Below are 123132 nucleotides of genomic sequence, written 5' to 3' on the forward strand. Positions count from 1 at the left end.
ATCACCAGGTGGTCAGGTATCTGCCCTGTTCTCTTGCTCTTAGAACACTCTTTCGAACACGTTATAATATTTGGTAGTAAATGTGCATTTGCCCATGGTTGCATCCTCCCTGAAGTAGAGAATATGGCCAGCAAATCCATGACCCTGAGGTGGACAAGCAGGATACCTGCACCCGCAGAGTTGTGGGTGACCTTGACACACCCATCACCGGCAGGCCCTTGAGGGCACTTACGGGAGTTCACAGGGTGGCAGGCGGCAGTGAGGACCGAGCTGAGCTGGGGCAATAGCAGCCACGCTAACTGGCAAGGGCCACGCAGGGCTCCTGGGCCACATACCACACACGGAGCCAACACTGTTCTCCACCCAGCCTCTGCTCTGTTGGAAGTGGCCGTCTTAGGCTTCTTAGCACGTTTTTTTCCATGTTTTACAACAACTGCTTGAAAACTCTTGTTCACTATTAGAAAATATCAGAGCGCTAGTTGAGTGTCATCCAGCAGAGGGAAAGGTCGCCAGTTGGGATCCCGGCCACAGCCAGGCCTGGGTTGTGGCAGTCCCCAGTCAGAGACATGAGGAAGGCAGCCAACTAACCAGTGTTTCTCTCCCTTTTTCTCCCTTCCCCTCTCTAAAAATAAATAAATAAAATCTTTTAACATAAAAAAGAAAGGAAAATATTAAAAATCACAAACAAACTAAGCTTACAGAATCTCGCACATTTTTTATTTTTACTATAATTTCAACGACCCTGAGGCGATAATCAACGCATGTTGTCCCTCTTCCATGGTTGCTCCTGCACCAGGGCACGCCTGGGCTGCACCAAGAGTGTGGTTGCCGCTCTCCTGGGGTGAAACGACAACTGACTGTCACTGAAATCCACACTCTCTGGGCTCCTGCGACTCCATCTGCACAGGTTCCTTGCCTCTTGATTTCTGAGACATGCCTGCTCTTGTCCTTTCTGAATTTTCTATTCATGTTGTTTGTCTTTTTCTCTTCGATGTGTACAAAGTCTTTTTTTAAAAGAATTTATGTATTTATTTATTTATTTTTAGAGAGAGGAAGAGAGGGAGAGAAACATCAATGTGTGGTTGCCTCTGGCACCCCCTCCTGGGGACCTGGCCCGCAACCCAGGCATGTGCCCTGACTGGGAATCGAACTGGCAACCCTTGGGTTTGCAGGCCAGTGCTCAATCCACTGAGCCACACCAGCCAGGGCTCAATGTGTACAAATTCTTTATATATCAAGGTATTAATCCTTCTCGGGTTTTGTTAGTAATATAATTACCCTAAAATTTTTGTTAGTTTATATATACTCAAGTTATTCTTCTCTTTTCGTTCATGGCTTCTGGGTTTACTGTCTTGGTTTGTTTTGGGGGTTTTTTTGGTTTTCTCTTTAAAAATGTTTTTAACCTTTAGTTGTAAAAACAGCCTTGGAAATTTCTTCTACAATTTTTATTACTTTTGTTTATATTTTATCTTTAGCCTATCTGGACATTATTTTATTTTTTTCTGCAACACAGAAATATTTCACTCAACCACATCTCTATCAAAAGTGGGAAGAGGAAAGGTAGACTGACTGGCCATCTGTCCCACACCCATGTCCCTCACTAACGCAGGCTGTGGGGCGTTTGGTCCCTGGCCGGGTTTTCCTGTTTTTGACCTGGAGTCTTAGCTTGCCCAGAGAAGTCCGTGGACAACACTGCCCTCTGGTGGCCAATACAAAAATAACAACTGCAAACAAGAAAAAGCCACGTCTTAAAACTGAAAAGATCTCTGTTCATATGCCTGGGCTTAAATTCTCCAGAAGTAAATACCCAAAAGGATTGGAATCAGGAACCTAAACAGATATCAGCACACCCATGTTCATAGCAGCATTATTCACAAAGCTGAAAGGTGGGAACCACCCTAGTGTCCATCAACACATGAATGAATAAAAACAATTTTGTCCATCTATACAACAGAATATTATTCCTTTGAAAAATTCTGCCCTGGTTGGTGTGGCTCAGTGGACTGAGTGTGACCTGAGAAATAAAAGGTCACCGGTTCGATTCTCAGTCAGGGCACATGCCTGGGATGCAGGCCAGGTCCCTGGTTAGGGGCACACGAGAGACAACCCCACATTGGTGTTTGTCTCTGTCTCTTCCTCTAGAAAATAAATAAATAAAATCTTTTTTAAAAAGGAAGGGAATTCTCACACCTGCTACAATGTGAATGAACCTTAGAAACATTATTCTCAGTAAAGGAAATCAGACACAGAGACAAACACTGTGTGACCACCCTCACGGAGTGAAGTCCCTAGAGGAGCAAGATTCATAGAGACAGAACGTAGATGGTGGAGCAAGGGCTGCTGAGCAGGGTGGGGAGTCAGTGTTCAATGGGGACAGAAGGTCAGTTTGGGGATATGAGAAGGTTCTGAAGTGGACAGGAGTGATGGCTATGCAGCAATGTGAATGTGCTTAATGCCACTGAGCAGGCGTTAGAAGGACACATCTTACCTCGTGTCTATTTTACCACCAAGGAAAGCTTAAGTGCAGGTGTAAGGGCCCTCCCTGGAGGTGAGAGAGAAGTGGAGGGGACAAGGTGTGCACAGGGGAGAGGTCATCATGCAGGAGGCCAGTCGGGACCCCAGCAGTGGGCATGGAGGCTGGGTGCAGAGCACAAGGGGCAGGCACAGAGCATGCAGACAGCATTCTGAAGCAGTTGAACCATGACAGGAAGGAGCCGGACAGGGAGGCATGCAGGGAGCAGTGGGGTCAGAGGCGAGGCCTGAGAGAGTTCAAGTCCTGGCAGGGGGAGCCCAGAGAGGGGAGACTGAGATGAAAGACAGAGAGAAAAGGAGAGACCAAGAGGGAATTATTCCTGGGATGCCAGGACGCTGTGCTGTCCACAAATCAATTAGCAGGATACATCACATAAGCAAAATGAAGGATAAAATTACATGATCATAGCAATAGAAGCAGAAGAGACTTTTGACAAAATCCAGCACCCATTTATGATAAAAACTCTCAGGAAAGTGGGAGTAGAGGGAACAATCTTAACAAGATAAAGGACATATATAATAAACCCATAGTCAACATCATACTCAATGAGCAAAAACTAAAAGCATTTCCCTTAAGACTGGGAAAGACAGGGATGTCCACTTTCACCGCTCTCATTCAACATAGCACCGGAAGTCTTGGTTACAGCAATCAGACAAGAAGAAATAAAAGGCATCCAAAATGGAATGAAGAATTAAAACTGTCAATATTTGCAAATGACATGATACTGTAGATAGAAAACCTTAAAGACTCCACCAAAAGATTACAGGAAGGGGGACTTCCGGCAAGATGGAGGAATAGGGGGACACACCGTACCTCCTCGTACAACCAAGATTAGAAAAACAATAATTTACAACAATAATTTACTATCAGAATAACACCCAGATCCAGCAGAGAATTTATCTGAATGGAAGTCGGGCAGCCAAGAAGTTGAAGTAGACGCGTTCATCCGGACTGGTAGGAGAAGTTGAGCCGGGCAGGCGCGGAGCTGGCTCGGGTCGGCGGCGCGTGGAGGTCAGGGAAAGTTTGGCGCAAAATCGGTGCAACAGCCATCCAGGGGCGCAAGAATGCAGCGGTGATCCCTGAGTACGCAAGCTGCGGCTGGCAGACCCAGAGGGGTAGCGAATGTGGACCAGGGCAGAACTCGCGGCCCGGAAGCCCAGACAAGGGTCTGAGTCCAGGAGAACGGAACTATCGCCATTGTTTTCTCCCGTCCCCGCTCCCGCTCCCTCCCCACCCCCACATACAACGTCACAATCTAGTGACTGGGGTGCCCAGCCCCAGTGAGCACCTAAGGCTCCACCCCCCACCGTAACAAGAGCAACCAGACCAGGGAAAAAAAAAAAAGGAGAGACAGGGGAAAAATATGTTTTCAACAGAGCAGATCAGTCCCCCAGGACTCATCCTTTTGGGCGACCAAGAATTAGCCAATCTATCAGATGTGCAGTTCAAAACACTGGTGATCAGAAAGCTCACGGAACTGGTTGATTTTGGACGAAATTTAGATGAAAGAATACAGAGTACCATAAAACAGATGCAGGAAGACTCTCGGAGGAGAGCCAATAGTGAAAGGAAGGAATATGAGTCTCAAAACAATACAGTGGACCAGAAGGAAGATAGAATCAACCAAGCAGGAAAGCATGATGAAATAAGAATTCAAAAAATTGAGGAAAAGATTAAGAGCATCCAAGACACCTTTAAACGTTCCAATATCCAAATTATAGGGGTACCAGAATCGGAAGGGGAAAAGCAACAGATTGAGCACGTATTTGAACAAATAATAAAGGAGAACTTCCCCAATCTGGCAAAGGGAACAGTCTTCCAAGAAATCCAAGAAGCTCAGAGAGCCCCAAAGAAGTTGGACCCAAGAAGAAACACACCAAGGCACATCATAATTACATTAGCCAAGGTAAAAACGAAGGAAAGAATCCTAGAAGCAGCAAGAGATAAGGGGACAGTAACCTACAAAGGAGTTCCCATCAGACTGTCAGCTGATTTCTCAAAAGAGACCTTACAGGCAAGAAGGGGCTGGAAAGAAATATTCCAAGTCATGAAAGATAAGGACCTACATCCCAGATTGCTCTATCCAGCAAAGCTCTCATTTAGAATGGAAGGGCAGAAAAAGTGCTTCTCAGATAAGGTCAAGTTAGAGTTCATCATCACCAAGCCCTTATTTTATGAAATGCTAAAGGGACTTATCTAAGAAAAGAAGATAAAGAAAAGACGTATAGTAAAAGGACAGCAAACTCACAAATATTAACAGCCACACCTAAAGCAAAACCAAAAGAAACTAAGTGAACAATTAGAACAGGAACAGAACCACAGAAATGGAGGGCACATGGAGGGTTAGCAGCAGAGGGGTGGGAGGAGGAGAGAGGGGGAAAAGGTATAGAGAATAAGTAGCATAGAATGTAGGTTGAAAATAGATAGGGGGAGGGCAAGAATAGTACAGGAAATGTAGAAACTAAAGAACTCATAAGTATGACACATGGACATGAACTAAAGGGGGGAAATGTGGGTGGGAGGAAGGTACAGGGGGGAGGGTAGAGAAGGGGGGAAATGGGACAACTGTAATAGCATAATCAATAAAATATATTTTAAAAAAAGACTACAGGAACTGATAAATAAATTCAGTAAAGTAGCAGGATACATTGCTTGCATTTTTATATACCAATAATGAATTATCAGAAAGAGAAACTAAGAAAACAATCTTATTTACAATTGCATCAAATAAAATACCTAGTAATAAATTTAACCAAAGAGGTAAAGACCTGTACTCAGAAAATAAGTCACTGAAGAAAAATTGAGGAAGATACAAATAAATACCTCACTCATGGATAGGAAGAATAAACATCATTAAAATGTCCATACTACCCAAAGTAATCTATAGGTTCAACACAATTTGTATGAAAATACCAAATGCATGTTTCACATAACTAGAACAAAAAAATCCAAAAAGTATATAAAACCACAAAAGACCTCGAACCCAGGCCAGTGTGGCTCAGTTGAGTGAAGCATTGCCCCATAACTGAGAGGCTGCAGTTCGATTCCAAGTCAGGGCACGTACCTGGGTTATGGATTTGGTCCCCTGTCCGGGCAGGTATCTCTGGTCTAGGTGCATAAGGTCCCCAGTCCAGATGCATTTGGGAGGCAACCAGTTGATGCTTCTCTCTTGCATCGGCGTTTCTCTCTCTCTTCCTTTCTCTGTACAAGCAATGAAAAAATGTCCTCAGGTGATGATAAGAAATAAAATTTTTAAAAGACCTTGAATAGCCATAGTAATCTTGAGAAAGAAGAACAAAGTTGAAAGTATAATGCTACCTGATATCCAAATGTACTTCTACAAGGCCATAGTAATCAAAACAGTATGTACTGGCATAAAAACAGACACATAGGTCAATGGAGCAGCACAGAGAGCCCAGAAATAAACCCGAACCTATATGATCAATTAGTATTTGACAGCAGAGGCAAGAATGCACAATGGGATAAAGACAGTCTATTCAATAAATGGTGCTGGGGAAATTGGACAGATACCTTGTTATACCATATACAAGATTAAACTCAAAATGGATTAAAACCTTAAATATTAGACTCAATAACATGCAAACATAGGCAGTAAAATATCAAACATTTCTCATAGCAATATTTTTTCTGATATATCTCCTCCATCAAGGGAAACAAAAGAAAAATAAATAAATGGGACTACATTAAACTAAAAAGTTTTAGCACAACAAAGGAAACCATTAGCAAAATGAATAAAACAACCCACTGAATAGAACATAATCACCAACGATACATCTGATAAGAGGTTAATACTCAAAATTTATTTACAAACATATACAACTCAACGTCCAGTCAAGATGGCAGCATAGCAGACATGGCTCACCTCCTCGCACAACCACATCAAAATTACAACTAAGACGTAGAACAACCATTACTCAGGACCATCAGAAATCAAGTTGAATGGAAGTCTGACAACTACAGAATTAAAGAAACCACATCCATCCAGACTGGTAGGAGGGGTGCAGACACAGGATGGACTGATCCCACTCCCAGGGGGATAAAAATTCAGGGGGGATAGCTCAGGAGCCAGGAGTCCCAGACCCACACCAGGTCCCCCAGCCCAGGATTCCACTGCCAGGAAGGTAAGTCCCCACAACATCTGGCTGTAAAAAACAGTGGGGATTGAGCTCTGACTGGTATGGCTCAGTGGATTGAACACCAGCCTGTGTGCAAACCAAAGGGTCATTGGTTCAACTCCCTGTCAGTGCACATGCCTGGGTTGTGGGCCAGAGCCCCAGTAGGTGGCACGTGAGGCAGCCACACATTGACGTTTCTCTCCATCTCTTTCTTCTTCCCTTCCCTTCTCTCTAAAAATAAATGAAATCTTAAAAAAATAAATGAGGACTGAGTCAGTGGAAGGAACTTTTGGAGTCCTAAGCAGTTCCTCTTAGAGAACCCATACATGGACTCAACTACACAGACTCACTCCCTCTGATCTCCATCCCTGGGGTAGCAGCTTGAAAGGCGCCAGTGGTATACAGGGAGAAACTGAAGTGGCTGGTGTCGGGGCAAGCAGAAGCCACTGTCCCTTTTTTAAACCCTCCCCACACAGAGCCACAGAGCCAGCAGGCTGGTGCTAATTTGAGACTCCATCAACATGGCTAACACTGTTTGACCTGCCTTGGAGATCCCGAAGACTCTATAGCACCCAACTTAACAGAGCCCACCTTGTGGAGGATACCGGCCAGCAGTATCCATCTCGGCTGCAGATGTTCATCGAAACATGCTAAAAACATACACAGAGGCAACCAGGTCCTGTGGGGGGATAGGAACAGAAGGGCCACTCCTCACGTGGGGAGCGCCTTGGCCACTCTCTCTCCTGGAGGACGCCATGGCCACTCCTCATGTGGGGAGCACCCCGTGTCCATACCCAAGCAGATTTTTATTGAGAAAACAGACTAGTTTGTAGATTCATAGTCTGGCAAAAAAGATCAAAAGATGTAAACAACTTACAAAAGTGGGGATAGGACTCCTGCTGAGATTCTGAGCAAGGTTTGTGGTCTTTAACATCTGAAAGAGGTACAGGTTCCAAAAGTTTCCTGCGTGTGTTTTTAAATTCCAAGATAATAACATCCTCCAGCAAACAGACCTCACAGGATCTTGCATATTCTATGTCCCAGGCCTGATTACCCCGGGATCCGCCGTTTCTGGTCTGGGCTTTTCGCCCCTGCAGGCCTGAGAAGACAAAGGCAGCCAGGAGACTTGGATTTCTCAAGGACTCAGGCATTGGAAAAATTGTTGGTTGATGTCGATCACCCCGTTATTTCCACAGCCCCGTGAGTCTTGTCCCTGTCATTCCTTCATGAACGTGTCTGTCTTAGATTCATTCTCTATCCAAGAGAATTGTTACCCGTCATTGACTGCCATTCAAGCACGAAAAGGAATGAGGCATATGAACAGGCAGCGTTCATGCCAGGGAAATAAGTTTGTCTCCTTTGTGGCTCCTGGTCCGGAGGTCTTTCACTCAGCCTAAGTCATGGGTGGTTACAGCTTCCTGAGACCAGGCAGGGTGGTCCCCAACACCACCCAAGCTTCTTTTCCATATAAATGGCTAGTCTTGGCACTTGCTTCACAACTTCCTAAATCCTATCAAACAAGCAATGGCTGGCTTTACTGAGTCCCAGGCCTGGCACTAGCAGTAACCAGATTAGAATCATAGCTTAACTTCAGCTGGGAATCTCCAAGCCCAGCATAAGTAACAGAATCTCAGATTGCTTTACAGTCCAGGCAGGGGGTCCCTGGCAAAACACATGTAGGGACTGACCTTGGCCTGTACCACCTGGGAAACCCCAGGGCCAGGAAAGCCAGTGGACAGCTACAGACCATGTCAGAGCACCACCACCCTGCCCCCTACACAGCTGATCCTTCACAGAGGGCGGAGGTTGGTGGTCAGTGGTCACAACCAATCCTTGCCCCTGACTGGCCTGGGTAAATCCCTCCCACTGACCCGCCAAAAGCAACCAAGGCTCAACTACAAGAGAAAGGTACACTCAGCCCACACAAAGGGTGTACCTCAAGTACACAGCTTGGGTGATACAAGATGCTGTGCCACTGGACCCTATAGGCCACCCTCTATCTACATCAGGCCACCCTACCAAGACACAGAGTCAGAGGAGCTCTACCTAATACACAGAAACAAACACAGGGAGGATGCCAAAATGAGGAGACAAAGAAACATGGCCCAAATGAAAAAGCAGATCAAAACTCCAGAAAAAAAGAGCTAAACAAAATGAAGATAAGCAATCTGTCAGATGTGGAATTAAAAACACTGGTTATAAGGATGCTCAAGGAACTTAGTAAGGACCTCAGCAGCATAAAAAATATCCAGTCAGAAATGAAGAATACACTAATTGAAATAAAGAATGATTTACAGGGAATCAGTAGCAAAGTGGATGAAGCTGAGAATCAAATCAATGATATGGAACATCGAGAAGCAAAAACAACCACACAGAAAAACAAGAACAAAAGAATCCAAAACATGAGGATAGTGTGAACAGTCTATGGGACAACTTCAAGAAGTCCAACAGACACATCATAGGGATGCCATAAGGAAAATAGAAAGAGCAAGAAATTGGAAATCTACCTGAAAAAAATAGTGAAAGAAAACTTCCCTAATTTAGTGAAGGAAATAGACATGCAAGTCCAGGAAGCACAGAGGGTCCCAAACAAGATGGATGCAAGGAGTTCCCTTTTAGACACACCGTAATTAAAATGCCAAAGGTTAAAGATAAAGAAAGAATCTTAAAAGCAACAAGAGAAAAGAAGTTTGTTATCAGATGGTTGCCAGATGGGAGAGGGGTGCAGGAGAATGGATGAAGAAGTGAGGGGATTAAGAAATACAAATAGGTAGTTACAGAATAGCCATGGGTATGTAAATTACAGTGTAGGCAATGTAGTAGCCAGAGAACTTATACACATGACCCATGGACATGAACAATGATGGGGGGATTGCCTGGGGGAGTAGGGGATGCTGGGGGTAGGGGGGCAAAGGGGGAAAAATAAGGACAACTGGAATAGCATAATCAATAAAATATAATTTAAAAGTAAAAACGAAAAATAAAAACATATACAACTCAACACCAAAAAACAAACATTCCAATTAAAAATAGGCAAAGGACCCCAATAGACATTTCTCCAAAGAAGACATACAGATGGCCAATAGATATATGAAAAGATGCTCAAGGTCACTAATAATCAGAGAAATGCAAATTAAAACGACAATGAGAGCCCTGGCTGGGTGGCTTAGTTGGTTGGAGTGTCGTCCTGCGCACCAAAAAGTTTCAGTTTTGATCCTCCGGTCTGGGTGCATACTCATTCTGTCTCAAATTGATGTCTCTCTCTCTCTCTCAGTCTCCCTTCCTCTCTCTTTCAAAATCAATGAACATATCATCATATGAGGATTTTTTAAAAACACACAATGAGATATCACCTCACACCTGTCAGAGTGGCCATCATCAATAATTAACAAAGAGAATATTTGGTCAAGATGGAGTCATAGGTAGATACACTTTGCCTCCTCGCACAACCAAAAGAAGGACAACAAATTTAAAAACAAAAAATAATCAGAATTTCCAGGAAATCAAACTGTATAGAAGTCCAACAACCAAAGAGTTAAAGAAGAAACATTCATTCAGACTCATAGGAGGAGCAGAGATGGGCAGCCGGGGCAGAGAGGACCCATAGCAAGGCAGTAGCTGGAGGACTGGGCAGTCCCACATTTGTATGCAGATAAACTGGGAGGAACAACTGGGGAGCGAGACAGGTTGCTGAAACCCAGGGTTCCAGCACAGGAGAAATAAAAACCTCTCACTGAAAAAATGTGAGGGTTGTGGCACTGGGAGTAACTCCCACCCTCACAAGAGAGTTTGTTGGAGAGACCCACAGGGTCCTAGAATGTACACAAACCCACCCACCTGAGAATCAACACCAGAAGGACCCAATTTGCTTGGGGAAGTGACTGAAAGCTGGCCAAGAGCTGAGCAAGAGGCACTGTTCCCTCTCAGACCCTCCCCAACGTACAGGGCACAACACAGCCACATGGGTTGCCCCGCCCTGACAAATACCTAAGGCTCCAGTCCTTATGTCATAACAGGTGAGCCAACACAAAGAAATATGGTCCAAATGAAAGAAGAGATCAAAACTCAAAAAAAAGAACTAAGTGATGAAGAGATAGCCAACCTATCAGATGTAGAGTTCAAAACACTGGTAATCAGGATACTCACAGAATTGGCTGAATATGGTTGCAAAACAGAGGAAAAAGTGAAGACTATGCAAAGTTAGATAAAAAATATATATACAGGGAACCAACAGTGAAGGTAAGAAAACCAGGAGTCAAATCAACAATTTGGAGCACGAGGAAGAAATAAACATTCTACCAGAACAGAATGAAGAAACAAGAATTCAAAAAAAAAAAAAGGAAGAGAGGCTTAGGAGCCTCTGGGGCAATTTTAAACATTCTGAATCATGGCGGGGCGGGGGGGGCCAGAGGAGAAGAGGAAGAACAAGAAATGGAAAACTTACTTGAAAACATAATGAACGAGAACTTCCCCAATCTGGCAAAGGAAATAGTCTTCAAGGAAGTCCAGGTAGCTCAGAGAGTCCCAGAGAAGTTGAACACAAGGAGGAATACACCAAGGCACATCATAATTACATTACCCAAGATTAAAGATGAAATAATCTTAAAAGCAGTGAGAAAAAAGGAGACAGTTACCTACAAAAGAGTTCCCATAAGACTATCAGCTGATTTCTCAAAAGAAATCTTGCAGACAAGAAGGGTCTGGAAAGAAGTATTCAAAGTCATGAAAGGCAAGGTCCTACATCCCAGATGACTCTATTCAGCAAAGCTATCATTTAGAATGGAAGAGAGATAAAGTACTTCCCAGACAAGGTAAAGCTAAAGGAGTTCATTATCACCGAGCCCTTATTATACGAAATTTTAAAGGAAACTGTGTAAGAGAAAGAAGATCAAAACATGGCAACAAACTCACAACCATCAAAAACTGAATCTAAAAAACAAACTGAGCAAACAAGCAGAACAAGAACAGAATCAGAGAAATGGAGATCATTTGGAGGGTTATCAGCAGGGAGGGGAGCAGGGAGAATGAGTGAAAAGGTACAGGGAATAAGAAGCATAAATGGTAGGTACAAAATAGACAGGGAGAGGTTAAGAATAGTATGGGAAATGTAGAAGCCAAAGAACTTATATGTATGACCTATGCACATGAACAAAGGAGAGAGGGAATGCTGGTGGGAGGGAGGTTCAGGGTGAAGGAGAATAAAGAAAAGAAGAAATGGGACAACTGTAGCATAATCAATAAAATATACTTTAAAAATAATAAATAAAAAACAGGTGTTGGAGAGGATGTGGAGAAAAGGGAACCATCATGCTCCACTGGTGGGAATGTAAACTGGTGCAGCCACTGTGGAAAACAGTATGGAGTTTCGTCAAAAAATTAAAAGTAGAACCGCCTTATGACTCAGTGAGCCTACTCCTGGGAATATCTCTGAAGAAACTGAAAACACAATTCAAAAGAATATATGCACCCCTGTGTTCATAGCAGCATTATTTACAACAGCCAAGAATGGAGCAACCCAAGGACCCATCAATAGACAAGTGGACAAAAAAAATCAGTGGTGCATATATACAATGGAATATTACTTGGCCATAAAAAGAATGAAATTTTACTATTTGCAACAGCGTAGATGGACCTAGAGGGTATCACGCTAAGTGAAGTAAGTGATTTCACTTATATATGGAATGTAAAGAACAATATAAATGAACAAACAAAACAGAAACAGACCCATAGATTCAGAGAACAGAGTGTTGGTTGCCAGAAGAGAGGGCAGTTGGAGGCTGGGTGAAAAGGGTGCAGGAGTAGGAAGTGTAGGCTGGCAGTAACAGAACAGCCGCAGGACTAAAGCACAGCACAGGGAACAGAGTCCATAACATTGTGGCAACTGCGGGTGGATCCAGGTGGGTACTGGTTTACAGTGATCCCTCACCTATCTCGGAAGTTACATTCCAGAGACCGTCGCAATAGGTGAGAATACTTGGAGTAGTGGCGTTATGTTTATTTTATTATTTATATGTATTTTAAAGCTTTATAAACCCTTCCCACACTCCTATAAACCTTTCCCACTCTCTTAACCTTTCTCACACTCTTACACTTCATGTGCTCTTAAACACTTTCTACACTCTTAAACCTATGTAATTTTAACAACATATAAAATTCTATATGGGTACTCACCAGTGAAGTACACTACAACTTGAATGATGAAGATCATGAATTATGTAGCTGTGCAGTGCTGATGGCGATGAAGGTGATGACAATGAGATGAATGTCCTGCACAGCCAAGAAGAGCATTACAGCTCTTCTGGAGACACCACTTCATCAGGCACTTCATCAGGTGGTGCAGTATCTTTGCCCTGGGCTATAACTTCTATTTCCGCCAAAGGTGTAGGTGTAACTGATCTCTTCGACCGAGTGATGAACTTAGTTATGGGGAGTTGCTGGTGCTGCTTTTCATCCGCAGAGGCAGCTTCTCCATGCAAGAAATGCTCTTGAGTCCACAGCATCTCTGAAATTTGTCAAACCAGCCCTTGCTGGCACTGAATGGGGTTGATCTGGTGGGAGAAGCACTCAACAGTCCTGCTTCTGCGTTGTCATCTTCGTCTTCATCCTCATCGCCGTCGTGAACATCCGTGCTTTCCGCAAAACTATCATAAAGTTTCTTGGCCTTCCTCTGGATGGTGTTGGTTTCCAGTGAGATCTTCTTCCTGCCATCATTTATCCACAGAGCCAGTGCAGACTCCATCCTCACAATGGCCTTATTGCAGGAAGTGACCACCCTCTTTGCAGTCTTGTTAAAAGTCATTGTTGCCATAGACTTTTCTTATATTCTTCTCATCTTTCTTTATGTAGCGAACAGTAGATTCGTTGATCCTGTAATGTCGGCCTAGAGCCGCCTAGATTTTGCCTTCCTTTAACATGTCCAGAAGTTCCACCTTTTCTTTGATGGTAAGCATATTCCTCTGGTGCTTGGGTTCACTGCCAGAAGCCTTAGAAGGCGCAGAATGTTTGGGTGGCGTAGGGCTTGAAATAAATTCAAACTCTTATGAAATTTTCAGGAAAACACAACACTGCAGAGCAACACTAGGCGCAGGGATCAGAGGTGGATGTGAAGTGGACAAGGAGAGAAGCTGAAAGTACGGACATGGTGCGGGAGAGCGAAGAGACCGATGCTGCAGTCACTGAGCCAATCAGCGCCGGGGATACAGAACACAGTGCTGTGGTTGGTCGCCTTCCATTCCATCAGCCAATAGTGTGCTGTGTACAATCTCGGGTTGGCAAACTTGCGCAAGTGGTAGTGGCATACTGCATTTCCACTGTGTACCATACAGTATTCATCTGCTGATGAAACACATACTGGATTTTATTTCAATTTAATATTCTTTCAATATGTTTGAATTAACATTTTTTATATTTTTATATTGTTTTAAATTTTTAGGCAGAAATAATTAAAATCATAAATATTATATAAATGCCTATATACCGCAAAATCCCGCGATATAGCAAGAACTCCAGATACAGAATTATATATATTTTAAAAAAAAACCCGAGATGCAGTGAAGACGCAATAAGTGAACAGCGATACAGCAAGGGTCTACTGTATATGATTGTCCAACCACTGTGGCTACACCTGAATCTAATACAAAATAAGACTGCATATAAACTATAGTTTTAGAAAGCTTTTCCTTTGAAAAGGACAGAATGAGAGATGAAGAGCACGTGACACAAAGAGAGGCAGACAGAGCAGCCCCGGCAGAAGGCAGGGTCCTGGCCCGCCCTGCCTAGGCGGAGCTGCTCTCCGATGTCCTCTGCTGGGGCTCGGGGCTCCCGCCTCCTCGGACCCATCTTGTCCCCACCTCTGTCCCTTCATGTCCTGCTCAAACCCCTCCAGTGGTGCCCATAAACGCACTTACAGACGCCCCCGGAGGTCTGCGGGACCGGCACCTGGGCCTCCTCTCTGAACGCCCTTCCCCCACACCCTCGCTCCCCAACCCGGCTGCTTCTGGGCCTCCGGGTCCAGCTCCGGCGGCCGACCCCGGCCCCGCGGCCAGAGCAGCCACCCCTGCACCCACCCTGTCACAGCGCGGGTTTACTTCTTGTCTGAAAGGACCGTGGGGGCCGCTTTCCTCCTCCCAGTTTGCCCCGCACTGGGCCGTGAGCTCCCCAGAGCAGGGGTACGACGGTTCTGTTATCCACGTCTACAAATGCCCGCCTACACAAGGCACTCGGCGTGCGCGTCGCACTAAACACACACTCAGCTGGGAATGGACCGTGCGTGCACTCCCGCCCGCGCATCCGTGTGGCAGGGTGTCCCGGGTGCGCCCCTGAGAACAAGAGCCAAGGTCTGGGTCATGCGGGCTTCCGGGGCTTCTGGGCTTGCATGCTTCTGGCTTTGTGGGGGGGTCTGTAAGTGCGTGTAAGGGCACCCGTGTGGCAGCATCTCCAAGTGTAGCCTCACCGGCCCAGCCTCTGCACCTGTGTGCGTATGCATGCAAGTCCACCATGTGGTCGCATGGTGTCCAGGGCCGCCCACACGACAACACAGACTCCTGTGCGAATGTGCATCCGTGAGCACCAGCCCTGGTGTCCTGCGTCTCCCCTGCACTCTCTCGGGGTGTTTCACTGCAGCCTCCGGTCTCTAGGGGTTCACGGGCCTGTGTGCCTGCACGTGTGCCTCTGCGGGCTCCTGCATGTGCATGACTGCAGGCGTGGTCCCTTTACACAGTTTTGTGCCGGTGTTACCAGCTCTTAGGGGCAGGGTGCTAAGTTAGAGCATTTGCCAGTCTCCATAGTGTAAACGCCCTGGTCACACAAGCTCCAGTGCGATATCACCAAACATGGGATCGGGAAGATATGGTATGGCATATAACCACGTATATGATAGATGATAGATGGATAGATAGATACAGCAGCTCCTTAAATAACATCATTGCTTGCAACATCATTCCATCATAATGTTGATAAGATGCTGTAGGAAATGGACTCTGTTTATGTCAATATGCTTACTGCAAATCCATCAAACATCAGTTTGCTTCAAGCAACACCTACCAACGATGCTAACCGAGGCCTTACTGTATAACTGTATTTTATATCAGTAGAGAAGAGTGTATAATGCCTTTCATACACTATTTCCACCAAACAGGTGCAGTAGATATCACCTGAAGAGCATGAATGAGAGACAAATGTAGCCAAACAATTACAAAGTGAACAATTTCTGTTTTACTTGATCATGGTAAAACATGCATGATATAACATTTACCACTTTAACCATGTTACATGTGTAGTTTAGCAGCAGCAAGTGTCTGGTGATGGATTTAAGTGGTTATTACCCTTAACATAATTTGTTTGACTGTCAATTTGTATAGTTAAATTTTTATGACGGCTACATTTAGCAAGCAGCTCACCAAGTCCCTGAACATTTCACAGCAGGCGCTGGGAGCTGGGGCAAGCTGGCTGGGCCTGTTTGTGTCTCCTGGCAGGCTCTCTAGCCTCAGGGTGCGGGTGTGTGCTCCCACTTGTCACCATGCCCACGCTGTGTGTGCCCACCATCTCTGCATGTGAAGGGTCCCAGGTATGCCCTGCATGCACCCGCCGTCTCTACGGGGAGCCTGCTCTGCCTGCACACCACTGTGTTTCCCTGGGCCCAGAGGTGTCCAGCTACCTATGCTCTAGGCCTGTGTGTGTGAAGCCATGTACCTGTGCACCTGCCTGCCCCCGTGACGCTGGAGCGGAGTCTGGGCACTTCGTCCAGACCCTGCACTCAGTGACACCAGCTGGACACATGAAATCAGCCATGAGGGGAGTGTTTATGCCTCGGGAATCTGCAGATGCTACATGTCAGGGTTTCACTTTTTTCATTCTTTCTTCCTTTTTTTTTTTCAGAGAGGTGGGTATTAACAATGTACCAGTGTACCACAGGCACCCAGGTGTCTCTGTTGCCCAGTGTGACTGGATGCGTACCCATGCACCAGTGCAGGGCCAGGAGTGTGTCTGAGCAAGCGTGTCTCCGTGGACACACGTGACTTTCGTGTCCCCATAAGTCTCTGCCTGTGTGCCCATGGGAGGCCCAGAACTCTGTTCCTCTTTGACAGTTGGTTCTACAGGAAGCCGTTGGGGTGGGGGCGAGGGTGCCGAGACTCCCCCATCCCCCACCCTTCCCCGCAGGACACCTGCAAGCAGGGGCCTGTGGCAGAGGGTGAGCCCTGCTTCTGGGACCCCAGGTCCTCGCTGCACTCAAGCCCCTGCCAACCCTTCGCCGGGCACAGAGGCACCAGGCAAGCGTTAAGGACAAGGAAGTTGAGGTCGCCCTGCTGTCACCCCGGGCTCTGGCCCGCTGCTGTGCCCCCTGGACAGGCTGGAAGCCTTGGCTGTGGGCAGTGGGGGCTGCAGGAGCTGGTAGTCAAGCTGTGCACCTGCAGCAGCAAGGACAAGTCTCTGTGTGGTGAGTGACCATCTTGTGGGCTGGGGGTTTGAGGGACAGACAGACCAACACAGACAGATTGGCAGTGAGGTCCAGTGGGGCCTGAGGGGCCATGGACAGACGGCCCCTCCAGTTTTTCTCCACCTTCTGGGCAACCTGCTTTCAAGTGAGTGGCTGAGGAGGTCTGACCTGCTTGTCTGTCCTGCAAAAGTCTGTGGTCTGTGACGGACCACAGGGTGAGATAGGAGGATGGAGCTCCTTGTTACCAATGTCTGGGGACCCAGACAGTGGATAAAAGGGAGGTGGGGGGTCTTAGGCTCTTTGTGGTGGAGTCACCAGGCATGCTTTGCTTCTTAAACTGGAGATTTGGGGGCCTCCCATGAACCTCCCTGAAACAGAATCTGAAGGTTGGGTTTGGGGAGTCTGACTTTCAAAACAAGCACTTCTGCTTAAGGTTGATGTCTGAGAGCCAGCCCTGAGAATGACTTCACCCCACTCTGCTGAGCTCTTCCAAGGAGAAGGAACCTCCACCGGGCAGCCCTCCAGGTTGCCCCCCAGGAGGTGCTCCTGGCTCTCACTATGGCCCAGCTCAGGGAGCTTCACCCTCCTGCTGCCTGGGATGGGGCACAGTGGGGAGGAAGGCTGTGGTTTTGTGCAGGGCACACCCAAGCCTCTGCTTCCTTCCAGCCCCCAAAGCCACATGGCCAACAAGCAGGTTTCTGGCAGGTGGCCCAGAAATGGCAAGGACTGGGTGGGCTTGGAGTGGTTGGGAGAGGCCAGGGAGGATGGAGCTGGTGAGTGAGGCTGGGGCTGGTCAGGAAAGGCCTCCAATGGCGCACTCAGGAGGCTGGCCCAGTCTCCTACAGGCACTCCAAGGAACAGGCTCGACAACCAAGCAAAGTCAGGGGAGGGCTGCCTGCCTTTGAGCTCCCTGGCCATGGCCATGAGCCCCTCTGGGAGCACTTCCAGGCAGAGGCAAGCTTTCCACTGGACCCTGAGGCACCCATGGGATGTCAAGGGCAAACCGGTCCACAAGTCTTGGCGGGGCCATCCTCCACTCACAGCTGGCTCCGCAAGACTGCCACTGTGCCTGACGGCTGCCAGCACTCAGCGCTGTGGTTACAGAGGGCAGGATGGCTCTGTCAACCAGATGCAGGTTCTAATCCCAGCTCCCCTGCCTCCGCACTGCTACAGGCAAGTGACTGCACCACACCACTTTCCCTTTGCTCCTCCATTAAAGGGTTGTCAAAGACCTTGCAAGTAAGATTGTGGCACAGGGCCCAGCACACAGTAGGAACTCAGAAAACATGATCAGGCTTTCCTGTCCCCTCCCACTCTGTCCCAGTCCCAAAGCCTTGCTTCCCTGAGCAGTTCCTACTCAGGCACCCAGTTCGCAGCCTCAGAAACTTCCTGGGTCACGCATAAAGAAACAACCTCCTGGCGGGTCTCAAGCTCTACCAAGCATGCAGGGCAGACTCTTGACAAAGGACTAAACTAAGACGACAGCCACACCCTTGGGCCTCTCTCTAGTCTGTCTTCCAGTCACTTGAGGACTGTATTCATGTCAACAAACTGCTTGTGAGAAACAGCACTGCGTTGTGTCTGCCTGCCTCGCCAGGCTTCCCTGCCTCCAGGGGTCCTGACCCCTGCCCCTCAGCCCCTGCCTGCCCATGCCTTCCAACTGTGGTGGTGGCGGTGGGGAGGGGGTGGGGGGGTGCGGATTCCAATTTTGTCCAGCTTTTTAAGCTGTACACAGGTGCTGGAGAGGGTGCTAGGTGTTGGTTAGAGTGTGGTTTTATGTCTTTCTACAACAAGCTCACCTGCCATTGTTAGAAATAGGTATCCCTGTTCTATTTTTAAAGTAAGATTTTTCACAAGTCTCCATTGCTAACTGTGCTCACAACTCACTGTGTTTCCCTGGTACTGGGCTCCTGGGTCCCCACCTTTTTGCCATCAGCTTAGTGGTGGTCCCTCCTGGCTTCTCGCTGTCCTGGGTGTCCCTGAAGTTCTGTATCTGCTCTCTACCCAGGGGCCAGGGGATCCAAGAGGCATTTGTAGCCTGTCCAGGTAAAGGTGTGAGGTGGGAGATGAGGAACTCAAGCATTGAGCCCAGAGGAGGAGGCGATGTTTAAATCTCCGTGAGCTGTTCTCTGGATTTCTGGGCATTTGTCGGGCTGGCTGCGTATAATCGTGTGTCGGCCATGGTCCACACGCGTCAGTGCAGAGAGTGTAGGAGTTTTTACATCTGTTTTGGGCCACCTACATATGATAGCTGAAGTTATGAGGAAGGTGCAGAGGGGTCACCAGGGCCGGTGGGAAGAGCAGGAAGTGATCGAGGTCAGATCCCAGGGAACAGAGAGTTTAAAGGTCGTACAGAAAAAGGAAGCCGCACTGTCGGGGAGGGCAAAGAGGCGGAGCGCACAGGAAAGGAGGAGCGTACTGCGCTGAGGGAGGAACCTACTTAAACGAGGGCGCGGACCGAGGTGCCCAGCAGAGGCAGGGCGGGCCGTGCCCGGAGGGGGCGGGCTGGGGTGTTGAGCCCCAGAGGGAGCTGGAGGGGCTGGAAGGGGCACCGCGCGGACCGACGGGCGTGTGGATCGCCCTCCAAGGACACAGGGAGGAGACTGAGAAGTCACCAGCGGGCCAGGAATTTTTCACACAGCAGAGAAAATGCAAGTGGAGAGGCTGCGACCCCCAGGGGGCAGCACTGGGACCCACTCCGGGACCCGGACAGCCGCCATTAGGAGCCGGGCTTCTGGTCCCAGAGACACAAGTGAGTCCCGCCCCGCAGGTGGGAACAGGCCTTCGGATACGCAGAGGGCCGCAGAAGTTTGGAAAACCACCTATATGATATTATTCAGCCCTAAAAAAAGAAGAGAATCTTGTCATTTGCAACACCGTGGATGGCCTTTGAGGGTATTATGCTAAATAGAGTAAGCCAGACAGAGAAACAAAAACACACTGTATGACCTTACCTGTCTGCGGAATCTAAATTTTTAAAAAACCTCACAGGAAAATAGAGTAGATGTTTGATTGCTGGGGGTGGGGAAATGGGTACAGGTTGTCAAAAGGTACAAACTTCCAGTTACAAGATGAGTAAGTCCCAGGGATGTGAGCACAGCGCATGACTAGCGTGGATGCTGCTGCATTGTGTCTTTGAAAGTTGCTGAGAAAGCAAAGGCTGAGTGCTCATCACAGCCACGTGTGAGACGGTGGATGTGGCCTGAACTCCCCGAGGCCAACGGTGTGCGGATGTGAGTCGGAGGGAGGCTGTCCCCCTCACCACGCGCAGCGCTGTGTGCCTGTTCAGCCGAGAGTACAGTGGGGGGGGGGGGGGGGGGGGGGACACCGGCTCAGATGCTCGCACACGCAGGCCAGCACTCGGGACTTGCACTCGGACGCTCAGACCCTAAAGCACACACTTTGCACGCGGACACAAAACGCCCTGTGCAACACAGAAACAGTGGTGCACCCAGACACTCAGACACACGCACACACCAGGCTTGTCTCCTGGGGGCCCCAAGTCACCCCTCCTCACTGCTCTTCCCTGCCTCCTGGAATGCCTCGTCCAGCCAAAGTAAGAGGCCTGTGGGCTGGGGGTGCAGGCCCCCTGCCTGGCCCCAGGCTTCCAACCGCGCTGCAGCTGGCAGCCCTTTGCTTAGGCCCCGCCCCTCTGGCTGCCTGGTCCTGGCAGGGATTCCGGCCTGCGCTGGAGAGCACTCACACTCTCGCAAGCCTGCCCCATGGCTAACGCAGTGCTCAACCACTCCTGGCCGGCCCTCTCCAAGCTGTGGCTGAAGCGGTGGGCCTTCAAGAGAGGTAAGAGAGCAGGCAGCGAGCAGTGGGCACAGGCCACTGACAGGGTTCCCTGGACAACTCGCCCACCATCCCACCTTGAGCCTCTCCTTGCCCCCCCCCCCCCCCCCCCCCCCCCCCCGCATAGGCTGCCTGAGCCAGCCCGGAAGTCCATGTCCCTGTGGGCCCCATAGAACACCACAGACTTGTGGGTGCTTCTTGTCCGGGAAGAGACATCTCCCCAGGCTCAGCCGTAGCTTGTCTCAGGAGGTAAATTTGTGGAAGGGGAGAGTTCCCCTGAACTCTGTAAGGGCACCTGCCAGCTCCCTGGAGCCCCTAATGCTGTTGCCCCGATGACTGCAGGACGGAAGCTCAGCAAAAGGGAGGTGGGTTGAGACCCCAGGGGTCTGAGGGCACCTCCCTTGAACACACACACACTCTCACACACACACACACACACACACACACACACGTTCGTTAAACAGCGCCTTCCCCCCGGGGCAGCGGGTCTCAGTTTCCCTCTGGGGGGCTGGAGAGGCCCTTTTATTATATCCCCCAGCCAGGGTGAATTGCTTTGGCAAAAAAAAAGATGCTTCTTAACTCTCAAGAGGAATTTAGCCCTTGAAGATAAGCAGATGGGGTCCTGGACCACAGCGTGTGGTGCACAGTGGGGCAGCCACCTGCTGTGCCCCCTGCCTTTCCACGGGCACCTCCGTGGCAGGCCAGCCCCTCTGGTCTGCCTCCACAAGTCCTGGTGACCATCACTTGCAAGAGTTGAGCAGGCATTCAAGGTGGCAGCAAATGTCTACACGGGTGTGGGAGGGTGTGAGCAATGGGAAGATTGGTCAGTTCTGTCCACAGACTCTCCCTGAGGGCCCACTGTGTGCTGGCTGGTGCCTTGCTAGACGAGACAGCACTATCAAGGGGACCTAAGGGAGCAGCTGGGGAGATAAAAGAGCCTCATGAAGTTAGACACAGAGAGGTTGAAAGATTTGTGCAAGGTAATACAGCAAGGGCAAGCTAGAGGAGTCAGGATGTTAAACAGGTTCTGTTCCAAGGCCACCTTGGTGGGTGTTCTGGCCAGTGTGCAGAGCTGCCAGTGTAGGCAGCTACTACAGGGCCTGGGGCAGTTTCCTAAATCTACCAGTGGATGGCAGTGCTGGAGGACTCAATCCACCCGCTCCTGGCCACCCAGCCCAGCCAGGCCTACTGCCCAGGGAGGTGGAGGTTGTGACCTATAGGCCGGCAGGCGGGGCAGTGAATGAGCTGTGGGAACCCTCAGGGACCCACACACGGTCTCACAGTGTGCTGCAGGCACAGCTGGGGGAAGAGGCTGCTGGGACCTGAGTCCAGGATGACAGGCAGCTCCTTGGAAAGGATCTCAGGGGGAGGCAGGAGCAGAGAGCGATTTCCCAACAGCCTCCCTCCAGTCTTTAGCCTTGGGGGGCATAGGAAGAATGTCCTGTTTGTGTCCCTCATAAACTCTGTGACAAGCTATCTGGGACAGATGGACAGATAGACTGGCCTGGTAGGACATTCAAGAAAATGGCAGGGTTGGATTTAAGGAGGCAAATGAGATGGGGGCGGGGCTTTGGGGCGACCAGAGAAGTTCCCTGGAGCAGGGCTGCACTGCCCCTCCCCTCAGTGGCTCTTGTCTCCCCTTCTGGCCATGCTTTTTCATGCACTCCCCAAAACATACTGAGTGCATACGTGATGGTATATTCTGTGCCTCGACTTGGTTTCCTTCCTGCCTGGCATCCTTGCCATAATTTCGACCCATTCCAGCTCCATCTCTCGCCAGCTCACTCCTCCAAGTGCCACCTCCTGGATGGAACTCCTCACTGCCTCTGGACCCTGCCATGTCCCCTGTCCCCCTACCATCCATCTGCCCATCATTCATCCATCCTTCTAACCACCTATCTTCCAGCCAACCAGTCCGTGTCCATCTACCCATCTATCCATCCACCTAACTATGCATCCATCCATCCATCTGTTCATCAGTCCACCCATCTAAACATCCATCTGCCTAACCATCCATCCATCTAACATACATCTACCTGTGCATCCATCCATCTAACCATCCATCCACTCATTCACTCATTTGTACATCCAACCAAACACCCAGCTAACTAGTCACTCATCCAGCCAGCCAACCAGCTAGCCAATTGTCCAGCCATCTATTCATCCATCTAACCATCCATTTACCTAACCATCCATCCATCTGATGGTCCATTCATCCATCTAACCATTTATTCACCAATCTATCCACTCCCCAGCTCACCACAGAATAACCTGTTGTTTATGACTCATTTGCTTTGAGTTGGAAATACCTAGGTTTACGTCCCAGCTCTGCCTCTCATCCTGCCTCAGCCTGGTGTGACCTTGAGAAAATCAGTGCATCTCTCTGAGCCTCAGTCTGCCCTTCTATAAAGTGTGGACTCAGAGGGCTGTTATGAGGATAGAAGAATGCAAGTATGTGATGTGCTCAGCACTAGCCCAGGCACATAGTTGACCAATACACATGAGGTTTTACAACTTGGGGCTTGGAGATGTGGAAGTGGATCAGATATACAACCTGCCCTTATGGACCTCCCGGTCTGGTGCAGGGGACAGCAAACCTTTTTTGTAAAGGGCCAGAGAGTAAATATGTTTGGCTGTGAAGATCCCATGGTCTCTGATGCCACTACTGGATGTCACTGTGGCAGCGTGAAAGCTGCCTCACAGCAGCTGCAGCTGTGCTGGCGAAACGCAGGCGTGGAGCCATGTTCAGCCCTTGGAACCCCTGGTGCGGAAGGGCGCAAACCAACCAACCACACCACAGCAGTAGGCAGAGGGAGGGTGCAGGGTAGTTTAAGGTCCTCTGGCAAAGGCTTCGGCAGAGGCCCAGAGACAGCCCTTGGTGGTCTGGCAGGAAGCAGGGAGAGTGGCGAGGACAGCACAGAAGCATGCAGAAGAACAGTGGGTCGGGGGTTCTGTGTGTTGGGGGGCTATGAGAGGGCTCTCTCTGACACCCTGAGGTTCAGCCTGTGACTGAATGACCCTCTATGACTCTGTGATGTGACATCAGGATCAGAGTTGACTCTGTCGTCAGGGTCCAGCTCAGCCTGTTCCTGGGTCAGAGACTTCCATCAAAAGACAGAATTCATCCCTGACCTTTCACCTTCACCCTTTGGATGCCAGACCAAACCTGCCAGGTTGCAGATGCCAGGCTGTGGAAGGTTCCCCCGCCCGCTGCCCAGCGCAATGAGCGGCCCAGGCAGCCCGCCCCGCCAGGTCCCTGGAGGATGGAGCTTTTCTCCCACGCGCCCATCGGCCTCCAGGCCCCACCCTCACTTTTGGTCTTTCTCCTTCCAGTCCACTTGCTGTAGTCCCGCATTTCCGAGTCACAGGCGACGCCTCGGCTTCACGGTGAGGGAGAGGGATGCAGGCTTGATGAGGGCAGTAGAACACAGCCCCTCAGCCGGCCAGCCTGGAGGTAGCTGGGGGGCCAGCGAGGGTGGAAGCCGGCTTTGGCGCCCACTGCGGCAGGCACAGGGCGGAGGGCGCTACGGCCCTGTGTGGGCGTCCTCCCTTCAGAACTCTGGAGGTGCCCGGTGAGTTGTTTGGTTACAGCTCCATGGAGCTGTGACTCCCACATCGTGTAAGTCACCCAAATTATGTGTGCAGCTCAGTGGCTTCCGCGTGTTCACAGTGTTGTACGGCCATCACAATTTTAGAGTACTTCCATCACACACACCCCCCCCAAAGAAAAAGCTATATTCCTTAGCTATCACCCATAGTCCTCCACTTCCCTCCTCAACCCCAGCCTTGGGCAACCAACCACTGATATACTTTCTTGGACCCGCCTGTTCTGGACATTATGAAATCAGGGGAATCATATAGCAGGTGGTCTTTTGTGTCTGGCTTCTCACTGAGCCTCATGTCTTCAAGGTCCACCCATGTTGTAGGGAGCGAGTGTTAATACTCCATTGTGTGGATGGGCCATGTGTGGGCCACTGGTGGGTCTTTGGTGCTATTTCCACTTTTTGGCTCTTAAAAATAATGCTCCTATAGACAGTTATGTACAAGCCCTGGCTGGTGTGGCTCAGTTGGTTGGGGCATTGTCCCGAACACTCAAGGGTTCGATCCCTGGTTGGGGCTCAGGTAAGAGGCAACAACTTAATGTTTCTCTCCCTCCCTGCCTCCCTTCCCTCTCAAATCAGTGAGCCTGTCCTTGGGTCAGAATAAAAATTTATTTTTAAAAAGAGTCCCATACAAGTGTTGGGATGGGCGTTTTCATTTCTCACAGGTAGAGAACTAGGAGTGAAATGGGAATGGTTGGGTCACATGCTAACACACACTTAACTTTGGGAGGAACTGCCAAAACATTTTCTAGTCTCGTTTTTCTGGATTGGGGGGGTTGCAAGCACACATGTGTGAGTGTGTGTAACCCCCTTTCATTCATTTATCAAATGTGTTTATTTCTGCCTTGGCTATTTCCTGCTGTTTTTGCTACCTCCCAAAGGCCCTGGCAATTTTGTGCTCATAATCTTGTATTCCTTCTCTTAAAGGAGGCCACCCCAAATTGTATGAGCTTCAGCTCCCCGAACTTGGGGCAATGTGTGTAGGTGGGCAGCTGGAAGGAGAGGGTGTGGGAGTGTGCACAGACAGGCCCAAGCTGTCTGCCCCTCCACCCAGCACAGTGCCACCGGCCACAGCAATGGTGACAGGCAGGGTGGCCACACCACGGATCACCCAACCCAGACCCTTTAGAGAGTAAAGGGAGCACTGTTAATAATTGCCTTGTCTCGGTACCATTACCTCCAACTGTGCCCAAAAAACCAGGTCATCCAGCCATGGTTCCCATAGGGGAAACAAGCTATGGAGTAAATGGGGACCTAACTTGGCACTTTCTGGAGGCATCCACCATTCCACTCCATGGCCACTCTCTGCCCCACCTGGGGCAGCTACTGCTCAAACTTCGGAGGCGCTGGTCTGCTCTCCTCCACCTCGCCCACCTCCTCAAGCCTCCTCTCCAGGCACTGTCCCCCACCTCCCTGGTTTGAGCAGGGCCCAGGATCTCTGGGGGGATGAAGGAGTGAAGGGCGTCCACATGTCAAGGCAATGAAATAAAATACACACAAGAGAGGCACCATAGGTGGAGGGGGACAGGAAGCTTCTGGAGGGCTCAGGATGAGGCCTTTGTGCAGGCATGGAGTTCTCAGGTGGCGAGTCCTGCAGGAGCAGGGACAGCCACAGAAGGAAGACCCTGGTGGCTGTCAGAGGCTAAGCAGGGTATTCAACCTTCTACCAGTAGGCGGTGGGGAGCCTCTGTGAGTGCCCCAATAAGCAAGGGTAAGGTACTGTAGCTGCAGTGTAGGGAGCAGAGGGGGAAAGAGGGGGACATGCACTCCCCCCACAGCTAGGGGCTCAGTTCATAACTCGAAATCAAGCAGAGCATCCTCGTGACCCGGAGGGCAAGAAAGGTGGCCCAGGTGGCCAAGCACCTCAGTATTATGCCTGACATGCCCTGGGCCCCTGCATCCTTATCGAAGCCCTGAAAGGTGGGCATTGTTGCACCTACTTTCCAGATGAGGAAACTAAGGCTCTAAGAGGTGACTTTGCCAAAGGTGTGAACCACTAGTGGCAGAACCAGGAAGGGACACAGTCTGATTGGTCCCCAAAGCCTGGTTTTCTCTTCTATGCCATGCTGCTCAGAAGTCCCTGGAGCTCAAAGGTTCAAGAGGAGACCAGAGGCAGCCTGAAGTCCACCCGGGTGTGGGTTGGGCACTTCATTTGGTCTTAGGGACCCAGTCCATCTAAATGAGGGTGTTTTGCTAGAGCAGATGTGACACATTGACTTCATTTCATGAACCTGCCAGGATCTGAGGGAGACAGCTGCTGGAAGTGCTGTGCTGGGAAGGGTTCCAAGGGCACAGATGGTTCAGCAGAAAAGGCCTTCGTGACTGCATAGAATGTTGGCCACAGGCTCAGGACAAGGAGATGGTGGCATGGATGTTGGCTTAAGGATCCCTGAGGCTACCCTTCCTTGCCATCTCATGTTATAGATGTGGAAACCGGAGCCCGTGGAAAACCAAGGCAGGTAAAGAAGGCAGGGCTCCTCAGGCCTCCCAGCCCAGCCCTGGCACCTTGTCCCTCCTTTCTCCACAGGCTCTGAATCCAAGCCCTGTGTCCAGCCCTTTGACCCTGGGTCTGCAGCCTTGGCTGACAAGAGCAGCAGTGCATCCTGGAGCCCTGAGCACCTGGACTTCTTCTCCACCATGGGAGATGTACAGGCAGGTATCTGACCACTGCGACAGGCAGGAGCAATGGCGCCTGTACCAGCAAGTACCCTTCACTTAGCACCTGCAAGTCACCAGGCACTTGGTGCACATTATCTCAGGGGACTTACTGAAACTTGGCAAATTAATTATTACCCTATGTTCGAGATGGGAAAACTGGAATCATTGCTGGAACGAGAATGGGGAGGAAGGGGTGGGATGGAGAAAGGGTGGACAGGGGGTGGATGCATGGATGGACAGATGGAAGAAAGGAAGCTTGAAGAATGGGTGGGTGGATGGATGGAAGGGTGGAAGGGTGGCTGAATGGGTGAGTGGGCATGCAGGCGGATGGATGTATGGGGAAGGAAAAGCCCCCGCTGGAGCTCCAAGCCAGCACAGCCCTGCAGGGTGGTCTCGGGCCAGCCTGAGGTGGCCAAGCCGTCACCCCCACATCAACCTACCATGCCCTGCGGGTGTTCCGGGAAAGGGTGTGATTCCCAAAAGGGGGCCAACAGTGGGCAGCATCTGCTGACAACCCACCAACATCTGGGGCAGCACATCTTCACTGAAGTGGGGTCTGGGTGGCATTTTGCACTTCCCACCACTCTAAGTGAGGGCACTCTGCATGTCCCACTCTGTCATTTTACATAAAAGGACACTGAAGCCCAGGCAGGGAGTGGATAGGCCCAGGTGTCAAGGGTGATCCAGGTTAAACAAAGATGGGACCAAGATGCAATTAAGCTGCATCCTCCCAGGGTTCTGGACCTCTTGAGTAGGATCATGGGCTGCAGGCGGTCAGGCCAATGAGACGAGGATGGAGAAACCGTGTGCCGGGGAGCAGTGAGTGCTCAGAGTGTGCAGTGAGGCTCTACCCTCAACTCCTCCAAGTGAACCCCTCCACCCGCATCCCAGCCATCCTCCCAGCCATTGTCCCAGCCATTGTCCACTTGATCACCAGAAATGGAGCCAAGGGAAGTCATTGTCCTTGTCCCCTCCTTCCCATCTGTCTCCGAGCCCTGTGAACAGGTGAATGCTGTAGCTGCACAGCCCCCAGGTCTGTCCACATTTCTCCTCCTTCTCCACAGTGCTAGTGAAGGCCACCCTAACCACTCTCCTGGGTGATCGGCACAGTGTCCCCACTGCACCACCTGGTCTCTGTCTCACCCTGGCCAAACCCATCTTGCATAATCTTTCCAAAGGCAAATCACAGCTCCATGGCCTCCCTACCACTACTGCTCCCTACCTCCAGCTCTTCTCCTGCCAGTTGTTGGAAGATACTGTGAGCTCTCAAGCCTGTGGGCTTCTGAATATCCTGTTCTTTTGTTGCCCGAAATGCCCTCACCTACAGCCTCTGCCTGGTCAACTCCTACTCATTACTCATTGCCCAGGGCATCACTCCCAGTCACTTCCTCTAGGAAGCCGACCTTGATTGATTGATTGATCTTTAACATGTAGTAGGACTCTGTAAATTCTATGAACTGGTAAGATGTAGATCATTTTAAAATATATGAAGTTTGAACAATACAGCCAGTTAAAGAAATAATTTGCATATCATGTGAAGACTATCTTATGTAGTTGGAACTAGGGCAGGGGGTTTGCTTTGGTTTTGGCTACAGAAGCTGTCTAAGGACTGTTCAAGTTTTCCTAGTTAAGTTGTACTTAGTAAGTCTTCACACCAATGATTGTTTTGGGTTTTGTACTTTTGTTGTACTCTTTGGTTTTTAGAGAAAGACAGAAAGAGAGGAACATCGATTTGTTGTTCCGCCTGTCCATGCATTCACGGCAGGTTCTCAAACACTCCCTGACGGGGTGGGGTCAGCCCCGCAACCTTGGTGCTTCAGGACAATGCTCTCACTTAAAAGAGCCTTTTTCTAAGTAAAATTCCAATCCAGAATTCCTGTTCTTCCAGACAGGGTCCCCCGGCCCCCTTCAATTTTCCCCAGCCTGCTTCCCAGCACCCGCCATCACAGTTGATTATACGTGCTGGACTGAGTCTCTGGTCTTCCTTGGTCAGCTCCAGGCAGCACGGGGCTGCCTGTGTGGTCCGTCTGACCTAGTCATCAACTTGCCCAGAGACAGGGCCCTGGCTCCTGAAATTTAAAAAAGAAAAATCTTGGAATGTAAAAACTGCAGCCACCCTAATCTACCTCCATCGATGAAGCACTTGCAGTGTGCAGACTTTGCCCCCTGCTGCCTGCAGAGCCATCTAACAAGAAGACAGCATTACCCCTGTTTAAGAAATGAGCAAACTGAGGTTCATGGGAACCTGCCCGTGGTGACACTGAATTGATAAAGCCATACCAGGACTGCAAACGTTGACTAAGGGCTTTCCACCAGGTTGCCAACCAAGAACCATCTGTCCTGGTATTTATTTGCTGTTTCATTGGAAAACAGTTCCCTTTTGGACATGCTGAGATGGAGCAAGGGAAACCAATATGCTCGAAGAAGCTTTGGTAGACTGCTTTTCCCTAACGGAAAACCAGACAAACAATGGTTTACATTGTTAGAGAAAGTTTTGTCCGGGTACTATTTAAACCTGCACGCAGTGAGCCCATCTGCAAAGGGGGGATTCCTGGGACATCCGACCTCTGGGCTTGAGTGGGAAGCCTGTCCCCCAAGGCTCCCCAGGGTCCAGGGAGCAGGAGCCTGGTTTGACTGCATCCTCCCTGGGGCATCAGGGCCAGTTACGGGGTGCAGTCCAGTGCCTGAGAGGCTCCGGTTGGGCCAGCTCCCAATTTGTCTCACCCAGGAAGTGATGGAGGAAAGGTCTGAGTCCCCTGCCTCTTCTTCTATCAGTGACCTGCTGCTGGGAGCTGGCAGCCTGTGCCCCCAAACCCTGCTGCCCCCAGCTCTGGCCAGGTTCCCACTTCTGCCTCCTGTGAGGGACACCAGATGCGGAAGAGGGAGGGAGTCCCCGCCCAGGCCAAGAGGCTGTCCAAACCTGTTTATATGTACAGAAGGATGAAAAGCAGAGACTGAAGGGAGCCTTCCAGGCAGTGACAGAGGAGACAGGAGAGCGCTAGAGGTTGTGCAGGCACCAGGGATGGGAGCACTGGGGGGTAGGGCCAGGCTGAGCTTGGCCAGCCGGGGTGTGAGGCGGGCCTGAGGCATGGGTGTTTTGCCAGAGACTGAAGAAAGGACCCTGGTGTGTACAAGACAGAGCGCAGAAGTGGAGGCAGAGAAGGCACAGCCAAGGAGGGGGGTGGAAATGGGCTGACAGGCACAAAGGAGAGGTTCCAGAGGAAGGGAGGCTGTGACAACAGCATGGCTGCAAACTCACAGTAACTGTGTGACCCAGCAATTCCACCTCCGAGTGTCCACCCCCAAGTACTGAGAGCAGGAACTCAGTGAGATTTTGGAACACCACATTCACAGCAGCATTATCCACAAAAGCCAGAAGGTAAAAAACACCCCAGTGTCCATCAGCACGGGATGGGTAAACACCACATGCTGTGATTCCGCCCACACAGCGTGGTCCATCCACACGATGGAATGGTAGTCCGCCTTAAGAAGGAATGGAAGTCGGATGCATACTAGAATACGGATAAGCCTTGAAAACATGTTAAGTGAAATAAATCAGACACAAAAGGACAAATATCGTGTGGCTCCACTTACAGGAGTTCCCTAGAAAAGTCAGATCCAGAGAGACAGGTGACAGACGGAAGGCTCCCAGGGCCTGGGGTGTGGCGTGGCGTGGCAGGAGTGACTGTCTGATGGGGCAGAGCTTCTGTTTGGGAAGGGGAGAAGTTCTGGAGATGGGGGTGGGGGTGGGGGCACAATGTGAATGTACTAATTCCACTGAACTATAAACTTATAAATGGCAAAAAAATATTTTGTCATGTACATTTGCCACAATAAAAAACTAAAAGGGAGAGAGCAGCACTACAGAGAGCCCCAAGTGGGCGGGGTCAAGAAAAAAAACACGGCCAGACCCCACGTGAGTCCTCCCTCCTCGGCCGCAGCCAGCACGAACCCCGCTTCAGCCTCCTGCTGGCCAAGGTCCTCAGCCAGCCAGGAGCCCGGCTTTTGGCTAGCTGGTATTTTTCCACTTCAAATTGGACACTTCTCCGAAAATTCCCTACCCAGGTGGGAGCAGGAATCCTGCTGTTCTCCCTCACCTGGTAAAGCCTGGCCATGCCAAAAGATCCAGGGGTGGGGTTGCAGGGGTACACGAATAAAGTTACAGGGCTCTCAGTTAGATCTGAATGTCAGACACTGCAATGCTTGGGATATACTCACACTAAAAAATGATTCGTTGTTTATCTAAAGTTCAGACTTAAACAGCTGTCCTGTGTTATATCTAGTAATCCTGTCCTAGGCCTGGGATTCATGCAGGGGGACCCCTATAGGCCACCAGTTGGGATAGTCCATCAAAGGCTTCCTGAGGTCACATAGTGCCTTGGGCGGGAGAGACCCACCCACCCACATACCTACCAAACCTTACCTGGGGACAGTCCTAACAAAGGCCTGGAAAGGGACAGAGGGACACCTTACTAACCTCAAGGGTAATGGGCTGGAGGACATGCCCAAGTTGGGTTTTGGAGGATGAATAGGAGTTCATCAGGTTGCCTCTCAGTGGGCTGGGAGGAAAGGGTCTTCCAGGAGAGGAAGAAGCAGGTGCCCCGCTGGAAAAATTGAATGACAAACAGCACGACTGGAAAGGAGGAAGAGAAGGGCAAAGGAAGCTGAGGAAAGGTGGAGACCAGTGAGTGACAAAAGAGCATTAGAGCTAGGACCCAGAGAGGCCTGAGTTTGAGCCCAGCTCTGCCGTTTGTGGACTGTGTGGCTGTGGGCAAGTCCTCTTTCCTCCCAGCACCTCACTGTCCCCATGTGGGAAGTGGGATAACAGCGCCCCCTGGTGGAGCCTCTGTGGGATACACATCTTCTGTCTTCCAAGTATAGCCCTGTCTGGTGGGAGGGATGTGAGGCTGCGCAGGGGGCGGCCGTGGCGGCGGCAGCAGCAGCAGAGGCAGGCTGACCCTGGAGCCTTTTCTCATAGTGCTGAGGATCTATGGCTTCTCCCTGTTGGGAGGAGAAGGCTTTGGAAGGACTGACAGCTCAGATGTTCCAGAATCCTCTCTGTAGGAGGAAGCATGGCCAGGATTGGGGTAGGTGATCGAGGAGAGTGCAAGATCCAGTACTGGCATTTCTTAACTTGTTGATGATTCATTCATCATCATTCTCCTTGCATTACTTTGGGAGTGTTTTAAAATTGCATTAAAATATTATCTTGATACCTGAGTTTTGAGTACCCCCGTCAGTTCTGTTCCTGAGGCAAGTGACCTTGAGACAGGACTAGGAACCTTGCTACTGCCTGACATCCCATCATTCGTGGCAAGGATAACGAACCTCTTTGTGGACTTTGACAAGTTATGTTTGCAGGCACGATCTTCCAAGAGCCTTAAAACAAACAGGGTGAGCAGGCAGGATAGGGTTCCTTAAGACAATAGGAATGGAAACTCAGAGGGAGGTGCAGTCAGGTCTGCAAGCCCAGATTCCTGGACCCTTTGAGGGGATAAGGCTTGAAAGCCCAGGTGAGGCAGGGGGCTGCCGGACTGCCCCCCCCATTCCACCCCGCCCACCGTGAGAAGGGTGCACTGAGCCCAAGTTGGACAGGAGGGGAACCGGCAGAGTCAGGGGCTTGGGGGCCTCTGCTGCCTCAGCCAACGTCCTCTTCTCCCCACCACCTACAGGAGGAGGAGGGTGTTCCCCAGCAGCTCAGCAAAAGTATGGAAGACCTCTGCCTGGACTTGGGGGCCCTTCAGGGCAGTGAATATCTCCAGGACCTGGGCCTTGGGGTGCCTGTCCACAGCCAGCCTGAGGGGGCCAAGGACAGTGGCCCCCCTAGCAAAGCAGGAGGAAGAGATTCGCCCTTCTCCAGTTCTGTGGGGTCCCAGGCCTTGCCTTGGAGGCGGAGCTGGGAGAGGTCCAGGAGCTGCTCAGAGAGCTGCAAGAGGTTGGTCCCCCACCCTCACCACCCCCCACCATGATGCTGTCCAAGATGCCCTCCCAAGGCCACAGGTTCTGCATGGGCAGAGGTAGCCCTCTCCCAAGACACATATGCATGCCCACATAGCCTATGTGGGCACACAAATCCGCATGCACAGGCAAACACACACGTCAAATGAGTGCACGCAAGCCCGAAATGGCACTGTACATACACACTGGCCCGCACACTAGGTGTGCACACTGCGCACTCAGCCTGCTCTAACCCATACCTATAAGCCTAAATATATGGCTTGCACACCAGTTCCACAAGGCCACAGATGTACTTGGGATCAAAACAGAGATGGGCGCTCGACCCCACACACACCACAGTGGCCACTCCAAATAGTGGAGGGTACTTTAGCCACCACCACCCCCACCTCCTCAACCCCCTCAAGTCACCCCAAACAGAAAGCCAGTCCATGTAAAAATGGGGGGTCTGTGACACAAACGTAGCTTCAGCAAATCTACCAGCCTGCTCCCCCACTACTCTTGTGATATAGGGAGGTCTGGCCCCTCTCTGAGCCCCAGAAGCATCATCTGCGGGACCCTCCAGCCCCCCAGATGCTGGAGCTGGAACAGCCAGAAAAGACCTACGGAAGCCCTGACTCTCTCCCCCCTTCCACCAGGCTCAGCCTTGACTCCTCAGCTGTAAAGGAGGGGCCCTGTCTTGAGCGAACGCTGGCTAGCCTTACTCTGAACCTTCCTGGAGAGGGCCTGCAGGACTGGACTAAAGAGGGTCTGTCGGGGGGCAAGACCCCTGCAGAGCACCCAGGCAAGGTGGGTACAGCCTGCAGCCACCCCACTGACAACACACCTCTGGGCCCAGGAGCCGGTGCTGCGAGTGGGAAGGAGCACCCTGCCTGGAGGGACTTCCTCTTTTGGCTGGGCTGTCCATCCTGAGATTCCTGCCGATGCCTGAGGGGTCTTCACTGAGGAGGGCTTCCTAGCAGGGGAGCCTTGACCAAAAGTGCAACCCATTGTCTGTGGATCAAGCGGGTGTCACAGCATCTCTGCAGCTGGGAGGAAGCCTTATCTGTGGCCAGAGTCTGCAACCAAGACGCCTCATTTGATGCCTGTGACTCTAGCTCACAGCTGGGAAATTCCTGGCCATCTCTGCTCATGACTATGTCCTGTGGGCATGCTGGAGTCTGTAGTCACAGTTTCAGGGCCCCAGCCCACAGCTGGAGTCGAAGGGGATTGCAGCCCACACCTGGTGAGGGGGTGGCTCCAGCATCTGGCTGTTCAGGAGATCCACCTGCCCTGTGGCTGGGGGGCCCTGCATGTGGCTAGGGGCTGGGGCAAAGGGCCTTGACACAGGAGCCTTTGGGCGGCCTTCGGACTACCCACCTTAGCCAGATGCTTATTCTCTGCAGGCATGTGGCAGCCTGGAGAAAAGAGCAAGGTCACAGTCGGCTCCTGTGTCCTTTGATGAGATCAGTTCCCTGGAAACCTCTCAGGCTCTGGAGGTGCCCACTGCAGCTGTTCAAGGTAGCCAGGCCTGGAGCTTTCTCACATTTAAACAAGTAGGGTGGTGGGGTTTGGCTGGAGGGTGCCCTGGATGGGGTCCCAGCTGGACCCCAGAGAAGATGGAGGGGGTTTAGGGTCCCCTGGAGGTCCGGGGGAAGGAGGGTCCAGAGAGAGGGAGAGGCTTCTAGCACCTTGCCCTCTTCCTCCCTCCCCCTCCTCAGGGGTCTGGAGCCAAGGTGGACTGCAGCGATGCAGTGACCTTGCTCTCCTTCCACCCTGCTCTCTCTCAGACTCTGGCTCTTTCTTTGTCTCCCTGTCCCTGAGTCTCTGTCCCAAGGGCTGTGTCTCTCTGGTGTCCGACAGGCCTGCAGGTGAAGCCTGAACCCACCACTTTCTAACCAGTCGCAGCCTCTGTAGTTCCCTCTGTAAATAGCAACAATAGCTGCATCTCCTTAGGGCCACTTGGGGTTCCCTCAGCACACATGTACAAAGCACTTAACACATTGTAAGCTCTTGTGAGAAGCTGGGGACACCTCCAACCCTGGCTCTCTTCCCTCTTCACACCCCTCCTCCTGAGAATGGCAAATCCCCTCTGGACTGTATCTGGTTCTGCAGTGGCACATGGTGGAGGGGCCCACTGCAGGACTGGTCCCGCCCAGAGCTCCTCACCCCTGTGCCTCCTGGTGTGGGGGCTCCTTCCAGGCCTGGAGCCGCCGGCACTGGAGTGTCTGGAAGAGGACCACGTGGAGCCAGATCACGTGTGAGTGCCTGCCCCATGCGGCATAGGGCCCCCCATGCACAGCCAAGGCGTCAAGGCAGTGGGAGGAGGTGTGCAGGTCACACCCACGGTCCCCCTCCATCTCCTCATTGCCTCAGTCTTCTCTCCCACACCACCCTTCTCCCTGGGGAGGGACCCAGGCCCCTCAGAAAGGTCCTGACACAGCATCAGGAGAAGGGCTGGGGGTCCTGGTCAGGGTCTGCATGGGGACCCATGGCAGATGAGGCTATCCCAGCTCATCGCCGAGAGCATGTCTGTAACCCAGAGAAACTGTGCACTGTTTTATTTCTTCCCCAGGCTGATGGTCCAGCAGGTGCTGCAAGAACTTCGTCAGTACCATGGGTAAGTGGGAGGGGGACAGGAGTGAGCGAACAGGGGTGGGAGGACATGGGTGGGGACAGGTAAGGGAGTGGACAGGCATGGGGGACAGGTGGAAGGGGACAGATGTAGGAGATAAGTTGTGGGGAAGAGTGAGAACACAAGTTTGGAGGAACAAGTGTGGGGGACAGGTGTGGAGGGAGGGGCACGAGAGGACAGCTGTGAGAGTAAACAGGCATGGGGGACAGGTGTGAGAAACAAGTTGTAGAGAAGATGGGGGAAATGCGGACAGGAAAGGTTGGAGGAGAGACGAGTGAGGAAAGACCAGGGCCAACAGCGAGAAAGGAGAGAACTGCAGGAGCCCTCAGGGACTCTGCACATGCGATAAAGTGCGAGTCTTCCCCAGACACCACCAGCTGCTGGGAGGTCTCCCCAGCACTCCAGTTCTGCTCTGCCCAGGCGTGCCACTGCCTTCGGGGGCACACACGCCCCAATGGCCACGCATACAAACCCACGTGTGGAGAAAGGGTGGGCTCTGGGACTGTGGCACTGGGCAAGCACCTCTCCACAGGCACCCTGATGGTGAAGGGCAGGAGAGGGGCAGCTGGGGGAGGGGGCTGCTGACCAGGTCTCTGTCCCCTCTGGTCCCACAGGGCCTGGCAGAGGGCTCGCTTGTCCGTCAGCCCCAGAGGAGACCATTCAAACCTCACCTGGTTTGAGTTCCTATCGGAGTAAGTCAGCAGAGTGGCTGCAGATGGAAGCCACGGGTGGGCAGGTGGGGGCCAGCGCTGCCTTTGCCCTTGAGGCCCTCTGTGCCTGGCCCTGAGCTGGGGTCCCCTTCCTGTCACTGGACCCACCAAGGGCAACAGTGGGGGTGAGGGTGGGGCTCCTCATACACAGGAGTGGCGGGGAGGGGGGAAGGAAGACTTCCTGGAGGAGGTGACAGCTTGAGCTGGGTTCTGATGAAAGAGGGGTTTGCCAGTACTCAGACTGGAGGATAGGGGAGAGAAAACAGTGCCTTCTAGAGGAACTGCAAAGGCTGGGCACAGGTGTCAGGGTGGGGCTGGGAGGAGGGACGGCAAGGGACTTCAGCAGAGGCCAGATGACCCCTACAAAGCAAGGGACACAGCTCTCTAGGACTGAGGACGGTGAGCACAGATAGTGGTGGGGCAGGCGGTGTGCAGATGGGAGGCGCGGAACCTCCCTCCAGGGAACGGGTTCTGCCAGGCTGGGTTTGCTCGTCACTGACCCACTGAGTATTTATTAAATGAGGGTGTGCCTGCAACCCAGGAGAGGCATGACAGGGATCTGGGACTGGAGTCTTGTGGGAGGAAAGGGGTGCCGATCTGAGAGAGATCCTGCAGGGAGCATGAGCAGGATTTGTAGGCTGATAAGATATGGAGGTGGGAGAGGGGTGAGTCAGGGGGAGAACGCAGAGATGACAGAGCTGAGACTTCCAGCTCAGAGCCCATCAAGGGACCTCAGGCTGGAGACCATGTCGCTTAGCCCCCTTCAAATTAGTCCATGTGGTCCCTGGAACTTTGCAAACAGCCTCCGATGTCTGTTGAATAGATGAGCGAGTGAGAGAAGGGAGACAGTTGGGGACCACAGGAGGGATGACACAGGAGGAGGAGGCCACGGGGGTGGCAGGTGGATCCCAGGAGCGACATGTGGGAGTGGCTCAGAATGGCCCTCTGGGCCTGCCGCCCCTCCTCATCCACCTTCCCACCCTCAGGAGTGAGGATGGAGCCAGCAAGATCGAGAGGAGTGACAGGGGCACCACCAGGGTGAAGCGCAGTCTCAGCTCCCTCTGCAATCGAGTCACCAGGCACAAGGACAAGGTCAGCATGGCAGGGCACCCCTGGCCCCAGAGCCCGGTGATTCAAGGTAGGTCTGGATGCACAGGGCATTCTAAGTCCCCGTTCTGTCCCTACAGGGGAAGAGCCTGGCACATCTAAAGGAAAAGGGCCAGGACGCTCGAGAGAGGAAAGAATGTGTCGATGGCCACCAGCTGTCCCGAGGAGCCTTCTTTGGCCACGCCAACTGCCCCCCATGCAGCAAACCCTTCCTCGGCTCTGGTAAGTCAGGTGGCCCAGCCTGTCCCCTTGGAGGGCAGCCACTTTCTCTCCTTTACTTTTTCTAAACTACTCCCATGGCCTCCTTCACCCTTTGCATTCTTGTCCTATTCCACCCTTGCCAAGGGCGGGCTGACCTTGGCTCTCTGGAGAGCACCAGGGATGGATCCCTAAGGACAGGGACTAGTTGGTTACCTAAGGACCCCTAAATTCCCTTTAAGATTCAGTTTTGTCATGGCAAAAACCCTTTTGCAAAATCTGAACTCAGGCGGTGTAACAATTAGCTAAGGCTGCGTAACAAAGCACCACAGTCAGGGTGGCACGTACTCTTACCATCCTCAAGAAGTCTGAGATCAAAGCTCCGTCTGAAAGCACGGGGGAGGTCCCACCCCAGGCCTCCCTGCCGGCCTGTGGCTGAGAACGGCTGACTTCACATGGTGTGCTCCCTGTGCCCATGTCTGTGCCCCGATCTCCCGTTTGCAGACATCAGTCACACTGTACAAAGGGCCCGCCCTACTCCAGTGTGCCCTCATCTGAACTAAGTACATCAGCAATGATCCCGTTTCCAAATAAGGCCACCTTCTGAGATACTGGGGGGATTAGGACTGCAGCCTGTGAGTTGGCAGGTGCACAGTTCACCCCATAACAGGCAGCTTCCTGCTCCCAGGGCTCTCCTGGGAGTAACAATGAGGATCTCTGCTCGGGAAGGAGTGCTGGGTTCAAGGGGCCCTAGAGGGTGATGACTGTGGTCTTTTCTGGGAGTTAGAACTCTGCCTTTTTGAAGCAGGGCCCCAGTTTGTAGGGACGGAGAGAAGGTAGTGGTGAGTGCATGTTAGTGAAGCCATGTGCAATGGTTGTAGCCAGGATTCAGGCTGTGGGCTGTGGCAGGCAGGGTCCAGGCTCATGGAGGGTGCTCGACCTTGGCACTACTGCTGGAGGCAGTCTGATGCATTGTAGGATATTGAGTGGTACACCTGGCCTCCACCCATTGGATGCCAACAGCACCCCTCATGAGCCGGGACAACTGCAGATGGTCCCAGACATGGCCAAACGTTCCCTGGAGGACAAGGCTGCCCCAGTAACAGTCAGTGGACTGCAGAGGGGGAGAGCAGGACCTAGGGGAGACCGTGCAGGTGATCTGAGCCACAGGTTTTACATTTCTCGCCTTTTCTGGCTTCACACGGGGCATTAGTTCCTTCTTCCTCGTTCCTTCCTCTTTCGGGAGTGCTGCTGCTGTTTTGCCCGGCAGGGCTGTGGGTGTCCTGCTGGTCGCTGCTGTGGTCAGGGGTGTGCCCTTCGAACTTCCTGTCTGTCGAAGGAGCTCCAACCCACCTTGGGACACACACCGCGCCCATAGCTGAAGTTGGCATGGGCTTTGCAAAGTGCAAAGTGCGCTGACAACTTCAGTGTCTTGAAGTCCTTTAAGCAGCAGGTGATTTCCTGATTCTGCTGGCCTGTTCTCCTCTGGGGGTTGAGTTCAGCTGGACTCAGGGGGCCTTCCTGCAGGGCCAGGATCAAGCTTCCAGGGCCCTACCTGAGACATTTGATTCGAGTGGCATGAGTGGCATGAGTGGCATTCGAGAAGTTGGCAGAAAGAAGGGTGGGGCCAAAGATCTAGAAAGAGCCACAGACAGTACAGGAGTGGCTGCTTTCACGCAGCAGTGGCAGGGTGGAGTGTTTTGCAGCATGATTGATCACAACGCTGAGAATATTTACTGTGGGGCTCTTGACAGAAAATGCTTGCTGATCCATAAATTAACTTACTGTGCATTGAGAAAGACCCAGGAAATGATTGACCTTAACTACCAGAAACGATTGATCAATAAACCCCTTACAAAAATTATCTTGAGAGCAGAGGGGTTCCAACAGGAACTAATTCCCTGAACATCAATTTACAGTCACGGAAAACTTTGCACAAATAATAAGATTAATGGGTGACTTCCACCACCGAGCACTTACAACACCCCAAACACCCTGTGCTTTCCACCAATGCCTCCTGAACCCTCACAACGACTCTGCAAGACAGGCCCCGGGACTTCCTGTTCTGTAGCTGGTGAAATGGAGACCCAAAGGCATTAAATTCTCACCTGAGGTTACACAGGCAGGCGGGACAGGAGCTCAGAGCCTCTGCCCTGATCTCCAATCCATTACCATATCACTCCATTGGATTTTTTAAAGTAACAATAATTTTAATTTTTAGTTGCACCAAGACCAAAATTGAATATTTTAAAAGAAAATAAATGCCTCAATTTAAAAAAAAAAAAGACATGGAGGAAAAAATAACACAATTAAATTACAGCTGCAGGAAGAGCCAAAGTTCAATGTAGTGAAAACATTTTGTTATTTGATGTGCTCATTGTCAATGTTTGGAGGCAATTTTTAAGGTTTTCCCACCATTATATTAATAGTTCTGCATAATACTATGTAAAGTAACAGGAAATTGAAAACACCTTTACACTATATTTCTTCAGACCATTCTAAAGACAGTGAACTCATGCTCGTTGTTTTTCCTGTGCTTTAAAATAAGCTGCCAGCCATTCTCAATCAGGCGAAAATGTGCCTGGATCAAATAGAAGCATTCAGACTTGCAAAAATGTTTTGCAACGAGTCCTTCCTTGCCTTCTATAAAAGCTTAAAATAGCTAAGGAGAGACTAGAATTTATTTTCAAATCCTATAACTGGCTTCCTATAATCTCTTACCGCTAGATTTACTGGCAATACATCAGACATTAAGGACCAGATTTGACTCTTCCACAACCACTGAGTCTAGTCGCGATGTAACATACAGCAGGAGTGCACAGCGGGAGCCATAACTTCATGTTGTGTTTTGTTACAGGAAAATTCAACACTGATTATATACTCTAGAGAAACTAACTCCTATGCAGAGATTTTAACATTGTAGCAAACCAAAAGGTCAAACTTCAAAATGACCCAATTTGTAACTTGCAGATGGAATATTTTGCTGCATTTTGGTAATATACTTTAACTTAGATCATACAACTATTTAAGGATGCTTAACAAAACCAACTCCTCCTACCCCTCCATTGGGGGGAGGCTCTTCTCTCCTCCAAACTTTCAATTTTAGATTCACAGACAGGTGCAAAAAGAACAGAGGGCCCCCTTGTAGCTTTCACTTAGCTTCTCCTTAAATAATCCTGGACAGTGGTTATCAAATTTCACAAACCAGCATTGGTACGCTACTTACCAACTCTACACTTCAGATTTCACTGGGCTGGTTTTGTTGTTGTTTGTTGTTATTTTCATCAGTGTTCTCTTTCTATTTCAGGATCCAACTCAGGACACTATGCTATCTTTAATCATCCTGCATCTCCCATCTTTCTGGTCTGTGACAGTGTCTCAGTTTTTCCTTGTTGTTCATGACCTTGACAGTCTCGTGAAGTATTAGCCATGTGTCTTGTACAGCACCCCCCAATCTAGGTTTGTCTGATGTTTCCTCCTAATTAGACACAGGCATTACGGGTTTGAGAAACCTTTTTGCCTCATTATATCAGGGGGAAAGTGCTGTTAACATGCTGTCCCTGGGGCAAGGGTCAGGGGTTAACCTTCATCCCTGGTTAAGGTAAACTCTGCCAGGTTACTAAGTTTCCCTCTTCCTACTCTGTTGTTTAGAAGTGAGTTACTCAGTCAGGTCTGCTCTCGGGATGGAAGGAATAAAGCTCCAGCTCTTGGAGACATCATTGGATTTTCAGGACAACCCTTTGAGTTCAAGGAAGATTTGTGTTAGTATAAAAGAAATGGAAGGGCAATAACAGTGTCAATGACCGTCATTACTCTTTGTTGTTGTTAGGATGAAACTAGCATCTAAACCACAGGCCCTAGCCCCGGGCTTTGATCACAGCCCCCACAGCTGTCTAAGGAGGCACAGGAGATCACAACAGCTGTGTCTCACTGCCAACAGGTTGAGAGCAGGCACCTCCTGGGTATAACTGGCCACAGGCCTGTCTACCATCAGAGGTATTCAAAGCCACAGATCACTGTCCCCTAAGAGACACAGCCCCACAATAAATTAAACAGAATAGAGAATGAATCACCCTCTAGGTAAACACAGAAGGTGGGGCTCCAGGGTAAAGCTGACATGCTTTCCCAGACACCAGCCCTTCCAGAGGAATACCATTTCAGACAGTCCTGTTCCTGGCTTTGACCTTTGTGGCCCTTCATGGTCTGACCCTGCATACCCCTCCACCCTCTCTCCCACTTTTCAGCCACCCAGGCTCCAAAGCCTAGTGACCTTGAAGACTTGTGGCTGCCCATGCTCAGCATCTTGTTCATTCAGCACTGTTCCTGGAACTCCCTGGGTCACTTAACTCTTACTCACCCTTTAAAACATAGTACAGGTCCACTTCCCCTGAGAAGCCTGTATTAAGTGACTGTGTAAGTGTATGAGTGTCTCTTAGGCCACTTGCTGTCCACAAAAGTCATTCTGCCCCCCAGGGGACATTTGGAGACATTTTTGATTGTCACAAGTGGGTGTGCTACTTACATCTAATGAGTAGTGAGAGGCCAAGGATGCTGTTTAACATCCCCCAATACATGAGATAGCTCTCCACAGCAGAGAAATCTCCAGCCCCATTGCCGATAATGCCAAGATTGAAAAACGCTGCTTTAGAAACGCATGCTCTCTGCCCATGATAAGGGCTCAGTAGATGCAGAGTGGATGGATAGGTGAAAGAAAGGCGAGCAATTCCTCTCTTTGCCCGGCTCCTTGAAAGTCAGCTTCTACATTTAGAGGAGACCTGTGTCACCTGAAGGCTTCCATAATCAAGACGGCTACAGAAATAAGGGTCATACAACTCTTCCTGCTTAAAATCTCCAATGGCTCCTCAATGCCTTTGGAATAAAGTCCAAAAGTCATAGCAATTCAGAGAGTGAACATTGACCAACCCAATGAGACATCGAAGGACCCAAGTTGGGGCTTCTGACCTCAGTCTGGGCTGGGTGTCTAATGAAGCTTACGTTCCTTCATTTCTGGAGTCTCTAGCTCCCTGCACATGCCCCTTCTCTTGACCATGAAGACCAGACTTACATGGAAGGCAGGTCACATGGGAGACCCCTACCCCCATGGAGTGAGGGCTCTTGATCAGATTGTGTGTTTTGTGAGTTTGATCTGGGGAGATCTTGAACCTTGGGTGAGAGGTACTCGGCTCCTCTCCTGTTACCCGTGGAGGACCTGGATGAGCCCAGCCATCTCAGGCTGGGATGTCTGGTGGCGCCTACAGAGGTGCTCGAGCTGAGGGAGGCGTCTGGAGTGCTCACAGATGTCTAGGAATCCCTGTTTGGGGGAGTGTGACATGTGTTTCAGATTCTGAGCAACAGTGTCAGGGTATCTGATCACATCCGCACTGGGAGTGTCTGGTTTCCATTGTGGGGAAGGATCTAAAGTGGCCTGTGTAGGGTCTCTTACCAGTTTCTGGGTGTCCGAAAGCCCGCTTGGGGGTGTCTGGTGGCTCCCAGGTGCCGTTGTGTGGTGCTTTGGGGATATTTCTCATGTTTTTGAGATTGTGAATGTTGGATTTGGGGATCTGACAGACCTAGGTGGGTGTCTGAACAGTTTTCTGGTGACTGAAATCATGTTTGGGGAATGATGGCACCTGCCTGAGTGTCTGGCATGTGTTTGGGGGTACCTATGTTGGGTTGTCTGGGACCCCTTGAGAGGTCCCAGACTTTTAGTCAGTTATGCTTGTAGTCAACACCGCCCGTCTTTGGAGGTGACAAATCTGTTCTCTCCATTTCTTGAACCCGCCCCTCTCTGACTTCTTGCCTTCAACACCACCAATGTCCCCAGGAGCCCGCTGACAGTCCAGACACCTGATTCTCCCCGGAGCCCCACTGTCCTCCCACCCGGACTCCTGCCCCGCAGATCACTCCGCCCGCCGGGGACCCCCGCCTCGCTAACCGGCCCACCAAGGGTCTCCCGCAACCCCCTAGCAAGTACCCTGCCCAGTAGTCCCCATGTGCGCACGCGCAGAACGGACGCCCCCACCCCGCTTCCCCAAGAGCAGCCTGAAGCAAAATTCGACCACCAGGCCCCGCCTCCAGGGCCCGCCCTCGGGGAGGGGCCGCGCCTGCGCGACTAGCCCGCGCGGCCTCCCGCTTCCGGCTTCACGCGGCTGCGGCCGAGGATCCGCCGAAGTGGGCGGTGGCGGTGGCGGTGGCGGTGGCGGCGGCGAGACTGGCGGAGCCGCAGCCGCGAGCAGCCAGCGAGGGCCGAGCCAAGGTGAGGGCGGAGGGCGGATCCGAGGAGCGCGGTGCTCGGGAGGGAGGTCTCGGGCGGTGCGACGGCGTCGTCGGGCCCCAGGGCGGCCTGAGCGTTAGGCTGGGCCCGGTGGGCTCCCCTAAACCGGCGGGCGGTTCTGTGTCTGGCGAACGCACAGATGCACGGATGCAGGCGATGCCTGCTGTCCCCCCGATTCCCCGCGGCCCAGCCCTCGACCGTGCACTTCCCCTCGCCCGGGAGGTAAAGGTCATCGGACTCCAAGTTCAGGTGCACCTGGGGAAGAACCAGGGGCGTGGTGGTAACCGTACAATGACCAGCGCCGTGGTACTTAAGCCCTCGGAGGAGAACTCACTTCTCGGAGCAAGGTAGCAAACCCCGGAGCGCTGGGGTACTTTGGGTCCTCGCTCCAGCGTCTAGCGGAAGAATTTGGACGGTACGGGGCAGCTTCCCTGGCACGGTTTGTTGTAGCTCTTTTCCACCTGTTGCTCTGTTGCGATCAAAGCGATAGAAGAGATTACTGGCCCAGAGGGTAAACGTTTTCCTGAAGTTTCACCCCTGAAGTGAAGAGCCCGACTTTTCCCCTGTGCCTCGCTGGGGGAGCGTGGAGCTCCAGCCGGGAGGTTAAAGGGCCCTCCTATTCTGGCTGGCTAGGGAAAGGACAGGACAGTGCGAACAGTCCCAGGCCAAGGCGATTTGGGGATGGTTTTGCGCGTATTCGGGTTAGTAATTAATCCTGGAGCTATATGGAGAAGTGTGGAGAAGTGTGGAGAGTTCAGGCTTCAGTGTCAAATCAGCTGGGTTCTCGTCCTAGTTTCCACCACATATTAGCCATGTAACCTCGCTAAACCTCAATCTCCCCATCTTTGGACGGGGAGTAAGGATTGGTGGGGGATTTGATGAGATTACGTATGTAAGGTGCATAGCCAAGTGCCTGGCAGATGGTGAGTGCGGAGTAAGTGTCGCGTATTTTGTGCATATGCTCATGCTCAGTATCTTTAGGTTGTATTTTTGAGTTGAGATCCTAGGTAACAAAGAGTCTGGAAAATTCGAGCATCTCGGTTGTTGTTTGGACTGAATCAGAGTTTACACTTTATCTAAAGAGTCAAGTCCTCTTGAGAAAAAAAGTTATTTTAAAGCAACATAACATACAGCCAGAAGGCGTAATACATTTAGTTCTTGTAAACATACTTTGTTTTACTTTCCATCAGCTTTTCACTTTTAAGTGGCATTGGTGAGAGAAATGGAAAGGTGATTCTGCGGTTCCCTTCTCTCTCTCCCTCTCTTTTTTTTAAGTTGACTTGAGAATGCCCCCATTTTGAAAGCTGCAGTGGCACCTACTTTGTTTCTGACATAAGCTGGGGGTATAATTTTCATTTTTGTCACATAATAGCAATTACCATTTCCTTTGTCACCAGCCACTGGGACCAGGGCTGTGTTTACCAGTTGTGCTTCCCTGGGTGTTTACCCTCCACATGTTTAGCATATTTCTGATCCTTAAATCAAAGTCTCCTTCATTCTTCCTCACTCGGCTTGGGGCCTGTTTCTGTTTCTTCAAATTCCATCTGACTTTTAAAACATGTTCATTAAATTATTTATTTAAAGCCCAAAGAGCCTCAGTAAGTTAAAGCAATTATTGTTTCTATTTGTTTTATGCTACTTTCCCCCTGAAAGTAGTGAAGAGCTGCTACGTTTTACAAACCCTCTCCAGGTGCAAAATAATTGCAGCCACAGCTCCGGAGCTGCCTGTAGGACATTTTTGGAGCTGGAATGTGGCTGGTGGGGGAGGGACAAACCAATTAAAATAGTGTCCTCCCGACATCTCAATGAAGGGACCCATGGAGCTCTGCTCATTTTTTTGTTGTTAAAATGTCTGTGAGTGTAAACAGTTCAACTTGCTTGCTTCTCTGCTTTTGTTCTTAGATAAGTTAATAGTTTCTGAGGATAGTGTTGCAATTAGTTATGTTCAAAGTAGCAAATAACCACACGGATTCACAGCATCTCTTGAAAAACTATCCTAAAGGTTTAAGTGTATACATTTAATACATTGTAGGTATATTATGTTTTAAAAGTCACCTTTTTTCAATATAACAGCTTTATTCAGATATAATTCACATACCATATAATTCGTACTTCTAAAGTGTGAATTAAGGTTGTCAGTACATTCAGAGAGTTATGCAACAGTCACCACCACCTAATTCCAGAACATGTTACCAGTTGGTAGTTCTTAGGAGTGGGTGTCAGGAGGCGAGAAAGGCAAAAGAGAGAGGTAGTCCAGGCAGGTGCCCCTCCATGGCAGCGTGGGGTAGAGGGAGGGAAGGACCTCCCGTGAGTGACTTCACTGGAATCGGGCAGGATCCTGCACACCAGGACAGCTGTGTGCTGTGTGTGGGTAACTCTTGGCCAAGATTCATTCGCAAAGCAAAAATGAATTTAGAAAGAAAAGTAGATCCACAGTAGGGGTTAGGGCACCACCTTACCAAGTGAAGTGAACAGTGACTGGGCAGACACAATGTCGAGCAGAATGCTCAGTGGCGGCGGGCATCCCGAGCTGGAAGGGAGTCAGCTCTGTGGCATTCATGATGCTGGAATGCGGTGATCGATGACGAGTCCTTGTGACCCTTTGTGGTGTCTGCCTAGGGGCTCCTAAATGAAAGAATTTAAAGAGCGCTGGGAAGATGGAGAGACACTGAGACCCTCAACACTGTTGATGGGACTGTAGAATGGTGCAGCCACTTTGAAAAGCTATCAGGCAGTTCTTCAAAAGGTTCAACACGGGATTCCCATAAGATCCATCAGTTTCCACTCCTATGTGCATGCCTAAGAGAAATGAGAACACAAGTCCTCCACACAAAAGCTGGCACACACATGTTCATGGGGGCACTGTTCCCAATGGCCAAAAGATAGAAGCAGCCCAGACGACCATAGCTGATGAGTGGAAAAATAAAATACAGTCTATCCACACAATGGAATTGTTCTCCCACAAAAAGAAATGAAGTTCTGATAGAGGCTCCAGCATGGGCAAGCCTTGAACACATCATGCTAAGCGAAAGACGCTAGACACAAAAGGCCACATACTGTGAAATATCAAGAACAGGAAAATCCATAGAGACAAAAAGTGGGTTAGTGGTTGCTGGGGCTAGAGGGAGGAGGTGGGGAGTGACAGCTAAAGGGAAGGTGTGGGGTTTCTTTGGGGGTGTTAAAAATGTTGTAAAACTGGTTGTGATGGATGTACTATCCATCAATTGTGCACTTTAAAAGGGTGGATTATAAGCTGGCCTGTGTGGCTCAGTTGGTTGGAGCATCATCCTGTAAACCAAAAGATTGCAGGTTCAATCCCCAGTCAAGGCACTTGCAGGAGGGGAGGCAACCAATCTCAATCTCTCTCTCTCTCTCTCTCTCTCAACCCCCCTTCCCCCCCGCCTCCTTTCCTCTCCTCTCCCCTTCCTCTCTCTCTAAAAGCAATAAAAAGAAGTCCTCAGGTAAGGATAAAGAAGGGAGTGGGTGAAGGGTGAATTGTGTAGGGTGTGGATTTTATCTCAGTAAAGCTGTTAAATAAGAGGGGGCATAAGAACTAGAGCTCTGTTAAAGTGGCTGTGGGCGTGGGACAGAACTATAAGAAGGGGTCTGAGACCAGGAACTGAGAGACTGAGGGACAAAGATCAGAGAGCCCTGAAGGAAAGGGGACAGTGTGCCAGCATCAGTGGTGTGCAGCTGGGTTATTGATGTGGGTAGATTCTTATTTTCCTGAAGCTGAGTATACACTAGGGTTTCTGCCATGTGGCAGATGGTCACAAAGTCCTCTGTGCTGTCCGTTATAACAGGGATTGAGACAGAGATGTGGGTCAGGGTTTCGTCGTGGTACATAGCCCTGGCATGGGCAGGAAGCCCTCTTTCTTCTGAAGGGCGGTGGCTAGGCCAGGCCTTAGCAGCTGTTGGCACAGGGGGCACAGCATTTGCAGAGGCTCAGGGTCAGGAAGCATGCTGTTGATCAGGTAGGGCTGGCATGGACATTTCATAGGCTGGGGTTACTGTGCAGGACTTCATGGCTGCTTCCATTGGCGGGTGAAGGGTGGCTTGGAAAGGGCAGGGCTGGATATAGGGAGGCCTGTTGGGGGACGATGTGGGCCTGAACAGTGTGGAAAGAGGTCAGACTTGCACTCTGTTCACAGACAGATGTGTCAGAGGTAGATGTGTGGGAGTGTGTGTAGGTGACTGGGCGGATGACAGGCCCTGAGGCCATCATCAGCTAGTGGAGCTCTTCCTTACACAGTGTAGGTCCGTGCAGCGAGTAGGTGTCCAGTTCAGACTCCTCTCAAGTTTATCTTGCATTGGAGGCGGGGAAAACTGTTACCTGCCCTCAGATCAGATCTTTTCCACTCTCTTTACCCCATCCCATGGTTTTTCAGGGTTCAAGAACAGTGAAGAGGAGCCCTTCATAGGCCTTCAAGGACCCTAGGGTGGTAGCATTTTGCGATGGAGTAGGGACAGAACAAAGGCTATGAACAAGGTTTAGAAAGCAGTCACTACCTGCTACAGGTTGGGGGCAGAGGGAGGAAGGAGAGAGGCAGAGAACCTGGGGGCTAAGTAACACAGAACCCACCAGAAATGAAAACCAAATCCTTCTGACAGTAGAACAGTGATCTGCCTAATGCGTTTTGTAACCACAGACAAAGCCTCAGGAGTCTGCCTCCTGTGAGCCGGGGGCGGTCTGCAGCCCCTTCAGTTCTGGGGCGTTTTGGTTCGTTCCCAGCAGGTGTCCCACCCGTCTCCCCCCACAGCATGTGTTCTGCATGAAGAGTCTTTGCTTCCCAGACGGAAGGGCGTCTGCTCTGTAATTTGTAGTTGCAGAGCAGGTGTTCTGTCCTCTGTTCTATAATTTGTAGTTGGCCTCTCCCACCACACTGACCTAGTGAACATCATAACCAGTACGGCTGGCAGAGTAACAGTGTCCCAGAGACACCTGTACCCTAGCCACTGAGAACTTTGAATACGTGACCTTACAGGGCAGGTGTGACCTTACTTTGAAGTTCTGATTATAGGAAGGATCTGGAGGTATGGATATTCTTCCTGGATTATCCAAGTGGACCCAGTGTCATCACAAGGGTCCTTTTGAGAGGGAGGCAGGAGGGCCCAGGTCTGAGAAGGAGATGGGAGGATGCAGGCAGAATCAGAGAGAGAGAGGTGAGAAGATGTTACACCGCTCTGGCTGGTGTGGCTCAGTGGACTGAGCGCTGGCCTGTGAACCGAAAAGTCACCAGTTCCATTGCTGGTTCCATTGCTGGTCAGGGCACATGCCTGGGCTGTGGGCCAGGTCCCTGGTTAGGAGTGTGCGAGATGTTTCTCTCCTTCTCTTTTTCCAGCCCTTACCCCCTCTCTAAAGAATAAATACATAAAATATTTTGTTAAGATTTTATGTATTTATTTTTAGAGAGGGAAGGGAGGGAGAGAGAAACATCAATGTGCGGTTGCTGGGGGGTCATGGCCTGCAACCCAGGCATGTACCCTGACTGAGAATCGAACCTGCAACACTTTGGTTCGCAGCCCATGCTCAATCCACTGAGCTATGTCAGCCAGGGCTAAATACATAAAATCTTTTAAAAGAGAAAAGAAAAGATGCTATGCTGCTTGCTTTGAAGGTGGATGAAGGGGCCATGGCTGCTTACACACACACACACACACACACACACACACACACAGCCACAGCCACACGAACACAAAGGTGGTTGCAGAGCGCTCAGGTCATCGGAGATGCTCCTTCCGCCCTCTAGTCCTCGGTTTCCATCTGTAACATTGGAGGCATAGCCGCAGGTTGTCACTGCACACTGAGCGCTTGCTCCGCAGTGTGCGGGTGTGTTCGTTCATTCGTTCGTTCATCAGCAGATCATCGCTGGCGCCTGCTGTGCACCAGGTGCAAGGGCTGCAGCAGTGAACGCAGCTTAGCCCTTTTTTCTATTTCAAAAACATAACTTTAGTAATGAAGTGCAAAATCAATATATAAGTGAAAATAATTTTTTTAAATGAAATGTAACCATAAGTGGCCTGTTCCAGAAATTTGAGGAACACTTGTAGTCACATCCTGTAAATTACTGCTTTTAAAAAGGTTGTGATTAGCCCCACCTGGCTATTATCAGGAAGCTAAAACTTTCCTTTTGGGTTTGTCACTCTTCTAGAATGTTCCAAAAGCTCTAAAGGGGAAGGCCCTGCACCTTTCCTGTTTGCTGGGGAGAGCTCTGCTGTCGGTAGGGTTGGCCACTCTTGGTTTTTAAACTGGGGCATTGTAATCCACACACCATAACACTCACCTATGTGAAGTGTACAATTCAGCGGTTTTAAAAAATGTATTCACAGGTGTGTGCAACTGTTACCACTGTCTGATTCCAGAACATTCTCATCACCCCAAAAGGAAGTCCCATACCCATTAGCAGTCACTTCTCACCTCCCTGTCCCCAAGCCTCTGGCAACCACATGTCTACTTCTTATCTGTGTAGATTTGCCAATTCTCAACAAATGCCTATGAATTCTCTAGTATGTGGCCTTCTGTCTTCTTTTACTAATGTTTCCAGGGCTCATGCGCATGATACCCTGAATCTAGCCATTAAAAACTCCATAACAACGTGCCCGCTCAAGGAAAAGTGATGCAGGGTGTGTTGGAGGTGGGCCGTGTCCTGTTGAATCAGTGGACCTGCCTCAGGGACTGTTGATGATTTTCTGGCCCTGACTGCTTGCTGGAGGGGTGTCTTGGCCCCCCACTGGTGCTGCCCCAGGGGGGCTGCATGGGTGGGACAGCTGGTCTACAGTCACAGCCAGCAGAGGCAGGGAAGGTGAAACACCAAAGCCTTCCTCCTGGGAAAACTGGCCGCACCCTGGGCATCTTTGTCCCTGGAGTTTTGTAACTGGGGTTGCTCTCCGTTAGTGGGAATGCTCACCTTCTAGACAGGCCCAGAGACATATCTTGTTGTGACTGTGATCACAGCAAAACCAGTCCTTTCCACAGTAACCCTGCAAGTGCTCCCTCACCTGATGGCACCCACAGCTTGGCCAAAGAATACCCATGTACACCAGTGATGACGGGCTGGTGCTTTCTGTTCTATTTTATTTTGTGAGACTCCATTTTCCCAGCTCACTAATGGATCACAGCCCACAGTGGCAACACATGGCCTCAGTGTCCCAGCTCATCACACGGGGAGAAACATGGACAAAAATAACCACTGGCAGCACAATTAAGAGCTTTGATCCCTGACTGGTGTGGCTCAGTGGATTGAGTGTTGGCCTGTGAACCAAAGGGTCGCTAGTTCAGTTCCCAGTCAGGTCGCATGCCTGGGTTTCGGGCCAGGTCCCCAGTAGGGGGCATGCGAGAGGCAACCACACATTGATGTTTCTCTCCCTCTCTTCTTCCCTTCCCCTCTCTAAAAATAAATAAATAAAATCTTTTAAAAAGAAAAGAAAAAGCTTTGACTGTTGAGGACCTGCGTCTGTTTCTTAGGACTACTGTAACAAATTACTACAAACGGGTCGCTAACAATCACAGAAATGTGTTCTGGCACAGTTCTAGATGCTAGAAGTCCCAGATCTAGGTGTCTGCAGGGCTGCAGTCCCTGGGGAGGCTCTCGGGGAGAACCCTTCCTTGCCTCTCCCAGCTTCTAGAAGGTGGCCCTGGGGCGTTCTTGAGCTGCGGCTTCATCTCTACTCTCTGCCCCCATATTCACTTGGCCTTCTCCTCTGTGCTTTGTGTCTGTCTCCTGTCTGTCTCTCTGGGTCCAAATCTCTTTCTCTTTTCTCTTATAAACACAACAGTTACTGCATCTGGGGCCCATCTTGAGATCCTTAGTTACTTCTGCAAAGACCCCAGTTCCAAATAAGGCCACGTTCTGAGGTTCTGGGTGGGCAGGACTTTTGGGGAAGTCCTACTCAACCTATCACAGGAATCTTTTATTTCTGGTTACTTGTAAATGAGAACAAGTTTTCAAGTAACTGGTACTCATTTCTTAGATTCTTTTCAACATGTAGTTATTTTTAGATATTTTAAAGTTAAAATAAACGTTGAACTTGGGCTCTTGAAATGTTGAACTCTTGGGAACCTGCTAAGTGAAGAGAGGAAAGGGGAGATCTTAAGAACTAGCTTCTTTGAAAAGCTTCTAAATTTAAATCCCCATGAATATAATTTGCTGTAAAACAGAGTCAGGTGATGCTTAGTGACAGGGACACATTCTGAGAAATGTGTCACTAGGCTGTGTTGTCCTTATGTGGACATTGCAGATGGTGCCCACACCAGCCCAACTGGCACGGCCCACTGCTCTGAGGCTGCAGCCAGTACTACACCTACTGTGTCGAATAGAGGAGGTAGAGTGGAAGTGCAGGGAAGGACCTCACAGGGGTCCGCCTGCAGAGGGCACTTACCACAACTGGAGCTGGCAGGATGAGGAGTAGTTCTGAGTGAGTCGGTGAGTGAGGTGGGTGGTGTGAAGGCCCAGGACAGTGGTACACACTGCTGAGACTTTGTGGACACTGCACACTCAGGCTGCACCACACTTACGACACAGCCCGAGATTACATGGAGCACAGGAGAAAGTGATGCCATCAGGAGGTACGGTAAACATGAGATGTAGGAGGCTGCTGCCGGGGCCAAAGGCTGCTTTTATTCATGAGTAAAAAAGGTGCACTTCAGAGTAACAGCAGAAGGTGTAGTACAGAAATGTGAAAACTGCAGACACAGTCATGTGTCATCACCGTCAAGTGTTGTTACCTGTGCGTGGTGGCATGTGCGCACTTCCTGCAGCCGGCAGCGCAGTGGGCCTGTTTACGCCAGCATCAGACATGGGAGTTGTGCACTGCGATGGGACATTACAATGGCCACAGTGCCACCAGGGGTTGGGCATTTTTCAGTTCTGTCACACTTTCATGGGACCACAGCCATGTGCTTGGTCCGTTGCTAACTGATGCGTGTGCAGGTGGCTGTATAAAAAGGTGCTCCTCAGGTGTTTGGCTGTTTGCCTGGACTCTGCATTACAGAGCATATTCCACCCCAGGCATTAAAATGCCACTTCCACCAAATACAACAGTTTCGTGCATTTAAATCTTAGGAGGAAAAATAATGTTCCACCTGCCTAGCCCTGCACCTATAAGCACGTGACATTGTTTTCTTCCTGACCTTGAGATGTGAGATGTAAAATATACTCAAGCTCACACCATTGCAGTTCTAAAAGGAATGCTAATGAAGGTCTTTGCAAGGTTCTGGAATTTTCCTGATGTAAGAGCTGGTGGCCGACCTACTTTAACAGTTACAGCCAGCATCCTTTGGATTGTAGGGATCATGAGATACTCGAAAACCAACCTCCTGCCTGTTTGCTACCAGCACAGGGTGTCTCAGACCTCTGGAATTCAGTTGTGACTTCACCAAAATCACTCTTGCGTTGCCTCCTGCATGTCAGGGATTAAAAATGGGAGTTTTCTGTGAGCCCAGCAGGCTGCATTTTGATGATTGGGAATAGTTCCCCCTTCTAGAACAAACCAATTAGATACACTTGAGCAGGGGCCTACAGACTTTTCTCTAATGAGCCAGCAGTAAGTATTTGAGATTTTGCCGACCACAGTCCATCACAGCTACCCAACTGGAAAAAGCAGCCACAGACCACATGGAAACAAGTGGACCTGGCTAAGTCCCATAAAACTTTATTTACAAAACAGGTGGCTGGTTGGAGGGCCCAGTTTGCCAGCCCCTATAGAAGACCCATTCCCTAGCTGGTGTGGCTCAGTGGATTGAGTGCTGGCCTGAGAACCAAAGGGCTGCTGGTTCAATTCCCAGTCAGGGCACAAGCCTAGATTGTAGGCCAGGTCCCCAGTGGGGGGCACATGAGAGGCAGCTACACATCAATGTTTCTCTCTCCCTCCCTTCCTCTCTCTAAAAATAAATAAATAAATAAATAAATAAATCATCTGTTTTTTAAAAAGACCCATGATTATTACCATTCTTTCTCTAGGGCATGATCCTGACCTGGTCAACTTGGTGATGAACACAGGCAGAGGGGACAGTGGTCAGTCTGCACTGCGAACTCACTGTGGAGGGCCTTTTCTAAGCCTCACAGACTCTGACACTGTTTCAGCTGTCTTTTTACAGAGATGCAGCGCCCTTGAACAATTCCCCAGGCCATTGGGAGCAAACAGGTTTTTTTTCTGGCATTGCCCATGAACGTTTTTCTTTCCTGCCTTCTGCCTTTAACAGAATGCTTTTTATCTGCTGAAAGAGAAACCCACTGGCCTCTGTCTAGTGTTTGATTTCCTCTGCCCTCTTTACAGCACCTCTGCTAACATTTGTTCTTTATTTCCCACATCATAGTTTTTCTAAAAAAAGTAAGAAGGCCAATTGGGGTTTTTTGGAAGATTTCAAATGGATCGTAACCACAGCTATGTTAGTCTGTTAAAAATAATTTCTTTTCATTACAGCTTTTCGGCCATGTCATTTTGGTTTCTGTACAGTCAATTGAATTAACATAATTATGTGTAAATGCCTGAGAGGAAAGTCGACTGCCCTTCCTGCCAAGGCCGCAGCAGCAAGGTGGGGCAAAGAATGTTTTGCTGGTGCCCCTGCAGTTCAGCACTTGGCCTTGTACCCAGAGTCATGAGAAATACTCATGAGGCAAATGCTTTTTCTGGGTCTGAACTACCTATGCTCGATGTTGAAGGTGTGTCCTTCCTGACACCAGAAAATAGTGTGAAATCGAGCAAGGACCCAGCGGTGACCTTTAGGGAATCCTGGATAGGGCAAGGGCGGGCGTCTCCTCCTGGCTCCTGATCTTTCCCGTGTTCTTTTTCAGATGTGTTCATAAGGAAGCAGAACACTTAGCCCCTTTTTAAAAATTTGTTTCATTTATTGATTTTTGAGAGAGAGAGAAACTTTGATTTGTTTTTCCACTTATTTGTGCATTCATTGTTTGCTTCCTGTATGTGTGTTGACCAGGGAGATCAAACCTACAACTTTGGCATATTTGTACAACAGTCTAACCACTGACCTACCTGGCCAGGTTGCCTCTCACATGTCTCCCAACTGGGGATCAAACCTGCAACCAGGAATCAAACCAGTGACCTTTCAGTTCACGGGCTAATGTTCAATTCACTGAGCCAGACTTTTTTTTTCTCACTCAAAAACATTTTTTGTTGCTTTTAGAGAGAGAGAGGAAGACAGAGATTTCTTTATGCGAGAGAAAAGCATCAATCAGTTGCTTCCCATACATGCATGGACTGGGGATCGAACCCACAACTCTTGGGTTATAGGATGATGCTTCAACCAACTGAGCCACACTGGCCAGGGCAGCTTCTCTTTTTTGCACATTGCTATGCATCACCTTCTGGTCTTGAGGTCACACTTCTGTCCTCCTGTCTGGATTTGCCCCATTTCAGCCTCTCGCTGAAAGACTGTTTTCCACTGGTGGCTGAGGTCATTCTGGAGAAGTGATTCTTCCTAGGTCACCCTTGGTGAAAAGTTCCAAGGACACCTCTGTACAGCCCTTAGTGTGGTCGTTAAACTTGTTCATCAGAATGATTCAAAACACCAAATGGAGTGCTTTTGGTTCCCATGTTTTCCATTAACCATGCTTTTGAATTGCTCAGGCGTTTTGGGGATGTAAGTGCTAAGATGCAGAAACAAGGAACTTCCAGGTCACTTACAGCCCTGTGGAGTTTCCCGTGTGTTGGAACCAATCTCTTGATGAAGCTACTGGGTCCTGTCACTCATGACAGTTGTCAGTAGAAAAAATGGAAAGAAGTTCTTAATGCCACTTTGCCACTTCTGTAATGGAGAATGTCCTGTTTGAGGGAAAGTCTCCATCCACCATGGTAGAAAAGCAGCCACTCTGAAGTTCAAGTCTCCTGCAGCACTAGTTGCATCTTTTTTAAAAAACCATTTGAACCATTTTTAAGTGTCTAGTTCAGTGGCGTTGAGTACATTCACATCACTGTGCATCCATCTCTGGAACTTCCTCGTCTTCCCCAGGTGGAAACTCTGTCTGCATGAAACAAACACTCACTCCCCAGCCCCCAGCACCCATCTATTTCCTATGTTTATGAATCTGACTCCTCTAGGAACCTTTTATGAGTAGAACCACATGGCGTCTGTCCCTTTGTGACTGGTGTGTTTCACTGAGCATGATATCCTCAAGTCGTAGCAGGTGTCAGACTGTCCTTTCTTTTTAGGGCTGAATCCTGTTCCATTGACACACTACATTGGGTGTACCTATTCATTCTTCCACGGACACCTCAGTGGTTTCCACTTCTGGGCTATTGTAACGCTGCTTGAACATGGGTGTGCTGATACCTGTTCAGTTCTCCTCAGCAGTGGGGTTCCTGGGGCATGGGGTGACTCTGTGTTTGCCTCTGAGGAGCCAACAGACTTTTCCACTGCAGCCATACTGTTTTACAGTTCCACCAGCAACGCACAAGGATTCCAGTTTCTCTGCATCCTCATTAGCACTTGTTATTTGCCATTTTTAAAAGTTATATCGCCCTAATGGCGTGAAGTGGGACCTCATTGGGGTTTTGATGGCATTTCCCTAATGGTTTGTAATGTTGAGCATCTTTTTACAAGCTTATGGCCATTTGTATGTTTTCTTTGGAGAAATGCCTGTTCAAACCCTTTGGCCATTTTCGAATTGGATTGTTATTGTATATGTGTGTGTGTGTGTGTGTGTGTGTTTATCTTTAAGTTCAAATTGTAAGAGTTCTCTACACTAATTGCATCTGACATGGTAGGACCTGGCAAGAACTTAAAAGCAAATCCCAGATACAACCTCCAGGCATACCACAGGAAGCAGGCATCTGGTAAGTGTGGTCCCAGGCCTAGGAAGGAAGCAGAATTGGCACAGTGAAGTCTCCCAACTAGAGACCAGCCTACTTGCTGTCATCCTCCTAAGAGGCAGCTGCATGACCTTTACAACCAGCATGAAGCATGAGCCACATGCTTCACAGCATGAACCACACCTGGCTGGTGTGGCTCAGTGAATTGAGTGTCTGCCTGCAAACCAAAGGGTCATGGGTTTGATTCCCAGTCAGGGCACATGCCTGGGTTGCAGGCCAGGTCCCCAGTAGGGAACACTCAAGAGGTAACCACATATTGATGTTTCTCTCCCTCTATTTCTCTGTCCTGTCCCTCTCTCTGAAAATAAATAAATAAAATCTTTAAACCCAGCATGAATCACTAGGAAGAAATCATGTGACATCACCCTTGTTTCCTCTTCTGCAGGTAGTGAAATATCTAGTCCAGTAGATTAGGTAGACAGGCGGTGTGTGTAGAAGTGGGAAGCATCTAACTGGGTCCCCCATGATGTTCTTGGGGGCAAGAAGAGGAGCCCATAGAGATATTAAGATAATTCTGAGCCAGTCCTCCTTTAGCCAGGCTCACAACAGGTTGGGTAAAAGTTCCCCAGGGGTGTTGATTAGCGCACTAGGTCAACTTAGAGGTAGAGCCCAGGGTTCCATCTGCTGCTGTGCTCCGTCCTGACTGGCTGTGCACCTTGTAAGTTAGAAAGCCAAAGGTGTCGGAGGAAGTGTGCTTATCAAAGCTGGAGATGACCACTGGAGGGGTAGCCTTCCTCTCAGTATCATAGAATCAGGACCCCAAAATCTCAGGGACCGTAAGTACTGGTGATAGCCAACAAGGTGGACTTGAGTGTGACGTGTGTTTCCATTCCTGTGCCTGGGTCTGAGCCAGCATTTCCCTGCCTCAGCCCTGTGGACATTTGGGACCAGGTTATTCTCTGTAGCAGGGCTGTCCTATCATTATAGGCCACTGAGCAGCACAGTCAGTACCAGCAGCATTGCCCCAGTGGTAGCCATCAAAAATGTTTCCAAACTCTGCCAAATGTCCCCTGGGGGACAGAATCACCCCCAATTGAGAAGCACAGGTTTAAATAAGCAGCTACGTGTAAGTATAGGATAAAGAAATAGGACTGAATGACAACCTATGAGAAAGCAACTTAGAAATTTCAGTTGGTGATGATTATGATAAAAATAATAGTTTGAGCCAATGGCTGTGATACAACAGTCCTCCCTCTTACCTCCACTCTGCCCCTACCCCACCAAAAAAAGAATGCGGTTAGGCTGTTCTGATACCAAGACCAGTTGCAACAAGCAGGGACCCTCAGGACAGTTAACTCCACGTCTTATCCTGTTGTGGGTAGAAATGGGGTCCTTTCATGGCATTGTGAGGAAAGCATTTCTGGGGACCCAGGCACGGGAGGTTGAGGTGTTGTGGTAAGATTTATTGGGATAAAGATAGAAGGCTACCACCAGGTTCCCATTGTCTCATCTCTGCCAGTCCCACTGTGGGAAAAGTCCAGCCTTGTCTTCATCAGGCCCAGAAACAGGGCCAGCGTCCAGAAATTCTGCACCATTGGTTTAGTCCACGGCAAAGCTCAGTCCAGTTCAGCTTTTGTTCCTGCCCAGCTAGTGTAGTCTCTTCCCAGCTGCTCTCCGGTAGGTGCTGTGTCACTGCTGTGCCCAGGCTCACACTTGGAGCCTGTGGGTGGAGCCCGTGTGGTGCCAGGCCCTGCAGCTGAGAGGCCCACAGAGCTGCCCGGAGAGAGAAGGTGCCCGTGCACAGCAGGTGCACATCACCCAGCCAGAGAGAGTTTGTTAAGCCTGGGTTGTGTTATCTTAAGCTTGGGAAGAATCAGCTGCTCTTTCAAACTAACCTTTCAACTTCCCAATCCTTCGTGGGCTAGCACGGGGTCCTGCTCCTAACCAGTCCCTTTCCTAGATTTGCCAGGGTTCTGGGTCCCTCATCCAATCTGATCCTTTTCCTTTTGAGACAGACAGACCTTCATGGTTGCCATCATAGTTCCTGCTGTTCACATCTCCTAGTAGATTCCCCCCCTCCCCACCCTCCCGCCCCGTGCTGTGTTGGCTTCAGCTGCACATGCACCCAGCAGAGGCTTTCCCCTTTATCATTTGTTCCTTCCCCCTGCTTGAGGGCAGGGACATTAATCCCTTGGCTGGGCTTTGACACAGTCCCCTGGGGCATCTGAAGGTACAGCTTCCAGACTTAGTCAGGCTCATTGTCCGATTCAGCTCCCTAGTTTATTAGGCTTAATATCTGGCTCCCTTCACTCCTTCCCATTGTCAATACCCAGCTCCCTGCACCAACAGTGCCACTCAGTCTCAGGGCAGCTATGCAAAGCAGTCTCCCTGCCCCTGGAATGTCAGCCACTCCTTGTCTCCAGGTACCTGCTACATCCAAATTTCCATCCCGCATTTAGACCTGTCTCCTGAGCACCACACTCCCACATCCAGCTGCTGCCTGCCATCGGCGTGAATTCTCACAGATAGCTTAGGGGACTCAAATTGGAGGTGGAACTCTGCCGCCTTTCCACTCTCCCAGTCCAAGTTTGCCCTTCCAAGTTACCAGTGTAGGGTCCTCTGTCTCCCTACACCTACCTGCAGCCCCTTCCAGTCAGTTCCCATTGCAGCCACTGTCTCTCTCTCTCCTTAAAGTATGTGTGTATTTATTTATTTTTAGAGAGAGGGGAAGGGAGGGAGAAAGGGAGAGAAACATCAGTGGGAGAGAAAAACATTGATAGTTGCCTCTTGCACATACCCCAACAGGGGACCGAACCTGTAACCCAGACATGTTCACTTTTCGGGATAACACCCAACCAGCTGAGCTGCGCCAGCCAGGGCTGCAGCCACTGTTTCCAGAGACACATCTAACACCTGTGCATAAACCTTTCGTAGCTTCATTTCAAGGATACATTACTGTATAAACTCCAGGGGCCCCTAAAGACCCATAATGGAACCTTTATACATCAGAGGTTCCCTCCATCCTGCCCTGCGGTCCACTTCATTTCTCCTCATCTCTCCTCTGATATACCCTTGAGCAGGCACCTCCCAGACACCCTCTCCCTCCCCTCTCCCTTCCCTGGGAAATGCTCATCGAGCAGCCACCATTCACCAGGCACTGGGCCTGCAGTGAACAGCATGGAGATTCCCACCCATGTGCCATTTCCTCTCCAGGTAAACGTGAACTCGGTCCTTTTTATCTGTAGGTTCCATGTTCACAAATTTTCCTACTGCCTAAGACTTTTCCAACCCCAGAATCAAAAGCGTCAGAGCCTTCCGGGTCATTCACTGACGCGCATTGGATGGCAAAACACAGTATTGGAGTCGCTCAACAAGCCCAGTCCCAGATGGGCTAGAGCGCTGGGACATCTGCCTTTTCACTTCAGGTCCAGCTGTGAACAGGGTCCTTTCTGTGGTGTAGGCAGTGTCACGCCTCTCAGTGTTGTGTTTTTCATTGGTATTTCATTGTTGTAAGTGACGCTGAGAGAACACAGTGCTGAAGCTCCGCCTCACATTCCTGAGCACCGGAAGGCTAGGGGCACCTTAGGCAAAGACACGTGTATCACACAAGCTTCATTCTCCTCTCAGCTGCCCTGCTGTGGCCCTCATTCCAGCGTGACTGAGTCACAATGTCTGTTAAATGAGGCATCTTCCAGCCAGAACACAGGTGATCTGTGGATGGGTTGACAAAGCTGATAAGAGGCCTCCGTGGAACCTGCCCCCGGAGTTCTTTGGGGCGCAGGGGCTTGCTGTTTCACCAGGTCAGTGCTCCCAGCGCTGTGTGGCCTTAACTGCTGCCGAGAATGAGCATCAGCTCCTGCAGTGCACAGGTGGAGGGGTGCGTGCAGGGAAGTGCAGCCGAGGGATGGGGTGGGGGCTGGGGCCTCCCTGGGCAGGTGGGGACAGGCTGAGGGAGTAGTGATTGCAGGAGCCCCTGAGGCACATGTGAGGGACTGGGTGAGGCTGGGATGGCTGGCGCCACTGGTGGGGAGGGACAGCACAGCCCTGTCGGCCGGAGGCCAACACTATCTGCTGCGAAGGGCTCAAAATCAGTCAGTGAGCCTTGTGGGCCACTTCCCTCTCTGCCACATGCTTTTTCTTTTCTTTCTTTTTTTAAACAACCTTTTAAAAATGTAAGGCCTGTTCTTGGCTCACGGAGTTGCTGGCCCCTGGGCCACACTGTCTCATGCCCTCTTGGCAGCCACAGTAAAGCAGGGGTTCTGAGGGAGGTGGGCCCTGCGGGGCTTTGAGCAGGGAGAGGTCTCCTGGCTTGGTGTTAATGGTATCATTCTGGCAGCTGCTTGGGAGTGAGCAGTAGCACAGATAGGCAACACAAGTATCTACATTGTGCCAGGCACTGTTCTAGAATGTTCCCCATCCATCACAACCACCTGCTGGAGAGGGTGCTCCTACAGGCAGGAGAATGGAGGCAGGGGGCAGTCCGGTCACTGGCTCAGGACTTCGTGGGCTGGGGTTTGAACCCGAGGGAGTTTTTTTTGGTTTGACTGGTTTCTCATCTGCTTTCTAGGTTCCACACATAAGTGAAGTCATAGGGCGTTTGTCTTCCTCTGTCCAACTTGTTACACTTAGCTTTATATCCTCGGGGGCAATTGGCAAGACTTCCTATTCTTTATGGCTGAGTAGTGTTTCATTGTTATGTACCACCTCGTCTTTTTTAAAAAAGAACATACTTTATGGATTATGCTATTACAGTTGTCCCAATTTTCCCCCTTTTCCCCCTCCGCCCAGTACCCCTGTTCCCTCTGGCAATCCCTCCCTTAGTTCATGTCCATGGGTCATGCATGTAAATTCTTTGGCTTCTCCATTTCCTATACTATTCTTAACACCCCTCTACCTGTTCTACACCTACCAATTCCTACTTCCTAATCCCTGCGCCTTTTCCTCCATTCTCCCCTCTCACCTGATAACCCTCCAGATGATCTCCATATGTATGATTCTGTTCCTGTTCTGGTTGTTTGCTCAGTTTGTTTTTCAGATTCAATTGTTGATAGTTGTGAATTTATTGCCATTTTAGTGTTCATAGTTTTTAATCTTTTTCTTAAATAATTCGCTTTAACATTTCATAAAATAATGGCTTGGTGATGGTGAACTCCTTTAGCTTTACCTTGTCTGGGAAGAACCTTATCTGCCTTTCCATTGTAAGTGATAGCTTTGCTGGATAGAATAATACTGGTTGTAGGTCCTTGCTTTTCATTACTTGAAATACTTCTTGCCAGTCCCTTCTAGCTTGCAAAGTTTCTTTTGAGAAATCAGCTGACGATCTTATGGGAACGCCTTTGTAGGTAACTCTGCTTTTCTCTTGCTGCTTTTAAGATTCCTTCTTTATCTTTAACCTTTGGCATTTTAATTATGATGTGTCTTGGAGTGGGCCTCTTTGGGTCCAACTTGTTTGGGACTTTCTGTGCTTCCTGGACTTGTATGTCTATTTCATTTACCAAAGTAGGGAAGTTTTCTTTCATTTTTTCAATAAGTTTTCAGTTTCTTGCTCTTCCTCTTCTCCTTCCAGCACCCCTATGATTTGAATGTTCGTACATTTGAAGTTGTTCCTAGGCTCCTTACCCTGTCCTCATTATTTTGGATTCTTTTTTCTCCTTGCTGTTCTGATTGAATTTTTTTCCTGATGTTCCAAATCATTGATTTGATTCTTGGCTCCATCGCCTCCACTGTTGGTTCTCTGTAAATTTTTCTTTATTTAACTTAGTATAAGCTTTATTTCTGCCTGTGTCTTTTTCATGCTGTTGAAGTACCTAGTGAGTTCCTTGAGCATCCTGATAACCAGTGTTTTGAACTCTGCATCTGATAGATTGCTTGTGTCCATTTCATTTAGTTCTCTTTCTGGAGTTTTGTTCTGTTCTTTCATTTTGGCCATATTTCTTTGTCTCCTCATTTTGGTGTCTCCCTGTGTTTGTTTCTATGTATCAGGTAGAGCTGCTTTGACTCCTTGTCTTAGTAACATGGCCTGTTGTGGAGAATTGCACCCCTAAGTTGGATGAGGCAGAGCCCTGAGTGGGGCAACTTGTATGAACCAGGATGACGGAGTCTCAGATATGGTGCTGCAGCTCTGTGGCTCTGTGTGGGGGAGGGCTCAGAAAAGGGACAATGACCTCGGCCTGGCCTCTGGAGTTTTGTCTCAGAGGGAGCTGTCCCCAAGCACTCAACCTGATACCATACACTTTAATTTCTTCCCGTATGCCACTGGTGCCCTTCCAGCTACTGCCCCAGTGCTAAAGCCTAGAAGGAATGAGTCTGTATTAAGTCCTAAGTGAGTTGCGGACCCTTTAGGAGGAGATGCCTGAGAATAACACAATTTCTTCCACTGTCCCCAACCCATACTGGTTTTTACAGCCAGAAGTTATAGGGACTTATCTTCCTGGTGCTGGAATCCTGGGCTAGGTGGTCTGGTGTGGGGCTGGGATCCCTCACTCACAAGATAGCCTTCCTGATTTTTATCTACCATATGCGGGTGTGGGACCACCCATTCTGCTGCATCTCCCCCACTCCTGCCCAGCTGAGTGAATGTGACTTCTTTAATTCCTTGGTTGTCAAACTTCTATATAGCTCAATTTTCTGATGATTCCAGGTGATAGTTGTATTGTAGTTTAGTTGTAATTTTTGCTGTGGTTGTGGAAGGAGGTGAACAGTGTTTACCTATGCCTCCATCTTGACTGAAGTCCCCATTACCACCACTTCTTTATTCATTCATTCATCCATGGATGCCTGGGTTGCTTCCATATCATGGCTATTGTAAATAATGCTGCAGTGAACATGGGGTGCATATATCTTTTCGTATTCTTTGGATAAACGTCCAGGGATGGGTCATGTGGTAATTCTTTTCTTACTTTTATGAAGAACCTCTGTGCCCTTCCCCACAGCCACTGCACTCTGAACTGCTCGTGCCCCTTGTAGGTGGCTGCCCGAGGGGGGCTGAGCCCTGCCCAGGGCCACAGTTCAGGGATGCAGAGATCACTGACTGACTGAAAAAGGCCAGCAATTATTCTTAAAAGTTGTATGCCTTAAATACTTTATTTCACTTAAAGATGGTAAATGTATTTTTTTATTCACTAGTCTTTTGGTGTAACAGTCTTTACTTAGGGAATGAAAACCCCTGTCATCTTTTCTTGCCTTAAATCAGAATTATAATATTGACTGTGCTCTCTGACATCCATTGAATGAGAATTTAAAGAAACTAGAAGCCATCCGAATGCTGGATCCTTTTAGGTTTCTCTGATCACTTCCTCTAATTTTTTTTTTTGGCCTCTTACCTTCTCCTCCTTGGATGGCATTTTGTTTTGTTTGTTTTTAAGCAACTTGCTTGTACACCTTTTTAGAACACATGGCTTCATTGCATGAAACACACTCTTGCACTGGTGGGTCATGACTTTAGGTCACATTGTGTCATTGGAGACCATAATTATCACAGCAAGTACTGCTGGCGCACGCAGCTCTGGAAGCAAACAAAAGTGGCTCCAGTTAAGCAGAAGTTTACAGGCACTCAGCTGCAGCATGTCCTGTTTGCCATCATTTGCCTGTCCTGAGTTGTGCACATGTTTAGGGAAGCTTCAGCTGTCAGGGTGGACCTGTTAAATGGAAGTTGCTTTAGAATGTGTGGCTTACAAATGTGCTGTTCACCCAGGATGAACAGTAGAGAGCTCCTCCACAAACTCTGCTTTTACTAAATGCCATTCTTTGGACTCTCTGTCTTCAACCTACAACTGCTCCTTGGAGATATTGCAGGCTTGGTTCCAGGACCCACACAGCAAAGCAAATATTGCAGTTTAGCGAGTCACACACAGTTTGTGGTTTCCCAGTGCATGTAAAAGTTATGCTTACCTGGCCCTGGCTGGCTGGCTCAGTTGGTTGGAACATCATCCCATACACCAAAAAGCTGTGAGTTTGATTCCTGATTAGGGCACATAACCTAGGTTGGAGGTCCCATGTAGGGGAGGCAGCCAATCAGTGTTTCTCGCTCACATCGATGTTTCTCTCTCTCTTCCTTCCCCTCAGTCTAAAATCAGTAAACATATCCTTGGTGAGGACTTAAAAAAAACCTGATGGTCTTAATTGCTTTTAAAAAAAGTTATGTTTACATGTACTAGAGTCTGTTAAGTGTCCAATAACATTAAGTCTTAAAAAGCAATGTACATATCTTAGTTAAAAAATGTTTTGTTGCGGAAAATGCTCACTGTTTTCTGAGCCCTCAGCAATCTGCCGCTTTCTGCTGGCGGAGGCCCCGCCCTGATGCTGATGGACGCTCGGGGTCTTCGAAGTGCAGTGGGGCGAGGGCACCTGTCTTCTTGTCTCACTGCCCCTGTGTGCCACTGTGTCCAAACGTAGATCGCCCCCAGGCTTCCCCCGGTTGGTGCCACCCTGTCCCCAGAGGGGTTTTCAGCTGCTTTTAGGACTTCTGTAACCAGAGTTCCAGGGGCCCTATTCACAGTGAGAATTCCAGTGCCCTTCCTGCCTCTGCCCCACCTCCATGGAAGCAGTGCCCAGGGGCCCAAACCACAAGTCCCAGGCATCCTGGACTCTTCCATCTGCTCCATCTCTTTAGAATTTATTTACTTACTGATTTTAGAGAGAGGGGAATGGAGGGAGACAGAGAGGGAAGGAAACATCAACGCAAGACAGAAACATCGATCAGTTGCCTCCCGTGCGTGCTCCGACCAGGGACCACACCCACAACCTAGGCGCGTGACATGACTGGGAATTGAACCAGTGAAACTTTCACTTTGCAAGACAGCACCCAACCCACTATGCCACACTAGTCAGGGCATCTACCCCATCTTCAGCAGAGCGCCAAGCACCACTGATCCTGCCTCTGGATCCCATTCTGTCTTCTCACCCTCTGCCTGCATTAAGGACACAATCACCTGGCACTAAAACTGCCGAGCTGGTTCCCAGCCTCTGCCATCTCTCTGTCCTCATCTGATCATTCACCTGCACCACTACCAGACCTCCATGAAACACAGGTCTAATTGTATGTCTCCTTCACCTGAAATCTAGCCAGTGGCTCCCTGGTCAGGAAGCGAAAGTACCTTAGGGTGGCATGCTGTTAGCTCAGCCTGCTTTTTGATCTTCTCTCTGCCACCCAACTCCTGTGCTCTCTGCCCACCCCCCGCCTCTGCTTTACCCATTTTCTTTCAGTACACCATCATCCCCTGGTGTCACCTCTGCTGTGGCCCATTGCCCTCCTTTGGAATGATCTTCCTCTCTTTTCTCCTAAGGACCTCCTCCGTGAAAACCCCCTGCAGATAAGGCCGTGCCGTGACCCCCTTCCTCTGCAGAACGCTTTGCCTTCCTCCTTGGGCTGCTACCTGCTCCCACTGCTGGAAGCCCCATAGTTGTCTGCTACCAGCCACTTCCTCGGTCACCTGGCTTCTCGGGGCTGAGGATCCATTCAGATGCCATTATTCCTGCAGAGAGTTGTGTTTCTAGTTTTCTAAACAGATTTGTAAACTTTTCATTCCCATTTTGTGGGAAACAAAGCTCTTTCATAAGCTGTGACTGCCTGGCCAGTGCAAGGGTCAGCTGGAAGGAGCCAAGCCGCATTCCTCCACTCCTCAGTGCTTCAGGGCTTCCTCGTGTGCTGTAGCATTGCACCTAGGTCCAGGGGCATGTCTGCATTCTAGAAAACGCCAGTCTGTTTTTACAAGTTTGAGCGTGAGGGGCAGAGCTGAGGGAGCAAAGGGCTGGCAGCTTTCTGTGTCCAAAGACCCCTTACATTTATTTCCTCCTGTAGCCCCAAGAGCCCAGGAGCCAGACTCCACTCGCTGTTTGACTCAGACAACTGAGCAGTCTTGGGGCTGAGGAGTGGGCCCAGACTTCGGGGGAGTCATGGCAGGTGGCAGAGTCAAGATGCAAACTCCCGTTCCCCCAGCGCTGAGCCGTGTGTCTGGGAGAGAAGGGTTCATTCAGCAATGCGCCTGACTCCACAGCCGAGCCCTTGGGGGAAGAACCTGAAGTCATGGTGGTTACACGGCTGACGTGGTGTTGGCCTTAGGTGGCACCAGAAATCACTGCCATCCACTTCAAGCATGTTCTCAAAACTTTTATTTTGAAATAATTTTAGATTTACAGAAGAGTTTTAAAAAAGATTGACCAGAAAGTTCCCATAAACCCTGAACCCAGCTTCCTCCTCCTGTTAAATTTTAAATTATAAAAGTCATATGATCATTGAAGGAAATTGGGAAAATAGCAAAATGAGGAAAAATACCCATAATGCTGGACAACTACAGTTAGTTGTCTTCTTGTGTCACCTTCCAGGGTTTTTCTTTGTACATATTTTCCTGCAAGGTATGGTACTGGTTTGTGCAGTACTTTGGAAGGCAGTTTGGTGATGCATACCTAAAACCATAAAGCATTTGTAGCCTTTGCCTCCATGATTCTGTCTCTGAAACTCATGTGTGTAACTGGAAATCAAATGATTGGAGCAATACTTACAGAGACCATAGCACCATGAAACCTGGCAGACATCTGTGTATCATCGCGACTAAACACACACACCCGTGCAAATAAAGGCGGGGCACAGGGGCGGTGTGGGTAGTGGTAAGAATACTTTTTCATCTTCACTTTGTTTTAATTTTCTTTTTTTTTTGTATCTGAAGTTCACTGTTGTGCTATTAATCAAGAGGGATCAAGTGACAGTGACATGGGCGCACGTCCTGACTAGTGTGCAGTGAGGACCCCTTTGCACCAGCCGGCGGTCTTTGTAGGCGAGCAGCTGGGACCTCCGCTGTACTTTGGGCCTGTGAATGCCACTGGCTGGATTTCTGCCCGAGAATGTTCCTTCCCCCTGTTCTCTTTTTTCCCTTAAGATGACTCACCTACAGCAGTTCCCCTCAGTTCTTATCTTTATTGAACAAGAGTAACTTAGAGGCCTGGCTGTGGCTCAGAGGGCTGGAGTGCTGTCAGGCGCCAGAAGGTTGCGTATGCAGCCCCCACTCAGGGCACACGCCTGGATTGAAGGGTCCACCCCTGGTCGGCGCACACGCAGGCAGCGCATCGGTGTTTCTCACACAGATGTATCTCTCTCTTTCAAATAAACATATCCTCAGGTGAGGATTGAAAAAAATACCAGAATACCCTACAGAAATGCCACCTTAGTATTAGACATTACTTTAGAGACATACCTTATTTATCTATAATTAAGCTGGCGGGCTCCCCCCCACCCACCCACACACACAAAACCTTTGAAGTTAAGGTTTAGGAATAAGAATTCAAGGAACAAGGAGTAAGAATACATAGGAGCCATGGACAAAGACAATGGTGGGGGAGGATTGAATATGGGAAGGGGCAGGTGGAGGGGAGAGTAAGGAGGGGAGTGGGGACAACTGTAACTGCACATCAGTACGGGGGTGGGGGGTAAGAATTTACTCCCAGGCAGTGTACCTGGTACTTACCAGCACTGAGGTTGGGCTCTTCGCCTGCCGCCCCACTTCGCCCTCAGTCTCCCCTTGCATGGAGTGGGAGTGATGTTTAGTGCGCGCCATGCCACAGAGTTGGCGCCGGACTATCAGAGAGGACACCGATACAGAGTGAACCACTTTGGCCAGGGCAGAAGTCTTAGGTCAATATTTCCAGTTAGCAGCGTACCTGTTTCATCCCAGGAAGTGTTTCTGACTGCTAGATGTTCCAGAAAGAAAAGCTTTTTCATGGAGACTTGTGGTTTCTCACCGGACCTTGAGGTTTTTTTCTTAGTGTGACAGCAAAACTTTTTTTTTTTTTATCGTAAGTTACCTTGCTGTATTGAAAGGTCCTGAAGAGCCTTCAGAATTTCAAAGAGAGGTGATTCAGAGAATTCTGTGGCTGGAGGAGCCCGAGAGAGATGAAGTTCTGCTCTGGGGTAAGAGGTGAGACACCAGTGTCCATCCCTCTTTTATTTTTCCTCTGACAAGCTAGAGGCTGCAAAGCCAGAAACCTGATTCCAGGAGAGTTTTAGAGTTCTGTCTGGCTTTCTTGTGGACACAGAACATTAAGGATATAGAAAATTTGAATAAATCTTTAAACCAGCTTAAACCAATTTATATTTGTAGAACAGTCCTCCAGGAGCAGCAGAATGCACTTTTTCATTACAATAGACAACATTGTGGGCAATAAAACATGCCTCTGTAAATTTAAAAGTTAAACAAAAAGCTGCCAGGAAGGCCCACACGTTGGGGCTGAGGGCGGGGCTGTGTACTCCATTCCCGGGGCAGTGGGGATTGAGAGGGATGGGGACCTCTGTGAGCACCTACGGTACAGAGGAGGGGGGGTGCCCTTGGTAGGCCAGCAGGCATCCCCAGGAGACCCAAGGAGAAGAGGGGGCTGGGAAGGGTCAGCTGTCGGACCCAGGACAGGGTGGGAGGTGTGTCAGCACGCAGCAGAAGCTTTCGAGGGACAGAAGGATTCATTCAGACGTGAGCCGTGAAAGCTGAGCATCACTCGGGTCCGGACCATCTCCTACCCCCACCTTTCAGGGTCCAATGACCGCACAGCCTATTATGTAGAGATTTTTTGTTTTTAATTTTACCAAAGAGAATAGACTTTAAAGCAGCAGGTTGTGTGAAAGAGCCAAGAATAGGCTTGCACTAGACCCCTGCCCCCTCCCTTTTGGGTACCCTTCCTGCTCCCTCTCCTCTGTGTGCCCCTGCCCAAGCCCCTGCCCCCCTCCCGCCTGTCCCCCCCCCCCCCCCCCCCGCAGCGGGAACCAGGTCTGTGCACCTGTGAGCAGGCTCACAGAGTGCAGAGATCGAAGGCAAGGCCACCACCCACAGATGAGCGGAACCAGACCCTTGCTCTCAAGGAGGTCAAAGTTCAACAAGGCAGTGGGAGTCCAACCACCCGGTGATGCAGGGGAAAGGAAGCACATGGGAAGGCCTGGGCTATGGGGCAGGCAGTCAGGGAGGGTGGCCCAGAGGGAGTCTGGCTTCACCCCAAAGCCAGCCGGGCAAAGGGGGTGACTGGACCAAGGCACCCAGGAGTTCCGAGGCTCCCGGTGCTGCATGTATGTGGTTGGGGTACAGGGCATGCTGATCAGGTGCATGGTGAGGAGGGACAGGAGTGGACGTCTGAACTGCCCACCCAAGGAGGCCACATCCTTGGCTAAATGACCAGAGCCTGTGCTGCCAGCATGAGGGAAGGTCACTGCATGGTGGGAAGTGGCTCCTCAGGAGCAGGGCCGGGGCCACTGTGAAAATGGGGACCAAAGGGAGTGACGCAGAGCATGTGGGCGTGGAGTCCAAGTCCCTGGTGGGCCCCGGCCGTGTGTCCCCAGGGCACCATGGAGCCCCATGGGAATCTGCTCAGTGGATGCCAGAGGGCTTGAGGACCCAGACCCCAGTGCGCTCACTGGCCGCTGGAGTCTAGCACTCGACCAGGCAGGAAGCTACCACCCCATGGGGAACACGGACAGTCTGGTGCTGGGGTATTGGGTGGTGGAAACACGGGGCAGTGAGACCCAGCCACCGACAAGGACTTACCCCAGGATGTTACTTTGTGCTGATGAAAGATGTCACTCGGATGTCCCTCACATTTTTATTTATAACTATGTGAAACGTTGGGAGCACCCCAGGAATGCGATGTTATAGGAGTATTGTTTAATAAAGGCTTTACAACCAGTGCAGAAATTCCTGTGAGAAAGAAGCTGTACAAGATTTCTGAAATATATTTTACAGTGTGGCAGAATGCTTACAACCATCTTAAGCAGAAAGGTGGGAATTCACCTGTGTATCAGGTCAAACCAAGTGGTCACTTTATAGGTCAGAGATGACTATCAGCAACAGCTGACCTGGTTGAAACTAAGAGCAATAAAAATGGAAAGGAATTTGCTAAAATGGGAGTGGTGGTTCTGATTTGTGAAATCCCAGCAGTTGCTATTTAATAATTACTTAAACTAGGAATTCTTCACCCACACCAGCATCCCGCCACAAGAGACTGCTTTTCCAGGACCAATTCCCACAGGCCTGCCCTCCACTCAGCAGTCACATCTGCCTTTTCTCCAGTCATGGCTGAGGATCCTCAGTTATTCCTTCAACCCTCCAGGCCTGCTCCCCTCGGTCCATGTTTGGCCCCAACAGGTCCTATGTCCAACTCTCCATGACACTTGTCACAACACAGCTTCCTGGGTGCCACTTCTGGCCAGTGAACCATCTGCTCATTGAACTCTTTGCAGGTGGGAGATAAAATCACCCCAGCTTTGGTCAGCCAGCAGCTTGGCCCTCCTGCATCTTGTAATTGCCCTGATGTTGATGTGACCTAAGGCAACCCTGCCCAGCTTGCACCGCACTGCTGATTTATTGAGTCTGCTGCTGGGTACCCAGCAGCCCCCTAGGTTTTTCTCAGTTGTGCTGCTGCAGCAGGTGGGGGCCCCGCCACGTCCAACCATGCTGACTCGTGACGTTTCCTTTGGTATAATCTGTCAACATCATGTCGTGTGAACTTGGCTCCCTATCTTCACTGCCAGACACTTGAGGCAGCTCCTCTACTTCGTGCCATCTGTGATTCCAGTAACAGCTTCTGTGTCCTTATCTCAGGTGACACTGAGGACAGAGCCCTGTGGCATCCCACCAGAGAGCCTCTTCCTACCTGAGATTGGTTAATATGTGTGATTCCACGTACATGAGGGGCCTAGAAGGGGCATGTTCATAATGACAGAAAGTAGGTGGCAGTGGGGTTACCAGGGTGGGGTCAGGAGAAGGAGGTGGAGAGTTAATATGTATTGGAGACAGATTTTATCTTATCTTATTTTAAATTATTTTCTTGTTGTTCAGAGAGACAGATTTTATTGAGAGCGAGAGAACGAGAGCCTTGGTTAGAGAGCGAGAATGGTGATGGTTACACAATGTATGTGTAAATGTAAGCATATTTAATGCAACCAGCTTGGTCAAGATGATAAATACTGTGCACCTTTCACCACAACAAAACCATGAAAGGGAGGCCCAGCAGCACACCGTCCCGCTGATTCCAGGAGATGCACGCCACTGGGCAAAGAGCAGCCCCATTGAGAGAGTCCTGGTGGGCCTGGGCACTCCCCAGCCATGGGTGTCCTGTGCCAGCAGAAGGGGAGCCCTGAGGCCCCAGGACCTGGCCTGACCGCCTGTCAGAGGTGCTATTCCAGGTTATGCCCGGCTAGAGCTTGGTTTGAAGCCTGCTGAATGGGGCCACTCCTCGCTGCGCACATGGTTGCCTGTTTTTGTTGCCCAAGGTAGCCCCCTGCCTCCCACCCAGAAGTCAATACCCAGGGATGCAATTATTTAGGGGTTTTTTGCCCACAAACCACCCAACTGTTTTCCGACTAGCCGCACACGCCACTTTACATTCCCGCCAGCGGCGTGAGAGTGCTCCAGCTTGTCCACATCCTCACAGAAACTCAGAGTCGGAGTTGTCAGCATCTTCATGTCACCGCGCTGGTAGCGATGCCTCAGGGCAGCCTTAGTTTCACTTCTCTAGTGGCTGCTGCCATGGAGCACCCTTTTTATGCTTTTCAGTGATCTGTCTACTTCAGTGAAATGTATCTTCATCTCTTGCTCATTTTCTAAACAGGTTGTTTGTGTTTTTACTTTTGAGTTTCAAGTGTTCTCTGTAAGATGGGTGGTTTGCAAATATTTCTTCCCTCTTTCTAGATTGTCTTTGCCTCCTCTTAACAGGATCTTCCACAAACAAAAGTTTTTAGTTATAAGGAAGTCAATTTATAAGTTTCTTAATATGCATTGGGCTTTAGGACAGTTTGCTATCCAAGCCCTAGTTCCTGAAGATTTTCTCCTATTTTCTAGGGAAAGTTTCATGGTTTTACATGTTCCATTTACATCTGTGGTCCCTTTTGAGTTCGCTTTTGTGAAAAGCACAAAGCCAGTGTACATTTATTTTTATGCCTACGAACATGGGTGTGATTTTCTGTGTGTTTTAACTTCCACAAGTCTTCATAGAGCAGTGCTACAGAATACGGTTCTGTGGTATTTATTGTACAACAGGCCCTCAAGCAATGCGGGTTTAAACTGCACAGGTACACTTATCCACAGGTTTTTCAATAAATACATTGGAAAATCTTTCTGAGCTTTCCTTACTATGGTGAAGCAATTGTATCAATTACTCTAGACCACCACAGAGCAGTCATATTGCTGCTGCTTCATTACCAGTGCCTGAATTTACACAGGTAAATAAGTATGAACATCTTTTTCACGTCACCTTCATTTCAAGGTGTAGTGTTAATAATTTGTGGACCATCTCCCGTGCTTTGCGTCACGTGAGACAGCAAATACTTGCAGTACTGGTCAGTACAGTACAGCGCGATACCTCTGTTTTCCCTCTGACTTGCAATAACATTTTCCTTTTCCAGGCTCACTTCACTGTACCAGTTCAGTGCACGGTACAGCATTACACAACTATTGCCACTGTTAGCGAGGGTTGCTATCAGCAGCAGCCCGTGAATAGTTCAGTTCTGGGGGAGTCACAAGCCACGTGCAGCATTTTGACTGCCAACATCGGAGCCTGACCCCACGTTGTTCAAGGGTCCGCTGTGTATCACTCTTTGAATGGTGTAACCCTCACGTCCTGTGTGGTATTTATGCAAAAAATGAGTGTTTAGTATTAATATTGTCTTTATGCTATTTATGAGGGATTTTTCCACACAAATCTCAGAATCATCAGCATTAAACATTATTTTTCAACTTATGAAACTATTCGTAACAGCAGCTATTAACTGTGGACGGTGGCATTATGGGTTATTCCTACTTTTATACCTTTTTGTGACTTTAAATTTTCTACACAGAGCCACAAAGATACCACGATGTTTTTAATGTTGTTTGCTGGCTTTGGCTTAATTTGGGAATAGGAGGCTCATATACCTTGGGAGAAGGTATAAAACAGGCTTAGAGTATTCCTTCTGGCTTACATCATCTTCTAAGCCACGAAATACCTTTTATGTTGTTTGTTTTAGTCTATGCCCTAAAACATGGGGTTAAGAGGGTTTTTGCTTCTGTAGTTTTCTTTTTTATACCATCTCGCTTGTGTAACATCAGAATGAAGCAGGGCCAAGAAATCAGTGACTTGCCTGGGCATTGATTCCGTCTGTTCTCAGGTATCAAAAGAGCCAGGAGCTGTGAACTGAAAGTGTCATCTTGTATCAGGTTTTTCTCATTGTCTCTCAAACACTTACCACAGCTCATGCTTGGTAGGACTCCCCAGAGACAGCGACACTCTTGGCCTGGAAGGAAAGTCTTCGCTGAGACAAAGAATGGGGGCCAGGAGGGGTGCATAGGACCTCACTAAATGTGAGAACAGGAGCCGTTATTTCGAGGCCAGGCCTTGGGAACTGCTGTGCTGCTGGGGATGGCTGTCCCCACCTGAAGATGCCTCTTGTCTGGTCTGTTTGCGTGGCCTTTCGCAGAAAACTGCAGGGACCTCTGTGTCGGGGCCCAGCTGCCATGGAAGGATGTTTTCAGCTGCTTTCCCACCCAGCAGCGGGAAGAACCTGCTGTTTAGCATGTAAAATTCTTGCTTGAAATTCAGTTTTTCTAGAAGCCAGTGAATATGTTTCAAGGTTATAAAGGCCAATGTAAAACCAATTAAGATGATCATTTGATAGGTCATTTTAAGCTTTCTTGAAAAATTACTTTCAACAGATTTGTAACTACTAAGTCACATTCATGAAATTTCCTTGTGGTCCTTATAATTCCTACAAAGGCTTGTGGGTTGTGCATACGTGCAGGAGGGGAAGCTTACAGACAGACTGTCAGTCACATGGCGAACACACCATGCTGGAAAGCAGCCCCTGTGGCCCAGCACTCCACACTGTGGGGTCTGCCATCCAAGTACAGCAGTGTGGGTAAGGATCCTGGGGTCTGCCTGGCAGGCTCAGTCTGATTGCTGAGGGACCACGCCAGCTTCTAAAGAATCGCAGGAGCGGGCTGCTGTTAGTGGTGTTGCTGAAAGTGGGGTGTGCACATCACTCCAGGCAACGACTTTCCCCACACTCACTGTCTACTTCCTACTTCACCACATGGGCCTGGAGCATGCCAGTTGACAGAGCCTCAAGGCAGTGGGTGGCAGACAGTGCTAATCAGGCCCTCACAGCCTCGCAGACAGTGGGAGGCAGCACTCTGCTGAAGCCGCTCCGAGAAATGCATTCCAGCGCCACACCCCTGCCCACCTGTCCCCCACGGCTGTCTGGTTCAGGAACACACCATAGCAGGACGAATGTGTGCTTCTGTCCCACAGCCGATGTCACAGTGATACACTCAGACCAGGTGTCGAACTGCAAATCAGGCAGCTGGTTCTCCTGCAGAAGAATGGCTGGTCCTCAACCGAGTTTGTTAGTAGCTTTTCTGAGCTGTACTCCACATGTCATCCTGCTTACCCATTTACATGTACAGCTCAGTGGCTTATAGTACATTTGGAGTCAGTGCAATCAATTTTAGAACCCCAAGAAAGAAACCCCATACCCCTCAGCTGTCTGTCACCCTCCAGGCTTCCCCCAGTCCTAGGCACCATGATCTACCTTCTCTCTCTTTGGATTTGCCTCTTCTGGGCATTTGCTGTGGAGGGGAACCTATAACATGTGGGCTTTTGTGGCTGACCTTTTTCACTCGGCATATTTTCCAGGCTCATGTCCATTGTGGCAAGCACCAGGGCCACGTGGGGAAGCACCAGGCCTGTCAGGAGGCAGCGTGGTTTCCATGGGGAGGGAAGGGTGAGTTAGGGTGAGTGGGTCAGGACTGGCTCGTGTGAATCATTTCGGCTGCTCTGGGGCATCTGCCCTGGGCTGATTAGTGGTGGCCCTGAGGGTGAGAGCTCCTGGCAGCAGGTGATTGGGGGTGTGGGCTCTGTATTGGCTGGTTCGCTCGGAACTCCTGTGAGTCGTGGCCTCTCTAGGAGTGGGCCACCCCTCAGCTGGGGGCGGGGGTGGGAGCAGCACAGCCATCCCAGGATACGCCGGGGCCCCCAGATGTCAGAGCATCCGAAATATAGAATAGAAAGGCATGACTTACACAGCTGACCTGTGTCAGAGGTACTGATTCATGTCCTGATCAAGCAGTCGTTTCCAAGGCTATGTATGTTACAGAAAGACTTGAATGGTGGCCGTCTCTTATTTTAAAAGTCAAGTAGCTTGAGTGGTGTGGTGGTTAGACTACTACAGACAAAAAAGGATAATTTTTCTCAGGTAACATTGCTACCAAATGGACATCACGAAACTTTTCTGTAAGAGTCACCCCCGAATAGGCCATCTCAGATACTTTAGGGAAGTGTGTGCATAATGAATCATAAAGAAGATGAAAGAATGTCAGTGCTCTGTGGTGTGGGCTTGAGCAAATACGGGCACTCTAAAATACAATAACCGCTCACTTCACACTTAATGGAGTCCACCTCATTACTTACAGGCTCTGTGTCTGTGAACTCGCCCACTTGCTAGCATGTGCCCGCTCCCCCGACCAGCGCTGGTTGGGCTCCACACAGTCCCTGCGGACAAGCAGAGCAGCCAGAGCATGGAGCCACCGACATGGATGACTCGGCCCAGGTGGGACGTGCCTGTGCTCCACCCCTTGTCGCAATCCACGCTGCGAGCCCTTTCTGCAGTGTGTTTGGTGCCAGCTCTTCCTCACTTCCACTCACTGTTTAAAGTGGCCCCAAGAGGAAGGCCATCTCGTGTCCTCCCTGAGCGCAAGGAGGCTGCAGCGGGCGTTACGCAGAAGTACGTGTGGCGGATGGGACTGGCAGTGCTGTTGGTCACGAATTCAGTGATCGTGCATTGACAGTGTGTAGTGGACAAGGTGCCACTCGACAGAGACAGGGAACACAAGGCAGTCGCCTGACTGAGAAAGGTGTGGCTGGGTGGTGACAGGGCCTAACCCCACCTCTCTCCTGTGAGCAAAGGGTCAGGGCTCCCTGCCTTGGTGACCACAAGACCTGGCAGAACCTCACCACTGAGTCCTGAGAACCGACTAACTCCTCATTTCAAAATATGGGAAGAATCCCGAGAAGTTGCAAAATAGTAGAGTCCCTGTGTGCCCATCGCCAGGTGTCCTCAGAAATACTGTCTAATACCACCGTAATCCATTGTCCAAGCCAGGACACGGACGCTGGCACGGTGGTGGCTCGGGGGCAGTGCCTGTTTAGAGTTTGCCAGTTGTTACATGTGCTCTTATGTGTGGGAAAGGCGAGCACATAGTTCTACGATGTTTTTTCTCACATGTGGATTTAAGTGACCAGCACCACCGTCCAGGCACAGAAGCATCCACCACCCCAAAGAGACAATCGTTCCTTTTTTTCAGGAGTGATCAAATATGCGAAAGTACAGTTCTGCAGTGTTACAACCATCCCTCCCGTTCATCTCTGGAACCTTCTCGCCTTCCTCAGCTGAAACTTCGTCTCCTTTGTACACCCACTCCCCACCCCCGCCAGCCCCTGGCTCCCACTGTCTGCTCTCAGTCTCTGTGGGTCTGAGTCCTCCAGGACAGCAGTCTTTAGCCTTTCTCGTCTCCCGGCACACGTAAACCAACTACTAAAATTCTGCACCACACCAAAAATTGTATATTTTGCTGATCTGACCAAAAAATGGGTGTAATTTTGATTCACTCACACCAGAGGGCGATTGTTGTGTTAGCTGTTGTCTTTTTGTTTGACATCTAAGGGAATGGAGCCCCGACTCAATAGTCCTTGAGAGTCCTGCAGTGCGCCAGTGAGAAGTTGCTGCTCGGGGGCCTCATGTGAGTGGAACCCGACAGTGTCTGTGCTTTTGTGATGGGCTTGCTTCACGAAGCATGATGTCCCCAAGGCTCATCTGTGTGGTAGCGTGTGTTAGAGGGTCCTTCCTTCCTATGACTGAATAAACTGTCGTGAAAATAAATGACTCCCCGACCTGCTCCGTGGGAAGCACTGCCCTCCACTCTGTCCTGTATCGGGAAACAAGATGGCAATCAGAATGAACAAGTGCCATCGGCCCTTGAGCAGTGCAGGGTCAGGAGTGCCTGGCCTCTGCAACCAGTGGTTTCTGGGGGGGCGTTCTTCTCCTGTGGATTCTCTGATCGAAGCAGCGTCTGCCCCACCTCAGGCAGGACCTTGGATCACAGGGACAGTATGTCCATTGTACCAGGACACTGGGCGAAGGATGCATTTCGGGAAGTCTCCTGTTTGTCCGACGAGGTCACAGTGGCCTGGGCGGGGTCAGGTGGTACAGATCTGGGTTGTGAAGGCCTTGCTGTTGTGATTCCCGCCTCTGCAAATGGGAGTTGTCTACTACAAGCAGTGACTGTTAGCCACCGATGGTCCTGATGCTGCGGTGCCTGGGGTCGCCATGCTGAGCCAAGTTAGGAGTGAATGGCTGGGGTAGTGTGCATCTGTGTGCGACACAGCAGCACGCCACTTCGTGGTGAAGTCTCCCTTCACGAGCTTCTTCATCACTCCTCCGCCAGAATGTTCTCATGCATAGGCAGCCACCTGCACACTTGCAACCTCCCTACATTCCCACCAAATTAAAATTCACTCAGCACACTGAGCTCCTCTCCCCAGTAAAGCTCCTGAAAGAAACACAGTTTCCTCTGGGGCCAGCCCTGTGCCCACCCTGAGGGTGACCATCTCCCTGCTGCGGAGACTGACACCAGAGTTCCAGCTGCTTTCTTCAGTGCGCTGGGGACCGGGGAGCTGGGTCTCGCAGGCCACCTGACACATTCTCTTTTTAACGCTGCAGCTGTTTCGGAGCAGCACTTCTGCACGGGGCGCACACCCTGAGACCAGGCAAGACGTGCAGCCTGGTGCAGTGGGCCTGTGAAACAGCAGGGGGACCAGCCTCATGGAGCTGGGCTTTCTAAGGGCTGCACCTTCTGCTCCGTGGCACAGATGATCGCAGAGTGTGCTTCTGAGAGCTCAACTCTCAAATTAACGAGCAGACAAGTGGACCACCCTCTGGATCCCCCTTTGCACATTAGGTTGGTTTACAGTCATCACATGAAATGGGATCACAGCCTGCCATCCACCTTGGTGGTCAGATTCTGTTAAGAGTTCTTATGAACCAGGGTGCGTTCATAAGAACTCATACCACACCCTGTGATCTCTGAGTGTGTGTGTATGTGAGAGAGAGACAGAGAGAGATGTCGGCACAAGCCACACCAAGCACAGAGCTCTGCATTTCATCTTAGCGTCTTTACAGTGAACAAAACCGCTCTCTGCATTTGACTCCCTGCTGAGACAGAAAGGGTGTTGGGATGCTTTGTTGCTATTATTTTACCAAGAAAAAATATAGTGCAATTTGCACCCTAAGCCGTCACATTAGGGACCAATTTCCTGCCCTCCAGAGTTGGTGCTTCAGCCAATACAGTAAGACCAGGCACAGCTTCACATTTCTAGAAGGATCCTGTGTCCCATGGGATTAAAACAGCACACGGCCCACATCTGGGAGCCCAGCCATGAACACAGGGAAGCACATCCTGAAGGCGGTGACTGAGCCAGCATGTGACGCCATCCCGAGCTGTCCTGCAGCTCCCTTCCTAGGAAACAGAGCAAGAATGTGCTTCTAGATCACGAGCTGCTGACCTCCAACATCTTGTCTGTGCTGCGGCCACAGGCAGAACGGGCCTTCAGGACTGGCCACCTGCACTACCCTGCCCACCTTCTCATAGCAACTCTGTCTTTGCCTCCGTCACAGCATCCCTGAAGGAGCAGCCAAGGGCCACCCTCTTGTCCAATGGCAGCCTGGCCCTGTCCAGGAATGTCGGCATGACGGTCTCGCCAAAGGGGGACCCACAGTCAGCACCCAGCCTAGTGGGAACGGGCACGAGACTCGGGTAAGCAGGGCCCTTTTTGCTGTGGGGCACGGAGGAAGGGAGGGAGCTCGGAGTGCAGCACTGCCCGGGGATGCTGCAGACAGCCTCTCCGAGAACAGACTCTCCACTGTGGGAATCTGCTCCTGGGCCCCCCACCAAGCAGTGCAGCATTAACACTCAATTCAGACTCATTCTTTTACCTATTTTAGAAATAGTGTGTTTGTCCTGGCTGGCATAGCTCAGTGGATTGACTGCTGGTCTGCGAACCAAAGGGTCGCTGGTTCAATTCCCAGTCAGGGCACTTGCCTGGGTTGTGGGCTATGTACCCAGTAGGGGGCATGTGAGAGGCAGCCACACATTGATGTTTCTCTTCCTGTATTCCTCCCTTCCCCTCTCTCTAGAAATAAATTAAAAAAATATTTTTAAAAAATAAAAATACAAACAATATGTTCTGGGTAGACTTGGCAATTTGCAGCCACCTTGCTTTATGCTCTTGAAGGACCCTTGGCCAGGGTCCCTTTCTGTACTCAAGATGAGGCTGAAAGTCTCCCTGAGGTCCTGCAAAGGATGCATCCTGTGAATTTCTGCCCTGACCCGGTTTTCAAGGGCTCCAGGATGGCTCCCTAGAGACTGCGAGTTCAGCAGTGTTCCTGGTGAAAGCCTAATGCTGAAAAATGCCATCACGGTGATCCTTGTGAGGGCTGCTGGGGTTGGAGTGCTGGTGTTTGTCCTCTGAGCGGGGTCTCCCCCACCCTCCACGTAACTCTCATTAGAAAGAACCCTGGGGGGGTGCCCGTGGCCAGTGAGGGCAGCACACGACTCATCCGCACTGGAACTGTATCTGAGCTGAAAGTGCGTTTTGATGGAAGAGGCCCTGGTGTTATGTGGGCAGACTTCTAACGCTCAACAGTGATTTCGTGACCAAATTAAGGCTTATAATAAAATCCACCAAGTTCTCAAATAGTACTAAGCAGATTGATTAAGTCTATTTTGCGTTAATAGACTGGGGTGTGCATGTTTAATCCAATATTCTGAAATGATTGTTTTTATGATTGTTACTTAGACCAGTCACAGGAGAGATGGATGAAGCCGACTCTGTACTTTTGAAACTTAAGCAGGCGGGTGACGACTCCCTTCCACTCACACCCCCGACTGCTGAGTCCACTTTTCTGGAAGGTACAGCCCTCCCGACTCCTTCACTGGTGGGTGACCCGTGGTCTCCACCCACCCTGGGAAAGGCTGGCGCCGCGTCGGTTTGTCCGTGGGTCGAAGGCTGGGGCACCCTGAGCAGTGGCCTCTTGCTCTTCCCGCAGATTCCTGCACGGCCTCCCTGAGGAGTGAGATCGAATCCGACAGCCGTGAGTTTGAGGCCGAGTCGTGGAGCCTCTCTGTGGAGCCCTCGTACGCAAAGGAACAAAAGAAGGAGGTGGTGAAGAGACAAGATGTGATTTACGGTGAGAGGAGACACCCCACACAGGCATTTTGCTTTCTTCTTTTCTTTTCTTTTTTTTAAAATTTTCTCTTTTAATTTTTTCTTCAAATATTTCCACCTGGGAATCTGGGTAGCACTGCTGCTGCCTCCTAAGACTGTGTCACCCACTCCCTCCTTTCCCCTAGGACAGCCCTGCCTGAGGGTCAGGGACAAGGTGATCAGGGATATCCCCAAGGACAAGGATGGCCGAATGCCTGGGCCTGACTCATCCCTACCTTGTTGGGGCCTCTGAGAGAGAAGACAGGCTTGAGTGTGGCTGTGGTCAGGGGGCGGGGGGCCTGTCCCTTTCTCCTCACTTGACTGGCACTGGTGTCGTGGTAAGCACCCCTTCCCACTGGCTGTCAGAGGACCGGGCTAGCGGCTGTGCTGGGTGCCCCACCCACGTCCCTCCAGGCTCCTCTCAGCAGGTCAACAAAGGCCCAAGGCAACCGCACTGGAACCTGAGGCCTTTCTTTCCTCAAAGCCGTCCCTTGTTCTTCTTAAGGGAACCATCCCCCAAAGTGACAGTGTTGTGTCACCTGAGGAGGGATTTTCCTGTCCCTTGTTGGCATTCTGGGAGGCAGTTCTGGCATTTCTAGCATTCTCACTTTCTATCCCACACAGCAGAGCCAGCTCTGGGTCCCCACACTCTCCTCAGTGACGTCGCTGGCCCCCACTTCCTCCCGCCTTTCACATACTCAGCCCCCAGCCCGGGCCGGAGGAGAGTGGGATGTGGGTGTGTAGAAAAGCCCTGCTGGATGCGTCCCTCGAGGTCCCAGAGCCAGGCCAGAGACCCTGTAGGGAGGGACAGGACGACAAGACCGAATGCGTCCGTTTGGGCATCCAGTTGCCGCACTGTTCCCACTGCCGGACAACCGTGGACCGCTTCCTCTGGGCACCGGGCCTGGCGCTGTGGCCCTTGGTTTTGCCTCTAACTGCTTTCAGGCCTTTACTTGAATGACAGAAAAACTCCAACATAAAACCTGATCCTTCTTTGCCCTTCACATGAATTAAAGCCTCACTTGAGCCTGCTTTTCTGTCAGTGTCTGAGTCGGCCACTGAGTCACATGCAGTTGAGGTATGTGGGCTGCACACCCCATGGGGTGGCATTTGTCCAGTCTTCTGGCTTAAAGACAGCCTCAAAACATCTTTGCTTGAGTTTGGGCATGAAACCCTCCTGTGAACTCGAGGTCCCAGTGCACACCCAGGGTCTTCCCTCTCCTGATGTCACTCTACCCCTTGCCACTGCCTTACACTGGGACTCCTGCAGCACTGGTATGGGAAGGCCTGGCCCAGGGCAGCTGCCCCACGGGGACTCGGACTTTGGTGGAGAACTGAGAAGCCAGCCTGGTGCATGGTGAGCAGGCAGTACACTCGAGTGCCCCCGTGGGACACAGGAGGAGCCAAGCCAGGGCTCGCCCCCTGCGGTAGGTAAGTGCTGCTGTCCCGGTTCCCGCAGAGCTGATACAGACGGAGGTGCACCATGTGCGGACGCTCAAGATCATGCTGAAGGTCTACTCCAGGGCCCTGCAGGAGGAGCTGCAGTTCAGCAGTGAGGCCACCAGCCGCCTCTTCCCATGTGCGGATGACCTGCTCAAGATGCACAGCCACTTCCTCTCCCGGCTGAAGGAGCGCCGCCAGGAGTCACTGGAAGAGGGCAGCGACCGGAATTACGTCATCCAGGAAGTCGGGGACCTCCTGACGCAGCAGGTGGGCGAGGCCAGGTGAAGCCCCTCTAGGCTCTGTTCTTTCCAGTAACAAAAAGACAGCTCCCGACAGTATTGTGATTTATAGAAATACACATTTGGTCTTCTCGCATACTTCCTGGCTCATGGCTTCCACAACCCTTGGAATTTCCCGAGTGATGAGAGCATGAAAGCGTCATTGGTCATGTGGGCAAGTGACTTTCAGAAAGAACCTAAGAGTGGGAGCTCACTGCCTGAGGACCCAGCCACCTGATGAGAAGGTCGGGACTTCCAGTCCTACCCTCCAACTTCAGGTGGGAGGAAGGGCCAGAAGGTGAATCAGTACATAGTGGCCATCATTAAGCCAACAGAGCTGTGTAGTGAAGCATCCACAGAATCCAGTAGGGTGCAGAGAGCCTCCAGGTGGTGGGCACATGGAGGCTTGGTGACAGGGGCACCTGGGCAGGGCACAGGGGCTCTGGGTCCCTCCCCACACGCATGTCTTCCAAACCAGTGATCTAGTGAGTAGCACGTCCCTGAGAATTCTATGAGCTGCTCTAGCAAATTCCTCGAGCCCGAGAAGGGGGCATTGGGAACCTCTACTTTATAGCTCATCATCAGGAGCTCAGGTGACAGCTGCTGTCTTGGGACGGGGGACACTTCTGAGAGACTGAACACTTAGCCTGCGGCATCTGATGCTGTCTCCAGGTGGGTGGTGTCAGACCCTGCTGCTGTCTCAAAACCATTGGCGTGGGAAGGACCGCCCCCACACTGGACTGGGCCCCACCCCATGGGCTGAGCACCTGCTGCTCCAAAGGACAGCGGCCCCAGGCTCTCCCAGTGGGGCGTGCAGCTGACAATCCCACACCACAGGCACCTACATAGCACTGCACTCGTGCAGACACCGTCCAGGGCTGCCGTCTGGGCTTTTCTTTGGTTAGTTAGCTGGTCTTTATTTTAAGTCCTAGTGGCCATGTTTTTGGCTCTTAGAAGCCTGTCTGTGGCTATCTCTGGCTACCAGAGCCATCCATGGGAGGGGCAACCCCGGACTGACTTCTGAGTCAGCCTCGGAGCCTGGGCCAAGGTTGCAGAGGCCCCCAGCCCCTCGTCGGGCCTCAGGATGTGCCAAAGTTTCCGAGTCAGCTCGTTCAAGTGAATGAGAAGAACGCCCCTTTTGCTTTTAAATTTTTCTAACATTCTTTGGCTTAAATTTATTTGTCCTTCTCAGATTTCGGGAAGTTGTTACAGAACCTGTGATGACATAAGGCACAGGTGGCAAACACAAGGCCCGTGGGCTGAATCCAGCCCTCCCTCCACCTGGTTTTATTTGGCCTGGCACCTTGTTCTACCCGGCAGCAGCGCCAAGCTCTCGCTTAACTGTTAAGGAGTAGTCACATTTATACAGTCCTAAAGTTACATTTGGCCCTTTGCAGGCAACCGAAAGGCTGATGTGACCCCCTGTGAAAATGAGTTTGACACCCCTGGCGTAATGCCCATTTAGCAGAAAGTTGTCTCCTTTTACCTTTACTGGCCCCTGCGGTGAGTCACCCGCAGTAAAGTGTCTCTGGGTGTGAGTGTGGGTTAGAGAGGACAGTGTAGTCCCTGGTGAACCCGGGGCTTGTGCAGAGTCAGACAAACTGGAAGAAAACGCTCCCTGGCATTTTCCATGTTTCATTTCGGTAACATCCCATGGGCTTCCTTCAGTTTTCAGGTGAAAATGGAGAGAGAATGAAAGAAAAGTATGGTGTCTTCTGCAGTGGTCACAACGAAGCGGTCAGTCATTACAAGTTGCTGATGCAGCAAAATAAGAAGTTTCAAAACTTGATCAAGGTAAAAAAATTTTTTTTGTTTAATCAAAAATGCATCCTCTTTGCCATAGGTTTTTCCCACACAACTGTTTGGAGAGCTTGAGATTAAGGAACCTATTATAAAATGATTTTCAAGTCTCTGTTTCATTCAGAACGTGTCAGTGGAATCTCCTGGAGAATCCTAAGGTGCAAAGCAGAGCTCAAGCTTTGTCCCTCAGCCCCCAGGGTGGCCCCTGAGACACCCCGGGGTGGGACCCGCTGACCACCACCATCAGAATGTCGAGATGACACCGTGTCACTCCAAGGGGCTGGCCCTCCCTGAGAGCTGCCCCCCACAGCCACCCATGGGGCCTTCAAGCACTCTGGCTGATGCCAGGCATGCCTTACTCCAAACCTTTGTCCTCTCTCTCGTCCCCTTGTGTTCCTCCGTAGCCTAGGGATGATGACACATACCCATCTTTTGCCTAACAGTGTGTGGAACTCAAAGCTCAGAACAAAAAAACACTTCAGCCAGCCCAAGTCAGCCGGGTCAGGCAAGGCCCCACCTCCTGTGTTCTAAATGGTGCAGCTGGTCGAGGCCACCGGGCTCTACAGCAGCCCCTGTCACCTGGTCCTGAAGGGCTCCACCACCAGTGCCTGTGCTCGAGGGCTTCATTCTGAAGTGATGCTCTGCACCAGTGGCCTGTGGTTAAGAATAACATGCTCTTCATTCCGCTCTGTTATCAAAGCGAATAGATGTGAAAGGGGGAGGGGCACTTCTGGGACTCAGTTCATCTATGTGGAGCAGCAGAATAGGCCTCTGACATCCTGGGCCAGAAACACCTGGGAGGTGGGAGGGCCCTGGTGAAGCAGAAGGATATGGAGCAGAGCACTGTCCCAGAACCCCATCCCACTGCCCCCCACCCCCCAGTAGCTTTCCTAGTTCTCTGTCAGTGCCAGCCTTTCTGAAGTACAGACGGGCAGCAGCACAGAAAGGCCAGGTGGGCGGCACGCTGTGGAGAGCTGCTCTCGGCCCTCACCGAGAACCGGCTTCAGGAGAACACTTCTTGGGTTCTTCACCAGAGTTGTGCATAAGAAGTCAGCAGGGAGCCGATTCCGAAGGCACAGGCCCAGTCTAGTTCTGGAAGGTTCCAGTGGCCATCGGTCAGGGTCAGGACCTTCATACACATGGGTGCAGCGTGCATCACACAGCTCTCCAGGCAGCTCCCACAGCCACCCCCCAGCTGGTTCTGGCTTCTCAGAGGGCCTCAGGGCCTCTCGACGGCAAGCGAGACTGCCTCTGCCTTTGTTGCCTTTGCATACACGGCAGGTGACCCTGCTTTAAATGTCTAGGAAGAAAGAGGCCCCTGTCCCCTGAAAGAGGAAGGGGCCTCCGGCCTCAGTGTCCATCCAAATTACATTCTCTAGTTTTGCAGGAGATGAAGTGTCAGTATGTTGTGACTTTGTTTTTATTCTCATAGAAAATCGGCAACTTTTCCATCGTGAGACGGCTTGGCATGCAGGAATGCATCCTTCTGGTCACTCAGCGCCTGACCAAGTACCCCGTGCTGGTGGAGCGCATCCTCCAGAACACCGCAGGTGTGGCCGCCTCACTGCCGTGCCAGTTGGTGCCTGGGGGCCGTCTCTGTCTCCCTGCCCCCTTTTAGCTGTGGCTTGGATGAGCACCCCTCTGTGATTTGTCCCTGGTTCTCTGGGTTTTACTGAGCTCGGTGACTGTGAACTGAGCTGCCACCGTGCAGAATCCACTGTGTTGGGTGCTGAGGTTTCCAAAAAAGAAAGGTGGGCACCTGGTCTCATCTGCTTGCCGTTACCCTCAGTCCCTGGCCCAGGCATCTGGGGAGCGGATGAGTGCTGGAGAAAGTGCCCTTGCTAAGGCCACTCCTGAGTCGTCCAGACAAGCAGAGAGTCCATGACTGGGGCCACGAGAGGGTCACCCCTGTAGGTGTGTCCTGACCCAGGAGGGCAGAGGAGAAGAGGGCACACGGCCCAGCTGGGAGTTCTCAGAGGCCACGCCTTCCTCATCTCCAGGGGATCTGGGCCAGGGGAGAATGAGCAGGCTCCTCCGCCACAAAGCCATGCCCTCAGCTCTGGGTAGCGGTAGGAGGCGGCGGGAGTCTTATGACAGTTGGAGGGCACAGGGAGTTTGTTGGCCTGGCAGGGCAGCGCAGCCTCGCAGGGCTATCCTGATCGTTGGGACTGGGCTTTAGCTGCTGCGTCCCACAGGCACTCTGTCTGGGTGAAAGTGAAGCAATGGGCTGCCGTCTTTGTTTTGGAGAAGTCTTTGTGTCTCAGGAAACTCTAGTTGGAAGGTGATTCCCAAGGGTGCTCCAAGCAGTGGCCACAGGGATAGCACCTCCCAGACCCTGTTGTGTGTCCCCCTCTGTCGTGTTTGCGATTGCGAAGAAATACACTGACTCTGCTGTGTGTGGCAGCTGGCACCAAGGACTACGAAGACCTGACCCAGGCCCTGACCCTCATCAGAGACGTCATCTCGCAAGTGGACACCAAGGTCAGCGAGTGTGAGAAAGGCCAGCGCCTCAGAGAGATTGCAGGGAAGATGGACCTGAAGGCGTCCAGCAAGCTCAAGAATGGGCTGACCTTCCGCAAGGAAGACATGCTGCAGCGGCAGCTGCACCTGGAGGGCACCCTGTCCTGGAAGACTGCGTCAGGGCGCTTGAAAGGTAGAGTCCTGCCCCTCCACCGCTGCGGAGTGGGGGTGCCCTCTGGATCAGTGAGCGCCATTCTCATTGGTGGGGATGGCACCAGCCAGCACAGGGCCACCGCAGCCTGGCTGCTTCAGGGCTGAAGGGAGGTTGCATGCAGTCAGGACGGGACAGGCAGCCAGGGGTGCGGTGAGGCTGAGACAGTCACACCAGTGCCCCCTCCTCCGGTGCAGTGCACACCAGGAGGGCATAGGAACTCGATGACTTCTGAGCAGAAACCCGAAGCTTTGTGAGGCTCCAGGGCTCCTTCCAAACAAGCTGTAGCGGGTGCACCTGCAGGAGACCCAACCTCCAGAGGGCCTGGCGTGGGTAGAATATGCCCCCCAGACCGCCAGCCTCAATGTTCCCAAGCTCCCCAATACTGCTCAGGGTGTGCTCCGAACCTGGCTCTCACAGTCCGTGGTGCAGCTCCAGACCAGAGCGGGCTCAGACTCACACCCGAATTCCCTGTCCACCCCATGAGCCTCTGGAAGCATCTGGACCTGCCCACGGGCACCAGTGTCTGTGAAGATCTTAGAGGGAGTGACAGAGTCTTCGGGTGGTCAGATGACAGAATGTGTTTGTTCATGTTGTACACAATGTGCATCCAACCCATGGAGTTTAGTGCCTCCTGTGCACCAGGCCCCACGCGGGTGGCAGAGGGCCCCTGGCCCTCACAGGGTGCCAGTCAGTGGGCAGAGAGAAAGAAACCAGTAAACAGAAGGATCATGAAAAGTACGTAAATGCTCGCAAGGTAGCCAGAAGGCTGCAGTGCAGGAGAATTCTGAGAGTGGGGATCCAGACAGAAGAGGGTTCTGATGATGCCCTCTGAGAAAGTGATATTTATTGTGGCGTGAGCGATCGTGTTGAAATGTACTCAGGATTGGCATCCAAGGGCAAGAGCTCTGCTGCCGCCAGGAAAGAAGCCCAGGGGCACAGGGGGATGAGAGCGCAGTGCAACGGTAGGGGGCAGGATGTAAGCATTCAGCCACTCAGGTCCCAGGCGACCTGGGGGCAGGTAGAACAGGGGGTGGGGAGGTGAGTTCACATGTGAGAAATCAGCAGGAGAGGCTCAGAGACCAGCCCCCATGGTGCCGTTGGGACAGGACGGCAGGGCAGCGGGAGAGACGTTGACACCCAGGGAGGTGGTGGGATGGTGTGAAGCGGAAAAAGGACCCATAGGCTCATGCAGAAGCATCAGGTGCTGGGCTCAGAGTGACCCGGGCTCCTTTTCATGGCACCAGAGGGCACCTGGGCTTTCGCGCCTTCCTGGCCACCCAGCGGAACCCACGTGACTGAGTCACCCCACACATTTCCTCCTGTCCTCTCTCCTTAGACGTCCTTGCTGTCCTTTTGACTGATGTGCTCTTGCTGCTACAAGAAAAGGATCAGAAATACGTCTTTGCTTCTGTGGTACGTGCCCCTCTCTTCACACAAAGTGCTGATTCAAAGCTGGCTGTGCAGAAGGCACTGGCAGGAGGGGTGGCGGGCCTGCACCAAGGACATGACAGTACAGCCCCGGGCAAGGGGGCTAGAGAAGCAGCTGCTGTGGTCCTGGGTCCTCCCCAGGGCCTGGGGTTTCTGGCAAGGCAGGCGAAGGGTTTTCCGAGAACATAGTCCTGTCTAGTTGGCCTGACTAGGCTTCAAGGGCTCACATGAACGTCCTCTGTAGTTTTAGCCACTCTGCATTTCGGTGGCTTTCTCTGCCACGGTACCCAGATCCTCAAAGACCCAGTGCCCTTGCCAGGAAAGCGCCGCATTCTTCCCAGGGGTGTGCTGGCTCATCACTGAGGATAGAAGCTCAGGCAGCCACACCCCTCTGTGTTGTGACCGTGTTGATCCCACAGCGCGCTGGCCCCAGAAGGCCTTTGTCACAGGAGCCCAGCCTGCCAGGAGCTCCCTGCAGCCGGCGAGTGTGGAGTCAGGCTGGGATGCCAGTCGTCCTTCCCGGCCCATGTCCACCGGGAACTTGGCTTCTTCCCCTGCTCTCCTGGGCAACCCCCGGGTCCTTCAGGGTCTAACAGCATAGACCTCATGCAGGGGAGGGCTCCAGGCCCTCCCCCCACAGTTGAGGGGCTGGGAGAACTGGTGTGCCTCCAGGTCTGCCCGCCGAGGGAGGCACCCCCTGTGACTGAAAGGTGAGATCATGCACCTTTCCAGGGATTTGAAATGGCCTCTCAGGGGTTTCCCAGCACCACAGACGGGATTGGACTGCTCTGTCTAGCACTCTGTGTGTGTGTCTGCACCCTCTCTCGAGGGCGGCACAGGGGAAGGCCATAGTCTGCTCCCCGTGTCCGCATGTGGCTGTTCCTCCGTGTGCGTCTGTCCTGGTCTCCTCCTCTGAGAGAGACGCCAGTCGGATGGGCCGAGGGCCCACCCTGATAACCTCATTTTAACGTAATCACCTCTGTACAGGCCCCTGTCTCCAAACGGTCACAGTCTGAGTGCCGGCAGTGACAGCTTCACCACGTGGGTTTGCAGACACTCCATTCAGCCCACAACAAGCACTTAAAAGCACATATTTTGCTGACCTATCGACGCATCGCCCCCCATGGGGCACACACCGGAAACAATGGGGGCCCTGGGTGTCTGGGGTCCAGGGTTGGGAAGATCAATTTGTTGTTACATACTTGTTTCTTTTGAGTTTCGTGCTGTGTGTGTGTAACTGATTCTGAAACACATCTGTCTGAGCACATTAAACAGACACATTAAAAGGCCCTGGCCAGGTTGCTACAGTCACCCCGATACGCCAAGGTTGCGGGTTTGATCCCCAGTCAGGGCACATGCAGGAATCAACCAGTGATGCATCAGTAAGTGGAACAGCAAATCGATCTGTCTGCCTGTCTGTCTGTCTGTCTCTCTCTTTACCCCCACCTTCCTTCTCTCTATAAATCAGTAAATTAAAAGATTTAAAAATTAGAAAATAAACAGACACATTAACGGATACAAGGATGGCACTGCAATGGTGTCTTATTTGCCCAGATGGTAAAATATGTCTGCTCCCACTTGTTGGAAGACAGATGGGGCGCCCTGCGGCAGGGCAGAAGGTGACCCTCCCCACCCCTTTGCACTCATGCAGGACTCAAAGCGCCCTGTCATCTCGCTACAAAAGCTCATCGTGAGGGAAGTCGCAAATGAGGAAAAGGCTATGTTTTTGATCAGCGCCTCCCTGCAAGGGCCAGAGATGTACGAGATCCACACCAGCTCCAAAGAGGAGAGGAACGCCTGGATGGCCCAGATCCGCAGAGCCGTGGAGAGGTGAGTGGGCGCCCTCTGCTGGCCGTTTCCCCCTTGGCTTAGATGCTCTGCGGCTTGGATGGGACCTTGATTTACCCAAGAGAACACCAGAAACCACAGGCAGACAGGACTCTCCTTTGCTTTTCCTCTCCCTCTTTCTACCTTGGCACTTTGTCCAACCTTTACTCAGAGGGGATAGATGGCACCATTTCAGCTTCTTTCAACAACCTGGCTCAGCAACAATGGCTCAACCCGTTGGCTGCAAAAAAGGCCCCGATGTCTGGCCAGAGGACACAGGGCCAGGCAGGTCTAAATTCTAGATTGGTGGGACACTCCACCTGACACACAGGCTGTCCCCACCCCACCAACCACCATTCCTGCAGGGGTCTCCTGCAGACCTGTTGGAGCAGGTCATAGCATTCTGTCCTTCCTTCTTGGGCCAGGGGACTCCTCAGGACCCCAGCCTGGAGCTTTGCATGATGCCTAGTTCCCAGTCCACCCAGCAGATGGCCCACGGTTTCCTGCTGCTCCATTAACATAAATCTGTCACAAAGGGAGACACTTCTTAGCAGCCAGTTCTGTTGATAACCCTCTCAGTGCCCATCTCAGAGGCCAGTCAGCCTGTGAGGCATTGTCACCCACCTGTCCCCGCAACCCCACAGCTGTCCAGATGAGGAGGAAGGGCCCTTCAGTGAGGCCGAAGAGGAGAGGAAGGTGGCCGAGGCCCGAGCTATGAGGCTGAGGGACTTCCAAGGTAAGAGGGAGTCGGTCTGGACCTCTGTGCCACAGTGGCGTTTCTGTTCCATCCCATTGGGCTCGGCCCTGGAGTGAGCAGCTGGGAGTCTTGCCGTGGCTGCTTGGTGGCCCGGCACTCTGCAGCTGCTGTTTGCCATGTGGTGTGGTGGTGGTCTTTCGGAGGTGTGTGGGAAAGGGAGGTGGTGGCACTTGGCGTCGTCCCTTCCAAGCGCAATTGCTATGCCCCTCCCTCAGTCCTCATTCAGGGAAGGGCTCACTGTGAGTGTCCCAGGTCACGTACGAAAGGACCGCATGGGGACCCTCTAGCCGCACAGGACCCCACAGTCTCCTACAGCCAAGCAGACCCACACCAGCCCTGGCTTTGCAGCCAGAGACCAGGGCTTTCCCCTCCATGTGTTAATGTTTCAGCTACTTAATCAAGATGTAATTCTCACCACATGCAGTTCAGCCATGGAAAGTGTCCCATGCGATGGCTTTTGTGACCATCAGCACAGTCGAGTTTAGGCCATTGCACCACCCTGGCAAGAAACCCCCTCCCTGACAGTGGCTACGCCCTGTTCCTTCCTCCCCCAGCTGTGGGCAGCTTCTCGTCAGCCATCTCTATGAATTCAACCATTCTAGGGACTTTGTATAAATGAGTTATAAAATGTTCTTTTGCATCTTGCTTATTTTACTTAGTGTATATTCAAGGTCTGTCCACACTGCAGCAGGTGTCAGAACTCACTTCTTTTCATGACCAGCTGTCTGCCCGTTGTGTGAGTGCAGCACATGGTGCTCACTCGTTTCCTGCCTGGTTTTAGCAGGACGCTGTGAGGCTGCAGCACTCTCTTTGCCCAGAACAGTTCCTTCCTCTCCCTTTTCACTAAGTGCAGGGTTCTAAATTAGGTACTGTTTAGCCCTGACACATGTGGCTAAGTTGCTTGGGCATCAGGCTGCAAAGTGAAAGGTCAGCAGTTCACTCCCCGGTCAGGGCACGTGCCTGGGTTGCAAGTCGGGTCCCCAGTCGGGGCACATGGGAGAGGCAAGTAGACAATGTCTCTCTCATGTTGGTGTTTCTCTCTGTCTTCCTCCCTTCCTTCCCCTCTCTCTAAAAGTAAATAAGTAAAATCTTTATAAATGAGGTAACATTTAAGCAATAAGTACAAAAAGGTAGCATATATTTTATTTATCTTTGTGGGGAACTGCACATTTAAAGGTATTAATAATATCCAGAGAAAGAGGAGGAGATCTCGCTGGGCCCTGGAAGCCCACGTCCTCTCACCCAAACCGCCGTTTCTCCGAGCCATCGTCCTGCAGGCACCTAGAGTCAAGCAGCAACATCTCCTCCCTGCACTCCCAGCAAGTTCTTAGGGGGTTAGGGACGCAAAGGCAGTTTCTTGATCAAGATAGTCTTTGCCACCTTGGGTCAAAGGTTGGACTTACCCTTAACTTTGGGCCATTGGGGACATGCCCATCAAAACCAGGAGCCAGGTAGGGCTGTGCCCTCTCCATGGTGATCTTCACCTTGGAAGTCCCAGCCAGGTAAAGTGGGAAGAGACAGAAGCAAGATACAACTGGAAGGGAGGCAACAGGATTTTAGTTAGTTAGTTTATTTTGCACGACATGATTGTCTGCCTACAAAATACAATAGGATCACCCAGGCAAGATAACAAAGTCGGTGACTGGTCAGAACGTGATGTTGATACACTAAGTCACCAGTGTGAACATCTAATTAAGTTGCAGTCACAGCAGCCAAAAAAGTATAAAAACAGGGAGACTTGAAAGGAGTTTGACCTCAGTGCCTGTAGGAAGACTTTCAAGATTAGGAAACAGCCTTCCCAGGCTCTCAGGCTATCCCGCCACGGCCTGCCCACTCTCCATGGTGGCTGATGTTTATAATTGTGGGATGCAGTCAGGGCCAGGCCCTCACTGCCTCTGGAAGGTTGGATGATGGGAGTGGCCTGCCTGGGCCGAGGTGGTCAGCAGGGTCCCCAAGGCCAGCTCCACTCTGTGAGGCCCCCTGGTGCCAACTCCTGGGGGACGAGCCCAGAGAGGCTGAACGCCACCTCCATGTGGCTTTGTAGAGCGACTGAGCCTGAAAGACCAGCAGATTGCACAGAGCCTCCGGGAGAAGCAGCACATCTACCTGGAGATGGCCGAGATGAGTGGGCTGGAAGACGGGGCTCTGTCACGCCACCTCTTCCGGGGAGGGGACCTATCGGAGAACCTGCAGGGGGAGCTGATCCTCAAGTCAGCTATGACTGAGAGTGAGTAGCTGTGCCCCAGGACCCTCACCGAGCATGTCTGCCTCCTCAGCACCATCCTGCCAGGGTAGCCTCCTTGAGGAACCCTGGTCTGGGCACAGGGCCCACTGCGGTCTCGTGCCACCTGTCTAGAGCTTCTGTCTGGCTGGGCAGCTGTGCGTCCGTAGCAGCGTTAACTCCTACCAGTGCCCGTCAGACCAGAGGGTCGTCAGACACAGACGAGTATGAGCCCCTGGTACGGACTTGGACCGCTTCTCGTACCATCAGCAGCCCCCACTGTTGCATGCAGGGCAGAGTGCTGGGCCCTGGGGTCTGGAGTCGATGGAGATGAGCTCCCTACACTCACTGGGTCACTCTTCTTTCTGAGTAGCGGGTCACATGTGGTGGGTCACATCTGAGGGCTCTTGGACCCAGCAGCTGTGGGGTGGCACTGGCCAGCAGGTAGGTGGCCGCCCCTCTGCACCCTGCCCAGGCCTGCTTCACAGAGCAGTTAGGGCCCACACCCGAGCCCCCAGCAGCTTGTGTGTGACGGCTGCGCCCCCCAGCTGACCAGGATGCCTGTCAGCCTGGCTGCCAGGGCTCGTTAGCTGTGGAAGAACAGCCTGCACCCCTCTCTCTACAGCAAACAAGATAGATACAGCCCCTGACCTTCAGAGTGAAGAGAACAGGGCAGAGGGTCCCAGTGGGGGGGGGGGGGGCGCCCACTCAGTCATCTCCCCAGCCATAGCAGTGTTCTCCTTCCTCCCACATCTCCAGGGGTCTTGTCCTTGGCCCCGTCCTGTGCCTTGGCCTACAGTGCTCTTCCCACCACCCCACCTGGCCCTGCCTGGCATGGCCAGCCCTGACCCTGAGGCCCCCGGCAGTCTGTACGACTCATCACACAAGTGGTGGCCACTTTGAGTTTCCTCAGGCACAGGGTCCGGAACGGTGGTCCACGTGCTGCCCCACAGGGAGCCTGACCTTGAGACATAGGCTGGCCTCCCCTGGTCGGAACACCTGTGTGGGGAGCGGGGCTGAAGGCCCACAGTCCTCCCTCCTGTGAAGTCCTGGCACCCACCTCTCGGCTCCGCAGTGATTGGGCTACTTCCATCTCCTTCCTCAGTTGAGGATATCCAGAGCTTGCTCTGTGAGCAGCTGGGCAGCCTCGACAGCCAGGCAGACAACGGGGGTGCCTCCGGGGGCCTGCGCCAGAGGGCAGATGCCTCCGAAAGCTGCAGCAGCGCCGGTGGTCCCAGCAAGAGTGAGTGGGGCCTCCTCCCCCAGGGCTGGGGCTGCTGGGGCCTCGGGAGAGTCAGCAGTAGTAGGAGGTTCAGAGTCTTCCCACATTTCCTCTGCACGGTGTCCTTGGCAAAGCCTGGCATCTGCTGTTTGGCGTCTCTCCTGCTGACCTGTGTGCCACAGATGCCAGCCTTTCGGCCCAGGACCCAGGGCAGCACTGCGCCTCCTCCCTTGGCTGGGTGGGGGTTCTGGACCCCAGTAGAGCCCCAAGCATCCTCACATGCCTGGCTTGGGGTTTCTAGGTGGCTGTTTGAAGAAGAAGGCATGTAGCGATGACTTAAGCCCCCGAGACTGGCATGACCCTGCCAGCAGTCTGGCTGTGAAGCTCAGCGACACCCCAGGGGCCTCTGAGGAAGCACAGCAGGCGGTACGTTGCTTCCTCGGGACAGTCCTGAGCTCTGTGCAGAGTCGGCCCAGGGGGTTTAACTGCTCACGAGTTGAGCAGCCTGTGTTCTGGTCACCTAGTTCTCCGTCCTCCAGTGAATAGCAGTGTGCCATTTGCTCTGTGGTGGGTGGTGACGTCCCTGCTCAGGTGAACATGCTGCCAGGTGACCCTGCATGTTTCTTCAGGCCCTGACCTAGGTAGGCAGCCCGGGAAGGGGCAAGCTTCTCCCCGACAGGTGGGGCTTCCCAGGCAGGGACCAGGGGCTTTCTGCATCCTCCCCCCACGAATACTGCCTCCCTGCTGCTCCGAAGGCCTGCTCTTGCCAAGCCTCAGAGTGAGAGCAGGGTCACCCACTCCCGGCCAGGGCTGCAGCAGGCCCACAGCAGCTGCCCGCCCACCTCCTCGTTTTCTGAACGACTGGGCAGGGCCTGCCTCAAACTGAGGCAGTGTCTCATCCATAAGGAGTGGATTTGGCTCGCCACCTTAGCAGCTGTGTGCTTTGACATTGTGTTTCCACAGGCGGAGGCACCAACCACTGAGTCTGGGCCCCATGTGCCCACTGCCCTGGAGTTGGAGGTAGGCTTGGGGCTTGTGAATTTCCCTGGGGACTGGCATGAACACTAGCAGGGCTTTGGGTAAAGAGCCAGAGTCACTTTCCCTCACACTCTCTCTCTGCAGCTTGTCCAGAGAATCCAGACGCTGTCCCAGCTGCTCCTCAGCCTCCAGGTACAGGGCTTGGTGGGCAGTGATAGGCTGCATTGCTCTTCACCTGTTCGAGGTTGGAATCTGGGAGAGGCTCACGGGTCCCCTTCCCCCAGGTGGTCATCGCCCAGCAGGACAGTTACGTGGAGATGCAGAGGGCCACCCTCCAGGAGCGGGAGAAGCAGTTCCGGCTGCAGTCTACACGCGGGAACCTGCTGCTGGAGCAGGAGCGGCAGCGCAACTTCGAGAAGCAACGGGAGGAACTGGCGGGCGTGCAGAAGCTGCAGAGCCAGCTGCGGCTGGAGCAGCGGCGCTGGGAGTGCCAGCGGGAGCAGCAGCAGCAGGAGCTAGACCTGGCCTCCGCCCGGCTGCAGCAACGCGAGAGTGAGGCTACTCGGCTGCAGGAGCAGCTGACCCAGGAGCGTGCTGAGCTGGAGCAGCAGCGCCGGGCCTACCAGCACGACCTAGAACGGCTTCGAGAGGCCCAGCGTGCTGTGGAGCGTGAGCGCGAGCGGCTGGAGCAGCGGGAGCAGCTGCGGAGGCTGAAGAAGCAGAACACAGCGCCTGGGGTGCTGCCGCCTGAGCTGCCTGCAGAGGTAAGCAGGGCAAGGTGCAGCGTGCAGGTGCCTTGTGAATACATGTGTGTGAATGTGCTGGTGGAAGAGGGAATGTGTTAGTGTAACTGGCAAGTACACATGCTGTGGCTGTGAGCATACTGGCAGGAGGTGGAGGCGAGCGGGGGTGGGAATAGGCAGTGAATGGCATCTCCGTGGGGCCCAACACAGGGCTCCACTCCCAGATCAGACCCTCCCAGCTGAGAGGCTGGGAGACTGTGGGCTGGGGCCGGGGTGGGCATGGGGCAAGGCCCCCCTGGCCCAGCCCAAGCCCTGTGCAGAGGGTGGTGCTAAGGAGAGCACCTCCCTGTTGGCCCCAGTGAGGGCTTCCAGGAGGAACACTTGTCTTCGTCGCTGTCTCAGGTCCAGCCCCCAGGCCATCCCACCAGCTTCAATGGGGAAGGGGTGGAAGGGCCGGAGCGCCCTGAGGTTGCCCGCAGGGACAGTGCCCCAGCTGAAAGCCGGCTGGCCAAGAGTGACGTGCCTATCCAGCTGCTCAGTGCCACCAACCAGATCCAGAGGCAGGCAGCAGTACAGCAGCAGATCCCCACCAAGCTGGCCGCCTCCTCTAAGGGCGGCAAGGACAAGGGCGGCAAGAGCCGGGCCTCCCAGCGCAATGAGAGCTCAGGTGAGTTTGCAGCTCCGGGCCGGGTGGGTGGGGCGGGTGATCTCTGGGAGGCAGGTGACCTCCGATGCCTGCCCAGCACTTCAGCCTGGCCTGGGAGGTTTGTGACACCAGAACAGCTCCTAGTGTGTGAACAGCAACGGACCCCAGGACCACCCTTCTTCGGAGATGCTGGGAAGAAACCGGAGGGCATTGCTGGCAACACAGCTGAGCCCCCATGCCCCACCAGAAGGGCAAGCATTTTCATCTCAAGAAGCACAATTGACATGACAAACCCCAGGTCCTTTTCCCTCTTCAGTCCTCAGAGTGGAATGGGCAAGGGAGTCTCCTGTCTGCTCAGAAAGGGGTCCAGAAGGCCCTTGTGGAGGGGTCACCAGAGGCCAGACGTCAGAGTGCCTTGCTCACTCCGGGATGACACTGTGACTGACGCTGCCACCTCCCGCCAGCCCCACCTGGTGCCAGTCTGGGTGCCGGGGCCCTGCCCAGTGTCCTTGCACTGAGGGGTGCTGGGCCCTTCCTCAGAGCACTCTGCGCAAGTGGCATTTCCCTGTGAAGCTCCAGGGGCCCTCGGGTGCTGGGAGTGTGCAGGTGCTGGACAGGGGCCCTCCCTGCGATACTCTTGCACACAGGGCCTGTGTCCAGCATGACGGGGTCCAGAGGCTGGCTCTCTCCAGGGACTTCCTGGGGTTGATTGGGGGCTATTCTCTGTGTCTTTGTCGCTGCATTTGGGGTTATGACCTCAGTGGGGCTCAGACAGGCGCTGCGGGAAATGCTCAGGAATGGGGTGAGCTGTGGGCGGTGGCGGGGTGCTGTGAGCCTGGAGCAAGGTCATGCACCCCAAGCTGAGCCCTCTTCCCTCTGCCAGCCTCGTTCGACCTGAAGCAGCAGCTGCTCTTCAGCAAGCTCATGGGCAAGGACGAGAGTGCCTCTCGGGGCCACCGCTCACTGAGCCCTGTCCGGCTTGGAAGCCACAACTCTGCAGCCCACACAGGTGAGCCCAGCCACCCGGGCAGCAGGGCGGCCCACCGTGCCAGGGGTGCTGACGCCCCGTACTCCCATCTTCCAGACCTGTCCTCCCAGGCCCTGAGCCCAGCACCAGTCGACAGGTCCCCTGAGCGCTTCTCCTTCTCACCCACGCCACTGCCCCTCACACCTGGCAGCAAGGAAGACGGCAGCAAGGAAGACGTCATCTTCTTCTAGGGGGTGTGGCTCTGGGTGCAGAGCCCTCCCTGTCCTGTCCCCACCCCACTGTACTCTCTGGCGGGTTGCCAGCTGTCTGTCCCTCCTCACTGCTTATCACACCACCACGGATGCCAGGCCTGGCCCTGGGATCAGGGTCAGGGGCCACTTGTTGTCTGTCTGTAGGCTCTTTCTGCAGATCAGCAGTGGTGCCTGGGTGACTTTCTGAACCTCTGTATGCATAAGAGAACATGCGGTAATGGAAGGTTGGGCCAGAGCTGACCCAAGGAGCTGGTTTAGACCCTAGCACCCATTTTCGGAGGGGGAGAGGATGCCAGAGGAGTGACAGACAGATGGGTGGTTCACACGGAGCCTGATAGACCCTGAGGAGGGGCGGGGCAGTGTCAGCTGGCACTGGCAGAACTAGGGCAGAGATTTCACGTGTCCGTGGGGAACCATAAGGCCAGAGCATGGGTAAGACGAGGGCTGCACACAGCCCAACAGGGACAGAGGGCCACAGGGCAGAGTGGCTGGAAAGGGTGGCCAATGGCACTCAAGGTGAGTTCTTTTAGGGTCAGACACTCATTTTGAGAGGGTCTGGCTGTAATTCATCTTGATTTGGTGGAGGTTTTTAAAACCTGTCAAACTCGGTGCTTCCCCGAGGCGCCTCACCCAAGGCAGTGAGGCGCTCCAGACACTCAGCCTGTGGGGCTGGGGCCGCACACACCCGGAAGCCCCGCCCCAGGCACAAGGTCTCCAACCCCTGATGCGGGCTGGTGTTCCCAGGGCCTCTAGGAGGAAGCCCCCAGGGCTGCAACTGGTGCCCATGCGCAGAAGCCACTGCGACAGAGCAGCGGGCGGGGCTGCCGAGGGGGGAGACACTGGAGAGATCACACCTGTCCTGGAGACCTCACGTGGACGGGTGGCCACCTCACAAGGCACCTCCCATCCAGCACGCTGTTGGCCACCTACCCCTGGAGGAGGCTGGGGTGCCAGTCCAGCCTCAGGGCGGTACCAGTGTCTGAGGGTGGAGATTGGGTCTGGCCTACGTTCCACTTCTGGCCAAACTAGCTCAGGTGCTGGCACAGGAAAGGAGACGTCATATCCTTTTCTGCACTCCTGCCCCCTCCACTGGGCCTGGAGCTGCCTGGGAGCAGCAGCACCACCAGGTCAGTGACACGGCCAGTCAGGGACAAGAAACCGAAAGCTGAAGTTGGCAGTGGTCCTGAGCACAGCCTCCACGGCCCCTTGGAGAACCTCCTCCCCACAGACTTTGCCTCGGGGCCAGCAGCGTCAGCGAGAAGAGTCCTCCTGCCCCTGACACTGCCAGCACTGTCCTGTGCCATGTCTGTGCTCAGTGTTTGTGTGTTTGTACTGAGGCCAACCAGCACTTTAGAAAATCCACCTTCGCATCCTGCCCTTCTGTGAAGAGAACGTTCTTGGGCTTCACAGAGCCAGGGTTCCAGTTCCTGGGAGAGTGAGTCCAAGGATTCCTCATGGGCACGTGGCAGGAAGGGGCATGCCCTGCCTCAGCCAAGGGCTGTCCGGTTGTACCACTCGGCGGGACAGGCCCAGGTCACCTGTGAGGGCCGTGGCCAAGGTGGCCTGTGCGGTCTGCACAGCCCCAGGGACTGTGATGGCGACTGCAGCATTTCCTCAGGCAGGATGTCTCAGAGCCGCCTTAGAACTGAAGACCCAATTCTAGCAATAAAAGTGTCTTAAGATGAGCTGACAAGAGAGGTGCTGCTTTGGTGTTTGCTGTAGGATCTGACCGAGCATCAGTGCCATGTTGGCAGGGGTCCCCAGGGCACACCTCCCTAGGCGGGGCCCCTAGGACCATCTGCTGCAGCAGGAACTCAGAGGCCTGGATACTAGGCCCAGAGCCTTGAGGGAGCCTGAGAGCTGGGGTGTGGTGCCACCTCAAGGCTGCCTATTAGCACTCCTGCCCTGAAGCTGGGATGGAGAATGCAGGTGGCCAGGACACCTTCTGGGTGAGTGACAGGCCTCAGCACCAACCATCTGTGCTGAGGGAGGGGTCTGCAGGGGGGCCACTTGGGGCTTGGGCCCATCAGCCTGCTCTGCCGCCTGCCCAGGGGTCTCTAGGTGACTGTCTTGTCTGGCCATTCAAAGCTAGAGGCAGAAACCCCAGGGGAAGCAGCCCCCAATCAAGTTCAGCTTTGGGGAATGTCACTGAGCCCTCCCGCCCAGGTGGGGCCCCTCTTGCCTAGGCCTGTCCCTGTGGTCCTAGAATGTTTTCCCTGCTCCCTGAGCCAAGTTTGTTACACAGGCTCCTTCTAGGACCAGTCACCCCACCTCCACCCCTGGGACCTGGCTCCGTCCAGCCCACCAGGCTGCCAGCCCGACCTGTGTACCGCACATCCGGGTGCTCACATGGCCTCCCCACAGCCATGGCAATGCCACACGGGCAGGCATCTCCCTGAGTCCCGACAGGCGGGTGGGCACTGCTCGGACACCCTCTTCCATCTCGCTGGTGTGTCCTGTGCTGGACACGCCACTGTGCCCAGTTTCCACAGCTTAGAAGGGAAGGCCAGCCCAGGTGGGCTGGTGCCCTAGTCCAAAGGGAGCTTGGCCCAAGGGCAGGGTGGGCTTTCTCCTGCACCCATGTGTCCAGATGGCCCTCCACCCCTGCTGCTCCTAGCCACCCGCCCGCCCTGTCGGAGAACTGGCTGGCTAGCTGCAGGCAGAGGTCTCATCAGGTCTTCCAGGTTCTTGGGGACAGGAGGTTGCACCCAGTCCCCTTCCCTGCCGGGACCAGGGAGTGGAGGATCCAAGGACACATCAAGATCAGGCACACATGGGCCACCACCCTCTACGAACGTCACTCGCAGGCAGCGGCCCACGTGACTGGAAACCAGGGCACCCACCACCGCCGCCGCCCTGAGGTGGAGATACTGGCCTGCACTGCTTGGCCCCAGCTGGGAACCCGTGGCACGCTCAGGCCGGCCCTGAGTGGACAGAGGCCCTCCTCCAAGCTATAGCTGAGTGTCTGCTGCTTCAGCCACGGCAGGCATCTCAGGTCGCCCAGGAGGGAAAGGGTGTGGTACGGGCTGGGCCTGGCAGGGTGCGGCTCCAGCATTGCATGGGTGTGGGTGCAGGTGACTGCAGGAGAGTGGCCAGTCCTTATGGGAGAGGGCTGCTCAGGAGCAGCAGGCTGTGCTGGCCGAGTCTGAGAGGACCCACCAGCCGGAGGTGGCTCGGGAGGTGTGTGTGCCCACTGGCTACCACACCCAGAGGTGGCCCCTGCACACCCTCCCTCAAATAAGGCACAGGTGCCCCGCAGCAGGGGGAGGAGGCACAGAAGTGAGCAGACCTGGGGATGGAGGGGGCCAGAAGCTGGTTTTAGGAGAGGACCCACCAGCCCCAACACCACACTGTCAACTGATTCCCATTTTGGTCCTGGTTCCCTGCTTGTCTTTATTTGAATGCAGGATGCATGGATGGAAGTGAGGCTCTGCTGAGGCCCACTGTGGTCTTATCCCCTGCGTGGGAGCCCCGGGGTCCTCTGCTCTGGCCCTGAGACACACCTCCACAAGAGGCCAGGCCTGGGTGGGAAGGACCAGGCCCCTAGCACCTGAGGGACCTCACCTTTGGCCCACATCCTGCCCCACTGTGGGCATGTGCCCCGGGGCCGCTCCCTGTTTTCTGGGCGGCATCTCCCCACACCTGACCTTGATTTGCTCAGTTACAGACTCAGCCCCAGCCCAGGTGATTGCTCTGTGGGAAGGGCCCCTCCATTGGGGTTCCAGCTGTGTCAAGTCCCCGGGCCATGTCAGGAGGTGGCGGGGTCAGCCCAGCCACTGGCCTGGATGGCCTGGTACACGCTGAGGAGGGAGGAGATGGTGCCCAGGAGGCCCACCAGCCATGGGGGGAAGCGGCCTGCCCACAGGATGCCTGGGGGCAGCCAGTGCACGGCATTGGCCAGGTCAGCCAGGTTGCTCAGGATGGTCAGCAGTTCAGACTGCATCTGGGCCCGCATGGCCCTCCGCTGGCTCCGGGGCAGCTGGCTGTGGGGTCAAAGAGGAGTCCTTCAGGGATAGTGCCCATGTTCTCCGTAATGGGCAGGGGAGAAGTGACCACACACCCTGCCGGTGAGCCAGGAGGAGGCCCCATCACCCCCTAGAGGGAGCCTGGGCCCGCAAGGAGTCCCGAATCCACACCAGTCCTCCCGACCTCCCAGAACCAGGTAGGGGGTGGGCGTGGGGTGTTGGGCAGATTCCAGGCACAGCTCTTTCCCTGCTAGGACAGTGAACGGTGGTTGTGGTCCTCTGCTGGCCACACAACTAGGCAGACTCAGCCTGTAGTCCTGGCTCTGCCGTCTCCTGCCAACGGGGCCTCAAGCAAGCCTCCTTTTCCCGTGTGTAAGAGTCCTGCTATCCACTGGAGGCTGGTGACCCACCACATCCCAGCCTGGGCCCTGTGCGGCGGTGGGACTGATAATTGCTGGCGACTCAGCACCCCCTCCCAGGGCTGGGAAACCCCCTGGGCCTGGGGGAGGGAAAGTCAGCCTTTCTCCTGGATGAAATACCTGATGAAGGCCGGTGTGGGGCTCCTCAGCTGCTGTCTCAGCTTCAGGACCATCCACAGGGACCTGGAACACCCGACAAGAGTGTGAGCCCGCCCTACCAGAGCGGCCAGTGGAGCAGGGTGGGGGCGCGGGGGTTCAGTCCCCAGCACTAGCCCCAGGTGAGGCTCTGCGCCTGCCTCCTGCCAAGGCAGCCACAAGTTACCCATGACCATGCTGAGCTCTGCAGTAAGTGGCCCCAGACAACCTGCCTGGGATGAGTCTGACACACTTCTGGACTCCAAGGGCTCCTGGACCCTACAGCTTACCCACCCAGGCCACTGTGCCTGGCCCCTGCACACTGCAGCCTGGGTGGGGGGCAGGAGGATGAGCAGACATGACTAGTCCTGCCAGTTGGAGGGCTGACTCCAGCCAGACCTCAGGACTGGGAGAGCCAGGGTCTGGTCACATCTCCCCAGCAACCATGAGCCCATCCAGATGCCATGTCCCCAGAGTATGGGACCCAGGGCAGCACCTGCAGTGAGGTAAGTGGATCTGCATCAGAGCCACCTGTGGCACTGAGGCAAAACCCAGGGTCTGGGTCCTGGGTCCCCAAACCAGTGGCATTAGGACCTCTGGGCCCCAGACTCCAGGTACCTGCATTTCGACGACCTCCCAGGGAACTCGTTGGCACCAGAGGCCTGGAGGATGCAGGGCCTCGAGGAGCATGCAGGCTCCACACGCCCACACCCCCATGGACAGCACAGAGAGTAGCACTCTCTGAAGACAAACGGTCATAGGGCAGGCACAGCCGGTGACACCACCCCGTGTGATCCGGCAGTGGCCAGTACGCGTCACATTACATTTGTCCAAACCCACCAGACATGTGACAGAGTGGCCTCAAATGCAGCCCATGGACTTGCGGTGATGCTGACGCGACTATGTGAGCTCTCTGACCACAACAAAGCCTTGCTCTCAGGCCGCACTGACAGCCCATGCGTGGGGCGGGGCGCACACATGGGGTGGGGGGCAAAGGCGAGCTCTCCTCCAGCTCAGTCTTGCTGTGAGCCTACAACGGCTCTAAAATAAAGTCTGTTTTCTAAAACAGGATCAAGACTGCCCCTGCTACAGGAATGGTGGCTCTCCTGCCACCAGAGATCACAAGGACCCCTGGGAGCTGCAGCCTCGGGAGTATCCAACCCAGGCCCCAGTTAGAGTCCCCAAGGATATCAAAAGGTCAGCAGACACAGTGACCGTGACCACCAGGGGAGGTCAAACCGAGAAGAAGCCCTGTCCGTGAAACGAGACCAGAGCAAGTAGCAAGGAGTCCTCATAGTGTGAGGTCACAAGATGGAAGAGTCGTCAGAGTATAAACAGAGGGGATCTCTGGCTTGTAGGTGATCTGAATTTCCACTTTGGGTGTGTTCGTTTTCCAGACTGTCTGTGATGAGCATGCCCATATCATCAGGACATCTGTAACAGGGAAAGCAAGGACTACTGAATGTCACTGTCTAGCCCAGGGACAAGGGACAGGAGGAGTGGGCACTGCCCACCTCCACCTCTACCCCACCCCACAGTCAGGGGTCACCCACCTCCCTTCAGAGACTCAAGGGAATTTCACTTTATGAAATTCTGCCACTGGAGGCCCTTCACCCCTGTGCTTTCTGGGGCAGGGGACTCTGAACTAACCCACTCAGCAAACTTGCAGAGAGGAAAACGTTTGGGAGGAAACTATCAGTTTAAAGTTCTAGACACCTTACAGTTTTGGGAAGCATACAGCCAGCCGGGAAGCTCCTGGCTGCTTTATCTGGGCTTTTTGCCGACAATGCAAGCAGGACTCAGAGGCCCAGGGTGACAGCCAGACGCTTCTGTGTGGCCACCAAGGTACTGCTTCTTGGGCCCAGCGGGCACAGTCACAGCCCCCAGGGTGCCCACGTCCTACTCCCCAGGCCCTGTGAGTGTGTTCCCTTATGTGGCAAAAAGGACTCTGCAGGTGAGACTGAGTTAAGGGTCCTGAGACGGGAGATGACCCGGGTGGGCCCAGTGTCATTACAAGGGTCCTCATGGGAGAGAGGCAGGAGGGTCAGGGTCAGAGGAGGAGATGTCACAGAGGCAGGGGCTGGAGTAATGTGCTTCAAAGACAGAGGACAGGGCCCCGAGCTCGGTATGGGAAGGAACCCCAGAAGCTAGAAAAGGCAGCACATGCTGTCCCCTGGAGCCTCCGGAAGGGCCGCAGCCCTGCCCACACCTCGACAGCTGCCCAGAACATCAAGTTTGGACTTCGACCTCTAGACTGTGAGATAATCAGTCTGTGTCATTTAAAGCAAAGAGTGTGGCGACATGATAGAGTCACCTACAGGGAGGTAGCCACACAGGAGGAAAAGCAGGGATGGCAAAGACCCACCCAACTGCAGCCCGTCTGCCCACAGGACCGAGAGATTGCACTGCACCCTTCCGGCCTGCAGGGGGCTGCCACAGGGCTCACCTGGCAATCCCCAGCAGCAGGGAGAGGCCCCAGAAGGCTGTGCTCAGCACCCACCACCGGGCAGAGTCCACAGGGAGGATCTTGGTGTCAGCGGCCCAGGCGATGTGCTCGCAGGGGTAGTACAGCTGGTCGGCCAGGTTGCCCAGGACAGATAAGCAGCGAACCAAGACGTCTTCCTCCTACAGGGCCAGGAAAGACAGGGTGATGCGCCTGGGGGCAGACCCACCCACTTGCCCACATTAGGGACCCAGGCTATGCAAAAAAAAAACTAACTTAAAAAAAAAACCCTTAAATTTGTTTAAGTTTCCAGATAATTCATGCATACCACAACTTGGGACACCCTGCCTCAGAGTCTTGCTGACCTGCCACAGGCTTCCAGGTCCCACCCAGGGGTCTCCAAGCCAGGCCCTCTGGTGAAGGACCGAGAGGAGGCAGGGCAGGCTGCCTGCAGAGCAGCCCAACAGGGCAGAGCTGAGCCAAGTGGAAACACCGGCTGCATGGATCACCTCCCCCAAAGCAGAAGCAGGTGGTCGCCACCCTGGCAAACAGGCAAACTGAGGTGCTGGGGGTGAGTGCCACCTGCCCCGTGGAACAACAGAACCCCCACCTGCCAACCCTGTTCTGAACCACACCCCCTGCACCCAGCCAGGCAGGCCCAATGGAGGCTTTAGAAACCTGGTCCCTGGGGCTGCATTCCCCACCCACCCCCTCAGGGCCAAGCCCCTCCAGGCCTTCTTCAATCAGGCGCAGCCCCAGAGCTGTGCAGGGAGAAGATACTCATCAGGGCAGGGAGACCAAGACACAGAAACACAGGACCAACAAAAGGGGCTCTTGTTCTGGTCAAGAGGTATACAAAGAGCAGGCCCCAGATCCCTTGCCTGGGACTCAGGGGAGTCTTCGAAGAGGAGATGTTTGGGGTGGGGGCCCTGCAAGGATGCACGAAAAGTATGTCCTGACCAAGTAAGAGGATAGGAGGTGGGTGTCAAACCAGGAGGAAGGTCCACGTAAACACTTGGATTTTGGATGATCAGGCAGGCCATGGGCACTGAGGGGAAACAGGCACCTGAGCATCCAGTGGCTCAGAGAGGGTACCCCTGGGAGGGCAGTGTCCCCTAGGGAGACAAATTTGCCCCCCTAAAAGGAGCACAGATGTACTGGCACTCCTGTGGAGTGAGGCAGTACTGCTTTCCCCACAAATATTATAAACAGCTTACATGTCTGTCAGCGGGGGGCTGGCGGAACCAATCGCTGCAGTGCTACAAGCACACAGCAGTGCTACAAGCCTGGCCATCAAGAGGGAGGGACTGTTTTGGACTGACATGGACTGTCTCTAAGTTATACTGTTGAGTGAAAAAAGCAAGTGACCAGAGAGTGTCAGTGGCACAACTATTTACATTTAAAAAATGTATTTGCCGTGAGGGTACACAGGATTGTTCAGGAAGGAAACGCAGGAAGCTGATGACAGTGGCTGCCTCTGAGGAGGAAAACTGGGGGCTGGGGAATCATTATATTATTATTTTTAATAATATAGTCTTTAAGAATGTGTGAACGTATTAGTTTTTATAAAAAATAAGTTAAGAATGTCTTACTGCAAAAAAGAAAGTAAAATTGAAAGAATACACCCTGGCTAATGTGGCTCAGTGGACTGAGCGCTGTCCTGCAGGCCAAAAGGTTGCTGGTTCCATTCCCAGTCAAGACACATGCCTGGGTTTTGGGCTGGGTTGCCCAGTAGGGGGCGCTCAAGAGGCAACCAGGCAACCTATCGATGTTTCTCTTGTACATCAATGTTTCTCTTTCTCTCTCCCATCCCCTCTCTCTAAAAAGAAATAATAAAATATTTTTCAAACAAGAAACTGCTCACACTGTGGCTGGCAGACAAGCCCCTACAGCGCAGTGCCCTGTTACCTTGGCCCCCAGGCCATACTGCGTGGTGCATGCGAACATGGCCAGGTCATCGAAGAGCCGAAGGATGGTCCTACAGTGGCTGAGCTGGGAGGACAGCACCAGCAGGCGCGTCCCCACTTCTGACCTGGCCGGACAGTATCCCACCAGAACCCCACCAACCAACTGGCTGCAGTACCCCAGGGTCCGGATCTGTGGGAAAGCAAAAACCGTTAGCATGGCCAGCTCCTGGACTGGCCCTGACCACCTGCCTGAGCATGGGCCCAGGGGGCGAGCAGGCAGAAGAGTCTAAATCAACAAGATTTTAATAAAAGCTTTAACTGTAAAAAGAAACATGTAGGACAAATGGAAAAATATGGTGTCATTGTCCAGAAGGCACTGTGGACACTCTAATAAAGTGCTGGCACTCATCATGGAGGGGCACAGACTCTGGAGACAGATGTGATGGAGATGTAAAAAGGAAACCCCATTTCCCACCTCCTGAGTCCTCTTCCCGGCTGGCAAGAGGACCAGACAGCAATGTATATTTGCATCTACCAGGCTGGACCAACACCCACCACTGGCTGGGAAGTGCGGACATGATCCAGCTTCAGCCCAGTGGACAAAGGATCATTCGCTTAAATAATTTTAGTGAGAAGGAACCTGCTGATTGGGTGGTTTCAGTATTGTGAACTGGGTCAACTTCACTACCCTTCTATCTTAATTTCCTCTCCTTTTCAGAAATTGCTTTTTCCTGTTTTTTTTTTTATTTTCTTTTTTCTTCATACTGTTTTCACTCATGAGTCCTGTTCTGCCCCTTTGGAACAGCAAAACACTGCGATTTAAATGTCCAATTTGGCAACTCGGCGGGGGTGGGATGTTAAAACCAGAATGCCTAGGTTGGAACCTAACTGCCCAGCCAGCAGTACATACCCTGATACAAACTAAATGGCTGTGTTAGAGACTGGTTAGGAGGAGCTGAGAGTCCATCTTGCATGGAACCACCTAAATACCCAGCCAGAGGGGATGTGGTCACAAAATAAACATCCGAAAATAAGAGGAAGACCTGCAAAACCCTATTTTGTTCAACATAACCCAGGGACCAACTACAGTGGCTTAGTCAGACCCTGAGTGCCCACACCTGGGGATCTGGACGGCATGTAAATGTCCAGCCAGGCCGGACATTTATGGGCATATATGGGTATATATGTTGGGGACAACATATATGCCCAACTAAAGGGGATTTGGTTGCAACCAAAACGTCCAGCCATAAGGTGTGGCCCGCATCATCCTAAATCCTCATGAGGACTGGGTTGTCCCAAACAACCCAGTGCCCTATTTCAGGATCCCGAAAGTCCAAACGTGAAAGCCTAGTTGTTGCCACTGTGAATGCTGGCCGGCACAACCTGAATGTCCACCACTAGGGGACCAGGTTGGAGCCAGCTTGGCCGGAGCCTCTGCCATCGGGGAGCCTGAGCGACCCCAACCCCTCTCTGGTCTTGGTTTCCCGGTCTCTGAGCTTTGGCCCGATTCCGGGGCCTCGGGCGGCGCTCAGCCCCAGCCTCACCAGGCGGTCCCGGCCTCGGTACGACTCCAGCGCCGCAGCCAGGCCGGTCAGCCCCACCATGGCAACTTCGCTGTGACGTCACCGCGCCGCGCAGGGGGCGGGGCTGGCACGAGGCCCCGCGCCCTGTGACGTTCTGCGCAGGGCGGTGGCCATCCTTTGCCCCCGCCCCCCCGCCCCGCGGTTTCTTTGTCTGCTGCAGCTACGACGCGCGCGTCCGCAGACGTTGTGCACCCGGGCAGCTCTGGGAGACCGCTGCCTTCTGCCCGTGGGAGAGTGCCCGTGACGGCGCCGCCGCAGCTTCTGTTTTCAGTAAACCACCCATAAAGTTAACCAACCCCTAACTACCCACACAAAAAAGTAAATTAATTAAAAAATATATACATATTCCAAGCAAAATCACCAACTGTTCGGATTCAAGGAGAGGGGTTTTTGTTTATTTTTAATTTCTGTTTATTAATTTTAGAGAGGGGAAGGGAGAAAAACATCGACTTGTTCCACTTGCTTACGCATTCATTGGTTACTTCTCATAAGTGCCCTGACCAGAGATTGAACCCACAACCTTGGCATATGGGGAGGACCCTGGAACCAACTGAGTACCCCTCCAGGGCGGAGACAGATTTCTTTTTAATTTCTGTTTCACCCTTTTTGCATCTTCTGCTTCTGTATAGTGAGCATATGTGGCTGTTGTAATATATAAGGCATTTTTATTTTTTAATTTTTTTTATTTTTTAAAGATTTTGTATTTTATTTTTAGAGAGAGGGGAAGGGAAGGAGAAAGATGATGAGAAACATCAATGTGTGGTTGCCTCCCGTGCGCCCCGCACTGGGGACCTGGTCCACAACCCAGGTATGTGCCCTCTTTGATTCTCAGGCCCATGCTCAATCCACTGAGCTATACCAGCCAGGCCATTTTTAGAAAGTTGAGGAAGTGCATAGACTCCTAGAACAGACAAGAACCCAGTCATGGAGTCACTGCAGAGAGGGTAACTGCTTCTGAGAAGGAAATCAAATTTTCACATTTGTAGCACGTTGTAGCTTTTGAATTTTGTGCAATATACATGTATGGCCTCGTCAAAAAGTCAAATAAGTTTTTTTTTAAGTTAACACGACCTGTTTACTTTTTTTAAAATTGTGGTAAAATTCACCATTTTTAAATGTACAATTCAGGAGCACTTACTACATTCATGGGTTGTGAATCACTCCTTTCTAACTTCAAAGCATTGTCATCGCCCTCAAAGGAGCCCCTGTCACTCAAGCAGTCACTCTTATTCTTCCCTCCCCCAGCTCTTGGCGACCGACATCCAGGGTCCATCATCAGGTTTGCCTGTTCCAGGCATTCCGCATAAATGGAGTCATGCAGCCATGAACACTTGTGTCAGGCTCCTCTCACTGAGCCGCGTTTTTGAGGTACAGTCACATCGGAGATTGTCTCAGTCAATACTTCACTCCTCTCCGGACTGAGTGATCTCCCGTCATGTGGATGCACCACATTTTGCTTATTCCTTGGCTTATGGACGTCATTTCCAGTTTTGGGCAGGTGTGGATAATGCTGTGGTGAACAGGAGTGTGCACGTGTGAGTTCCTCCTTTCACCGCCTTCAGGTGGAGACCTAAGAGTGGAATTACTAGATCGTATGGCAACTGTGGGTTTGACTTTTTGAGGAAACGTCAAAAGGCAGTTTTCCACAGTGGCTGTACCATTTTACATTCCCACCAATAATGTACAAAATTCTCCCCATTCTTGCCAACACTTATATTTTGCTTTTAAAAAATTATTATATGCCCTGGCTGGCGTATCTCAGTGGATTGAGTGCGGGCTGCGAACCAAAGTGTCGCAGCCCGCACATGCCTGGGTTGCAGGCCATGACCTCCAGCAACTGCACATTGATGTTTCTCTCTCTCTCTCTCTCTCTCTCTCCCTCTCTCCCTCTCTCTCTCTCTCTCTCTCTCTCTCTCTCTCCCTCTCCCCCTCCCTTCCCTCTCTAAAAAAAATAAATAAATAAAATCTTAAAAAAAAATTATTATAGTCATCCTACTGGGTGTGGGGTGGTATTTCACTGTAGTTGTGTTTTGCCTTTTCCTAATAACTAATGACGTTGACTGGTTGCCTATTGCAAAACATCTCTTCTTGATCTCAACTTCTGTTACTCTACTCTTCCTGCCTCGGTCACTCCTTTTCAGCCACTTGCCTTGCTCCTGTTCCTTAAAGATTCAGCACATCCTGCCCCGGGACCTTTGCATTTGCTGTTCCCTCTGCCTGGAACATTGTCCCTCCAGATAGACACTTGGTTCCCTCTCTCACCTCATCCTCATGTTTACCCAAACGTCATCTTCTCATGGGGCCTCCCCATCACACCGGAGGAGCACTTGCTACCCACATTTCCTGCTCTTACTGTTCTCTTAGCTTCTAACACTACCCAATGCCACCGTTAATTTTGCAGCTTGATCTCATCTAGTTGCTTGTCTTTTCTCAACAAAACGTGAACCACACCAGGGTAGGGATTTTTATCTGTCATGGTCACAGCTATAGGTCTATATACAGCCTGGCATGAAGCGGGTTCTCAGTAAGTGTCACTGCCTGCAGGGCTCGGCTCCTGCTCCACCCACACTGTCCTGGGAGATGGTGTCCACTCCCACAACTTCCCTAGCCACCTCTTCACTGGCCTCTCCCCATCTCTCACCAACTCTGACCTGTCTCCTGCTCCCACCTGCCCCCTGGACATTCCCCCACACTCAGCAAGTCCTAGACTGACTGCAGCATCAACCCCAAACACCTTGCTCTCCCATGTCCCCACCTCAGGGCTGTCCCACAGCCAGCCAGCCGCCCAGCCATAGAAGACCTGGACATCATGCTCACCTCTTTCCCTCCATACACACTCCGCCTATGTCCCAATAGTCATCAAACTATCCCTGGGATCCTTCCAATTCTTTCCAGCCCATAGCCCCCTCCTCAGAGAACCCCTAATCTCTCCTATCTGGGCCCTATCCCCTGCCACCCCGAGCCTGCCTTCCGCACAACATCCCAGGAGACTCCTTAATCCCCACCTCCAACTGCAGCCCTCCTTGATTAAGACTAGGGTGCAGGGGTTGTATAGACTCCACCCCTCAATGGGGACTCTGTTCCTGACTAGAAAAAAAACCTAAGCCAAGCTCTTGGCCTGTCGAGGGAAGAGGAACTCAGGCTGCGGAGCCTGCATGAGCAGCCGGGTCCCTTTTCTGGAGCCCGCACTGTCCCTGGCCACCTTGTAACAGCCTACTGTGTTCCAGGCCCTGCTCTAGGCACCAAGGGCACAACAGTGAACCTCACAGGCACTGCCCAGCCCCCCAGCATCCTTCACTGCCTAGTTAGAGCTGAACTTGACCTTTGAGAAAGAGATAGGAGCTGGTCAGGTGTTCGCAGCTGGCCTTGCTGAGAGCTGGCCTGGCAATCACAGTGAGGCCTTGGGGTTCTCCTACCAGACAGAAATGATTTCACAGAATGCTGCCCTCTGACAAGGCCACTCAGCGACTGGGGTAGAACAAGACAAAACAAGCCCACTCTCGGTTTGAGCACAGGCAGAATGTGTGCCTGTGCAAACCGGAGCAGCAGCCAGACATTCCCTCTTTCCAGCTGCTCCGAGTCTCTGCTGCCCCTTTACCTGCACAGCTCCAGTCCCAATTCACTCCTTGCATTGCAGGATGAAAAACAAGACCTTCGGTAAAAGAGTTACTTCTCTCCCATGCTTCCTGCAGCACCCAGGATGCAATTCAGGGGTCTGACCTCCCCCAGCAGGCAGCAGGACCACACTGAACTGCATCCTGTCTTTGCATCAGCCTGGCGGGCCAAAGCCCTTGGTGGGCTCAGGGCTGGGGAGCAGGTGGTGGGGCCGTGGCTCAATGGACAAAACAACAACTCGCTTAAATTCAGTGAAACAGGGCCCCCTCACAAGTAGCTCCTAGAGGCCCAGTACTCAGTACACAGTGATGGACAGCAAAACTGTGTCATGGCCATTGAACTTGCTCAGAGACTGGATCTTGTTCCCAAAATAGAAGAGATGGTGATGACCTGATGCCACAGAGGTGTCAGCTGGAATGGCAATCATAATGCAGTGGAAATGCGTCAGATAACTAGGTTGTAAACTGTAAACTTCCATCGTGCATGTCAATTGTGTCTCAATTGAAAAGAAGAACGAACCTATTCAGCAGGCGATCGGGGTTTCACGGATGGAGACAGGTCGACTACCTGTTTACATCTTCACTGCATGTTTGTCTTCTTTCTCCTTAAAAAAATGCTTTATTGTAGTAAAACATACATACAATATACAAAACACGCCGTTTTCATCATCTCGAAGTGGCAGCAGAGCATTCACACTGTCAGGCCATCATCCCGCCATTCACCTCCAGAACTTGCCTGCCACCCAGGATGAGCCCGAGTCTGATGAGTCCCTTTACACCCCCCGAGATGCCTGCAGTTCCCCGTGGAGTGCGGGCTTCCCGGCTGCAGTGAGCGACGAGCCCGGATGTGTTCCTCCACAGCGATCTCTGAGAGATCGCCCATCTTGCGTGGGGACGTTCAGGGAGCTGACGAGGAGGGACACCCGGGAGCATGGCAGCAACAGACACTGGCAGCCCATGGCATCAGACACTTTCGGCCGCTTTCCAAAGCCATCGCCACTCCCAGCCCTGTTTTCTAGATGACAAAATGGAGGCTTCAAGAAGTCAAATCACTTGGAAGGCTCCTGAGACCCCAGGAGGCAGGATTTTCTGGCCTTGCTCCCTGCTTTTCTCCCAGTTGCCCCCAGAGTTGCTGGGGGACCATTGTGACAGCATTGTCTGGGGAAGCTCTTTGAGTCACAATGGACAGGGCTGGCCTGCCCCCACAGGCAGCCTTGGAAAGAGCATGTCAGCACCTTCTGGGAGACTGGGGACAGGAGGACAGGGTCTTGAGGGTCAGCGCCGTGCCTGCCAAGGGCATTTTCGCAGACTCGTTAGCTCCCATGCCTGGGCTCGAGGTATGTACCCTATCTTCTCAATCCCTAATGAGGAAACTGAAGGTCACAGGAGCCCAAGGTGACCTGGCTAGTAATTTCAATGGTCAGATTCTTCCCTAAGCCACTTGACATCTTCTCAACTTCAACTATTTTAGGTGGCAAAATGATGATTTTTAAAAATAGTTTATTTACTTTTAGAGAGGGGGAGGGGAGGGAGAAAGAGAGGGAGAGAAATGTCAATGTGTGGTTGCCTTTTTCACACCCCCTACTGGGGACCTGGCCCACAACCCAGGCATGTGCCCTAACTGGGAATTGAACCAGTGACCCTTTGGTTCACAGTCTGGTGCTCGGTACACTGAGCCACACCAGCCAGGGCAAAATGATGATTTTTAAAAAAGAGCAACAAACTTAGACATGGAAAAACCATGGTTTTGTTCAAACCCTTGATGCATGTTTTCTAAAGAGGATGGCATGAGCAAGTAGCTGTGAAAGAGCTTCCTGCAGGAAGTGGCCTGAGCAGGGGCTGTGCCTGGCACCGGGGGGGCCTGGTCTCCCAGGAGCAAGGCGACCAAGGGGGAGACATTTCTGCTCCGAGGAAGGCAAGGACGTCCCAGTCAACTAAACAGGATGCTGGGAGCCTGGAGGTGAAGGTCAGAGAAGCAAGTGGAGGTATGTGAACCACTGACAGCCTGGGGACAGGCAGGTGTGCAGGGGAATAGTGCCAGGACAGCTTCAGAGGGCAGGAACACTAGCCAGGAGGAGTGTGGCAGAGATGGGACACAGCCAGAGAGAGAGAGAGGAGTGGGTTCCCAGACACAGAGTGGGGAACCCTGGCCTTAATGACTGGCTGAGGGCAAGGAGATCAGACCCACTGGGGAAGGCCAGCGTTGACTCTGTGGCTCTCCCCGCTGCCCACTCTGTGCCGGCCTCAGGGCCCACAACTGCGCTCTGTCCGGGGGGCACTGTTCTCCACCCTCGGCAGGTCTGTGCTCAGCTCTTCCTTTTTGAAACTGCAACCCTCCCACCTTGAACCTCGCCCTCCTGCCCTGGGTGGCTTTTGTTCCCACAACCCCTGTTGCCTTCTATTTATGCCACAACTGACGTTTTCATATTGTTATATATTATATAATATATAATATTCATTTATTCACCATAATTATGTAATTATATGATATATAATCATGTTGTAATGTACTACATTATGTACTTTTTTATAATATAGTATATTATTACAGTCTGTCACCTCCCTGCCCCCTTATCACCTCCACAAGGTCAGTACTCTTGGTCCGTTTGTTAATTGATGGGCCCCTTTCTGTGGACCTGCTCCCAGCCAACCAGGCAGCAAAACTGTCAAAGAAATGACTACTCATGCCTGACTATCCCTGGGGGCAGCACCAGGGCTGCGCCTGTTTCTCACCCTGTCCTCAATGCCGAGCCCAGTGCCTGGCACACAAGGAGTAACGGACAGCATCATCCTGGCAGGCCCTTGCTCAGTCCCGCATCCCCAACTCCTCACAGGTGGCGGTGTCTGGCGATGGCCGCGGACGCCTCACTGCCGAGCCCGAGGGCCCAGCTGCACTTCCTTAAGGCCTCACACTTCGATCTGGGGCCGGACCCGCAGCTACACGTGGGCGCCACGGGTTCCACGACACACCGGGACTTCCCGGCACACACGGACGTCCCGCGCGCACAGCCGTGTCCGCCGCCGCCCCGAGCGACCCTCTTTCAGCAAGACACTCGCTGGGCCAGGGAGGAGTTAGTGTCTGAGGCGCACTGTGCCTTTGGGTTGCTGCCCACGCAGTCGAGGGAGCCGGAACGGGCGCAGGGGGCGCGCTCATTCATCACGCAGACTAGCCACCTGCACCTGCAAGAGGACGCGCACGGACGCCCCCTTTTATCTACCGCGCGCGCTGACTACGGTTGGCCAGAGCTTCAGGGGCGCGACAGCGAGCAGAGCCCAGGCGCGCGCCTCATCTTCCACCGGGATTCGATGCCATCCGGTGACCGAGAGAAGTTGCGCATTCCGTCAACGACTTACCAAGAGCTCTTCCCTCCCTACGAAGCGTGCCCGCAGCCACGCGCATCCTGCGAGCACTTCGGTGAGCGCTCCCCTGGCTCCCTAAGTTATTTGCTCAACCCAGAGATTCTCAAAGCAGTCGGGAACTCTGTGCCCTCCTCCAGGGGACATTTGGCAACGTCTGGAGATAGTTTTGGTTGTCATAACTGGGTGAGCGGGTGCTAATGGCGGGAAGTGGATAGAGGCCTGGGTTGCTGCTAAACACACTACCACAGGCATTGTACAAGCCACCCTCAATTGTTATCCAGCACCAAAGGTCAATAGCTCGAGGCTGAGAAACCCTGGAACCTCCTTGAGCCTCACTTTTTGCATCCATAGAACGGGCATAACTCCTGAAATCCTCTCTGGGGCTGTGCGAAGGGCAGAAGTCATGAATGCTGGTTTGGGGTCAGACAAATCTGCCATGCGTCCCACCCCTGCCCCAGCCCTGCTGCCTTAGTAGTGAGGAACTGAGCAGTTGACCTCTCACGAGGGGAGTGAGTGCGGTGACAGGGCCCCACTTCCCGGGAACAGGGAAGCAGAGAGCCCGGAGGGCATGGAGCCCCTGGCGTGGAGTGAGCGCTCAATGAAGAGTGGACGTCATTTGTGATTTTCTGTGATTCCAGGGGAACTGCTGGCTAGCGTCACGAGTCAGAGTTCCCCAGCCTGGGTCCAGAGACTGATTGTCAGACCTGGATCTGACTCGGTTCTGGTTCTGAATTTCTGATATCTGTAGCCTCTCTGAGCGTCAGGGAGGCTGTGAAGTGGAGGACAGGGACGATGCCTGTCCCGAAAATGAGGTGCAAAGCGCTTAACTTAGATACCTGGCTCAATACTCGGTAGTTATTCTTGTTACTGCTATAGTTTTCATTTTTGGTATTTGCCAGACAGCCCCAGGCTAGACTAGTCAGGGCTGCATACAGGTCCCCTTCCCAGATGAGGAATCTGAATTTCAGGGGGCCAGAGGCCGCAGGGAATTAATCCCATTTTTCTCTCATCCTGCCCATCCTCAGGGGGCCCCACACCCCTCAAGTGGGACCACAGGAGATGGGATGACAGGACCTCCTATCAGAGTCAGTTCCAGGCCATGACGGGCCCACCTGCCTTGATGTGTAAGAGGGTAAATCAAGGCTGCTAGTGCTGCTGGGGAGGGCAGTCATGGGGCTGGGTGGCCTTGACCTTCCCATCCCTGTCCACTCACAGGACTCCTCCATTGTGGCACTGGGAGACTTCAAGATGGGCTATGGGCCCCTGTGTTCAGAGCAGAAAGAAGCCTACAGGCCCCAGAGTCTGCCCCCAGACAGGTACAAAGAGACCACGACCTTCCACCACCAAGACAGGGTGAAGGGCTCTCGGCAGCATGTGTGGGGTGTCACCTAAGGCCAAGACAATTCTATGCTTCCATCACCTGCCGCAAGGCCCGCTGTGGCGTGAAATCTCCCCGCATTAGCACCACATGCTTGGCTACTGGGAAGCCTGCCCCACGCCCTTTTCCTGGGGGTTTTGAGGGCCCAGACCAGATGGATCCCCCCTCATACGCAGGTATGACAAGACCCGGGCCTGGGCCCACACCCACTATGTGAGTATCAACCCTGGAGATGGCCGCTTCCATGACAGGACCGCGGAGGCTGAACATGCCTGTGCCCGAGAACCAGGTGAGAGCCCGCCAGCTGTCCTGCCCCTTGCTGCCACGGCAGCCGCCTAGAGCTGCTCAGTGCCTCCTCTGCCCCTGGCGGAGCCTTTTGTTCTTCACCATGACCGGACTCCGAAGTCACACATCCTGGAAGGAAATCGGTGCCGGGGCCCAGGCAGCCTCACCACCTCCATGCGCTTCTTCTACGGCCAGGTCAGTTGGAAGTGGGGGCGGAGGCAGGGTTCATCAGGGAAGAGGACTTCCCAGGTAGAGTGAATAGAACATGCAAAGGCCCTGAGGCAGAAGTAAGCTTGACATGTGTACGGTGATCTCCTGGAGGGAAAGGTAAGTCCCTTAAGGACCCCAAGCTTCCGTGACCCTGTCTTTAAATGAGAGCATAGCAACTCAATGCCATCAAATAGGGCCCAGAGAAGGTGTGACCTGTCCAAAGTCACACAATGCCCAGATCTTCCCTCCAACCGCGCCTTGGGACCTCTCAGACACGGGAGCTTCCTAAATGCCATGTGGTCCTATAGCCGCCACCGGCAACCAACCCACGTAGCCGCCACGTGCCTCACGAGAAATTGCAGAGCCACGTGACCCTGGGGGAGTCGAAGCTGCTCCGACAGTTCTTCCAGACCTCCATGGGCACGGACTATTACCCCCGTGCCACACAACTGCTGCAGAAAGCGCGGAACCTCCACTTACTTCCGAGCAACCTGCCAGAGGACACCGGTGGTAAGCGAGGCCCGGTCCACACAGAAGGCCCCGCCCCTGCCACAGCTATGGCCCCGCCCTCTCCAGAGTCTGGCTCCACCTTCTGTAGGACTACATCCCACCCTATCGACCAAGATCCCAACTCTGCCTTTAGACAACCCCGCCCACTCGTGGTCAGGATCCCTGCCCCTTGGACTGCCCACGGTAGCGAACCGAGTCCGACCACAGCCCCGCGCCTTTCCTGCGTCACACTCTGCCTGGGTTCCCTGACTCAGGAGTCAACCCAGCCTGGTCCCACCCCCAAGACGCAAATGGATTTGCCCCGCCCCCCCCCCCCCCCCCCGCCCCCCGTCTCCTCCCTCCTCCTGGCCTCCCAACCCAACTTCAGCACCTGCCCAGGCTTCACCCTGAACCCGACCCCATTCTTAACCCTCCACGTCCTTGCCCTCTGGGGTCTGCGTCTCCTCCCTCGACCTCTCAGTTCAGCCGCCACACGTCCAAACCTCCAGAGCCCGATTTTTTAACCATGAACCAGAAGATGCTGAAACCACACAGGGCAGCTCCGGCCAGAGTGACTGAGGAGATGCTACAGCGGGTGAGGGAGGGGTGGGTCACTTCCCTGACCAGGAAACCCCCAAATCAGTGTAGAGTTATCTCAGGATGCTTCTACTGTCACTTGAGACTCAGAATTAGTGCAAGTCTGCACAGGGTCACTCTCGAGTCGACCCAAGCTCAAGGCCATCATAACAGCCACCCCAGCCTCAAGACCATTCCAAGCTCATCAACAGGGTCATGCCAGGATCATCAGCTCAGGGACACCTTTGTATTACCAGCACATTTAAAAACCAAGCCAAGAGTTGGCTCAGGGTCTCCCAGAGTCACCCCAGCCCTTGGGGTCATTCCAGCCCCTCCTCTTGTTTCTCATCCAGCTCCTGGGTCAGCCCAGACTGCCGCCCCTTTTGCCTACCTCCCCACTGAGTTTTGATGCTCCTAGGATGGTGCAGGGACCAGAGGGTGGCCCGGGTGGGTCAGCCACCATCCAGGCTGTCCTGCCAGGCTACCCACCTGACTCCGCAGTGCAAGTATAGCCACGTGGAGCCACCACTGGGCAGACAGCGCTTCTTCTCAACCCAACACGAGGATGACTTCACCTTCAAGTACCAAGGCCCAGCAGTGCTGAGGTCGGGCAGCTTCCAGGAGAGCCACGTGCCCCTGGGCTCCCCGCGCCAGTGGGGCTGCGGGGGTGGGAAGGTGAGCCTTCAGGACCCCTGGGTTCCTACCTACCTGTGCCCTCGACAGCAATAAACCCCATCTTGGCAACATCCCACCCCTCTCCACCAGTCAGCCACGAAAAAGGATGCTTGGACGAGTGGGGCTGCACAGGAGAGAAGAACCCCATCAGAGACCCTGGAGGCTGCCCCACTCTGAGCAAGGAGGTCACTTGAACTTGTGCAAACACATGGCAGCCAGAGCCAGGGTCAGGTGTTCAGGTGCCAGGACAGTGTCTGAATGGTGTGGGGAGGCAGTGAGGTGAGACACTGAGGGTGCAGGCTGTGGGGCTAAGTACACAGAATCCAAATCCTGAGTCCTCCACACCCCGGACAGCAGCCTTGGGTGAGTCACAAAGCCCTCTAGCCTCGGTTTGCTTACAATGAAGACAAACAGCAGCTCTCTCACTGAGTGTCGTACATGAGAAGTGGACACACATCACCGTGTAGCTGGGGGTCAAGCAGGGGGAGAGCTGACCTTCTGAAGGTAGTCAGGAGGGAAGAGGAAGATGAAGGTGTGAGGAGAGTGCCGTCATTAAGGGACTGAGTAGGCCCCAACTGGCATGGCTCAGAGGTTGGGCATGCCCCCACAAAGCCAAAGGTCGCTGGTTCAATTCCCAGTCAGGGCACATGCCTGGATTATGGGCCTGGTCCCCAGGAGGGCGCATGTGAAAGGCAATGGATTGATATTTCTCTCACATGTTGAGGTTTCTCTACCTTCTGTCTCTCTAAAATAAAAGATTGTATTATTTATTTTTAGAGAGGGGAAGGGAAGGAGAAAGAGAGGGAGAGAGACATCCATGTGTGGTTGCCTCCCACGCACCTCTCACTAGGAACCTGGCCCGAAAGCCAGGCAGGTGCCCTGATTGGGAAGTGAACTGGCGACCCTTTAGTTCGAGGGCTGGCACTCAGTTCACTGAGCCACACCAGCCTGGGCAGAATCTTCAAGAACAGAGACACTGGGTGGGACTCACAGGGGCTTGAGTGGGGCGACATGCTGAGAACTGTCAGCAGTCTCTTCTGTTGCGGAGCCTGGGGGATGAGTGCCGCGCTGACTGGCCGGGCAACGGTCCCCACATCAGGACCGACAAAATCCACCAGGATGTGATGAGGTTCAAGGGGACAGGTGTCCCACCAGCAACAATATGAAAAGGGTGGAAAAGTGGAGGATGGAGTGGGACCCTGAAGCCCGCGGGTGACCCAGTTAGCAAGCACGTAAAGGACCAGTACCTTGGATAGCACCTGACCTTGAAGGTCTGGGGTGCGGGGAGAACACCAGGAAGCAGGTTCCATGTGGGATAAGATGGGTCTCGATGGCCATACCCAGGGCCTGCCTCTGTAGGCTGTTGAGAATCAGTTTCAAAAAACGAATATGACTCCCTGACTCCATAGTCAAATCTTCCAAAGGCCTTTGCCTCCCAGTCCCATGGGCCACTAAAAGCCAACCCCAAGCCTGGCCAGGAGCCTTTCCCCATGGGCAGCAATTCTGGGAGGCTAGCCTGTCATTTCCATGGAAAGGACAGGAGTTCGGCTTTCAGTCCTACAGGGACAAGAGGGCCTTTCCGGCTCCACTCCTGCATCCATGCTGACCACAAGAGGGTCACCAGCTGCAGAGCACCTCTTCTGCGTGCCCCACTAAAGCTCTCCACAGTCCTCTTCTAAACCACTGCATGGTGACCCAGGGCTCCTCAATCTCAGTGCTCTCTACTGACATTTTGGTTGAGATCGTTCTTTGTTGTCGGAGGCCGTGTTGTGCTTTGCAGGATGTTTAGCATCATCCATAACCTTCAACCATTACATGCCATTAATACCCTTCCTCTCCCCCACCCAGCTGTGATACCCAAAAAAATCTCCAGATGTTGCTACATGTGCCTGGGGAGGGGGGATTGCCCTGGTGGGGAACCACTGCAACGAAACCATCCTACGAGGATTCCCAGGACAAAACTGGGTGTTCCTGATGAAGTTGGTCTGCCTATTGACCATATTAATCAAAAGGCTTTTCCTTTTTGCCTTGCCTGCAAGAAAGCTCAGAAAGCTGGCTTTGGTATTCGGTTCCGTGCAGTTCCAGTTGCAGGAATATCCGTGCTCCTGCCAGGTTCTAGTCATGGTGTAAAGCAACCCAGACACCAGGTGAGAAAAAAATGGGTAGGAGTTACAAAAAGACAGATTTCAGCAAAACTTGAAGCATTTTCTAATAGTGAAACTGACCAGCCCCAGGATGGTTGCCAGGGAGGCGAGAAGCCGTACTGGAACTATTTAACCGGTACGGAAAGGCACAGGATCATGATTCTGAATATTCTTTATGTCCATCCCTCCTATGTCCCACTCCCCTTCTAACAAAAGGCATTTTCTGTGAAATACAAAACCCAAAAAGGCTTATGAAATAAGACAAATAGGATTGAATGTTAAAGGAAAACAACTTTGGTGATGTAAGAATCGCCCATCAGCAAAATCCAGAGCTGCCACTTACCTGTATCTTCACCCTTGAACAAGTGACCGTGTGCTGGCTCTCATGGCCCTCCTCAGTGAAAGGGGTGGCCACAGCCCTTCAGGCTCAGAGCAGTGACAAGGGTTAAGTGCAGTGAGCATGAATGTACTCAGGCTGGGGCCTAGCACTGGGCTTCAGCTCAGTAAGTGGTGCCTAAACTTTGTTAATGTCACGGTCATTTTTGTTGCAAGTGACAGAACCCAACTTTTGCTCAAGAGAAAGAGATTTTACTGACTTAGAACCCACAAAGTCTGCACTTAGGTCTAACACCAGGCATGCTGGTTCCACATCAGGGTTCCTCCTCACTAACGATCCTCCAAAGGGTGGCACCCCAAATCCTTAGAAGTGAAGCCCCAAAGGAAGAAGGTGCATCTCCCTGTGCCGACTGTTACTGGAATTCAAGGGACACTCTGGTCCGTTGGAGTCACATGCACTGTACCCAGAGGGACAGGCTGCTGAGATGGGCGTTCCAGGTCACACAAAGCTCTTCAAGTCTGGAGCCCAGCCTGGTGGATTCTGTCTCCAGCAACAGACCTGTGTCAGCCCTTCCACTTAAGATGCCTCGCCCCAGGTCACACAGTCTGGAAGGTGGAAAGACATCTAATAGGCTCTTCTCTGTGAAAGTGACTGTTTCCTTTACAGGCAGGGAGTGGTCCGTGTGGGAGAGTGGCCTGAGGCATCAGGGACGCCCCTTTCTCTCACATTCCCGATTTTATCTCCTATCTGATTAGTAACTTCCTCTTTCAACCTGGGGACAGAGAACTCAGTTCTGGCAGTCTCACAAAACTGAGTCCTGACTAGATGCTAATCTCTGCGTATATTACAACATCCTGATACTTTTTTCCAAAGCCCCATAAGCCAATCTCAGGAGGCACATGGTTAGAGTCCCAAGATAAAACAGGCAACAATTTAATCAGCTCTTTTCCTTCCACACAACAGAGATGTCCAGTATCCCAAGGAGGACTCTTTCTCCAGGCCTCCTGGGCAGCTGGTGCACTGCACAAACCCTGGGAGCCCAGTTCACTTCCCCGTGGGCATGTGCGTGTCCTGGCCCTGGCCCTGGCCCTGCACCTCACTCTGCTCAGCCAGTCTCACGTTTCAAGTCGTTTCCTTTAACACACTCCCTTTCCAGGCACTCGTTTCTAAAGTCGTCACAACTGCCATGATGCATGGGACAGACACCCAGTGAGGGTAGATCAAATGCCGAGGAAATTTGTTGGTGCTAATATTGGAAAGAAGGGGGGCTTCTGGCTTCAGTGTGGCTATAGCCAAGAGCTCAGCTGATA

General features: G+C 52.2%; 3 protein-coding genes across 6 annotated transcripts; 2 read left to right on the top strand and 1 right to left on the bottom strand.

Moving 5' to 3' along the window:
* The first annotated feature begins 16782 nt into the window (after window positions 1-16782).
* On the top strand, window positions 16783-99964 carry ARHGEF18 (Rho/Rac guanine nucleotide exchange factor 18). Of its 2 annotated transcripts, XM_028528745.2 has the most exons (29): window positions 16783-17104; window positions 27029-27153; window positions 32832-33094; window positions 33753-33903; window positions 34500-34614; window positions 35296-35353; window positions 35669-35713; window positions 36343-36420; window positions 37425-37530; window positions 37626-37767; window positions 79458-79596; window positions 80639-80751; window positions 80889-81029; window positions 82506-82756; window positions 84436-84561; window positions 86000-86117; window positions 86972-87220; window positions 88578-88654; window positions 90321-90499; window positions 91141-91232; window positions 93298-93480; window positions 94580-94717; window positions 94998-95122; window positions 95660-95716; window positions 95819-95866; window positions 95959-96438; window positions 96820-97084; window positions 97947-98072; window positions 98148-99964. In XM_028528745.2, exons 2-29 carry the CDS (start codon window positions 27139-27141, stop codon window positions 98279-98281), a joined length of 4014 nt encoding a protein of 1337 aa, XP_028384546.1. In that variant the 5' UTR covers window positions 16783-17104; window positions 27029-27138; the 3' UTR covers window positions 98282-99964. The 2 variants fall into 2 exon arrangements, with proteins under 2 accessions (XP_028384546.1, XP_028384548.1); XM_028528747.2 differs by lacking the exons at window positions 16783-17104; window positions 27029-27153; window positions 32832-33094; ... (5 more) ...; window positions 37425-37530; window positions 37626-37767 and adding an exon at window positions 43859-43999.
* Window positions 99965-101667: 1703 nt separating this feature from the next.
* On the bottom strand, window positions 101668-108847 carry PEX11G (peroxisomal biogenesis factor 11 gamma). Of its 2 annotated transcripts, none has more exons than XM_028528270.2 (5): window positions 108716-108847; window positions 107173-107361; window positions 105268-105446; window positions 102807-102869; window positions 101668-102285 (listed from the first exon to the last, which is right to left on the bottom strand). In XM_028528270.2, exons 1-5 carry the CDS (start codon window positions 108773-108775, stop codon window positions 102051-102053), a joined length of 726 nt encoding a protein of 241 aa, XP_028384071.1. In that variant the 5' UTR covers window positions 108776-108847; the 3' UTR covers window positions 101668-102050. The 2 variants fall into 2 exon arrangements, with proteins under 2 accessions (XP_028384071.1, XP_035870194.1); XM_036014301.1 differs by lacking the exon at window positions 101668-102285 and adding an exon at window positions 102292-102600.
* A 6086-nt stretch (window positions 108848-114933) lies between these two features.
* Window positions 114934-119407, top strand: TEX45 (testis expressed 45). Of its 2 annotated transcripts, XM_028528994.2 has the most exons (8): window positions 114934-115783; window positions 116754-116860; window positions 116944-117044; window positions 117283-117395; window positions 117456-117586; window positions 117910-118111; window positions 118600-118685; window positions 119168-119402. In XM_028528994.2, exons 1-8 carry the CDS (start codon window positions 114985-114987, stop codon window positions 119393-119395), a joined length of 1767 nt encoding a protein of 588 aa, XP_028384795.2. In that variant the 5' UTR covers window positions 114934-114984; the 3' UTR covers window positions 119396-119402. The 2 variants fall into 2 exon arrangements, 1 of the variants encoding a protein (XP_028384795.2); XR_004900433.1 differs by lacking the exon at window positions 114934-115783 and having other exon boundaries at window positions 116044-116852; window positions 117283-118111; window positions 118572-118685; window positions 119168-119407.
* The last annotated feature ends 3725 nt before the right edge of the window (window positions 119408-123132 follow it).

Source organism: Phyllostomus discolor, chromosome 13, assembly GCF_004126475.2.
Source record: "Phyllostomus discolor isolate MPI-MPIP mPhyDis1 chromosome 13, mPhyDis1.pri.v3, whole genome shotgun sequence".
Classification (NCBI taxonomy): Eukaryota; Metazoa; Chordata; class Mammalia; order Chiroptera; family Phyllostomidae; genus Phyllostomus; species Phyllostomus discolor.

Bases quoted from the DNA above. Each gene is read 5' to 3' on its own strand.
- PEX11G (XM_036014301.1), bottom strand. From the start codon at position 108,775: ATGGTGGGGCTGACCGGCCTGGCTGCGGCGCTGGAGTCGTACCGAGGC. The intron at 105,447-107,172 runs GTAACAGGGCAC...CTGGCCCTGTAG, and splicing joins AGTATGGCCTGGGGGCCAAG to GAGGAAGACGTCTTGGTTCG. The intron at 102,601-102,806 runs GTATTTCATCCA...CCCCGTTGGCAG, and splicing joins CCCACACCGGCCTTCATCAG to GAGACGGCAGAGCCAGGACT.
- ARHGEF18 (XM_028528745.2), top strand. The intron at 80,752-80,888 runs GTACAGCCCTCC...CTCTTCCCGCAG, and splicing joins TGAGTCCACTTTTCTGGAAG to ATTCCTGCACGGCCTCCCTG. The intron at 98,073-98,147 runs GTGAGCCCAGCC...CCCATCTTCCAG, and splicing joins CAACTCTGCAGCCCACACAG to ACCTGTCCTCCCAGGCCCTG.
- TEX45 (XM_028528994.2), top strand. From the start codon at position 114,985: ATGGGCCCCTTTCTGTGGACCTGCTCCCAGCCAACCAGGCAGCAAAAC. The intron at 115,784-116,753 runs GTGAGCGCTCCC...GCCCATCCTCAG, and splicing joins CGCATCCTGCGAGCACTTCG to GGGGCCCCACACCCCTCAAG. The intron at 116,861-116,943 runs GTAAATCAAGGC...GTCCACTCACAG, and splicing joins CTGCCTTGATGTGTAAGAGG to GACTCCTCCATTGTGGCACT.